A 144,179-nucleotide genomic window follows, 5' to 3' on the forward strand; every position below is an offset into this window, starting at 1 on the left:
ATAAATATTTGTTTGTATTTTATTTCAATACGATTTACTCACAACTTTCATATATTTAGTTATATAATAAAAGGTGCAATGAACTGTAATAAAGGCATAAAGCTGTGGTTAATGAATACAAAATTTTATTATACATGAAGAGCCAAAATTTGGCATTTGAATATTTATATCAAAGAATTATTTTATTTACATGCAATTATCTCGCTTTGAATATGGTTAGACAAAATTAATTTTCGATAGAATACAATTTTAAATATTAAAAATAATATTATTATGTGATATAATTATTATTGAAATATAAATGTTCGTGAATATTGTTTAAGGGAAGAACAAATAAAAATAATTTGGAGAGTCGAAATAATTTCATATTTATTTGTGAAATTATACTGTCGACTACTCTAAATATGGAATTAATTAAATTTACGTGAAAGAATATAATTATTTATTTTTTAATTATTTTAAACAATTAATTCTCCTGTTGTCAAAAGGGAGTTGAGCTTTTTCGCCTGGTCGCAAACTGCATAACAGTATGTTACTTCAACTATAGAAATATTGTTATTTAAAAAATATCGTAACCATCAGTTTCCCGTAACCTTTTGAACTTGTTTTGCATATCGTGGAAAAAATAAAGAAAACCTATTTTGGGGGCGTCCAACTTTTTGTAATATGGCAACGAATGACCATCGTTAGAGTGGTTTTAGGTTAGGTATCTGACATATCAACAAAGATCAGCGATGTTATTTGGAATAGATAATATAGTCCAATTTTCAGGTTTTTCCGTTTTAACTACTGTACAACTACATTTTTTAACTACGGTTTTTTCACCAGCTTTGTGAGCAAAAATGTATTCACTTAAAGGAAAACACCAAATGTTTCATTCTAGTTAAATAATTAGTGTTATATTTTTCGTCGGCCAATAATTATCATTAACTAACTAACTAACCATCACGCCACTTCCCCGCAGGTGTAGGCAGAGAGAATAAAACTCCACACTACTCTGTCTTTCCAAAGATTCTCCGCCTCTTTCACATTCATGCATCTCTTATGTATACCTGCCAATTATTTTGATTCCTGACTTGACCACTTTCGAGTGTTTTCAAATACTTTCATTTTGGCATGATCGAGGTTTTCAAACCCCGATTATGCCAAATTTACCTCGATCTTCTCTGCTTCTAATTCCTTCACTCGTGTCTTCAATATTTTTTCATCACTCATTTTGATTGTGTTACTGATTTTTCACTCTTTTATTTATGTAATAGTATCCTGGATTAGTACTTGAAGCGCAAGGCTGATCACCTTTCCTTTGAGTTTTTAATGATCAAGATAACATTACTTCTATACGAAACATTGGCCTTTGCACCATTGGGTGTCGATAAGGACAAATATTCTTCACCTCTTTCACATTCATGAAACTTCTCATACATACCCGCAAATAATTCCAACTCCTGACTTGACCACATACATACAAAGATTTAACAATTTAATTTTAAACGATTTAACTAACGTCTGTTCACAGTTATTTTACTTCTAGTTGTTTTTTTTAAAATTATTTATTTGACCGTATAAATAATTAAAAAAAAAAAAAAAAAACTAGAGGTGAAATGACTGTGAACAGACTGTACTTGTAATATAATTTTTTTTAAAGAAATTGTCTGATCGACGTGTTTTCATTCTAATGCTTAGTACGATTTAGTCTACTTATCTATAGAAACAATATTTTTTCTGCTTCTTACTCATACCCAATGTTGGTAACATACCCGTACTCGTTCAGGCGTGTGTAAATTGTACTCGGCAAATTTATCCAAAACTCTTAAGATTTTGTCATTATTAAATAAAAAATAATGTACATTTACGCAGGCGTATAAATATATGATGACAGTTTAAGAAGCTTTGAATGAACATTTTGGGAAAATATTCATTTTCATATTTCGCTTTTGGATTCTAATACAGTTGTCAATAGGTCAATATGGGTTGTTTTGATATGCCGAGTGTAATTTAAATAGTACTCACTGTAGCAACTGAACTAATATCAGAATTATGTAAATTTTTATTTATTTTGTTTATGTAAATACGTCTACGCGTTGACAGATTTCTTCTTCTTTAAACCCTTATCCGTACCTGATGGTGCATAGGGCATTGCATTACATAAACGCAGTATTATTTTGATCGTTAGCACATGAAGGAAAGGTGATCAGCCCTCCGCTTCCGCTCCGTAATATGGAATAAATATTAGAATGTTCAATCACAAATATTTATTTTCACTCCTCCCCCCTGGGAATCGAACTCAGGACCTCCAGCACGATACCGAACGCGCTTACCATTACTCTACGGAGGCAGACAAATTGCAGTGCACACAGAAAGTAATAATAATACGCATGTGAATGGTCGTGAGAACGCATGATATTGAAATACGTTTATCTGTGTATAGCGAACCACATTCATAATGTTTTTTTTCTAAAATGTTTGTCATTTTCTTATTTGGGTAGTTGATGTTATTTATTATTAATCCACAAACTGAATATTACATAGCGTTATAACGTAAAAAATATTTTAGAACATTTTTTTGATGATCTCTTTTCATTAAGTAATTTAACTATAAATTTATTATTCTTCTTCTAACCATTAAAATTACTAATATTAATTTTCACCTCCTCCTGGGAATCGAACCCGGGACTTCCAGCAAGGTAGCTAAACATGCTAATCATGAGACCACGGAGGCGGATACAACTTATATTCTTACGATTGCTTTATTAAACTTATAAATTGAGCTTTTGATAAGTCATCGATAACATTATTAATTATAATTTTCAATTCTATAAATTTGATTTGCGAAAACGCGTGTGCGATACGAGCGAAAAGTGTCGGGTTTCCCCGATTTCGGGTTCTTTTCGAATCGCCGCGGCTAAGATCGCGCTTTCCAAACGTTGGTGCGTAAACAAACCCGGCACCTGAGGCGGGCGGGGCCGAGACCGGGTCACGGGGCCGCCTCCCTCCGCGCCCCCGCGCCCCCGCCACCCCGCCGCCGCGCCGCCCGCCAGCGCGGCAGGGCGGCAGAGCGGCGGGCGGGCGCGCGCGCGACGGTCGCCACTTGCGATGGCCGTGGGCGGGACCGCCGTACTGGCCAGCATCGCGCCGCAGCCCATCTTATAAACCGAGAACGCGACTTTTCAAACAGTTCGAATATCGAACGTTTAAAAAAATAACCCTTTCGAATTTGCAGTACTTACACACTCGTTCCGTGTTGTTTTGAAAGCTCTGTTAAAATATTCCATAATCCAGTGTAAAAGTGAATATTTATAAATAAAATTAATTTCATTAAAAAAATATATAATTCATTTATTGAGTGTTTCATATTACAACCATCATAATGAATTTAAACCATAACCCTTAAGTATGAGACTTCATGATGATTTCGAGGTAGGTGTAACCGATATTGACAGTTTGAACGCTTTTTTTATTACCGTAACGAATGCCGATTGAGTTCGCTATTTATTCGCACCATATAAAAACTTGCCCAAAAATACGTAATTTTATAAATTTCGATCAAGAAAATAGGTCGGGATTGAGAATTCTTACACTTGCCAAATTATCTAGGTCAGTTCTGAAGTAAACTACTACAAGTAAATGCAGTTCGCATTATTGACTTCGTAAATTTGTTTCATCAATATATTTGGTTAAAACAAATATACGTAGTTGAAAACATACATCATTTTGAAATTTTGTATCAAATAAAATAAATTTGTAAAAATGAACGTGTAAGACAGGAAAACATTTTGATGTATTAAAATTCATATGCATGTGTTTTAAATGACGTTTATATTTTTTTGTATTCAGTAATCGCTATTAATTGTATTTATGTACTATTTATTTGATTTAGTTATATTAAATTGCAATAAAAACACGAATATGGGCCACGATAAGGTCTGAAGTTAGTTGCACTTTTGATACGCATGCGCTTGAAGATTCTAGTGGCCATACTGTATGCGCGGGCATTACTGGGGCTCGCCTACGGACCGAAATTTTCTTTCTCAATCCTTAAGATTCAATATTTTTACGTGTTTTATCTATTAAAATGAATGTAAGGGTCCTTAAAAGCGTATCTTTACTATGTTAAAAAGATTTTTATTTCATTTTACGTGTGTATTTCGGGAAAATATGCGGTATTTACTGTAAATTCATCAGGGTGGACTCATTTACGGTAAGGATATATATTTTTAGTAACATTTAATGCAATACGTGAAGATTTCAGAAGATATAGTTCAATTCAAGTGCTATTTATTACAGTATTCAAACGGTTAGAAATAAATCAAAATACTGCTTTTATTTAGATAAACGAATATATTTAAATTGGAACGGTTTTCATGTTAAAGTAATACATTCGATTCAGGAACTATATTTGTGACTTTTGGAAAATAAATTTTTATCATCTTCAAATTGAATAAAATAGAAAATTATACAAAATTTTCGCATACTATGTCAGCAATTTCCAACTTTGAAATTTGATGACACAAAATAAATGTTTTATATAAATTTGTCGATATTACTTAATTTTTATCATTAAATTGTTTTCTTATCCCAGTACAGTGCACAGCACTCAAGATTAAAAAACATTACCTGGCCAGGAATTGAACCAAAGATCTCGCGCGTATCAATGTTAACTATTGTATTACACAGAACCATAAAAATTTGTCTTTCTATAAAAAATAGCATACGCAATTTTTTCAGTGCTACACGAATTGCCAATGCACCAGGCGTAAATTATACTTGCTGTCTTTGTTAGAAATACTGTATATCTATTTTATTTTATGATCATATAAACGATTCTAATCGTTTTTTTCTTTAGTAAAGCGAGAAAAATCCCAAATAACGTTGTTTTCAACCACAGATGTAGTTAAACTTTTTGAATAAAAATGTCGATAAAAAATATATCTTCGTATTGCACCCAGTAGCAAACAGTGATATTGATAATGGTATTTGTAACACTTTCTTATATGAAGGTTTTTTATGCTAAGAAAAGCAATATCGGTAGAAAGTGAATTAATTAAAGTCCAGGTGTAATTATCTTTTTGAAAAACCTAAACTGTAAATTATTTTTGTATCTCCTGTATGTTGTGTTTATAATCTAATAATATTAAAAAAAAATATTATTAAAAAAAATAAAAATAAAAATAAAAATTATATTAACATGTTAGTATTCGGCTCAACACAGGCAATGCCTAAAGAGCCGTAATACGTATAATAAATGTATATATGAAATGAATATGTATATTGAATGTAACCCTGTATTATGAAAATAAATATATAAAATAAATAAATACAAAAAATTATAAAACACGATTTATATTGATATATCAAAAAAACTACTACAATTTCACAAATAATAAAGATATAAGCATTTTTCCGTGCATGACGTTCCGGGGTCAATTCCCGGAAATATGTACATAAATTTATGTAAGTTCTTATCCTATGCCAGTTTATCTACGTAGTAATTAATTTTTAATAATTAATTTTTTAATTTGCTTTAATTTTTTGTCAGTAAAATTTTTCACATTGTAAGTAAGTAAATATTATCGACCTAAAAAATAGTATTTTTGTAACTTGATACGCGAAACCTTAACTTTATGAATGAAGATAATAAAACAAACGGTAATTTAATATTTGTTTCCGGAATAGTAGGATATTTTGTTTAGTATGGTAATATATTACTGCCTCGTGCCAAACTAATCTTTTGAAATTTGTATGACAGGTTTCATGTAAGGTTGCCTTGTATGAAGTTTATAAGATTAGGATCGCGTGGAAAAGCTCTATGAATATTCCATAAAATAAGAAAACACGTATCAAATACTTATACGAATCTTATACGTAATACAAAATATTAAATTATTTATAGATATTCAAAATTTGTCTTGTTAGCTTATTATGTTCATTAAATTAATCATTGGCAGATTACATGACAAAAGTCGATCGTTAAAACATACTCGTTTACTAAAGTGACTTTATTTGATTTTATTCGTTTTAATGTACAACATACTGTAATTAAAACAAATTAAAGCGAATTTTCTAAAATATATTTGGTTACATAAGTAAAATTTAGCATAAAACCAATAAAATAATTATTGGTAAAATATTTACCGATAATTATTTCTTTACCAATAAGAGATAATAACAAAAAAACAGTTAGCGGGTTGAATATGTTGGATTCGACTGGTGATTATTATTAGATATATTGACTGACTTTCTATAGCAACGCTGTATCCTTACATTTATAAATTAAATAAATATCACAATCAAAATGACTAAAAAGTACAAATTTAATCACTTTTATTCTTCGTATAAATATTTATGACAGTAAAAGATTCAATTAACTTCTCAAAGAAAACAATCCCTCAAAACTAGAAAAATATATCCCAAAATAAAAAAATATAAAAGACGTAAACACTCTAAAAAAATAAACTTAACGAACACTATAAATATATGCATACAAATAAAAACTAAACGAAATAACTATCTCGCACTGCATAAAATATATGTTCCCCGGTATTATGTATAACATATCACTAACAAAAAAAAAGAAAAAAAGAAAAAAAAGTCCCTCTCCAAGCACAAAAGCTCAGTTACTTTTTTGGAGATGCTCAGCGCGATTAAAATTATAACATTGTATGAAGTAGAAATGAAAAGAAATTGTTTGAAAAAATGTAACTTGTATATTAAATAAAAAAATCGATAAAACAATTGTCTTGAAATATTAGGCACATTTTCCTTCAATGAAATGGCTTGAAATTTAGAGATTTTTCTTCGTAATTGAATAATATAAATCGTATTGATACCTTCAAATTGTAGAAGAAAATAATAGCTATTTTATGGTTTTACGTGCTTTCATTATTATGTTACCGTAAACAGTGTTGGGTAAATTTTATGTGGAAATTGGTGCCTGCTAAAACATTTATTGGAATATTGTATTACAAAAGAATCCTATGTTTGCAAATCTCAAAAACAAAATTAAGGTAATTTTTAACATTATAAAAAACAATATAAAAATCAATCTCAGTTGCGTGAGATGCGTTGAGTTTATTTTTTGTAATAAAGATGCATGGTACAGAATGATAGTATTTTTCATGAAAAACTATATATTTTTTATTTGTAATAGATGAGCGTAGGCTAGAGTTCGTAAGGTTCAGTTGTACCTATTTTTTTATTTACTTTTTGATAAAAAAAACTCAAACAAACATTTAGCAAGAACATTTAATACCACCATATTACTGCCATATTAATTTTCAATGACAAATTAATACTAAATTAATATTTTCATGAATGCTTCGATAAAATCGCAAAATTGACAGATTATTAAAAGATTTTCTATCCATTATATTCTTCCAAAAACTAAGTTGTTGATGATTATATTATGAAGATGAAACTGTCAATCAATGACTGTTTGTCAGTAATGGGACAATATAATTTGACTGATGGCGACGGCATTAACTTTGTAATACTTCATAATTATTTATAATTCAACTAACTTCGTTACGCTGGGGTTTTAAATTACCACCCTTAGATTCGAAAGATCAGTGCTTTCATAGAAAATCATCAGGTTGCTTAAAAATATTTTGACTAGACTTTATGAACTTACCGAAACTAACCAACTATCACGCCGCTTCTCCGAAAGGGTTAGAAGAGAGAATAGCAAAAAATCTTTGACTCTTTCACATTTATGCATCTCCTGATATACTTTGATTATTCCGATTACTGATCTGACCACTTTCAAGTATTTGACACCTCAGCTTTCCTTTGCTCCTATTCAACCATAACTACTTTCGCCTCATATTTTTTTTACTGTTCCACACTTTCGAAGCATCTCAACACACCGTTCTTAATATTATCGAAATGCTTTTTAAAATTAGCCTTTGCATTATTTATTTATTTTACCATTCGAACTTCTATCATACATCGTTTTCCGCACATTCGTCTGACGGATTGCAATGAGACCTTATGTTACAAATTTTGTTAGGTGCGTGACGTGGTTTTCAAGGGAGAAAACCGGAAAGATAAGGAAGGTTTTTTAGGGATCAAACACAGTAGGTACTGGCGTTAGTTAGCTTATGAAATGTAAAATTATTTACAAATTATTCGTTTTATTACTTCTATGATAAGCGTGAAAAAATTGATGGCTTCACGAATAAAATTGTGGTGTTTGACAATCATGTGGTTAGCAAATTCTGAGATGCTTTTTTAATTAGACATCACTAGTGTTCATTAATTTTATATAATTTTTAGATGTTTGTCAGAAATCTTCTTCTTCTTCTTTTTGTAGATCCTAGGGATTTGTTAGTGCCTCCGCATGTCGCTCTTTGGATGTTGACTCCCAGCTGTCTTTCCATCATTCGGAGGTCTGCCTGGGGTCTGCGTCCTTCAGGGTTACCTTGAAGGGCGATACGTGGAAGTCTGTCTTCTGGCATTCTGTTTATAAGTTCAGTCCAGTATCGCCTTCGTTGTTGTCCCCACCTCACGATATCCTCCGTCTTACACATGCTCCGGATGTCGGTATTTCTTACTCGGTCTCGTAATGTGTTTCCGGTAATGCATCGGAGAGTCTTTATCTCGGAAGTTCGAAGTCATGATTTTGTTCTGGATGTATCTGCTCTTGCCTCGATCCCATAAATGATTGTTGGTCGAACACATGTTTTGTGTATTGTCTGAAATGTGTAACTCAAATATTCTTTATACCGAGTTAATTAAATCATAACGATAATATAATGTTATCAATCTGTACATCCAGTCAGTGTGTGATAGGGGTGATCCTCAAAATCTTAAACATCCTTAACTTATTCACTGATTGCTTTGAAATTTTGACACAATGTTGCTTCCAAATACGTGCGAGTTTTTATATTTTGGTTTTACAGTTGTGTTTATCTGTGACATGTAAAAACATATATTTTGAAAAACAATTTTGATTGCCGTTATGACCGGGTCAAAAACTAAACATCGCTCATGGTGGAGAGCGTACTGCTTGATAGCTGTTAAATTATCTTGTACACAAAGTATCGTGAAATTAAACATGATTCAAATAAGAAATGTGGGTTTTTCATTAAAACATTTTTTTTATGTTGAAGGATGTTTTTTTTTTGGAAAACAGTTTTCATACCTCATTGACAGTGCCATATGTTGAAAGTAACATCAACAAAAGCATAACATAAATTGCTCATGGTGGTCAGCGTGCTTCTTGACAGCTGGTAAAATATTCTTTATCCACAAGCATCGTGGAACTAAACATATTAGAAATGTGTGCTTTATCTCTTATTATTTTTCCATTTAACTAGACTGAGGCGCAGCAACGCATGGTCGGTACAGCTATTAATATAATAAAATTGTGACTTGTATTATATGTCACAGCTATGGGTCAAGATAAAAAAAAATACAAATGTTGTATATGTGTATATGTTTCAGTTGAAAATAACAACTGTCAAACGAATGTTTTTGCCTAGAATTTTCACTCATGAATTACATGAAAATATAGTAACTTTAAACATAAAGAGTAAATCCACTCACGAGTAGGCATAGGCTATAAAACTTAAAAAGTTGAAGCCTGAGTAGGGTCATGATAAACAGTGCTGCATAAGCCGTAGCTAGATATCAGAGTCACTAGGACGTTACGTAATTAAAAAAAATAAAACAACTGTTAAACGAAGCAAATATAGCTTTTGTGAACAAAAGTTTAGAGAAACTTGAATTTTGGAACTAATAAATGTTTATTTTCTGACAAAACAGAAATCGCGAACTTTGATAAATTTAAACCTTATTCGTACTAAATGGTACATAGGACACTGCATAACATCGATGCAGTGTTATATTGAACATTACTTTCATGGGTTTGGTCAAGAGTTTACATTTTGACTTCTCAAGATCGATGGATAAGAATATGGCAGTCTGGATATTTACAGAGCTTAAGACTTGGCATGGGTTGGTTAGGTGATCAGTTTACACAAGTGCAATATTAATCATTCTACCCATGATTGACAACCACACTGTTAAAATTTTTGAAACTCATTGATTTAATATATTGATCAATCTCATGACACATACATAATGTATCATTTATAGATTAGTGAACACGTGTGACACACTCAAAATTTCCTAATTATGTACAAGGATTTATAAATAATTTATTTTACGTATCCTAAAAATGATTGTCTCAATAATAAATGGATAAAGTTGATCCCTAAAAACAATAGATACAATATATCCCATATCAATCAATATTTGTCACATAGTTCATTTATTTCTCATCGTCTTGCCATATTTTATACTACTACTACTACCATCATACCGTTTCCTCGCAGAGGTAGGTAGAGAGGATGGAACGCCACCCTCTTCTGTCCTAACATACACTCCTCGCTTCCTTCACATCTAGTCATACGTGCTCTCCGATTATGCAGACTTTTGACACCACCAGATTTTAGGTTCTTATTGATCTGATCGTGCCAAGTCTTTTTCGATCGTCCTCGTTCTGTTTTCCCGCTCACATTCTACATAAATATTTTCTTCGTCATTATTTCGTTATCCATTCGCTCCACATGTCCATACCACCTTAAAGAAGAATAAAAAAACATAATTTCCTAAATAATACACCACTTAATATGAAATATCTTTATATCCTATTGCGTCATTAATTTTTATCAACTTCATACCTTCTTTCGCACATTCAGTTTACAATTTAAATCTTTCTAAACGTCAAATATTACATGGATTTAAAAATAAATAAATTAAGATTTAACGTACAGCTAGTTATGTTCATCCAAACACCAACAAAATGGTTTATCATGCCTCTGTAGTTTTCTCTTTCTTATGGAATAATTGGATGGGGGGGGGGGGGGGAGCCTTCAATACTTCAACAGGAAAACTTATTAGTAAAATCATATATTTTTAAAACTTTTTCATCCAACCAATTATTTCAGGAAGCTAAACTTTTGGAGCTACGAGAAATCTATTGCCAAGAGTATCTTAAATATGCTTTCAACGCTCCAAAATTTATTTCAGAAAAATATTAGCCAATGATTGAATATTGTACTAGAAATCCCTTTTTGCAAACCCAGACTCGCGCAAAAACACTCATTTTTCATATCTCCAAAATGATTTAATTCATTCCATAAAGACTATATGATGGACACGAATTGTTCAAATTGATTTCGATTTACGATTTTCTTGAAATTATTGAATAAAAACAGATCTAAGTAGCTTCTTTTTCTAATCTATAACTCATAAAGTATGAACTTATTGTTAACTTAATTAACTTCATTTTTATTATTTTTTTCTGTTGGAGTAAAATATTATTATAGAATTAAATAAGAACTGTGTAGTTTTTTCTACATGTATTTTATTTGACCAACAACCGCGTTTCGTCGCAATCGACATCATCAATTACAAATACCCTTATTAATTCCTCTCCTTTCCTTCTCCTTCCTGCTAAATCTATTATTTTATATAATACCCTTTTTTTGTTTAATCTCTGAATGTTTTTTAATAGTTTTATAACATAAATGTGGAAATGTTTAATTGGCTTTTTTTTTAACGTAACTATTTTTTGTTAATGTAATGTAATGTTTATTATTGTTAATGTAACTATTGTTTATTATATCATTTTTTATATGTAAGCTGTACAATTCCCGAATAAATAAAATAAATAAATAAATAAAATAAATTAGACTGGTCATCATCAGATGATTTTATACTATAAAATGCTGTTCCACCAAGAAAAATCAGTACAAATTTAAGTCTTATAAATATTTGCATTTTACGTTAGCACTTCTTTTCATCTTTTTATATTTTTGATAACTGTTGTATTCTTTCCAATACTCTTTATTATAACCTAAAACAAAATGTATACCCACACACAGGCCATGCCTTTGTGGGATCTTTTTGTATTAATATAATTTAATATTTTTGTACTTAGTACAAGTACAAGCACTAGTCGATATTCATATCATGGTGTGTCCCAATATTCACAAAATTTATCTTGGACTTGATCTTTGATCTTTCCTTTTTCCTCTTTCGCGTCCCTCTTCCAGGTATTTATATTAAATTACATATGTGAAATTTTGTAAATAGAATTGTTGTTACAAATAATGTTACAAATACCGGTTTTTTGTTACTCATTAATGTAAATGTATCTATGTAACTGTTCTGTAAAAGTTCCAAATAAAATATAATAAAATATCGTGAAATGTAAAAAAAAAACGTATATTGGGGCTTAAGAGCGTAAAAAAACGTGAAGTTACCTGCGCGTACGGGCCGTGATTACATTGTACGTTGCCGTTTACATCGCCCCATATCCGTCAAGCGTTTCTCTCCGAATGAATGAAACGCCCTCTCCCGGCAGCGTATCCTTCGCGGGCTCTCCCCTAGCGTGGGGCGGCGCGGGAGGGCGGCAGGGCGGCGCGGGGAGGGCGGGCCACGTGTACGCCAGGGTGGGGTCTCGCTACACTGCAGAGGCGAGGAATCGATCACAGAACCGCGCACAACCTAAAAACCGGTGCATCTGTGTCTTGGACTCACTCCCATCAACCACTATTAACCACATCCACAAAAGTCAATTTAGATTTATATGTAACGTTATTTTGTTTATAGATTTGGCATTTTATTTGTAGAACTCCATAATTTATATTTTAAACAATTCAATCAACCACTCTTAACCACATGTAAATCCTAGTAAAATAGTCTTAAGATTTATCACAACCTAAAAACCGGTGCATCTGTGTCTTGGACTCACTCCCATCAACCACTATTAACCACATCCACAATAGTCTTCAGATTTATAACTAACATAATTTTGTTTATTCATTTGGCATTTTATTTGTAGCACTCCATAAATAATATTTTAAACATTTAAATCAACCACTAAAACACATGTTAATGCGTGTAAAATAGTCATAAGATTTATCACAACCTAAAAACCGGTGCATCTGTGTCTTGGACTCACCCATCAACCACTATTAACCACATCCTCGTAAAATAGTCCTGAGATTTTTTTATTGTTTTTTTTGGCAAACTTTTTCCATTTGATTTCTAAATATATTATATCATACTGTATTTTAAACTGGGAGTACATAATGAAGTTCCAGTACCAACCAAATGTATAAAAGTAAAGCATAGAGTTAGAAAAAGAAGGATGAAGGTAGACTCAATGCAGACTAAATACGATCCCTCAGACGAATGTGTGGCAAAACTATGTATGAAAGATGTTCGAATAGTGCAATAAGGTAAGAATGCAAAGCTGAAATAAACATTATGGATAAAGATAAGAAAGGTGTCTTAAAGGAAATCAGCGAAGAAAGAGCAGTAAAGGCAAATATGGTTGGTAATATGTAGAGGCAGAGGAAGACCGGGAAACTTGTCATGGTCAAATTTTGCAAACACTTGAAAGTGGTTAGACGAGAAGTCTTAATAATCGGTGGGTATGAGTGAGGAGATGCATGAATGTGCAAGAGGCGAAGATTGTTCGCAATGACAGATAAGTGTGACGTTCTTTTCCCTCTGCCTGCCCCTTCGAGGGAGCGGCGTGATGGTTAGTTACTTAACTTATATTTTGACCAGTTATTTATTTACGGTATTTTGAATGTATGCAAATCTTTTTTCATAAATTCTGGATTTAGCTCCACAAAGGAGTATTTTAAATTGATACCTCAGTATCGATGATTTTTTTTCGTTCAAATTTTTTATTCGTCTATGTGTAGAAATAAATATAAATAAGTCCATTAAGTGAAGACAAATTTTAATTTATGAATAAAGATTTGATCACACTCAAATTAATAGGGAACATTTATTTTTATCTTGCACGTATTTACAATTTAAATTTACCATAGTCAATTCCCCCTAAGATTTATCACATCAACCATTGATGGATTTAAATGAAAAATTTGTTACTTTATATCTTTATTCTTACTGCTATTTAAAATTACAAATCATTCCGTTTTGTGTACAAAATTATACATGCAGAAGCTTAAGCGGTCATTGCAGGGAGTATCACCAGTGGGATGTAATAAGAATTTAAATTATTTTGACATATGATAATTGTAATACCCTTTTTAGAAATTTTATAAACTAACTAACTAACCATCACGCCGCTTCCCCGCAGGGGTAGGGAGAGAGAATAGAGCGCCACACCACTCTGTCCTTGCAAACATTTTTCGCCTCTTCCACATTCATGCATCTATCTCCTCATACATACCCGTCGATTGTTACGACTCCTAACCTGACCACTTTCAAGTATTTGGCATACCTGATCGTGCCATGTTTTTCTCGGTCTTCCTCTGCTTCCTTTCCCGCTAACATTCGCCTCATAAATTTGTTTTACCGTTCTTTCCTCACTCATTCGTTCTACATGTCCAAACCATCTCAACACACCTTTCTTAATTTTATCGATAATGCTTGTCTCAGCTTTGCATTCCTTCCTTATTTCACTATTCGTACATCTATCATACATCGTTTTGTCGCACATTCTTTTGAGAGATCGCATTTCGACTGCATTTAGTCTACTTTCATCCTTCTTTTGCCAACTCCATGTTTCACTTCAATACATTAGATTTGGAACCAGGACTCCGTTGTGCACAGCCAGTTTTGCTTAGAAATTTTATTGACATCAAATTGTCTGTAAGGCAATGAAATGGTTTAATAAAATGTTAATATAATTGTTAATTACATAAAAGCAACGTGATAAATCATTTTATCCATATCTTTTTCAATTATTTTGACGCCCCTGGGATTTGATTCCAGGAATTCATACATAATATCCAAAATCTAAACCGGTGTTCCGCAAACATTTTTTATTCAAGATACATCTACCAAATAAAGACATTTCAGAGTTCATTTCATTATGGTAACATATTTAACTTATTATGTTTAATGCGAAATGTGAGCCTACTTAACTGAGCACAGGCTATCAAAATTTGAAGCAATTGTGTTATTTTCACAAAACTAGACTTTTTTCCCCGGCACACCAACTAATCACCACGCTACACCAGTGTGCCGCGGCACACACTTTGCGGAACAATAATCTAAACATTAAACTACTACACTAAGGAAACTAACTTGAATTGAAACTTCTTTAAAAAAAAATATTTGGTCGTATTATTGTTTTTACCTTTATAAATTGCACATTGTCTGCCACCGTAGTGTAATGGTCAGCATGCTCGCCTACCGTTCTGGAGGTCCCGGGTTCGATTTCCAGGGGGCTTAATTAAATATAAGTGATTTTTTCACTCTAATATTTATTCAATATTACACTGGACTGGTACCTGAAGTGGAGGGCTGATCACCTTTCCTTCATGTGTAATCGATCGAGAAAACACTGCGTTTATATGAAGCAGTGCCCTATGCACCATTGGGGTGCGGTAAGGGTTTTATTATTATTAAATTAGTATTTTTATTATAGTTGTAACTGAAATGGAAAAAGTCGTAACTACATGAAAATAATTGAAATAAATATATTATTACGACATAAAATGAAATCTATGAATTTTTATTCGGATTTAAAAAGATATTCAATGATGACCCATTTGTGAAGCAGTTAACTTCTTCACACTAATTTAGAACTTGAAAAACAAACATGAATTTGTATTCGATTCTGCAGTCATAAAATTTTCTCATTCCCAATCATTGTATTTCGAGTATTTGATTGAAGCTTTCATAAAAATAAAAATTACATTTCATTAAGAGTACTGGTGTTTAAATTCATCAAGGTTGACTGTAATTTATATAAGTAACTAAATACATGGTGTTTTATTTTACAGGAGGCGAGAGGAAAGAGGCCTTTTAAAATATGGGACAGTTCGAGAAACGTGCGCAAAGGCCTGGTTGTTACCAGTTTCGAAGAGCTTATTCATAGAGGTATTGTTTTCACCAACCTACATTTTTCAAAACCACGTCTAAGAATATCCATGCAAGCTTTCGAAAAATAATTCATTTAAATATTAATTTCAAACCATTTTTTTTACAAAATTTTGAGCTTGTCCAAGTACTTATTTATATCATTCACAAATCTGGATTATATCCAATTCAGAATTGTTTTTTACATTATTTTTGACATTTCAACAAAGATAAAGATTTTTTTTACATCTACATACAAATGAAACTCAAACATAAACTTAACAAAAACACAAACTCAAAATATTGCAATTAAATTTTTTTTTCAATACAAACTTTATTCGTACTAAAACACTGCATAGTACCAATGAAGTGTTGAACGATATTGATCGTTAATCACATGGTGGTAAGGCGATTAGTCCAGAGCTTCAGTTACCAGTCGTGGCCAATAAACCATTGAGTGAAAAATCACTCATATTCATTTTTATTCCACCTGGAAAATGAACTTGGGACTTCCAGATTGCTAGACAGATGCTCTAACCATTACAATCAACAAAAATATATACAAATTACAATTGTAATGTGTATTTGAGGAAAATCATTAACTTGTAATAATTGTATTGTAACTGTACCACCACTCTATTTTGGTTTTAATATTTGTTTCTTTTTTATTCGAAATATTTATTTATTAAAAAAAAGCTTATTTGACCTCCAGCTAATTTTGATCTCCTTCTAAAGCCAATCGTTATTTTTTAAATTTTTATTTAAATATTTAGTTCTTTCTTGAAAATAATCCTATTGTTTTGATTATTAAAAAAATACTTAGAATTTTAAGGATAAGATAATTTTTTTTATAAATCTGCATTCAAAGATAATTGGTGCCCGATCTAAATTTTTCGTTCTCATTATGCAAAGTAAATATATGGAAAATTGTTTGTTAGTGTTATCTTCAACCTTCGTTGGTCAAAGGCCAAATAATAAAAAAGGGTTTTAATATTCTAGTAGAAGAATTTGTTTTTTTCCCATCAAAATATAGACAGCGAAAAACCAATCATGTGTAATTAATTAACTTTTCCAATTAATTTCAAAAATGACTTTTCAATCATCTACGTTCAAACGAACGTATATGCACTAGGCCTGTTTTTTCCTTTTGAATTAACGCGAAACCTTCAAAATGATTTAAATTACATTTCAATTTATCTGACAACACAGTTAACGTATGTTAATTCACAATTGATATGAATATGAATTACATTTAAATAATGAAGCTGACACACATCCCTAAATTTAGAGCATTGACAAGTTTTGTGAAGGCAAAACACTGGGGTAATTTGAAATTTTTTCATCTTTAGCCGGATAGAATTAAAAATTAAATATTGAAATAAGATGAAAATTCAATTTTTACTTGATAAATATCACTATTTCTTAAAATCAGTCGTGACCCGTGTTTTCATGCATTCTAATCATTTTCTAAGCCGTATGTAAAGCTAAGTCTAAATGTTACAATAAAGGATAAAGAGACGGTAGGAGCTGTTTCTAATTTTTTTATTTACACACAGTAAAAATACGGTGTTTGAAAATACAGCAGCAGCACAATAAATTATAGTAAATAGTAGTATTTACCAAGTAAAACTAAAATAAAGCTCTCTAGAGCAATGGATGCAAAATTATAAAAGCGTATAATCAACACGCTTTAACGCATAAAAATAATTTAATAGTGTCCATTATGGATTTTCGATTCATAAATTAACCATAAAAAAGAATACATGATCCGGTAAATATTTTAAAAGAGTGAACTATTAGTTTTAAAAAAAAAACCGTACAACAAGAAAGGTATTTTTTATTAAATATCCAGTTTTATGGAATCGATAAAATACGAGAATAAAGAAGTATTCGTAAATAAAGTTATTGTAATTGTAAATGCTGTCATCAATAGAATAATGCTATTTAAAAAAAAGCAGAAGAGGAGTTTAAAAAATACATAAGTAAATATATAATGAATATTTGTATATCAATTTGATAAAATTGTTTTGTAAATTTGCAGGTAAGGAGAAATTGTCGGTCGGTGCCGGCGAGCCCGTGCGGTTGGTTCTCGAGAGCGACGGGACTCAGGTGGAGGACGGCGAGTACTGGAGGACCCTTCCCCCCAACACTGTGCTGCTGCTGCTCCGGCAGGGACAGCGCTGGCTGCCTACCGGTGCTGACGTCATTAGGGCTGGTGAGCACCCCGACTCAAACTCTACTTCGCGAGTAAAGCGCGCGTTATATACATATTACGATAAGTAAAGCGAATGATGTTCTCGTCCGTTTCAGCCATCTCCGCGATCCCGAAGATCGTATGCGAGACGATCCACGCCCTAGAGTTGCACGATGAGACTCCGTCGTGGAAGATCATGGACAACAAGGGGCGCGTCACGGTGGTGCTGCACTGGGACCAGCGCGCGGGGCAGGGGCAGGGCGGGGCGGGCGCGCGCCTGTCGCCGTCGCGCAAGCCCGCCCCCGAGCGGCGCCCCTCGCTCGTCATCCAGACGTCGCTAGACAAGGAGCCGCACCGCCGCTACCCGGCCGGGCCGCAGATCACCGTCATCAACCACGACGAGCCGCCGTACCCGGGCCGGCCCGGCGCCGTGCACGCGCACACGCCCGAGTGCGCGCGCCACGTGCACCGGCCCGCGGCGCGGCCAGGCTCGCCGCCGGGCGCCGACGGCAACGGGCTGCCGGAGTGCGACTTCCACTGCTGCGCGCTGCACGAGGAGGGCCGCAAGATCGCCGTGCACAAGAGCGTGGCCACGTCGCCCATCCAGGAGGGCCACGCGCACGCGCAGACGTCCCCGCAGCCCTCCTCGCTGGCGGACGGCCGGCGCGCGCAGCAGAAGGGCCACGTGCGCTTCCTGGACGCCGAGGGCGCTCGCCGCAACGGGGACAGCTCGGAGAGCGAGACGGAGAACACCGTCCTCGAGGACGAGCTCGTCACGTCCGACAAGTTCCTGCTTCTCATAGACCAGCTCAGCGTGGACCAAAAGAGACATCTCACCATCAAGGATATCGGCATCATTCTCGAGAGACTGAGTTCTAAAATTTTGGACGTGGAAAGACTAGACAGAGAATCGGAAAGTGACGATTGTTATAATTGGACGATAAAAGCCACTATCCGAGGGGACGCGTTGCGAGAGCTGGGTGTCATCTACAACGGGAACTATTACGCCATCTCGGAGCACCCGGGGTACAAGGAAGAGAACGAGGAAGGCGGGGAAGAGGCGGAGGAAGAGGAGGAAGAAGATCGCCTCTGAGACGAGAACCGCGTCAGCAAGGAATAACTCGAGAGCCTCACCCTGTATGACCACGGTGCCCGATCTTCCCGCGGCCGGTGACGTCACCGAAGCCGCAGTGGCCGAACGATCGGGCCCGACGGGTCCAGCGGTCCAGATAACCCCTGTCCGGCCTCCGCCCCGGCACCGCCTCAGCGGCAACGTATAGATGTTAAGTATTGATTACCTCCGTACTAGAATCACCTAGGATAAATGCAATCATTCGTTCTTCCCAGAAGTGAGGACCGCGGACTGCTCCAGCGTCCGGCTCAGGCGGCCGCCCCGACCCCCTGAGCTCCCTCGGCGGTCCGAGTGGGAGCTGTACAGGCACTGTGTACTCCGCAGTGTGTATACTAACTACTCACTAGTGTAGGTCGACTAGGAGTCTCCGGAAATACTGCTCACCTATGAAGATGTATAAATGTAGAAGAACCCACCCCGTGAGTCCAGTTAAGGCGTATGAAGATGTCTCATGCACAAACGAATCCGTTGCTATTAAATTATTTATTTAAAACGGTAGATAACTAAAAATCCAAATAATTAATAACTTATAAAACTATCGTGCGTGTGTGATGTTTTTATAAGCACATATCGATCCGAAGTGACTATAAATTAATGTAAACTGCGAGTTTAACCGAAAACATTTTGTGTAGATTGAATTTTCAATTATTAATTAGTCAAACGCTACACAATGTTGATGTTTTTTTTTTCAAATGTTTAGTGATTTTAAAAGAGAGAAATTGGAATGAGGGTGAAATATCTGCAGAGCGACGGTGTAAGGGCGTCGTTACGCTAGTCGCAGTAAAAACTCCAATATATTAACGTTATTTATAGTTGACAATCGATTCATATGTTCAATCGATGAAATAAATACTTTTATGTGTATCGATACACGGTTTTTTTATTATTCTAATTCGATTATATAAGGTAAATAAATAGTAACTAAAAGCAAATTAATGAAAATTTTGTATAGATATTTCTGTTATGACATGTAAATGAATAAATATGGAACTATTCGCTTAAGATTTGTTGATGAGGGTGAGATATTGTGTGGTCCTATGAAAGGACGTCTAGACAACACCATCTTGGAAAATCATTCTTCTACTTTCACTTCCTTTCATACGTTCGAGCGTTCTTCCTTCATGTTTACATATTTCCGCACTATTTCCCAAATAACAGAATGGCTGTTGGAATCAGATCATTTACTTTTTGGAAAAATTCTATTTTAATTTATCATAAATTTTAGGGTTTTTTTCTGATTCAAAACCAACTTTTCTTTGCTTAAATGCTAATTTATGATGAACGTGCTTTAAGTTATAAAAAAATACCACTAAAAACTATAAAAAATTTGCATTTTTATGTTTAAAAAATATAAACATACATTCATATTGATGTACCCAACCTAAATACATAGTTATCGAAAAAAACTGAGAAACATATTGAATAGGAATTCTTTATCAAAAGGTTGAACCTGAATTGACAAACATATATGATAAGAGATATACAACATATGAGGTTTTGTGTATGTATATAAAAAAAACTATAATTACAGCTCTATAAAAATAGATTCAATCAGGATTTTTCAAGTACGCATAAATTAGAATGATGTCATGATAGGTCCACACAAATGTGCAAATTTTAATAGTATGGAAGTTCTAGGATACACGCATGAATATTATAATGAAAAATAAACTTTTCATTGGAAAATTGTCACATGTAGGTCTATATTAGATACGAATATAAAACAATTTTACATGGCATTTGCGAGTCAATGTCATAGTGCGGCAATTGAGGGAAGGAAGACGAATTGGGTTGTCGAATGAGTTGAAGATTGGAATTGTGTGGCAAGAAATGTGATAAATTATTTTGGTCGCTTAGTTGGAGAAATTGTCAGTTATTATTTATTGACTCCATGAACACATAATACTTTTGGTTCACTTACAAGCACATTTGACATAGAGCAATACAGTAAAATTGTACTTTGTGCTTTATCAATTAACCATATGTAAAATAATTTTTATTATATTTAAATTGACAATGTTTCTTGCTCAAAATATTTAAACGTTAGATCATTCATCTACGAATTACATTGTATTACGGAAATCATATTTGTTAGTCGACATATTCTCCTATTAAGTGATCACTTTAGTTATAAAGACGTAGGAAATTTGAAATAAACGATATTTTTTTAAAAATACCTGTAAGATATTTTTCACTAGGCGGTGAAATAAGCAATACAGAGAATCCAAGCAGTATTGTTTAATATTCCATCAACAGCCAAATATTTGTGCCAAATCAAGACGGAGAGGTATTTCGAAAGGTTTTCAGGACTCGAAGGATCTGCTTTGGTATTTTGTGGAAGGATTTAGAGAAATATGTGAAAATGAAATTAGTTACATTTGCCGCACTATGACATAATGTACCGTAGGATTGGCGCCATCATAAGGCAGTGGATTAAGTAAGGTGATAGTGTTCATAATTGTTAAATACTTTATAATTTTATTCCTTGACTGGACTGATTAAATGTTCTAATAAAGTACGAATCTGGATTTTTAAAGTAAAACTCTGCCGATATACAAATAGTTATTCCAAAACGTAAAGAAATAACTTGCGAAAGTAGAACGAGATAAAACTGCCCTTTTTGTTCTTTTTTCACAAGTTTGAGATTCGATTGTGAGAAGATTTTGAAACTAAATAATTATTCCGAAAAAATGTTTCTTATTTGATGGGAAAATAATGTGAATAATTAAAAAGGATAGTTTGAACTTATCAGTTTTAAAATATGATCCTATTTACCAATATACGTATACACAAATGTAAATAAATAAAACTTTCACGATCTATCCAAACGTTTTCTAATACTGTGTTTATTGCGCCCTTTCTTCTGGCCATTCTGCAAAATGTTAGAGAGGTTCCGATATATTTGCAGAATTTGTTGGAAGACAAAAATCAGTTCGAATTTTTAATGTAAAATTTAATCATTCCAGAATTTCCTAAATTTTCTAAACAATGTACGTATACTATTATTTGATCGCGCATCGGTATTTTTTATATCATGTTTTACAAAAAATGTTTTGTGCTTTAAAGGTTCTTCTAATTCATTGGTGCACTGTTAGCAATTTATTAAATTAATATTTATTGTGCCAAATATATCAGTTAATGTGTATTATGAAAATCTTCCGATTAGGTAAATATACTCTCTGATAAGTTGTTTTCTTGTTCCTACTTGTTTGTAAAGGTATATAAATTATCTAATATATTTGTTATTATTTCGAGGATTTTATTTAAGTTCTCAGAAAATGTTGATAATATTATATGAAAAAAAATCGACATGTATCCTGTTTTTTTTTAAAAAATGATTCTTTGTATCGTGTTTATCAATACTTTATAAGTGAGACAAGGGAATTTGTATATACCTACATTTAATGTACAAAATGTAGAAAATATTTTCTGTAAAATGTACTACAAATGGGATGTGTTAAGAGATAATATAATGGCTGCCATAGATTTTCTCAAATAATTTCTGAAAATTGGTTTGTGATTGTGGGTTTGCGACTTTTGACATTTAAACTTTTGACTTTTGCAAGAGTAATTTTACATTAAATTCAATTTAAAATAATATGTTCCATAATTTATTTCACTTAAAATTATTTTAGAATAACAATTTTAAAATGAACCAGTACTTAAACTTTCCAGTAAATTCAATATTTATTTAAAATAATGTGGAACTTTGTGAAAGTCATTTTAATTCTCAGAAACGCTGAGATTATTTTCAAATAAATTAAGCAACAAAAGAGAAAACTTTAGCGACAGTGTGTTAAAAAAATTAATGATCTTATTGGTGTCATCATAATTGCGAAATAAATGAAATTAAATTAGTTTTCGTATCGAAATTTTATAAAACAAAATGGAGCCTAATACCTATTATTACATTCAGATAGCACGTACGTATACGATAACCAAATGAATTATGTATGTTCGTAATGTCAAATGTAATATATTATATTGTATAAAATAAATTAACATGTATGGAAGATATTAAAGTATTATTACTTTCATACGTATCTCATTATGATAACTATTGATTTTGTTTCTTTTACGCATGTACCATTTTCTCAATATGTTTTTCCAACAAAAGAGTATATAATTTTAAAATTAAATGAAGTTTTCTACAAAATGCAGTAATGAAAACAACAATTTGGTATTTTTATATCAAATATGTCAGTCACGAATTAATGTTATGTTAATATGATAATTAAAATATCAACAAAAGTGTAATATTTATGGAAAAATATCAATTGGCGTTCCCTCATGTAAAAGTATTGATAAAAACGTAATATGTTTTTTTCAAAAGTATAAATATAAATGATCTTTCAATTCGTATTTTATATGGAACAGCAATTTTAATCTCTTTAGATTATGTCGAGAATCGCTTGAGAACAAAGTTGCTGTTTACATTGTCAGTTTTTAAAGCAAATGTGTTACTTAATATAAGAAAGAAGCAATATTTATTTTTCAATTTGTATGTATATTGAAAACTAATAAAATATTAATTAATTGCAATTACAGTCTGTCGATAACAAATAAAATATACTGCATAAGGCGGACTGCACAATGTCTAAAGTTGAGATTATCTTGAAAATCATAAGAAAACTTATTCAGCTATATATTTTCTTTTCCATTTCACTTCTGTTGTATAAACAAACGGAAAAAAGTAGATTTTGTGCATATTCGTCCCATGCAGACTAACACATCACAACGTAGGCGTGGTTTCAGGTATTGCGTTGAGTGGGTGTACCCAAGATGCAATAATATTGTTTTATTTACTTCTGTAAAATATATACAATATTTCATTCGATTCATTATCACGCCTTGGTCTTGTTTTACGATAATGCGCAAGATTTTTTCAATAGAAAACTTATATTATTTTAATGATATATACATACCTATGGCAAAGGCTTCTTGGGGGTTGTGTTGATCTGTGGTTTTCACTAAAATGAATAGAAAAAAATGTCATCTCTTATAACACTGCCAAATTAGGTAAATAAAGAATGATAATATCGAAAATTATGTCGTATTTTTATTTACATAGTGTTAGCCTAATTCCTCATATTTCTTTTAATTTCAACAATATAATATATATAATAATATAAACAATATATATATACATATATATATATATATATATATATATATATATATATATATATATATATATATATATATATATATATATATATATATATATATATATATATATATATATATATATATATATATATATATATATATATATATATATATATATATATATATATATATATATATATATATATATATATATATATATATATATATATATATATATATATATATATATATATATATATATATATATATATATATATATATATATATATATATATATATATATATATATATATATATATATATATATATATATATATATATATATATATATATTTATATACATATATATATATATATATATATATATATATATATATATATATATATATATATATATATATATATATATATATATATTTATAATGTTAATAATAATGTGATTTTCATGAACTGTTATCTCTGAGTACTGAACAAATAAATTTACTTACTGAATTTAATGTGAGACACATGATATAATCAAATGTTCCGGAAAAAAAACTCTTTATTATTTGGAATAGTCTGAAAAATCTACGTCAAGGTCAGCGGTCATAATCTTTACTACGTTCTGAAAATGATGTTGCTTTTACCGATTATGAAAATGAAATCTTTGTCAATCAAATAAATATATATTTTTACACATAAAAATGGTAAAAATATATTATTATTTTAAAACCCGGATTTTCGTTTAAAAAAAGTAAGGAAATTTATTCGACATTTGACTATTTGGCGAACAGATGAAATAATAAACTTACAAATCATCTTTAAATAGTATTTATGCAACCGTAATACGAAATGCACGTGTTGGGAGACCTCACACCCCCTAGCGGAGTGGAATGAACTCATCCTTAGCACCTCCCAGATGCAGCTGAACCACATCACGTATCTCTTCTTTCCTTACACTCACGGACTCTTTCAACATTAGAGAGAGAAAAGAGAGTTTCACAGGCAAAAAATATTCAACTAGGTTTTAAGATTTTAAGGAAATTGTTTTATTATTTGGCAAATCACGCAATGTTTTCTTCATTATAGGATGATAATTATTACAAAGAGAGATTTTTTACAGTAAATTTATCGATTATGAGATGCGATATTTATAAAAAAGTGTATTCCGTATTTACGTCGCTGATATGTGCGTATATTCATGATCCGAGCTTTTTAAACTGACACTTCATTTTACACGACGATGCTTAAATCGCGTAACAGTTAGATGGAATTCCATTATTTATTGAAGTAATTTCCCTAGTGGAAAATGTTTTGTGAGGGGGTCTCAAGGTTTCAGGAGGGTAGAGTGTTGGTACTTTTCAGGATGGTTTTCAGGCGAGTGAAATGTTGCTACCTTTGGTAGGGTGCGTTGGCTAGACGAAAGGGGTTATTTTGTTGAAATATCGAGAGGTTTTTATCCACAAATAAATCGTTTTATAAAACAACTCATATTGAAAAAATACACGTTTAAAAGAATAATATTTTTTTAAAGTTAATTTCGTAGGATATATATTTATATATAAAAATATATATATATATATATATATATATATATATATATATATATATATATATATATATATATATATATATATATATATATATATATATATATATATATATATATATATATATATATATATATATATATATATATATATATATATATATATATATATATATACATATATATATATATATATATATATATATATATATATATAATATATATATATATATATATTAAGTTTTAATCACAAGATCCAAATGATGTTGATTATATTCCACCTGAACGCATCCAGATGGTACATGGAATATATAAACAATGTTTACTTGATCAATATACTAGATGAATGTGAGCTTATTAGTGCTGCAGTAAAGGTTTTTGGATATAGAAGTGTAATGAATTTGATAAGATACAGGTGACGTAAGTGAAGGAGATCAGGTGAAGAACATTGCTACGAAATGGAAAAAGAAATGGAATAATAGTAAGTAGGAAAAAAGAATACCAGGAATGGCTAGGGCACTCGATGTTGTATAACCAAACTGGTGTAAGTCGGACAGCGCAAATGTCTAAACAAGTTCTTTAAGGGAATATTTGCTATTATAATATAACACAGAACTCATTCCACCGGAGACCACCAGAGATGAGATATCACATGTATGTTCACGCCCGATTTTATTTAAATAATATAGGTTTATCGTTTTTTTTAAAGAATAGATAAATATATTTTTTTAAACTCCATACATTTCAATAACTCTTTTCTTTTCAAAACCATATAATTATTTCGAAGAAAAACTATTTTTCTTTCAATAGAAAAACAGTGTTTTAAGAAAAAATAAATTACGTAAAATGTTACCTGGATCTAGAGATAATTGCGACTTAATTAATACTGGACCTTTAGAAGTACTGATAATTTAGTAGTAGTCTAGGGAAGAAATACACGTTTTAGATAAAATAAAACATGTTTTAATGAGAACAAAAAAATAATATAACGTAATAAAAAATATCATTAAAATTGGTTGTGGTCTCATGGTTCGAATCCACATTCGATTTTTTTTAAACGTGAAATTAATATTTCTGTAAATGTGAATAAAAAATTAAGCATTCGCTTTAAATATTTGTATAAAGTTATTACGTCACAATCCATATGTTTTTTTTACAAAACCACCTAAATCCTCCGAAAGTCTATTGAGTAAGTTAAGGCTGCCATTTTTAAATATGATAAAAAGTATCCCGAAAGGCATTAGGGTTGGATAATGAATGTTCTGATGCAGCGAGATAAAGTCATTGCTTGGCCAAGCGGAAACTAAGGAGAAGGGAAGAAAACTGCTTGGTCAAGAGCTTTCCTTGTCATAAGGCTTAATCAGATAATTAAAACCCACTCACCAAGAAGAATTTAAAGTGATTGTGTTATTATAGCAAAATAAATTTTTGTGAGGATCAAACACTAACATTCTGTAATAATTAAAATAATAAGTGTCTAATTTATAAAATTTATTTATTTAAACTTTACGTACATAAAATAAATAAGAACATTAGCGGGCTTATTGCTACAAAGTAATATCTTCCGACCAACCAAAAACAGACTTATGATATTGGTCAAAACGTTTGATACCTTATATAGCTGTTTGCAATCAGAGGGTAGCTTGAACATTAAAAAACATAAATTACAAATTGATGATAATAAGGAAGGCAAAGAAAAAATGGAGTTTAGGGAAGGAAGTAGAGGGAAAAACTAAGGGATGAGATTTGATGGACAGTTAGAATTCTAATGATAGAAAGTAATGTCTCAGACGTTTCTTAAAAGTTATTAGAGAGGGTGAATATTAATAAATTTACACAGGGCAATTTTAATTTTCCATGCACTTAACAATTTCCATATATTATTAAACTTAATGTCTATAAAGTAATGAGAAGCGGGTCATTGAATAAAAATTCTTTTAAGATTGTTAATAGAATTTTGAAAAATACTGTTCTAGTAATAGAAAATATGTACAATATTATGTTAAATTATCAGTCCCATTTAAAATTAAGGCCTCACTTAAAATTATTGTTTTTTCCCGCACCTCTCGTTTTGAAAACCGTGAATACCTCAAAACTATATTTGTGTTTCTTGAGTTTTGGCTGGAAGTGGCGATACATTGACGATTTCTGAATTAATTGGTAAAAAAATAATTTCAGTAGATGTCTGAAACGAATGTGTCACCGTGTAGTTCTTGATTTCTTCTGTCCCATCCATTATTTCTAAAAGAGATATTTTTTGGATTTTGACAATCTATTTTCGCTCAGGATATCTTTAAATAAATTTCTCATGTATTTTTTTCATCCTTTCGACTGAAGACTTTTAATAAAGATCTTATTTGGAAAAATGGCAGGTGTTTTTTTTTAATTTCTGATAATGAAACAATACATTATTTCAAGGAGTTACATAACATTTTCTAGTTTTTTATCAATATTTTTTTATTATTAAATGTTTAAACTTTCCAAAAAAAAACTTTCAACGAATTTTTAACTACTTTTAAAACTGATATTCGATACACAAAGGTTTCCATCTAGTATTTCTAGCCCATAACTTCATTTAAATGTACGTTTCCGCCGTTACTACGCAAAAATCAGTTTGTTCTATTTTTTTCGAGGTACCTGTATTGGGTACGGGAAAATTTGCAAAAGCCCATTTTTTGCTCGTACGTGGAACGGCCAAAAGGTTAAATTTCAAAAGTTAATTTCAACCAAAATTATGTAACCCAAATATTTCACGATTATCATTTTTTTTAAACGTAGAAATTTTCTATCCCAAACTTTAATTGTGTACAGTGTGGGATACAATTGGTTTTAATATTGTTTACACTAACTTGGATAACAAATGTAACTGAAAATATCAAGCTTAAACTGTCTCTATCGGTAAGCCGCAGATATTAAGGCGAAACATTCATCCCTGATTTGTTTTTCCTTAAGATTTTCAATTTTATACTTGATATATTTGATACAAGTATTTGGTCTGGCTGACGTACTTTTATCGTTGCCGAAGATCCAGCATGCACTGCGCCAACTTTGTCAAATTTATCTGAGTTCTGAATATATTATTTAATGGTTTATGCTTTCAACAATATTTTTTTAGTGACTCTACTTATTGAAAAGCACAATAAAAAGTAAAAATTAAATGATTTTTTTATTCATTTTGATAGGGTTTTTGAAATATGTTGTAGTACTAATGAAAAGTGTGTTTTTTTTAAATCTTTCATTTGCGTATCTTTCATTTTCAACTTAAGAATTTAAAGAGCCTTAAAGTTGCGTGCAATCTAAAAATGTCACACACGTTTACGATAATGTTATGCTTACAAATAATTATTAAAATAAAAATTTACTCTCTGCAATTGACACATTTTCACATTCAAACATTGTTTATTGCTTGGAAATTGAATAAAAATTATCACCAGAGATTTTAACTTTTTAATTTATTATCATACAAGGTCATTCATTTCGCGATTTCAAGATGAAAACGCTGGCATTCGACGCTTGTCGAACTCTCATCGAAGCTGTCATCTGTTATAATATTAGTTAAACGTTTGCCATTTACGATAATGCATCGTTTAACAAACGAACAACTTAAATTATCAAAACTAACTATAAAAGTGGTGATTTAAATGTAGCCACTTTTCGCACATTATACTCGCTGATTATGGTAAATGGAATACTATTAAGTACTTTAAACATCATGCATTTACATCATAATTGGTAGGTGTATTAATAAAAAAATGTTAGACCTAAAAACATAAAGAATGGAATGAATTTATGTAAAGATAAAAACGTATAAATACGTTAAAAATATTATAAGTTTTAGTGGTCTACTGCGATAGAAACTGAGTCGTATTCTGATTAAAATACAGACTAAGTCTAGTCTTGAAATACTGCACTAAATCGCAATGCAGCTTACCTCAAGTAATAAGTGCGCCTTCACATTCGGTCAAAGCTTTCATGTTCTCTTAGACTTGGGTCCACAAATATCCCTCACTGAACTCTTACTACTTATTACCATTTTATTGGCAAAAGTGTCAACAGAGTGGTCGCGACGTTTTCAAAGTGCCCATTTTAAGGTAGTAAGTAAACAGATATCTACCAATGTAAAATTTGCTGGTATGAGTTTTCAAGAAAGAAACGTTGCAGTAGTTTAATGTAAAACACTTGACGGAGCACTGAATTCGAAAATAAGTATAAAAAAGGAATATAAGCGCTAAGAAGCGTTGATGAAAGACTAACTGAAAATAAGCAGAATTCATCTCACCAACAGATGTCTCTAGTGAAGTTCTGGTGATTCAAGAATACTGTTTCGAAATTGGTTCATAAATATAGAACTTCCAAGAATTTGAGTAGTGTGGTTGCCAATAATGGGTAGAATTGGTGAATGTTACACGTATGTAAAGTGATCACTTAAACCAGCCTATGACGGTCGTCAGCCCCGCAAATGCCCAGACTTCCATATTCTTCTTCATCTTTGATGAGATGTCAAAAAATAATATGAAAATTAGCAGCGCGAATTAGATTCCCGCAAATCGCAAAAATATAAATATTTAAAATAATATATATCCTAGACCTGTGTGTAATTTATTTGGATAATGTGTTGTATTTTTGATACCTTTCATGTGTATCTTTTTATTCCATTTGTGGAAATAAAAAAAAATACGTTGAGCCATCGTGGGTTACTCTCTAAAAAATTGAACGAGTCGTTTTACTTTTAGAATCATCAATCAATTTTGATAAGTATTTCAGAAATTTTACTTACAATGCTAAAAAAATATGTGAATGTATAAAAAATTAAATAATTTATGAAAAAAATGATACGGAATTCACTGATTGTCATATTTTATAACTGAAAACGAAAATCAATATTTTTAATAGTGAAAAATAAAATGCAATGATATTAAGCTTATAATAAAATTGAAAATAGTCTCGACTCTAAATCATTTGCTTAAAAAAGTATGTGCATTGAAGTAATATTTTATGATAAATGTGTTTCTTAATTTTTCAACAAATATTGACATACGAGTATTTGTGATTTTTAGTAAATTTTGTTGTTTTCAATAAAAACAAAATTTTAAGAGATAAACGTATGTATGACGTCATAAATTATAAATTTAAAATTAATATTTTAACGGATTTTTTAACAAAATGAAAAAAAAAATTAGTATGCCGTAATATGAAATGCGATAGTAAACTTACTTTAGAGATTTATCATTCGTTTATAAAATAATAAGTGTCTTGAAAAGATATTTTATAATACTTTCGTTTCATAATTTATCAACAAAAAATATTGATAAAATTATCATAAATTTGTGATTTAAAATAAAGAAAAATGATAATTATAAAATTTATAAAGTCGTGATTTCATTAATAAAAAATAAAATCTAATGCGTTTCCTTCACTTAAAAATCAGTTTGAAAAAATCTAATGGAGGCATTTAATGTATTGTAAAACTACAAACTGAAAATCACACGTTCAATTGATATGTAATTCACACGTGCACACGTGAAAAAATATTAAATACTAGGATGACCGCATAGTAGAGAGATGATTGCCCCCGTGACCCTACCAGGAGCGCAGCGAAGGCGAGGAGATCTGGGCTAGTAGGACAGCCAGGGCTGCGCTCGTTGCACTGTGCACCTCCCGCCCGCCAGCGCCAGGCCGCCCCCCGCCGTACGGCCGCCCGCCGCAGCCAGCGCCACCAAACGCACGTGAAAACCAACCATCTCCCGGAGCGACACGCTTAGATGGATATTTCATTAGGCATTTACTTTATATATTTTGGATACTATAAATTGAATATAAGAAAACGATACAGTTAAAAACATATTTCAGATATTGTAAATTGAATATAAGAATAAGATGCAGTTAAAAATATATTTTAGATACTATAAATTGAATATTAGAAAACGATGTATTTACAAAATATATTTTAGATACTATAAATTGAATATTAGAAAACGATGTATTTACAAAATATATTTTAGATACTATAAATTGAATATTAGAAAACGATGTATTTACAAAATATATTTTAGATACTATAAATTGAATATTAGAAAACGATGTATTTACAAAATATATTTTAGATACTATAAATTGAATATTAGAAAACGATGTATTTACAAAATATATTTTAGATACTATAAATTGAATATTAGAAAACGATGTATTTACAAAATATATTTTAGATACTATAAATTGAATATTAGAAAACGATGTATTTACAAAATATATTTTAGATACTATAAATTGAATATTAGAAAACGATGTATTTACAAAACACATTTTAGATACTTTAAATTTAATATGTATTAAATAACGTTGTATGGTAGATGTTCTAATGGTGAGATAAGGAAAAAATGCAAGGCTGAGATAAGCATATCGATAAAATTAAGAATAAGATAAGAAGGTGTGTTAAGATGGTTTGGACATGTGGAACGTATGACTGAGGAAAGAACGGTAAAACAAATTTATGAAGCAAATGTAGTTGGAAAAAGAAGCAGAGGAAGACCGAAGAAAACTTGTCAGAATGAGGTTTGTCAAATACTTGAAAGCGGCCGGGTCAGGAGTCGAAATAGTCGGCGGTATAATATATTATGATGTATGAGGAGATGCATGAATGTGGAAGAGGCGAATTATGTTTGCTAAGACATAGTGGTATGGCGTTCTATTCTCTCTGCCTCTCGCAGCGTGATGGTAAGTTAGTTAAAATATTAAAAAAATTTAAGCAATGCAATAAAGTAAAATTTGTTATTCGTTTACCTTTTTATTATAACATATCTGACCACTGAGCACTTTCGCATAACATGCATTGGTATCTTTAAAATACTATTTCAATTAGAACAACGAATGTATACCATTCTGCCACATAGAAAGTGAATGTCATTATTTTCAGGTTATTGTATTTCATAATAATAAAATAATTCAAATCAATACCACAGTTCTATCTCAAGTCTTGTTTGTTGACCTCTTTGAGTGCCTCTCCTAAATATCTATTATATGTTCTTACTGTGCTTTAGCGGCTGTACGACAGAATTTCAATATTTATGATAGGGTAAGGATAATGTCTCAAATTTAGGATTTTGTCAAGTCAAAACTATTAAGCTTGCAAATGTATGCTAATGGTTTTTATCGAGATTTTAGTGCATATATTTATCTAATATTTATATTTTAGTAAAATTAAAAAAATGTATTACAATGACAAATGAATGCAGTTATACAAAGAAAAGGTATAAGTTTATTTTCTTTTTATTAAAAGTATTGCCTCAAATTTTGGATTTTGTCAGGTTAAAACTATTAAGTGTGCAATATGCATGTTAACGATTTTTATCTAGATTTTAGTGTTTATATTTTTTAAATATTTATATTTAGGCGACGTTTAAAAAATTATATAAAAAAAATGATGAATGAATGCGGTTATCTAAAGGAAAAGTTGGATTCGTCCAAAACTTGATAAGAAAACTTATACATCAATTATGTAAAGAATTATTGTTGTAAGAAAATTAAAATGTACAGTTGGCTTCCATAATGAACAAAATAGCGGAACTGTGTTTGAGGAGGGATATATTTGTGTGTGATTGATCAAAATATCAAATTGTTTTTTTCGTACGTTCTACGGTATGGTTTCCTATCGAGAGTGATGAGTATTTTCAGTGAAAAATTGGTTCCCCCTTCTCGGGATCTCCCTTACCACCCAACTACCCCCTCGCACAGCTGATTGGGTTTTTAGATGCACCGGAAAATAATTATTAACGCTTCCTTTTATCCTCTTAAGGCTCATTAATCTGTGGCACTAGTGGAATATTCTATTAAAATTAAATAGATACATAATTAAGCTATAATTTTTGTATTGAAATTATTTTATTTTACAAAATACATATTTAAATATAAAAAAATAGTTGGTAAATATACAAAAATTTAAAATATAACCTTTCTACCTCTCTAATAAAGTATATACAACTTTTTTTCTTATAAACAAAGTAAATTAAAACAAGGTAAATAAAAAAAAATATATATATATTCCTCGGTATGGAGTTTAGGTTGGGGTGAGTCTTATATGTTTTTTAAATTTAGTTTTAAAGGTTTGATATTTTTTATAGATTTTAAGTTTTCCGGAAGTTAATAAAAGTTTTTTTTACCCACGTACGTATAATGATTTAATGCTGCTGTTGTTATACATCTGCGCAATATTAAATTATTAGGAAATCTATAGTTACGTGAATTTAATTTGAAGTATTATGTATATTTTTAATTAGATTCTGATAAAATAATACAAAATTTGATATTTAAAATTAGTTTAATTTTGGTGGAAAGATATAATTTGAATGTCTTGAGGGGCGATCCGTAATCATTGATATTTGTTACATTGTTATCGAAAAACGCATTAAAAAATATGTATGTACCTAAATATTTATATGTTTTTTATTCATTAAAACTAAATTAAAAGAGTATATATTGCAGAAGTGAAGGAGAAGCATCATTTTTATAAGGCTTTTTACCGACCATATACATAAGAAATTATTATTTTGGCATCAACAACTTCTTATAAGTTTTGGTGAGTAATCGTATTATATGTTTACATCTTGTACTCTCACATGTACGTCAATAAGGCAATTATTTTGGCATCAACAACTGTTTTTCAAGTTTTGGTAAGTAAATCGGATTATATGTTTGCATCTTGTACTCCCACATGTACGTCAATCAGGCTGTAAATTTATGGAGTATAATCCAATTGGTGTAATTGTCTAATCGAGAGCACTAGAAATAATAATGGTGCAACCCATTTCCCGAACGAAGGCCGTTGAACTAAGTTCCGTGTGGAGAAGGCATGACATTCCGCTTGTCACTGGGAATAGGGGATGCCGGGAGCCGGGGGTGCGCTGAAATCCTTTGCTAAATTACGATCTGAGACTCGCTGTTTGCTCTCACGGACCGCCGGGCGCTGAGCTCCAAGCTGTCCAATACTCGTGCAATATATTCAGGTCACGTTTTTACTGAAACTCTAAACTTTCATTTCAAAGGTTAGGTAATCACTGGATTCATTTACCAGAAGAGACAGCTACGCCAAACTGGAAATAAGAATATCGCCTTTACATAAATAAATAAAATCTAACCTTAATTATACAATACCATGAAATAAAAGTATGTTCATATTATATGATACTAAGCCCGGTTCAAAATTTATTAAAGTATTGTATTAATTTGTATCATTTTCATATTTTAACACCATGATATACCATATATATGTGTATATATATATATATATATATATATATATATATATATATATATATATATATATATATATATATATATATAAATATATATATATATATATATATATATATATATATATATATATATATATATATATATGTATATATATATATATATATATATATATATATATATATATATATATATATATATATATATATATATATATATATATATATATATATATATATATATATATATATATATATATATATATATATATATATATATATATATATATACATATAATAAAACAAGTAATTTTCCAGTCGAATCTGTTTTCATTGTAAGATTTCAAAAATAAAAAGATCTTAACTGTACTGAACTTAATTAGTAAACCTAACTTTAAAAAATAATAAAAGAAAACAGTTTATATATATATATATAAATGTATATATATATATATATATATATATATATATATATATATATATATATATATATATATATATATATATATATACATATAATAAAACAAGTAATTTTCCAGTCGAATCTGTTTTCATTGTAAGATTTCAAAAATAAAAAGATCTTAACTGTACTGAACTTAATTAGTAAACCTAACTTTAAAAAATAATAAAAGAAAACAGTTTATTTTGTTGATGGTACACAATGACGACAGCCTTCAATAGACGCTTTTCTAGAGAGCTTGTAACATCACTATATTTTAAACCTGAAGTTAAAAATTCAAAAATATTTCATAAGTCAACGATGACGGATTCATTGTTGACTTCTTCTAACCCTTATCCGCACCCAATAGTGCTTAGGGCACTACATCATATTGGCGCATTGTTATCTTGCTCGTTACTTACACGAAGGCAAGGTGATCCCTCCTGCGCTTCAGGTTCCTGGCTCCAGGGTTGCATTAAATAAATATTGCAGCATAAAATCACTTATATTTATTTTCACCCCCTCCTCATGGGAATCGAGTCCGGGACCTCCAGCGCGGTAGTTAAACACGCTAACCATTACACCATGGCGGTGAGTGGACATTTTTGAATCAGTATAACCATTATGTACAAAACTTTCAAACTTGAAATAAAAAAAAAACGATTTTTAGATTTACGACTTTATTTACATATTTTAATTGTTTGTCTTATTAACTTTGCGTCGAAACTTACGTAGATAGGTACGTTTGTGCTTAATAAAAATATGATTCATTTGAAAAATACAATGCGAAGCCAGTTTTTTTTAAAATCATGTTTATCAGTACCTTTTAGCTAATAGTGTTCTGCAGGAGGGTTACTGTAGATCTGCTTGTTGGCAGTGCAGGACTTGCCAAATAAAATTCGTAAACGTATGTTTTTTTCCCATATTTATGTCATATTGTTAATTATTATTTAGATTTATGAATTTCTATTGTTTCAAATGCTGTGGATCAGAATTTTTCGTATTATTATTTTTATGATTCAAGGTTATTGTTTTATATATGTGTCGCCTACTTTCGAAATCCGCAAGATCCAATTTTATAAGATTTTAAAATATATACACTATCAGAACGCCAATTGTTTTATTGTTTAAATTATTTATATAAGTACTTGAAGACCCTGCTTAAAAATACTTAAAAACAGAGTTGTATTTCAAATTCCGCTATATTCACGGAACTTTCCTTCTGACCCATATCGGCCAATCAGAGAGCAGGGATAGGTGAAAATATAGATGACGTCATTATCGGTTTGTCTCGTATTTTTTTTTATTACTGAAAAATATATTAAAAAAACGGGAAAATTCTCTATTTCATATTATTTTGTAAATATAGACAAATCTTTGAAACATAAATGTTACCCGGAGAATTTTGCATTTTTTGTAAAATCGACTTAATGGATCTGGCAGACTTTGAAAGTAGGCGACACATATGTTTTTGTTATGTATTAAATCATTGTTCCGCAAAGTGAGTGCCGCGGCTCACTGGCGTACCGTGGTGATTAGTTGGTGCGCCGCGGAAAAGTCTAGTTTTGTGAAAATAACACAATTGCTCCAAATGTTGATTACCTGTGCTCAGTTAAGTAGGCTCACATTTCGCATTAAACATGATATGTTAAAAATGTTACCATAATATGGTAACTATGCACCTGGAATAAAAAAGTTTGCGGAACACTGTATTAAATGGTTAGCGAACTCTGAAAAAATATTATTTCTTAAACTTAATTCACGTTACCTGATTCTTGTTATGGGTTTTCTGGAAGAATACCAATGTATGAACTTTCACAGTCGCAGTTTAATTTATACATGAAACTGTTTTGCTGTATCACAACAGATTATGTCTTCTGTAGAGTCACCATAGATTTTAAGAAAAAGTGGTATTAACACGTTAGATTTATAAAAGCCCAGGACTGATCACATTGCCTTCGTGGAATTCATGTTCCAGATAACACTGCGCAGATATGTTGCAGTACCCTATGCGCAATTATTTGCGGGTAAGTAGAAGAAAAAATACAGGCAAAGATGCAAAAAAAAAAAAACAAAATTGAATTAATAAAATATAAAAGATAGGTTCGGCTCTGGAGAACCAAGTGGGTCAGCAAATTCCAAGTATTTGATCAAATTTATTTGGCAATAGCAAGGCTTACAGTGAAGCAGTTCCAAACGAAAATTTCCGATTGCAAATGCACCAACTGAAAGTATAATTTGCAATTGCAATCTCGAAAACATTTTTAAAGCTTCAGATTTAAAAAAAAATTGGCATGAGCAGTTGAACAGAAAATAGAAGCACAAGTTACATAAAAAAGATATATGGTATACATGAAACATTTTGCCATAAAAAATTGTTTCGTTGTTCGTATATAAATTGAATTGCTCCAGCTCTTCAATTATAACCCAGCCTTTGACCGATCGTAAACCCTATAATAATAATAATAACTCTTTATTCCAGCTTGACTAAGTGGTGGGTGCAATACGGCTGTCCAAACTCAAAACACAGTAAGGGACATTTTTTTGCATTTTTGGACTAAGTAGACTCTACTCAGTTCAAAAATGCAAAAAAACGTACTACAAAAAAATGTCCCTTACTGTGTTTTAAGTTTGGACAGCCGAATGCTTAGTCAGCCATATATGTTTTACAACATTTTTTTTATACACTGAAATTAAAAATAATAAATAAATAAGAACAAAAATAATGAAAAGAAACAGTGAAAGAAAAAAAAAGAGAAAATTTGGAGAGATATGCCGCCACATGTCCAAAAATAAATACCCAGACTTCCATATTCTTCTTCATCCATGTTGAGATGTCAATTTTTTTTATAGCATTAAAAAAAAAATTATAGCATTATCAATGTTGAAAAACAGGTTATTTTAACATATCACAAGTATGCTTAAAAGTTCTATAAATTGTCCCATTTTTTTTGACCAGTAACAATTTTTTTTTTAAAATCCAAGATTTGTAGGGTGACCAAAAGTGGCATGAAAAGTGTTTTTTGGAATAAATCTAAAAATTGAATAAAACTGAAAATAAGAAATAGTAAAAACGATATAAATATACGTCAGTAAAAAAATAACATTTATGTGATGAATGGTTTAATTGTAAATCAATATTGCCTGAACCTGCATAAAGTGACAATATCCAGAACCTTTGCCATACAATAAATATATTTTGCAGTGTTTTTATTTTCATTGTTATATTTATTTTTGATCATATAATATACAACATTTAGCATTATCGCCTTTAAAAAAATACAATATTTTTTTAAATAACTTTTCTAATAACATGAATAAAGATACACAATGAAAATTAATAAACTTTAGCACCAACAATGAAACTTATGTTTTTTATTTATATTTTTTTAAACTTTAGCACCTCTTGTAAAAAATGTAAAATACTAACAAATTACAAAACTAGAATTTTTATTTTATTTTAAATCTAAAACATATATAATCATATCAATGAAATAACAAAAATAAAATCCAGTTTTTGAAAATAAATTTAATTTTACAATATACAATGATCAAATAATGTAAGTTAAATATATGTAAATATCATATAAAAATTAAATATGTTTGCTTTTATGTGAATACACTAGAATAGCTACATGGAAGTATTTCATTATTTCATAACCCTTTCCCGGCAAAGTATCGTAAATAAAAGTTTAGTAAAAATCTTATTGTTTCCTTAAAATACATCTTACACTTTGAAGCAATCTTTGGATTACTGCACTGAATTGTTAAATTAATAATTCGCTCACTCCTTTCAAGAACGTCATAAATCAAAAAACTTGATTTTCAGGAGAATGTTTTTAAAGTTTAAAAATATAACACAATGTATCAAAAATAAATATCAGGCCACTTATTGAACTTTTTACTGTGCAACAGATCTTTTCAGGTAAAACCTGAAGGTTTTTTCTCCATTAGAAAAATATTTAGTTTATTAAAAAAAAATATTAAACAATACCTTTTCTTCAAAATGCAAAAACAACACTTTCTGCCCTGTAGCTAGTAAATATTAAGTTTAAAATATGCCTCTTTTGCTGGGATATAGTACATTTTCTAGGCATTCTGAAAATATGCATAACTGAAAATTGACGATTTTTGATTTATGACGTTCTTGAAAGGAGTGAGCGAATTGTGATTTAATGCAAACCAATTTTTAAAAAATACTGTAAATTTATTAAGGTACGTAACAAGAAGTATTGCACGTATAATTTGTAGTTTCACAGAATCTCTTGCAGGTAATGAAAATAAAAGAAAATACAAATTTTAAATGAAAAATGAAAGTTATTTGACAGGTAACAAAGATCACAGGGCGTTAAGAGGATGTTATTTAAAAGCAGGTTACTCAAATAACAGAATTCATTGCTAGTGTCATTTTTGGCAATTTTTTCTTGATATCGCGAGAGAACAAGGAAGTCTGGACGTTTAAAGGGCTTTTGACCTATTAGTAGCCAGTCAAAAAGATAAAATGGTGAGTGTTACAGTGCATAAAGTGATCGCTGCAAACTAGCCAGTCATAAATCCTGTAAATGTCTGGATTTCCATCTTAATAGACTCCTTAATCACGTTCTATAAAAAAAGTAACTAATTTATTGTTTTCGTAAAAAAAGTGTTGTGCGATACTTTACCTACCATTTGGGTGTAAATTGAGGAAGAATAACACTTTTTTTTCCAAATTACCAGGTTTATTCCTATTTTTGCCACGGGGATTTTACCTATGGTCCATCACTATTAATGCCTAAATATTGTTTCAATTGTTGTAAATTAAACAAACAAAATTTTTTATGCATTAAAATTCATAAATACGCAAAATATGAGAAAATGCACACTTCATATGTGATAGGTGTCAATTGAATATGAATGAAAAGGTTTAAAATTATTTCTCTACTTAATTGTGTAGTTACCTACTTCTTTACATTTTATATGGAAATTTGATTGAATGAAAGATAATTTTAAACAGATTTTTTTTTTAAAGACATTAGAGAGACCAAACAGTGACTTATTTTAAGAATGCTGTACAAATAAAATATCAAATTGGAATGTGTGAGCCAAATATGCATTGTAAATAACTGGGAGAGACCGCACCAAAATCTCAACACTTACAATTTCATAAATGTGAGATGGTAAGAGATGTACAATACTGTAAAATGATTTAAATATTCATTAGAATTTAGTAAAAACTAATGATACAAACCATTATTTAGTCAGAAAAAAGAGACATTAAAAGAAAACTAAAATAATGTCTTAGTTTTGTAATTAAATTTTTAAATTTTTAACAAATATTCATAAATATGAAAAAGGAATAAAAAAATTCTGACAAAATTACAGCAATGGCGGTGATTGAACATTTTTTACAAATGCAGTTTTTATAAAACTTACTTAAAAAAGAAAAATTATATCTGATAATTTCTTCCGTATGTTCATTGTTTTTTTGAGAGAACTTAATATGTGATATTGGCAAAAAAGTTTATTATCCACAAAAACAACATTAGTGACAAAAACAGCATCATGTTGAAGTATTACTCGACAACATTACTAGAGTTTTCAAGAACACATTCATGTTTTTGAACAATAAAAGGTTTTTCTATTATAATCTATAAAAATAAATATTTTCTGCAAATAGTTTTGATCACATTGTGTATTTTATAATTTTATAAAAAAAAAACACATCGCTTTCAGTTGCGTACTTTTTTAAGAAAAAAAAACCTTCAATTGAAAACGTGAATAACATACTCAGCAAATAATTTTAAAAGCACCTTTTATAAGGGCTCATTTAGATAAAGAATGGGGAAGAATATACTGATAAAAAAACACACAATACCTTAAATGAATCAATCAAATGAATTGAAAATAAATCTTTGCATTTGCCGGGAATTGAACTCACTGCTCTAATTACGCAGATGGCGCACACAACTCTTCACCTCGGTGCCTGTTTTGTATTTACATATGATATGTAAATACACCGATATACAGTAGACCCAGCAGTCAATTCTTGACCGGCTCATATAAATCCTGAACATATCCACTAAAACAAAAACAAAATAACAAAATTCTACTGTTTTTTGTTGAGGTGAATACAAACAAGTCGCAGAATTTTTCATTAAAATTAGGTAACATTGATTTGCATTTTGGACTTAACAAATTGTTTTTTTTTCAAAATTTTTTAAACATCCTAGAAAATTGAGAGTCTACTGCATATGTGGAATATTTAAATAGAAATATTACAAAATAATAAATGGAATGTATTAATTAAATTGTATTTCCATGATGCTATGACTCAAATGCATCGATGCCCAAATGCATTTTTATTTACTTAAGTATATAATTTCTTATGCGGATAGATAATACCAGAAAACTAAATATGTAAAAACCTATTAAATGTTTATAAACTTATAAAATATGGTAAATATGTAAGATTTTTTCATGGATGCAAGGTGATTCACAGTAGCATCGATTTCTTACCTATTCATAAAAAATACTTATGGAAAATGTTATGAAGTCACTATAAATCACATCTATTCTTGTAATGGTTTCTGAAAGTCAGACAAGTTTCATAAGCAAGATCGTTCTTTAAGGCACATAGAATGTAACAATATTAATTTTGTGGCACTGGTTTATTATCAATTTAAAATGTTTGTAATATCACAGACATTATTATAACATCAGGTAAAATCTTTAAAAAATATGTACTCTTTGAGATATTAATCTTTATATTGCCACATGAGCCATAATTAAAATGGTCTTTAGCGTTGCTGGTCCCGCGCCATTGAACAAGTTACACCTGTATCCAGAGGCGTGCATTCTATATCGGCAAAAAAGCAGTACCTACACTGGATTAGTCGTGTTCCATATAGAAACACGACCAGTGCCTACTATGGTTCATTCGTACCCACCCTTACTGACTACCCTGATTAAAAACTCTGCACTCCACTGCCTGTATCTGATATTTATCCAGAATTCTGCCGAATTCCGATCTAAACGCAAGACCCACCTTTTCAGATCTCTTATCGATAATTATCAGATTAAATCCAAATTTTTACATTCACTTTTACGCGTAGACATTGATTGTATTGCGTGACTATCTACATATATGTAAATATCAAATTGTGAGAATGAAAACTGTAAACCATTTACAATTTAAATTGTAAACTATATAAGTTGGCCATATTTATTATTATCAATATTGTTCATTAAAAAAAATATGATTGAACCATTTGTTAATTATTGCACATGAATAATATTAATTTCAACAAAAAATAAAAGTTATACACTATACATTAAAAACTCGATAATTGGAAATTCAAGATACTATTTTTTTTAAATAATTATGATTAGTGAATAAGATTTTTTTTAAACCATTTTCATTTAAAACAAAAATTGTTTTTGTGTTTTGTAAGTAATTTATATGTTGTTAACAAAATAACCAAAGCAATGCAAGCATTTGATAAGTTTTTTTGACAGATTTTGCTTATCTTTATAGGTAACGTAAATTTACATATTATATGTGAAAACAGTCCTTTTTTTAAAAACAAATTAATCGTGCTGTGGTCGATCAGCTCGGGTAGTGGGGTAGTTCAATAATTAACTAACCTGCTGTACTAAACAATAAACTAAACTGCCTGTACTGACATTTTGTTATAGTGTCATATATCGCTCACTCCTTTCACCAACGTCATATATCAAAAATTGTCAATTTTCAGTTGTGAATGTTTTCGGAATGCCCAGAAAATGTACTATATCCAAGCAAAAGCGGCATATTTTTAACTTAATATTTACCCGCTACAGGGCAGAAAGTGTTGTTTTTGCATTTTGAAGAAAAGGTATTGTATAATTTTTTTTTTAAATAAACTAAATATTTTTCAAATGTAGAAAAAACATTCAGGTATAACCTAAAAAGGTCTGTTCTGTTCCACCGTAAAAAGTTCAATAAGTGGCTTGATATGTATTTTTAATACATTTTATTATATTTGTAAGCTTTGAAAGCGATCTCCTGAAAAATCAAGTTTTTTGATATTTGACGTTGTTGAAAGGAGTGAGCGATGTAATAAAATATAGATTTATTGTTGTAATCATAATTTCATTTCTATAAATTGAAAGTTATGGGGACTAAAATATTGTAATATTCTTTGTTTTGCGGATTTTTTTTAATCACTGATCAAATTAACGAGTTTATACTGCATACATAACCTTATACATATAATGATGATTATCTTCTTAACAATCAGTCAGCCAAGACCGGTACAGCTTTTTTAAATTTACTTTTATTGAATATCGAAAGCTTTGAAAACCATCGGATTTTTTTAGACGAATGACTCTTAGACGACTTGCTAATCAAATCGATGTTGGTGATGTCACCTACACTAGCAAACTCGGAGAAAGTGATGGAATTGACCGAAGGCTCTCTCTGACTATCCAAGGAATTGTTTAAATCCCCCAGGCTAGTGGAATGGCCAAAGGATTGAAAGGACGATGCAGGGAGGGTTAGGGTCTTTCCGATGGGTTGCAGGTCTACTTCCTCGCAAGCCGTTATACTTATCAGAGGGGGTTTTATAGGCGGTGAAGGCGTCAACATATGATTTTCCGCAGGCTCAATCATCTGTGGTGCACTTGCTATGGCCAGCCGCTGCGGTATTTGATTTCTGTTTTCTCTTGCTCGAGGTTGTGTATGAGGGCTGAGTTCTCGAATAGCAACTCTAAAACATCAAAATGAAACGTAATAAGATAAGAATTTTTTTAAAGATATAAAGAAAATATATATTTAAAAAGTTCTGGTTTCTCTTCTTTTTATAACCTTTGACGGCATCCGATGGAGCGTGGGGCACTGCTTCACATATAAATAATGTTATCTTGATTGTAAAATACACGAAGCAATGGTAATAAGCCCTGAGCTACAGGTACTCGGGGTCCAGGGTTACATTATCTAAATATAAACTAACTATCATGCCACTTAACTGCAGGGGTAAGCAGAGAAAATAGAACGCCAATCTGTGCTGTGTTTTTTGCAAACAATCTTTGTTTCTTTCACATTCATGCATCTCCTCGTGCCAAGTTTTTCTATGCTCCTATTTCCAACTACATTTGCCTCATAAATTTGTTTAACTGTTCTTTCCTCACTCATTATTTTCACCTGTCCAAACCATATAAACACACCTTTATTTATTTGATTGATAATGCTTATCTCAGCCTTAGCCTAGCTTTCGCTGATAGGCTTTTATTTGCTATAACTGATTTCGATGCACCATTCGCTCTGTTCCCAGCATTTATCTTTATCAATCTTGCCATCCCTAAACAATAAACTTCCCAAATATACGAAATTAACCTGAACCAAAATTTCTCCACTTACTACTATTTTGCACACAGATCTACATTTATCTCTTTCAAAAACCACGACTTTTTTTGTCGACATACATCAGAGAATCATTTGCCTTGCACACAGACAGACAAGATATTATAAGCGGAGTTTGAAATCACTTTAATATTAACACTTTAACTCCCCTAGGAATCAAACCTGAGACCTGCAGCATGGTAGCGAAATACACTGACCTTTACACTACAGACATGGTTCTTAAAGATGATAAAATTTTAACATGATTAAAAACAATGTTTCCTTTTTCCACAAAGCCTCAAAGATGTCATACAATGAGTAGACAGTGTAACCAATAAATGGTATTATAACTGAAGAAAAAGCTGCCATTATTTGAGGAATTTATGGTTACATAGTGCTGTCTCGCTTCGAAATAAGTATGAGTTGCGATACAATACAATATATCAGACAGGTATTAAAAATATATGTATATATTCTAAATCAGTCACAAATATAGTGCCCGGCAAAGATTTTCAGCGGGCCTTCCAAAATTTACAATTTCTGCGTATAAATAATTTATATAAATTTTATACAATTTTGTTATTTGGTGGTGAATTCATGGCAACATATTTCAAATTATCAACTAGGTAATAGGTAGTGGATTCAAAGTGTTGGGTAATCGGAATAAAAATATATTTTTCATCAGGGGCCCAGATTAAAAAAAAATATTGATTTGGCCCTTTTCTCGCAATAGTTGGTGACCAATGGTCTGAACACTTAAATTAAAACCGCTTCTCAAATTACTTTATATCAATTTTCATGATGTAAATAAATATTTAAATTTGCATTATTACTTTACGGTAGGTCTAGGCAGGTCAATTTGTCGTAGAGAAGGGTTAGAATAGCACATCACTACCACAATCACAAGCCGACTCAATTATTTCTAGCTAAAGACTCCTAATATAAACAAAAATGTTTTGGTAACAAAATAACCATAAAAAATAATAACCTTTGATTGTTGTTGGTGGTGATAGGTGCCACCTTGAGTGAGTCCCTGAGTTTCTCCCAGAAATTCCACCCAGAAGACCCTGTTCTTTGGAAATTCAGAAGAAAGTAGAAAGAGAGTTGAGGCGGAAGGTTACAGTTCTTGTACAGGCAGGGGATAACTTTCCTACTATGTTGTTCTGAAAAAGGGGAAAAATAACGTTACAAATACAAAGCAGCATAAATATAAATACAAATTTTCTTCTAAACTTTATTCAAAAGATAGGACTTGTAATAATGGCCAGTTCAGGTGAATAAATCTTCATTTATTTACGTAATGTTAAAAACACATCATGTTGATCACCTGCCAGGCATTCTTAATTTAAGTAGTACACTTGCAAACCACGTTATATTATAAAAATAAGTTTTTTTACCAATAGGAGGTTAAATCTTAATTTAGCTAATAGAAGATTAAATCTTCTACCGATTTGAGCTTTTTTGAGAGATTTTAGAAAATGAACTGTCGAACGGCAAAGGGAGTTTTGCAAAAGTATTTTAGCTTATGCCTTCTCGAGAGTGGATTTACTCTTTATGTTTAAAGTTGCTATAATTCATGAGTGAAAATTCTAGACAAAAATACTCGCTATCTCGCTAGAGGCATGAGTTTATACATTTTATTGATTCTAAGTTAGTAGTGAAGTTACTTAGGTATTGATTTTTCTTTTCCATTTTATTCCTAATTTAATGAGTTTTGGCAGATTTCTAAATATGGACTTAAATATTTTAAACTTTCTACCGATTGGCGACATTGGCTAGAAAACTTAATTTTTTAACATAACGTGGCTTGCAAGTGGACTACTCACTTGATTGTTAATCATATGAAGGCAAAGTTATTGGATCCTGGTACTCCAGATTCTTGGATATAGGGGTGGAATATATATATGTGAATTTGAATTTTAATCTGGGCATGAAGAATTATACAACACAACATATTTTCAATGCTTTTCTATGATGTTGAAAGCTGGACTCTCACCCAAGCTATTACGAAGAAGATTAAAGCGTTCAAAATGTGGTGAGAGAGTTTTTTAGATATCATAAAAAAGAAAGTTAGAGTACTTTGGCCATTTTATGAAAGAAATGAAAAGTAATATGTGATATACAGATTACAAGGCAAAGTGGAAGTAAAATGTGGAATAGGAAGACATATTCTGGATATGTAATACGTGTATGCATATGAAACGACCGGTTGCGATAGATGGCACTAGCTTTTGTATGTGGACGTACTTGAAGTTGGCAATGCATTGCTTAATGCTCTTACATATTATATTAGCTGTCAAATGCATTATAAGTCACCCCGCGTATTCACCAGATCAGATTACCACTAGTTTCCTTCAATGCAACATGGACTGTCTGAACAACACTTCGATTCATACAAAGAAGTTAAAAATTCGATGGTCCAATGGATTTCTTCAAAAGACCAGGATTTCTTCCAGAACAGAATTTTTGCTTTGCCAGAAAGATGGACGAAAGTAGTTGTTTTTTAAAATTGTTTTTAAAGAGAAATATTTGTGTTTTTATTATTTACACAAATATTTCAATTTCATACTATTTCTGTGAGCCTAAGCGGCTCATTATTAGAAATAGGTATCACATTGTGGTAGAGTGGGTTCGAACCGACAAACTCTGGCTTAAGAGTCCGCGACACTAACCACGGGACCACAACCCGACACTAATGTTAATGATGGCAATTATTTAGATTAATGTTTCTTAAATATTCTTTGCCTTTGATACCGAAAAAAATGGTTAAATTTATCAAAAAAATGGCAGTTTCATATGTATACATATTCTAATAATTAGACTAAGATAGATGTTTCAAAATGTTCCATACCTATTCCAAGAGCTTGAGCAAAATCTATAAAGAAAGTGTTGTAGCGGGATTCAAGAAATGCAGGTGAGAGAATGACTATGAGGCGATAACATCGCTCCGAAATGAGGCGCAGCATAGCTGAGTGTTCCACAGTTCCCACTATTAGATCTCTGTCCTTTGTGCATAGCTGAAAACACAGTAAAAAAATAGTAGCAACAAAGTAAAAAATAATCTTCTTTTTCTTCAAACCCTTATCCGAAACCCGATGGTGTATAGGGCATCATATAAACACAGTGTTATATTGATCGTCAACACATGACGAAAAGGTTATCAGGCCTCCGCTTAAAGTATCAGTCCAGGGTAAAATAGAATAAATATTTGTTTTAAAAATCACTTCAATTTATTCATCCCTTCCCTGGGAATTGAACCCGGGACCTCCAGTACGGTAGCCGAGCTGCTGACTATTACACAACGGAGGCGGACAAAAAAAAGGAATCATACACTTAAAATTCATAGAATCACAAATCTATATCTTTCAAATTGGAATCACAATATAATCATTTAACAACTTAAAACCTAAATAATAGTGATCTATTTCAAATAATAATTAAATATAAAGACAGATTTTTGGTGCCAAACCATAATATGCATTTTAATATCAGAAATGTCAACTTTGTAATTTTAAAGGACATATTAAAATTACAGCCGTTGTTTGAAAAGAGAATAGAAATACTACTCTTAGCCTATGAGTAACCATTCTACAAGCATTGAATGTGTAAATTATGGAATTTTATACAGAGAAAATAAATTAAACAAATCGTTTTGATTTAGTAATGAACTTATATTAATTAGTCTTGAGGAATAAGCTGTGTTTCGAAACCAGTCGATATTATAATTAAGTTAAAGTGATTTCATTTAATACGTTAAACGCCATGGGGGGCACCGGTGACCTCGCTTGTGTTGGACCGCAGCACCATGGGGGCATCAGTGACCTCAATCAAGAGCTATATTTAAAATGCTTTAACTATAGAACCCATGGTTAAATAAAAAAAATTAATAAACTAAATGCACTATATTATTAAAATACGTAAATTACAGAAAAGCCTTTTTTATAATTTCAAAATTGACAAATATAATTATTGGCGTTTAACGTGTTAAAAGTTATTTTTTTAGCTATGAATTGTCTTCATTTTATCATTTATCAAATTTAACCATCTATAAAACAATGTTAAAACAAAATACCAAATACAAAAGCACTAAACCAAGTGACAACTGACTGCATTTTAAACTTTTTTTTTTAATTACAAGTTTAGCGCTTTAATTACAAATTAAAAGCATAATATCAAGTTCATAAACTAATAACTGCTATTTATATATAATACTCTTTTTCATATTTAGTACCTTAAACCCAAAGTCATTTTCCATCCGATCGATAAGATTCTTGGCAAAGTCGTAATCTTCATCCGCATATAAAACAAAGGCATTGTAGAATTGTGGATTTGGTGATCCCTGCTGTAGAAGTTGAGCATCATCGACAGTTAGAACATCAAAGTCAGGTGTTGTCGGCACCACTGACATGCCAACGCTGGATACACTGTGCGACTGTGAATCGTTGAGGTAGTCCAAGGCATCCGATTCTAAAACAATTATCAAGCCATAAAAATAATATTAAATACATATTCAGAGGCAGTTTCTAGAAAAAAAAAGTAATTTTTTAAAAATGTAATGAAAAATATTCCTGTTGCTTCATAAATTTTAATAACAAAACAAAAAGTTTAATAACATAAATTTTAAAATAATAAATTATGATATTTGACTGCCAACCACTACAACCAAAATATCAAGACAGGCATTGTGTAGTAGCAACTGCAAAATGAATTAAATAAATATTTACTTTTAAAAGTCTCTGTGTTTATGATGTATACATATCTACCTTCCATATTCTTATTATACTAATATATGCAGATAAGTCTTCTAAATAGAGGCTTTGGGCATTATTGCTTTAAAACAGAAACAATACAAAACTGATATCGCATAGTTTCAGTAAATCTCGAAAAATGTATTTTAGACATCATCTAATTGAAGGGTAAAAATTAAATTCCACAAAATTATTTTCTTTTCCTTTTAATATTAAATCTAGATTTGAAGAAAATGTTGATAATTAAAATGTAATAGATCAATCAAATAAACTATTACTGTTGATTAGAATTTCTATAAATAAGTTAATAAGAATAATAAAATAGATAAATATAATCAAAGATAAATTTAAATTGATCACATCCTCCTGCAGAGAATATATGATGAAATAAAACCTTTTATTTCATCATGTAATATATATATATATATATATATATATATATATATATATATATATATATATTTTTTTTTTTTTTTTTTCTTGACTAAGTTGACTTCCGAAGTCAGATAAGGCTGCGTCCTTGCGCCGTTTCTCTTAATCATGCTCATGGTTTTCATTCTTCGAAAGTCACTATCATCGATGCTGTTATAATTGATGACTCCATCGAGGGTCTCCAACTAATCATCGACAGGGTAAATAGGTATTCTACGTACATGGGGCTTACAATAAATGTTGCAAAAACCTATGTGTTGTGCAACAACTCATGCCTTGATGCCCAACAATCCTTTACGTTAATTAACCAGCTCATTGAAAGAGTCGAGAGTTTCAAGTACTGTATTTCAAGTACTCAAGGAGTGTACGTAACTGAAAATAGCAGCCTTTAAAAGGAATTGGGAGTGCGTTTAGGATTCGCAGGGTCGGTGTTGGCCATATGCTCCACCTAGGGAGCGAACATGGAAAGAAGAAGAAGGGATTTTATGCTGTAATTTCAGCCCTGGATAAAATACAAAAACTAACTACCTAACTATTACACCGCTTCACTGCAGGGGTAGGCAAAGAGAATAGAATGCCACACCACTTTGTCTTTGAAAATATTCCTCACCACATTCATGGATCTCTTGCCAATTATTCTGACTCCTGACCGCTTGTAAGTATTTGACCTACTCGAGCATGTCAAGATTTCCTCAATCTTCCTATGTTTCCTTTTCCAACTACATTCACCTCATAAATATGTTTGACCATTTGTTCCTCACTCCTTACTTCTTCTACATGTCCAAACCATCTCAACACATCTTTCTTCATTTTATACATTATGCTTATGCCTTGTACTCTTTCCTTATTTCATCATTCGAACATCTATCATACATTGTTTTGACGCACATTGGTCTTACAGATTGCTTACAGTCAACTTTTATAATTTTTTTTGCAAATTCCATGCTTCATTTTCATACATTAGGGTTGGTGCTAGGACTCCTTTGTGAGTTGCCAGTTTAGCCTTTGCTGTTAGGCTTAAAATACAGAATGATATAATATATTGACAAATCAAAGGGAATAAGATTGCCATGTGTAGAATAGAAAATTTAAACTTGGGAACTCTAGACATCGGTCACTTAAAAATGCATAATTTTTGGGTTAATCTGTGTATTATTTTCTCCCAATATATTGGGCACCATTACAAGAATTATAGAAATTGTACCACACAGTGATCGTGAAAATCTACATGCATGAAGTTAATTTAGAATGTAGTAAAATATTCCTTAGAGGTAGGTATTTTTTTAGTATTGCAACATTGTAAGAAAATTTTGTTCTATTTTTGAATTTTCAAGTGTTTTTTTTTCAGGGTTCATTTATATTTTCCCTCTATTTTTTTATCTGCCAAACAACACAGCCACTACGATACTTGCGATAGATGAATTAAAGGAAAAGTTATCAAAAATGTAGTATTTTCAGGGTAACAATGAAAGAAGCCATTGAGATAATTCTGTTTTGACAACATAAACAAAGATGACAGTTTTAAATTAGATTCCACATGGTTTTTACTAAACAATAATCTAAATTAAGATAAAACAAATGACCACTAATAATTGTTAGGTACAAGATAGAAAAATATAAATGATTACATTTAGCAGGCAGAAAATGAATTATTGAATTCTTTAATTGCTCTTTGCCATTTGTCATTCGTTTGTTTCTGCAGATATGACATTTATTTAAAGGGAAATTTTTCTAAGTGCACAAGGGAGTCCTGGTTCCAACTCTAATATATGGAAGTGAAACATGGAGTTGGCAAAATAAGGATGAAAGTAGACTGAATGCGGTCGAAATGCGATCTCTCAGAAGAATGTGCGACAAAACGATGTATGATAGATGTGCGAATAGTGAAATGAGGAAGGAATGCAAAGCTGAGATAAGCATTATCGATAAAATTAAGAAAGGTGTGTTGAGATGGTTTGGACATGTAGAACGAATTAGTGAGGAAAGAACGGTAAAACAAATTTATGAGGCGAATGTTAGTGGGAAAAGAAGCAGAGGAAGACCGAGAAAAACATGGCACGATCAGGTACTTGAAAGTGGTCAGGTTAGGAGTCGTAACAATGGGCGCGTATGTATGAGGAGATGCATGAACGTGGAAGAGGCGAAGAATGTTTGCAAGGACAGAGTAGTGTGGCGCTCTATTCTCTCTGCCTACCCCTGCGGAGAAGCGGCGTGATGGTTAGTTAGTTAGTTAGTTAGAAATTTTTCTATATCTATGAATAGTTAAAAGATCACATTTCATGTCAGACATAATCGTTTTAGTTTTTGATTATAAAAGTCAAGTACATATGCGAAATACTATAATCATGAACGTTGCTTGATAATTTTTCCTATAAATTAGCACCAATGATATTAACTTTTACTTAACGTAGGAAAAGACATCTTAATCAATGTATATAGACTGTTTATCTTCATAATAATAAACACATTTAGCCAAAGAATTTTTTTTTAAGGCATGACAATTTCAACAAATCAAAGGGTGCATTTGCATGTAGCTATATTTGTACATTAATTTTTTTATTGAGTATTAGATTAAATTACCAAATAAGCTTTTAGTGTCCTCCAGCACGTCAAAACGGTCTAGGTTTTCTAAATATTCCTGGAGTGTCCGTAAGTTTGCAATTTGAACACCGTTTCGACCCCATTGGGAAAGTAAATCAGAAGTTGGGTTTGAAGAGATGGTAAAAGCGGGAATCATCTCTCCTGATATACCAAAAAGGTGTGCCAAACCTCTCCAGTCCCTAAAATCAAAGAGCGTTGAACAATTAAAATAAGAAAAAAGAAAACATGACAGTTAACCTACACTAAGGAATGCGACATAGGCCTACCTGGGGATGCCTTCATTGTTTGGGATAACTTTATACGGATTAAGGAGCTTCGATAAAACATCACGAGTTTCATTTTTTAACGAGAGAACAGGAATAATGCTGAGATCTAGGGAATTATCACTCATTTCTAACGCAAGCACTCACGTCAAAATATCATAACAAAATAATGTTGCTAGACGAGAAATAGACCTCGCGGCGTTGATAAAATTGCCATGTCGTAAAATAATGCTTCGGTAAATATTAGGAAGGTACCTATTTATGAAAGTAGGTACTTTTGGTAATACCTAAGTAGGAGCTTGCTTATTAAATATGCCTATCTTTCGACATGAGATATTTTTATTATTCGTACCAATATTTTTATATTGAAAAAATTTTGTAAATTATAAATGTTATGTAATTGATTAAAAACATTAATATTACTGTTTAGGTATGTACTTACAAATATTTTACTTCTGTTCGCATTCAGTTTGTGCATAGTGCTTTAAATCGTTAAGGTTTTAATTGATCGTCCATTATATAAAGGAAAGTGAAAATTCATTCAGTTGGCATTACTGTTATATGGGAAATAAAATGAAATGGGAATAGCCCTAATAGCAAAAGGGCGCTCATGGTTTCGTACTCAAATTTCTAGAAGCTTGGTTTACTTGGGCAAACAAGTCCCTTGGAGATAAAAATATTGTTTACTATCCGACAAGTTTGTTTTAAAAAAAAAACAGAAATTACGATGTAGTTAGTGCATGAAATGTAATCAACTGTATAATTTGTCAAACCACCACCCAGAAAAAATAAAAATAAAAGTGATTAATTGAAAAGAATATTTAATATTTAGAACAGAGGGTAAATGAAAAAATAATAATTACTGTAATGAGAGCGAAAGACGTTTTTAAAAGAATACTTTATTTTCTGCATCCTAAGTACGTGTTTTTTTGTAAGTTAAAGTTAGTTTTTTTTTTGTAATGTTGATTATTTTACAACAATGCAACCGATAAATTTATTGATAGTAAACTGTTTGTTTCCTTTTTTACAATAAATTATCTTTCATTTACCGCTTTGCAGTTTGCATAAAGAATAAAGAGGTCACCGCAGTTTGCCGTTGTTGGAGGCATCTCTTGATTTTTATTACTGATTATGGTTTTCCCACTCTTGCTGTTCTTTATAACATTCCTAGTTTCTTAGTTTTAATATATTTTTTAGTTCATATTTTGGTATTGTAATATTTTATAATGTTTATATTATATTTCAATACCCAATATATCATGACGACTAGATAATTTATAAACGTATCAATATAGGTACCGCAATATAAGTAAGTATGAATTATTTTACAATAAGACATAAAATTTCCCATCTTTCATTTACTTCAAAGGTCGCACGATCTTGCAACAATAATAATGGCAGATAGAGGTACCGGCTTGCGAGCCTTGAGAAAGTTGTAAACTTTACACACGACCGAATACTGGTACGTTTACCTTGAGAAATAACAGAAATCAGATCTGTCATTAAAAATATTTGCCTGCATTCGATGAATAGATGCATATAGTTTTTGTGCATTTTTTAATTAACTGAAATAATTAAATTTGCGGTTATATTGTAATATTTATTTTGAATCAATCTGGACTGTTATATAAGCCGCAGGACTTATACCTTACTTAGATGAATGACTTAGTTTATACGTCATCTATTTAATCCGGTGCCCTATGTATTATTGGGTGCGCACGAGAGTCAGAAGGTAATTTTATGGCATTAATTTCATAGAGCTCATAACTCAGTCTTACCTATCATATATAGATAAAAATCTTAGTATTTTATGAGGGTATTTTTGTACCTACTGTTCCACAATTATAATAATTAATTTAAATATTTATAATAAATCTTACAAAAGCACTGCTGTTACAATAAAATTAAAAATTAAAAACACTCATAAAAAGTATATAATTGTTGAGAACTAAAAACTTTAAAAAAACTCTTTATTAATTGGTAATAATTTTTTTTATACTAAATATAATTGCTATTACGTATGATTGCCAGAAAATAATTTCTGTATTTAAACAAATATTATGAATTGGGATGTCAATTTCTATGCGGTATTTGTGTATTTTTTTCAATAAATATGATCTTTGAATTATTTTCGTAAAAAATCTATTGTGTAACGCAGTATTTCTGACAAAACGTTTATTTGAAAGTTCAGGTCATCAATACTTCCCTTACAAATAATTTTCATTTATTCTGCATTGCATTTTAAAATGAAGAATATTACTAAACGTTTATTTTTATATCAAGGTATACTTATAATAACTCTAAATTGCATATGTATAAAAAATTGTTTTGAATTAAATTCACCTTTATTCGCCTATCTCGGAGGAAGCTAGCTAAAATATATTTTGCTTAATTACGCAAATATTTTAATTGATTCCCACGGTTTTAAGATGGATAATTCATATTTTAATGCTTTGATTTTTTTCGTTTGATAACAACATACGCATTACGAATAATTAAAATAGAGTAGATACACGTAAAATATTATATTGTTTACGTGTAATACCGTGAGTATGAAGGTTAACAGTAACATTAAAATTATTGTAGAAAAAAAGATCGGCGCCAGATTATGTATGATCAATTTCAAATAAAGTTGAGCCATAGTTTTAGAAAGATTTAACTAAATATTGATGGCGCTGGTGTATTATATTAGTTGAACATTACCTGAACGCTTATGGTATGTTATAGATTTCATCTCGAGTGAAACTTACTCATTGCAATTTAAAAATACATAGTTATTATAAAGATGTGTAGTGTACATATATCTTTATGGAATTTATTATGAATCGCTCTTGATTCCTTGTTTATTGGATATTTGATATTTTAAAATAGATCACTCCGTAATAGTATTTATGTATACTTGTAGTATTTATCATAGTATAAGTATTTCCGTAATTTTCAAGTGGGTAGTAGTAGCCAATGGAATTTTAATAACTTTATGCAGTCAGTATAAAGAATATCTTGTTATATTTGGCCGTTGATATTGATTTTCGTATGTTACAGAACTTTTCAATAATCAAATTCAAAACATGTTCTCTAATTTGATCGTACGGTGAATATATAGGTAATTAAGCGTTAAAAGGGAGATTTATGTTGATTTAACTTCATATATAGAAAAAAAATATATTAGCGGACTTATTGCTAAGAAGTTGGGATTACATATTATATCAACACATTATTATGGATGTTTCAATACCCTTTGGTATATTCCTGCTAATTGATACCCACTTTCTCTCCTTATTCCTCTGTGCATATCATGTCAGGTCCTCTTGACGTCGACTATCATTTAAGACTATTTATCCTTGTCTTGGGCAGCTCTAAACAGCGCCTCGATGGTTCTGATCCCCGCCCAATCTCGTATACTCCGGATTCAGAAGATCCGTCTTCTTCCCACACCTCGTCGACCTTCTATTTTGCCGTTTATGATAAGGTGCTTGTATTTTTCTGCTCCAAGCAAATGCCTCAGATATGACACCTTTCGGACTTTGGTATCAGTCAGCTCTCTTACAACTCTTGCTCTTTGGAGCACATTCACGTTGCTGACCATATCGGTCCATGGAATGCGCATCATGCTACGATGTAGCCATATTTCGAATACCTCCTTTTCTAGTCGGCCATTGTAAATTATCAACTAAACTGTTTGATTTTAACAACTGCTTCCACTTTTTTCAGTGGACACAATATAAACTCAATTTTGGATCACAATTTGTGATTTTATCCGTGATACTTCTCGTTACTGTCCGCGGGTAGTTTTATACGATATGTTTGAAAATTTCATGTCCTTCAAACAGTTGCAATCATTATGACGATTCGATTATGTATAATTAATTGAATGTAAGTCATTGCCATCTTTCCACTTTCTTTCTGACCATAGATGCGAAGGCTAACTTTTAAACTTTTAATAAAGATCAGAGATAGAGAGAGAAAGAGCTCCTTCAGACACTTTTCTAGTTTGTCAACGACCACCATTTCTATACATAAACATATTGCCAAACAAACTTTCCTCCTAAGATGCTATACCTTGGAACCTCCTTTGCAATATGTATTTAAATTGCTACCTTGGAAAAATACTACTAATTTTAGAAAAATCTTCTTCTTCTTCTTCTTCTTTATGAGCCCTCTGACCTCCACTGCTGGATATAGGCCTCTTCCCTTTTTTTCCATGTACTCCGGTTGGTTGCTGCTTGCAGCCAGTTTTTACCCCCTACAGCGACAATATCGTCAGACCATCTCTTTTGCGGTCTTCCGACACCTCTTTTGCTCTCCCAAGGTCTCTATCGTAGAATTCTTGGGGTCCATCTTGTGGGTCCTGTCTCGCTATGTCCTGTCCACTTGAAAAATAGTATGTATAAAAGAAATGAAAACTGCTTATTGAACATTGACATCATGTCAATAACTATTCGTGACAGAAAAGCGATAAAAAATTTAAAACATTTGCCATGACATGCGGCGATGCAATTTTGAATTTCGAATAACCAATTACAAAGCGCGTAGAGACGGCACCAGGTATTTCTCGATCGAATGATAATGAACGATTCATTTAACCCATTTAGTTCATTGCTCGTATTAATTTTCTCATTAGCTTTATCAAACGCAACAAGTACAATTGACGTAAGACGTAAAAAAGTTTACTTTAGCTACTACGGACTTTAATTTGATTGTATTTACTGTATATTCCTTTCGATTAGGTATCTATAAATTCTTTTACATAATTTATTTACTTGCATAAACACTGCTGATGTTTTAGTAATACCATACATGCCAATGTAAACAATGTATTCAGAGTTTTGTAATGTGTTTGAATGTATTCTGAAAGGATAAAAGAATAGCGACTGAGAAAACATTGCCTTGAAAAATGCTTTCATACGGAACTAGCAAAGGTAATCACATACCATCTGGCAAAGGTGCCATGTTTCACCGCATACAAAAGTGTATGAACACACTCAAAATATGATTATTTTGTAAACATAACTCCGAATTTAGTAGGCGTGCAGATCGAACTTTTCATTCTTCAGTTTAAAAAATTATCTTCTATTTATTTTTTAATCATCCTCTCCGATCTAATACAAGGTCAGGGAAGTCCTGCAATAATCGAGAAAAGCTCTCGGCTCCTTCGATCCCTGTTGAAGTTAGCCTCGTCTTCCTTTTATCAGACTCCTGAGAATTGACCAAATTAATATTATTGATTATATCGGACACAATTGCGTATAAAGTGATCGCTTAAGCCAGCCAAATGCCAGGTCGTAAGCTCTGGGATGCTCAGTCTTCAATCGTCTTTCATATCCTGAGAATTACCCAAAATATCAGGCACATGTCACCACGTAGCACGTGACCAAGATATACCACCTGGGATAATATATCTGTAATCAGTGATCCTCTACGAGAGTCAGTTCTTCGGAGAACTTTGGAATTTGTTTTCATTGGTGACCGTCAAATTAGAATAGTTTTTAAGTAATGCTATACTGGAGTCAGTTCTTCAAAGTACTTTGGAATTTGTTATCATTGGTGACCGTCAAATTAGAATCGTTCTTAAGTAATGCTATACTGGAGTCAGTTCTTCAAAGAACTTTGGGATTTGTTATCATTGGTGACAATCAAATTAAAATCGTTCTTAAGTAATGCTATACTGGAGTCACAAAGAACTTTGGAATTTGTTATCATTGGTGCCCATCGAATTATTATTCTTCTTGTAATGCTCTACTGGAGTCAGTTCCTTGAAATTTGTTATCATTGGTGCCCATAAATTAGAATAATTCTTTTAAATCCACAGTCATAATTAAAAGATCTATTTATTCCTTGGAAAGAAACCAAACTTATTATCGAACATCTGTATTATGTTAGAGAACTTGCATGATGTATTGAATATATCTGTCAATCATTTTTATTTCAAGCATCTTATCCACACACTTTGTCAATCAAAATATTTAAATGAAAAAAGCCGTATGCCTTGATTTTGAACCAATTCAAGTGTTTGGCACTGCTGAAACGTTCTTTATAATATTGGACCATAAAATATGTGTAAAAAAAGGTACAAAAATCGAATAGCTAATAGCGGCAATCGGTAGAAGATTTAAAATATTAACGTCTATGTTTATCATTATCTGCCAAAATTCGTGAAAATTAAGAATAAAATGGAATAGAAAAATAAAAAAATAAATTGCAAAACTCGCTATGCCGATTGACAGTTCACTTTAAAAAATCTCTAAGTTACTATAAACTTGCTTAGTTGCGTAGTGACTCATGCAAAATCGTGCAAATCGTGGATATCCGGCGTTAAAATCGCATTGAAGTTACCTGGATCTTGGTACATTAAATTTAATGCCTCTAGAAGATTATTTTTTTCAAGAAGAACAAAATGAAAATACTGTAGAAGAAACTGATAGTGAGAGACTTTAACGCACGAAGAAATGGACATAAGAGTGTAATAATATAATAAAATTGTTATTTATTAAGAGTAGAAGAAATTAAGTAATTTCTTAAGAGTAGAGAAGTTTAAATATGAAACTGTTTCAAAACTACTTATGTTGATTGAAAACAGTTGGCAGTTGAAATACAATACAACTGTTTTATGTATGTTTTATGTTTTATCTATGTTTAACGTACTTTTGCAAAACGGTCTATGTTTGATTTTAAAATGCAAGTTAAATGATTGTTGATAAACAGTGATTTCATTTCTTAATATAAATGAATTTGCTATGATCCAAGACTTATGTAATGCGCAAATGCCTTTATATCTTAACAATAAGGGTCAACGTTTTTATAAGTTTTCTCAACTAATTGATTTTTTTAACAATACGTGATTTGCAAGTACTTGAGTGCAATCGAGTAGCCACTCGATTGCACTCAAGATTTTGTTGATGGCTTACATATCGCTCACTCCTTTCAAGAACGTCATAAATGAAAAAACTTTATTTTTCAGGAGAACGTTTTTAAAGTTTAAAATATAATGCAATGTATTTAAAATAAATATTGATATTTATAGCCATTTATTAAACTTTTAACTGTGCAACAGATGTTTTGAGGTAAAACCTGAAGGTTTTTTCTCCATTTGAAAAATATTCAGTAAATTTAAAAAAATAATTAAACAATACCTTTTCTTCAAAATGCAAATACAACACTTTCTGCCCTGTAGCGAGTAAATATTAAGTTAAAAATATGCCGCTTTTGCTGGGATATAGTACATTTTCTGGGCATTCCGAAAACATGCAAGAACTGAGAATCGACGATTTTTAATGTATGACGATCTTGAAAGGAGTGAGCGATATCCCGTCTCTATAACTTTTACATCCCTATTGAGATATCTGTAAAATTATTTCGATAGAATTCGTATACTGTTGTAATGTGTGTATGTTTATATTATTAAGATTGGCGGTTATATTAAGTAGTTAAGTTAGACATGGTTAGGTCAGGTAACAGTAAGCACTGTGCTTCCACACTTCAATATAACTGGGTACTTCACGTTCAATGTATATATTTAGCGTGGATTATTTTTTTATTACTGGCTACGTCAAAAATTAACCTACTTATATAACCCGAGTAATGGCTGTCACGTTAGACCTTGTAATTTAGCGGCATTAAAAGTAAAAACAAGTCAGTTTTAATTGTACATGTGTACATTGTTTTTGATGAAGCGCCGTTATATTTAGCGTGTTCTTCGTAAATAAGATCCCGTGACACGGTTTCTATTCATACCATGGCATCGCCATTTTGACCCCTTAGTTATGAATTGCTGAAAATTGAGTATTTAAACTTATTTTTTTATTTGCAGCAGGTAGAAGTATTTAAAAATAATAATTGAAAACCACATCAATTGACACATTTAAAGAAAAACTCATTTATAATTATTTTTAGGAACTTTACGTCGTTACAACAATTTGCTAATTAATACATATCTACGGAAGCCAAACTGGCGGTTAACCGACAGTAATGTATGAAAGTGAAACATGGAACTGGCGAAGGAAGAATGAAAGCAGAGTGAACTCTGTGGATATGCGCTCTCTTAGACGAATGTTTGGAAAATCATTGTATAACAGAATTAAAAACGAAGATATAAGATAATAATGTAAATCTGAACTAGGGATAATTGAAAGGATTAAGGAGAGTTCTGCAAAGGTGGTATGGATGTGTGGAGCGAATGGAATTTCAAAGCAATAAGTGAATAACTGTAGGAGATTTAAGATTTTGTACAAACGCACTAAATTTTTTATTAAATTAATTATTTAATTAGTACCTACTTATGTGTCTATATAACTTGTATGTATAAAGGGTTAAATGTTCGGTCTTTAGATTATTCTCTTTTAAACCACACCAAAATGCTCCGAATCAGAAAAGAATTTGGCCACACCTTCTAGTTGACTGGGAAGCGACACGCGATGTGCCGTCAAAAATTAACAAAATTATTATTTTACGCCCGTTCAATTTTCTTCCGTCATTCTTTGAATATTTCGGCTTTTATCTTTTTATTTAGAAAGGAACGAGTTTTATTGCCCGGGACACGAAATTAGGAAATTATATTATCAAAGTAACGTGTATTTATGCTATCGCAAATCAAATGAGTACCTACCTTATCATTTTTAAAGACCAATAATAATTTTATATTACCCATGGAGAATATATGTGTTATTTTTGGCTGTAAAAAGATAATAAAATTGTCCTGAAACTCTAATAATAAAATGCATGTGTAAGGCATCTACGTCACAATTGATAAAGGTAGACATCATGGTTGACAGTATTTATTTGTAGATGATCGCCGGACGTCAATTCAATGCGTCAAAATGTTATTTATTTATCTTTATTCCAAACCTTGGGTGATGTGCGTAAGCCTCAAAGGTTTACAAACGAATACAACAAATTATATGTATAGTATATACTTATAATACTACACATATAATTCCGCCTCCGTTGTGTTATGGTCAGCATGCTCGGTTACCGTTCCCAGAGGTAGGGTATAATACTTGTAAGAGATTTTTTCACTATAATATTTATTCAATATTACCCTATAGACCTGGTACTACATTGGCACCTGAAGCAAAGGGCTAATCATCTTGCTCTCATGCAAGTAACGATCAAGATAACACCGCGTCAATACAATGCAGTGCTCTATACAACATTTGGTGCAGATAAGGGTTAAAAGAAGTATAATATATAATTTATACATATAAATACGTTTAGAAAATACATTTTTTTGGTAAATTATATTAATATTATCGTCTTTGTAGACTGTTGGGTCAGCTTTCGTCATCAGGTTGTAGGTCCTTCTATCATGGACAACGTCACCTAGGCCATGTCTTTGAAACATCTTTTCTTTTTGTAGTGACTATGAGTTTATTGGTTTTCCCTAGATGTCTTTCGAGGAAGATCCATGACGATTGCTTCGTACACAATATGATCAGGTTAACTATACCTTTTCAACTGCTCATACATTCTCAACTGTCTTTCCTCTACCACCTTACTATTGATGTATGTTACACTCAGGCTTCCACGTATGCATGAACAATTTATTTGGACTATTAAGCATACTCCAGCTGACCATAAAAATACGCATTTGTGAAGGACATTGGTAACATAAACTAAGCTAGGATACAAAATGCCTAACCCTCTATAGGAATTGTAAAAACAATTGTTACTTCATTAAATAAATTAAAAACTATTACAACTAAAATAATGAATCTGCCACTATAGACAAAAGTAGAGAACATTAGTGATAGTGAAAGTCGAAGGTTGAATTTCAATAAATCAAAATTGTATCATTAAAAATTTCTTTAAATCGGAAATCAGAAAAAGCTACTACTCTACTACTACTACTACCATCACGCCGTTTCCTCGCAGGGGTAGGCAGAGAGAATGGAACGCCACACTCTTCTATCCTGACATACACTCTTCGCCTCCTTCACATCCATACATCTAGTCATACATGCCCTCCGATTACGAAGACTTTTGACACAGCCAGATTTTAGGTTCTGATTGATCTGATCGTACCAAGTCTTTTTCGGTCATCCTCGTTCTGTTTTCTCTCTCACAGTCGCCACATACATTTTCTTAGGCATTCTCTCGTTATCCATTCGCTCCACATGTTCATACCACCGCAAAGAACTCTTCCTAATCTTCTCAATTATTCCTCGTTCAGCCTTACATTCCTTTCTTATATCTTCGTTTTTGATTCTGTCATACAATGATTATCCACACATTCGTCTGAAGGAGCGCATAAAAAAAGAAAAAGCTTACATATTAGATTCACGGAAATATCGAAAATCTTGTTTTTTTTTTAATATTATACGCACTGTGCAAATAATAGGTATTACTTGAGTAAATTTGAATTATATCATTATAATTTATTACATCATCAAAATAACGAATTTCCAAATGCGATATTTCAGATTCAGTGCAAAATAATGGGTTGAAATACCATTCATTTTACATAGGTCGAAACATCATCGCAAATCTTAATTTACTAATTGGATGTTTAAAAAAAATGCTCGATACGAACAGAAAAGGAATAAAAGGCACTTGTGATTCTTTCTGTATATTGCGGTATGATTCTAAAAAAATATCATACTTTCTACTTTTGTTGGTATTTAATACGACCTTTTCATTTATTTAACATGTTTCAGTAATACCGTTATGTAATAAATGTTTATCCTTTGTTGATCTCTTTGTCATGAAATCTAATATAAAAAATCGGCACAATTGAACATGTAACAGCTTTACATATGGTCGTATAGTTTCGTGAAACTTATTGTATGTTTGTTTTTACATTCACACGTACTTAACAAAAAAATAGTATGTAATTATTGAAATAGTGAAACGTATTGAACGACTATATATGTATAGTATGTCCTTATATTCAATTAATACACGTGTCATTAACGTTAGAAATTTTACGATGTAAGTAATACAATATTGATTATCATACGATTGCAATTAGTTAAATAAGATGTAATTTATATATGTATTATGTAATTTCAAATGTATCGTGGGTATACTGACAAAAAACGTTAACTCTGAAATCCCTGTTTGAATAATCCCTGTTATTTAAAGCTTTTAACCTGAATAAAATACCCGACATTGAACTTAAAGTTTAATTTAATTTAAAAAAATTAAATATTTATTTAATTTAAAAATTAAATATATATATATATATATATATATATATATATATATATATATATATATATATATATATATATATATATATATATATATATATATATATATATATATATATATATATATATATATATATATATATATATATATATATATATATATATATATATATATATATATATATACATATATATATATATATATATAAATATATATATATATATATATATATATATATATATATATATATATATATATATATATATATATATATATATATATATATTTATTTATATATATATATATATATATATATATATATATATATATATATATATATATATATATATATATATATATATATATATATATATAAATATATAAATATATATTTATATATATATACACTATAAGGCACTACATTGGATTGACGCAGTTTTGACCTTATCGTTAATTATATGAGGAAAATGCTAGGTTGTGTCAAAATTTCAAAGCAACCTGAGAATAAGTTTAAAAGATTGAAGGTAGTCCCGAGGTTAGTGTGGCGGACTCTTGAGTCAGAGTTTCTCGGTTCGAACCCACTCTACCACAGTTTGATATCAATTACTTTGAGCTTAGGCTCACAGAAATAGTATGAAATTGAAGTATTGAAGTATTTTAAACACATTTCAATTTACACAGATAATTTATAAAGATAGATTATTATTTTGTTGTTATTGCTTTAATTTTGTTTTGTTCTTTTTTTGTTTTTTTAAACTGGGAATACAATAAGTATGCAGTAATCCAATACATTGTAATCTTTGGAATAGATATATCCGCTTAATGATAACAGGAACACGTTCCATGTCAATTCAGCAAAAAAAAGTATTTGCATTGTTAGATTTGTGACTGTTTATCATCGCGTAGGGAATTTGATGGACAAGACAGATTACCCTTTATCGTACATATTGATTACATAAATTAAACCGAATTTCTATGCTTTTATGAATTTATCAGTTTTCTCGGTAATTTTTGTAATAAATATAGATACACACACATGATAGGAAACAGGTGAAACGAAATCGTTTGTATTAAACATATAGATAGCGATAATATTAATTCGCAAGGACTATTGCATAAACTAGCACTCTATTTTCTCCTTTTTTATATGAATAAATGAAAATAAAGAAAATATGTTATTAATTCGATATTTATATGTAAATTTCTTTAAACCCAGGTTACATTTTACGTAATTATTTTGATTTTTACTAAAACATTATTATTGTACTGAAAAAATAAGTTTTTCTTCGAAATAAATACAGTTTTTAAAAGAAAAGAGTAATTGAAAGGTAAGGAGTGAAAAATGATATTTTTTATTTTTTTTTAAATAAATTTATATTTTAAATTTATAAAAATAGTGGTTGGAGACACCTCTGGCTCCTCGCGCAGCCGGTGGCTTACTGAATTGTGTGTTTGCGAGTACCCATTAAAACTGATGAATATGCTAGTTCAAACCCAATTTAATGTTCATAATAAATGAAAAATGTTACTAAGTTCAAGGGTGCTTTGCCAATAAATTTAAAAAAAAAATAAGATTTTAGCAGGGCGTTTTTTTAACAACAAAGGTCCAGGAACTCGTTTCATGTCAAGCTTATATATTTGATATATGGATTAATATATCTATTTTACACTTAGTGTTTACCCTTAAGAAATTAAGTACCTATATTAATAAATAAATAAAAAATATGATGATAGATACAAGTCTTAATGTGCACCGAATCAAATCTATGCAGTATTAATTTGATTGATAATTATATTAAGGCAAGGTGATCAATTATGTGCCCAAGATTCTTGAATATAGGATTGTAATACGTTCTCTGGGATACATATAACGTATGTATAAGGACATAACTGCTATGTAGGAAAAGTAATAGAGGAGAAATATTTTGTAGGAAAATAAGTCAATCAGTAATGTCTAGGGTCCTCGACGTCACATACAAAAATTCGTATAAGCTTGGATACTTTTTATGTGTACAATTCGAAATGTATACATTTCTCTCGAAGAAAATGTCTGAAAAAAAAAATAGTTGCATGACATATTATGATAATTTTTTATTTATAATTTTTTGTTTAAGTATGCTATTTGTGTAAAAGATTTTTTTTTTGCATTTATATTATTGAAAAATCTGTTATATAGTTAGGTTGAAAATGAAAATATGGGTTTTGTAGTGACTCGTTTTGCACTGACCCACATCCGTGCTAAACCCGGCCTGTTTTTATTTATTTTTTCTATCTAGGTTACTAGAATAAAGTTGTAATCTGATTCCTCATAAATCCATCAATTTTTACTTATCAGGGAAAAGTAGTTAGTTCCCTGGATGTCCCAGTGGCACATTTCTTAAATTATCGATTGAAACATTATTGTTATCATGCATTGATCTGAAAGTACATGCAATAAATGCACTTATCCATGACATTGGTGCAATTTATCTATAAAACTAAACTTGAAAGTGCAATGTACACTATGCCAATTATCTATGATTATAATTAATCAAACATATTATAAAGGCAGGGGTTTCAAAAATCGAGGAGAAATTTATTGAAATATATTTTTTTGGAAATTTGGTTTAGCATTTTCAAATTTAGTACAGCATTTGAAAGCGGTCAGGTTAGGAGTCGAAATAATCGGCGGGTATGTATGAGGAGATGCATTCGGCTACCATTCTGAAGGTCCCGGGTTCGATTCCTAGGGGGAGAGGATTTAACAAATATTAGTGAGATTTTTTCACTCTAATATTTATTCAATATTACCCTGGACTGGTAACTGAAGTAGAGGGCTAATGATCAAGATAACATTGCGTTTATATGATGCAGTGCCCCATGCACCATTGGGGTGCGGATTAGGGTTTGAAGAACTGTACATACTTATTTTTTTAAATAGGCGTTAGTAAACAATTATTTTCAGTGTATTTGTACATCAAAAGCTCAATGAGCTCCATGATTTATAACTACTATTGCGATAGAAAATAAGTGCTGTGATCCTCACTCAAATTGCTGTCAAAATGAAATTGTATGACGTTATGTGATTATATTATGAATGAAATATAATGAATAATAACAAATAAAATATCTGAGTTCGATATAATCCAGCATCACTTCATTAATTTTAACAATTTTTCTCATAGTTAAGTACAATTCCTTAAAAATCCGGTGTTAAAAAAAACAGGCTGTATTTTACAGTAGGAATTCAAGGTAACCTTTTTCATTATTCTAAAATTTGCTGTTTATGTAGGGTGTCATTCGATATTTTTTCTGAAAAAATATAGTCAGAAGATAACAAATAAGTTAAGGTAATACGTATATCAATTACACCCTTCTACGCATTAACTTTGGTTCAACGGAGCTTCAGATTATATTTTTTGTTGTTAATATATTATAATTAGATAGTGATTATGGCTTTAATCGAGACTGGCGTTATCTATCTACATTTTATGATATTTACATATGGACTTATCTATAAGTTTGGAAATATTTGACTATGAGTACCGAGTAAAAAGCTAGTATGTGCCCATGTTTATTAAAATACGTATTTTTCCAGCGCTATTTAATGATCACTCCGTTAATGTTAAAAGCCTGGTAAAATTACGAACTGAAAGAAACTATTAAATTAAAATCATAAATTGTAATTTAGTCAGGAAATATTCAAGACTTAAAAAAAATCTAAAATATTCATGGGCGTTCAGATACTGATAGTGTTTTAATGGGTTGTTATACTTTGTATTCCTGCCGATATTTCTGATTACATGACATTGACATTGATTATCGAAACATATTTAATTTATATTTCTAACATAAAGATAAACTACATACGTAGGGAAAAGCAGCCATCATTGGATTATTGCCAGTGCACAGTGCTTTGATTGGACCGCGTAGGTATATCAAAAACAAATGTTGAATTATCCTAGAAATCTTTATCACATTACGTCACAATGTAAGCCATCGACCAATTCACTATACATGTTAATATCATAATGCACCTTGATTGAACCACATGTACAAAATGTTAATTTTGATCTTCAGTTCAAGTATTAAATCTCACTGTTATAGTCGTAGAGGCCCAATGGAGAGAACGACTAAATTTTAAACGAAATTTATTGCATGTTGACACGGCTAAAAAGGTAAACATTTTTTGCTGTTGTTTAAAATGTAAATATTTTTTGTTGTTGTTGAAATGAAACATCGTTTTATATTAGCATTCATACAAAATAATTTAAAAAATATATCAAAAATAAAATCATGAATAGATGGTCTAATAATGAGAAGTTTTCCCTACAAACACAATGTATCTTAGGTCAAAAAATGTTAAACTTGTAGGCTTTTTCAAAAGAGTTAACAATATTTAATTTTAAATATCTTTGGTCGTCCAATAGCAATTGTATGCATTTATCCATACTTTACTTTAAAAATTGTAATACTCATTATCTTCGATTGGAGGGCAAAGATCTATCGACGTTTTTTCTCAACAAAACATTGTGACATGACGCACGTCGAAAAACAAAGAGTTCGCAATAATTCGCGTGTTCTCTAAACAAATAAGGCAATGAGAGTATATTTACCCCAAGACGGTATTGATTCAAGCCCCTCCTATGGAAAGATATTGGCGCAATAAGCCTCGGAGTTTGGCTGTTAGAATACGAAGTCAGGGTGCGGCCTCCATTCCGTACATCTTGGCGTGACGAGCAACCATCACCATAAATACTAATGGGAACTCTTGAGCTTTAATCCGCTATGGGCAGTCCATCACTCCCTTGAAGAGAGAATATCAAATTAGACGCAAATTGGCCCATCTCTTCAATGAAGCAAAAACTGTGAAGAATATCTAAAGTACAATATTTTTTTAAATATTCATTTCTACATATATTCCATAAAATGATATCATGGACCACTACAGTTAAATTTAAGTAACGTTGAAATTCACCTTTGTTTGTTATATTTTACGTTTTGAGCCCCTGCTGTTGTATTTTTCATTTTCACGTAACACCTTTTCCTTGAAATCAGTAATTTCCTCTATGCTTTCTATCGTTTAGCAGAATTGTTTCAACTACAATATACCTGTACATATGAATTTAAGTAATAAGTAGAAGAAATACTTACGTACGTTTATATTGGTAGATTACTAGAGTTCCGAGGTAGAAAGTGTGAATGAGAACTATCCCGTTACAAGAATAGCGTAAACTACAATAAATTCATACTTCATGATGTAAACAGTAAATGAGTGGTACTTAAGTTTGTAGAGATAATTGTAGAGTACATCACACATGTGAAAGAGCATGCTGTACTGTTTCTTTTTACCATTATCCTAGCGCATTCCTAAGCAAAAGTATATGATTCTATTTGTCCGTCTTTTTTTAAACTCTTTTGAGATTTGTCTTATTTCCGCTTTTGAATTTTATGTTCTAAATCGTTAAGGGATAAAAGATTAAAAATTCAGTGGTGAAAAAAGGACTAAGAAGCACTTCAGCTATGCGTGTACTGCAGCGTGTCTCTTTTAAACACGATTATTTTTAATGAGTAGAACCAGGATAATATATTTCACTCTTATTTTCTGCAATTTTGTATAAAAAACTTATTTTTACTCTTTTTTTCTTTTCGTGTATCTTTTTCTGATTACGTCATCAAAACAAATATATGGATACTGAACGATATTCTACCAAGCATAGAATAGCTTTATTACGATTTCTTCATTTAGCGTTTTCGATTCGTAGAGGTTTATAGAAAAATAGGCTTTTGTATTGATAATTGAAGAGAGTAAAATCCTTTAAATCAAGAAAATCTCTAATGCCGAAAAAACAACGAAAAATTGTGTATTACTAACGAAACATCGTTTGTTAATCTGTGATATATTTTGCAATCAGCGCGTGATGAATGCATTAAATATGGAAATATACCGATTAATATATTCACCATAAATGATTTGAAAGTGTAATTTCAATTAACCGCTTTCTTGTTATCAGCATATGCCAACGATGAGTTTTAACAAATTATTTTATAATGTCCTCGAATGAATTCAATTTATTCACTCGCTGAATACAAAACATCTTTGTTACGATTGATATTCGAACGATGCATTTAAGTTTATGTAAACAGTGTAAGAAAAGAAAGTTGAGTTATTTACATAATCTATGTAGATGATAGGATTCAGTATTTAAATTGCTTTACCGAACAAAAGATATTTATCTCTAAAATATATGTTATATCCGAATAATTATCCATGAGGAAAATGCAAAACATCCAATTCAATTAATAACTATAATTTTTGTTATTTTTTTTACAATTTATCGTTTTATTTTATAATTTCGTATTTCATATATGTGTGAGTTAAATTCAAAAAATTAAATAATACTAAATAAAAAGTTTAAATTTTGAAACATTATTTATCTTTTATGGCAATTTTTAGTTCTTATAAAAATAAAATAAAATAAAATGTAGTAGTGATTTGATTTAAATAATAATCTGCAAGTGTCTTGCATAATTTTTCAATATTATCCATATCTCTGATGATTACGCGTATGCAATTATTAATTTTCTTTTTTTTTCCATTTGTAATTTTTTTGTGAGTAAACGAGAGTTTTAGTACCGATGTACACGTCCATTTTTATAAAGCAAACGCATTAAAATTACGACGACGAATTCATAAATATGAACCTGCCCGTTTGATTCCTCTTTGTATACTAAAATGTCATAGCGTTGCGAGTTTACTCAAATGAACGAATGTGTGCATTGAGGTTCAAAATCGTTGCAAACATTGATTTCTACAGTATTTAAAAATGACAAAGCATGATGTGCATTGTCAATTTATTTAAAGAGCATGCATTGGATACGAAAGTTTTCATATAAATAAAACGTGCGGTGATCGGTAATCTGAGGTGAAACTTAATAGTTCAACGAGTAAAATGCAAGTTCACGGTGAAAGTATTTATTAGTTGGATAAATGAATATCTATTATTATGCAACAGCGTACATTGTAAAATGTTTCAATGGTCTTATATCGAGATCGACAGGCTTTCTAGTGAGAACAGCCAAACATTAGGTACCTACATATACAAATTCTCGATTTCTACATGGTTAAAACGTAATATAATATTTCACAGCTGTTTTACGCTACACAAATTTCAACGATGAAAAAAAATTAAAGATCATATTTTGATCTTCATTTTAAACTTAAATTTATATAATTATACAATGAATGGAAATAATACGCTGAAACTTAGTGCACTTTAAAACGAAAAAGCCGTAATAATTTAATACAAATAAAAAGTTTTTCATACGTTGTAATGTTTGCTAGTAATAGAGGATAATCTTTTACGAGGTTTTTTGATACTATGCTAGATTGTAGAATTTCGTCGCTTTAATTGCTTACCTTTTAATTTATTTTGATTCATAGTATATTATACACTTCTGATAAGACCACGAATTGGATGTGAATCTGAAATTGAAGGCTCAAGATCCGCGGTCTACCGGGTTGTGGTGCAATACTTACAATTATTGCAGACGAAAGTATACTATGAAACATCGTCCATACCATGATTTAATTATATGGAAAAAAGTGAAATATTTTCATTATCTAACGTAGATAAAACGATTTGGTTGGTTGGTTGTTAGAAATTGCCACACGAGGAATAAAGCCACCGTATAAATAATTACTACGTATGTACGTATCTACATGATTAGTGTTTTTAATTGGTAAATGTTGAAGTGTTATAAAATGTTAACTTAAATTATATATGTAAATATGTATGTATTTATGATTTTCAGATTTCAAAAAAAATATTTGTGAGATAAGATGCCAAAAATTGAGATGATTATTCATAATAAATAAAAATGTATGCTGTTATCGTCATACACGATAATAAAATAAATTCGTTTAAACAAAGTGTCATCTTTAAAATTATAATTGCACTAAAGGCTTTGTACCGTAATTTTTATTTATATTTAATTCAACTCTACAGAGGTAAAAAAAAAACATTTTTACACACATACAGACATACGCAAACGGAAACTAACGTTTTTCAATTATCAAAATTTCACCCAAGAATACCTACTGTTTCCGCCTAAAGTTTTAAAAGCACGCGTTGAATGAACGATGAAAGTGAGATGTTTGCGTCAGAGGTACAAATTTCCATTTACTATGTCATTCATCACCGTTGCCCACTGCTCTGTGATCAATAGTACATGTTGATTAAACCGTATCACGTCATGATGAGAATACAATCAAGTAGAAGATTGATTAAACAAAGAAATTGGATAGAAATGTTTTATTTATAAGCGATCAAAGACATTCATGTGCAATATTTGCAAAAGCAAATTGATAATATCGCAGGGGAAAACAAGTGATCAACAATGAGGCAATCAGTAGATCTATTTCAGACAAAACGTAGTACATATCAGGGGTGTGCTGCAACGTTTTTACGAAAGGGCTGATAAGAAAAAATATTTATTTCATCTATGAGTTATACATAAATGTCACCAAAGTACACATTCAAAACTCAACGACCGTGTTAAAGCTGTCTTAATATTTACCCTTTTCAGATAATTTATTTCTCTTTCCAAAAAAATCATGGATGCTACAGAAAGATAATTTGAGTCGAAGGCATAGGTGAAGGCCTAGGTGACGTAGTCCATCACAGAAGGACCTACAACCTGAGAACGAGGAGAGTTGACCCCAATAGTTTTCAAAGACGATGAGTTGGGATGGAGCGATGGGAAGGAAGAAGATGTCTTTCCATTACAATTTTTGTAAAAATCTTAGAGTTCTCGACCAAGAACACCGTTTTTTTTAAAAATCTTATTTTACTTAACCAATGTTTATGTTCCCACATTACAAAAAAAATGTCAGTATAAATATGAAAATGGAGTTATTTTTTGACCACTCACTTACCTGCAGTATACCTTATTGTATATATATTTCTTATCGCGTCAATATTCACAATAGATATTCCTAGTACTCTATTCAAAGATCTATTTACTTATTCTTTGCTGAAGATGTTCGTCCCTCGTGACTTTCATTTTTTGCTAGTAACGATATTATATTAATAATTCCACAATGCTTTTAAATAAATAGAAAAATAAATAAAAATATATTGTCTAAAGTGTATACGGTGATTACCAATACTCGTCACAAAAAAAAATAGTTAGGATTAAACATAATATTTTGATGGAACTATGGGATATCATGACATGAATAATCGTTTATGTCACGTTTATTTTGTTGTTAATACATAAAAATCGTTACGGGCAGTGTTATTTGTAATTTTTCAAAACAAATTAAAGAGTATATAAAGTGAAAATTCCAATAAAATTAAAGACTTGCGTTAACATTTTTTTTCTTCCGTTGTCAGGGGTGATATTTCAATGGATAGCTTAAACGATCTAGAATTGATATATTTAAATTTATTTCGATTTGGTTTAAAAATACAAGTCCAAAAATGCAATGAACTCAATAATCTTTCTTCCGAAATAAGAGACGCTCTCTACGCCCTTTTAAAATAAGGGTTAAAATCTGGGTTGAAATATCAAGAACATTCAAAATAGTGTTTTACAAAACCGTTCGTTAATTTCTCAATCATTTTTGCTAGTAGCTTTTTCGAGTAGGTTTTTTTAAATATTTTTTTGTTAAATATAATCTTGCTTTTGAAGTAATATTATTATTTAGTTCATCTCCTAGACGTGTATCCAAATCGGGGAAATTCTTTTAAGTTGAAAAAAAGACATCATAATTACGTATTTCATGATCTTGACTTGTACGTAATGTCATGATTCAATTATCGAGAAACTCATGATACTGCAGCTTAATAACGATACTCTTTTATAGGTCGTTAAAAACACAATGCAATTTACTTCGTCGACAATAAAATAATTGATGGTCGCCAATAATCACCGCATCTCCTTGAATTCATTGCCTTTGTGGACCACAAATAAATTGATTCTATCACTCGTATAATTTAATACGAATCATCTGTATGTGATAAAAGAGCAGGGCTGTCTTGAGATTTGCCGGCCAGGTGTGCCCGCACGGGCCTCGCGACCCCATCTAGCACATTAAAAAAAAATAATATTTGGATATTTTAAATAAAAAATTTTAAAATAATATTTGGAAAATTTTCGGTGATTGGTGGTGGCTTAAAATAAAGGTAACTCGGAAATTTTAGAAAAATAATAGTGATTTTATAAGAGAAAATTTTAAATCATGCATTGTTTAAAATTAATTTTCGTCAACTCTACCGAAAAGCTGTTTTTCTCTCGTAGTGTAATAGTCTGCACGCTCGGCTACCGTACTGTAGGTCCCAGGTTCGATTCCCAGGGGGGGTCAAATAAATATAAGTGATTTTTTCACTCTTATATTTATTCAATATTACCTTGGACTGGTACCTCTGATCACCTTTCCTTCCTGTGTTAACGATCAAGATAACACTGCGTTTATATGATAAGGGTTTGAAAAAAAAGGGATTCTATCAGGCAAATGTCATATAAGTCACTGTTTCAGTTTGGTATGAAGGAGGTTTAATATTTATAAGTAACTTATTGATTATAATAATAAAATATTATATATAATTAAATTTTACTATGAATATTTCGACGTGCCTTACGTAAAGTGCTCTAACTACATTTTTGTCAATTTTGATATATTTGGTATATGTAATCAACTGACCGTTATCTACATAAATAAACAAAAAAATATATAAAGAAATAATTACGCCTAGTTTTTAAACATATAAGACGCTATCTATATCGAATTTTCGAAATGAATTTAACTCATAAAACGCTAAGTATTTACTTTTGACAAAGAATAAAGTTTTAAAACGATTGAATACATTATTTTATCGTGTTTTTAAATGTATAATACTAGTTTAGAATTTAGATAAAACCGTTAATTAATAAATTAAAATACGTTGAAAAAATCTTCTTAACTCTCTCCTGTAAAGTAACCGATTTGCAGATAGAGTACTTTACGTAGGGGCCGTCGATTTCATACCAAGACATGTCAAAGGTCTTACTTATTCTTTTGTTCCATAGCCCAATTTGATACCAAGTTTGATAAGTGCAACTAACCAGCCAATTTCCAGGTTATCTTAGAGTTCTGAACTACCGAAAATAATGGAGATCACAATCTTAATAGGTGTATTCTCCGGTCTTACAATTGCGGGTCAATTCCCGCCATTAGCGCTGACCCAATAAACCTACCTGGCCCACTGCCACACAATGACCCGCTGAAACTAGTGATTCACGAAACGGGAATTTGTCAAAGCAAGAAGGACTGCTCGGCTGTCCAAACTTAAAACACAGTGAGGGACATTTTTTTTGTAGTACGTTTTTTTGCAGTTTTGGACTTAATAGAATCTACTTAGTCCAAAAATGTAAAAAAACGTACCACAAAAAAATGTCCCTTACTGTGTTTTGAGTTTGGACAGCCGTGCTCACGACCATGCCTTTTAGAATCTGGGAATATATATATATATATATATATATATATATATATATATATATATATATATATATATATATGTATATATATATATATATATATATATATATATATATATATATATATATATATATATATATAAATATATATATATATATATATATATATAAATATATATAAATATATATATATATATATATATATATATATATATATATATATATATATATATATATATATATATATATATATATATATATATATATATATATATATATATATATATATATATATATATATATATATATATATATATATATATATATATATATATATATATATATATATATATATATAAATATATATATATATAATGTGAAAAATAACTCCTTTAATTGGAGATAATCCAGATTTGTGAACAAGTATTTGGACACACTCAAAATGTTGTAAACTCATACCATGTTTGTTCTTATACTATGTTTGAATGTTCATATTATATAACGTGAGAGTACAAAGACTGTTAATAGATGCTAATTCAGAATTAATAACGGTTACATGTATCCAACACATGAATCGCATTAAGTAGCAGACGATGATTCCCACAGAAATAGATAAGGTACAGTTTCTGATTCCGGAAACACTGGCGTCTTCTGTTTTTATCGCATTAATTAAAAACACCAGTAGTCTTACAGATTATGGCATTTATACCGCCAAGGACGTCGATTTATAAAACGTTTTCGTTCACGTTTTCTTGACAGTATCGAATGATCAATCTGTTGAAAATATACTTAATAAGTATTATTATTCTTAATATAATTATCGTTAAGGATTGCGTTATTAATCGGAAATAATCAAACACTTTCCTTATCATTCATCGTTCACTTTGTGTAATACCACTTTATTAACACCAATTCACAATATTTGGGCATTATTTATAATGTCTGAAATGGTGTAACCGAGGGATAAATAGCTATGAGCTTTTTCAATTTTTTGTCTTATTTTCTTTATTGGAAATTTAAAAAATAATATATACAATAATATAAGCGTTTCCATAAATGAATATCCAGGATAATATTAGGTCATATTGGATTTCATTGTGTTAGGCAAGGCTAGATTCTATATTTTGTCCACCTCCGTGGTGTAATGATTAGCGTGTTTGGCTACCTTGGAGACCCCGGGTTAGATTCCCAGGTGAAAAAAATACAAGTGATTTTGAACTCTAATATTTATTTAATATAACCCTGGACTAGTTCCTGAAGCGCAGGAGTCACCTTGTCTTTATGTAAGTAACGATCAAGGTAACACTGGATCTATATTTTGTAGTGCCCTATGCACCATTGGGTCCGTGTAAAGATTTGACGAAGATACAATAAACAAATATTTTGAACAGTTCTTACAGAGGCAATCCTATACCTATAAAGTTTTTGGTTGCAATATTTAGTATTTTAAGGGGAAAATTATAAAGATTTTCATCAGTGAGCTCATATCCGATTTGGTTAGTTACTTTGCCGTGAGTCATTGTGCATATAACACTTTTTGAATATTTTTTATAGGTCATATTGATTTAGAAATTTGGAGTTTGTAGTTTCAGCTAATGCAAAGGTTAGATACACCCTCTTATCAATGATATACTGATAAGGATCGGCAGTAATTGCATTCGTCGTGCTAATATAAAAAGAGATATCTCTGAAATCGTGGAAATGAGATAGGATTTGTGTTGCACAATTTTATTTTCTTTTGTTTAGTAAATTTATTTTTAATATATTCGTAAGTGTACAGGAAGCGAGGAATCAAGAGATAGGATATTCTGATGACAATTATGATTAAGTAAGACGGGTTATTATGAAAAAAATATTCACTACAAAATTATTGTTAGTAAACGATTTTTTAGCTTTTGAGGAATAAATGGTGTAAAACATTTTATAATATTTAATTTGCTGAATATTTCATTAGGGTTCAAATATTATTATGTTCTACCGAAGTGTAGTGATAGATGCACTTGGATACTGTGGTGGAGGTCCCAGGTTTGATTTCCAAGGAGTTCAGTGGTGATTTTTGCTTTCGTATTTGTTTTATATTATCCTGGACTGGTACTTGAAGCGTAAATTGATCATAATAATAATATTAATAAAACCCTTATCCGCACCCCAATGGTGCATAGGGCACTGCGTCATATAAACGCAGTGTTATCTTGATCGTTTACACATGAAGGAAAGGTGATCAGCCCTCCGCTTCAGGTATCAGTCCAGGGTAATATTAAATAAATATTACAGTGAAAAAATCACTTATATTTATTTTACCCCCCCCTGGGAATCGAACCATGGACCACCAGAACCAGGTAGCCGAGCGTGCTGACCATTACACTACGGAGGCGGACATCTTACATAAAATCAATTAACGATCAAGATAACACTGCATTTAAACGATGCAGTGTTCTATGCCCCATTGGATGGGTATAAGGGTTAGAAGAAGAAAGAAATGTTTTATTCCAACTATTACTCTTCCATTTTCTTTTCCTATATGGTAGTTATATCTTTCACCCTAAGCTTATGTGATTGTATCCCATAAAGTATTGTGTATTCCACGAACATATCCAAGAATGGGATAAAGGACTAATAAAATTACCCTCATTTTGTCCGCCTCCGTAGTGTAATGGTCAGTACTCTCAGCTACAATACTGGAGGTCCCGTGTTCGATTCCCAGAGGGGTCAAATAAAAATAAGTGATTTTCTCACTCTAATATTTATTCAATATTACCCTGGACTGGTATCTGAAGCAAAGGATTGATCACCTTTCCTTCATATGTTAACGATCAAGATAACACTGCGTTTATATGATGCTGTGCCCCATCGGGTGCGGATAAGGGTTTGAATGAAAATAAGAATAAATTATACAATAAAAAATCGTATTTAAATCCTATCTATCCGATGTCATGTCCTATGCACCATTGGGTTAGGATTGAAGTCAGATAATGTATATACGCTTTGCAAATAAAAACTGACATTTCCACTCAATCTATGCAATAACCTTATCCGTTGAACTTCGACAATTGTGTTCATGTTTTCTTATTTACTGTTGGTACCTTATCATTTCAATGTCTACATAAAATTAAAATATGTATGATTTATATTTTTTTAATAAAAATAAAACCTAGGAAAAGTGAGTGTAATGAGAAATAGATTTTTATTTTTTTTCTATATTTTTAAATCTGGGCATTTACTGGGCTTACGACCGTCATATGCTGTTTTAAGTGATCGCTTTACACACGTGTAAAATTCACCTATTCTACCCACGAATGAGAACCACACTACTCTAATTCTTGAAACCTCTAGATGTATTAATCAAACTCGAAACACTAGAGAGTGCTCGACTTCAATAGGGATATCTGTGTTGGGATGAGGGAAGCTTTTATTAAGCAAAAATTCTTTCAGGTTGTAAGCCCTGTACATGTCCAGACTTCCATATTCCTCTTCATCTATGTTGAGGTGTCAAATAAAATAATGTGAAAAATAACTATCTACTTATTAGAGACAACACAAATCTGGATTATCTCGAATCAGGAGATCAGATTTGTGAACAAGTATTTGGACACACTTAAAATGTTGAAAAGAAATAAATTATTTTAATAACTTATTGTGAATTAATAACATCTAAAAATATTTCGTAACATAATTGAATTGACTGTAAAAAATCTTTGAAATTTAAAAATTGATTTCAAACATCATGCTATGTATCTGAATTATTTGATTGGTGAAAACCCTTCAAACGATGTGAAGATTATGAGGAAGAAGAAGTAATTAAGTGCTTTGTATATAGTAAAAGACAGGTCATAATTATGTTTTTGAACTTTATTTTTCGTTAATACTTTGAAGTCTTTTGCCCTTTGGCTTTTTAATACAAAAATATTACGCGCTCAAGAGAAATTCAGGAATAGGTCTGCGCCATTTACTTGACATTTAAATTTGGTAAATATTATCGTTTACCCGTCTTTTCAAACGCGTATTTATGAGAAACATAATAAATGTAGTACATACTTCATTCATATAAAAGATTTATGAATTGAGATACTGTAGTGGTCAAAATTCCGCAACCTGTTACAAGACTATGGATTGGCAACGTATACTCTGTGCGCCCCTCAAAAGTTGAACTGATTATATTTTCTTCTTTTTCTTCTTCAAACCCTTATCCGCATCCTTATAGTGCAAAGGGTACTGCATAATATAAACGCAATGTTATGCCAAGTTTTCTATGGTCTTCCTCTGCTTCTATTACCAGACACATTTACGTCATATTTTTTTTTAACTAATCATTTCTTCACTCATTTGATTCTCATGTCCAAACCATCTCAACATACCTATCTTCATTTTATCGATAATGCTTACCTCAGCCTTCCATTCTTTCCTTATAACACCATTCGACCATCTATCGTTCAACGTTTTGCCACACATTTCTCTGAGAGAACGCATTCAAACTGCATTTAGTCTACTTTCATTTTTCTTTAGCCAACTCCATTCTTTTCTTCCATACATTAAGGTTGGAACTAGGTCTACATTGTGTACTGCCAGTTTGGATTTTGCTGATAAATAAAAATTTGCTTTAATTTTTACCTTTTCACCTATACAATTAAGATAAAATCCTAATTATTTTGGTGATTGCGTCATTCTTATAAGTTCATAGTCATAATATTTTGAAAGTGGTAGAGGATTCACGTTCTTGAATGTACAATTATTTTTGTACTACTTCAGAACTTCAAGAAATGAAATTTGATTACGTAATACAATTTTTTATTTCAATAAAATATATGTTCATCAATAAGGCGTCTTGTTTATTATTATTTAGTTTACTACTACTACTACCACCATCACGCCGTTTCCCCGCAGGGGTAGGCAGAAAGGATGGAACGAAAGATAAAAACTTGATTTTTCAGGAGAACGTTTTTAAAGTTAAAAAATATATTACAATGTATTAAAAATAAATATCAAGCCACTTATTGAACTTTTTACTGTGCAACAGATCTTTTTAGGTTTAACATTTTTAAAGGTTTTTTCTCCATTTGAAAAATATTTTGTATATTTAAAATAATAATTAAACAATACTTTTTCTTCAAAATGCAAAAACAACACTTTCTGCCCTGTAGCGGGTAAATATTAAGTTAAAAAATGCCTCTTTCGCTGGGATATAGTACATTTTCTGGGCATCCTAAAAACATGCACAACTAAAAATTGACGATTTTTGATTTATGACGTTCTTGAAAGGAGTGAGTGATATTTAGTATATATGTAATAAAATACCTAGGTACCTACCTATACATTTTATTAAGTACTTACAAATAGTACCTACATAAAACAGTTCTACCACCAGATGTCGCATGCGTCGCACAGAATATAACAAATGAGATCCGATAGAAAAAATATAATATTCTGAACTGTTAGAATCAGATAGATAGATAGAAAAAATATTATAAAGATAAATTAAGAATAAACTTTTATTATAACTTTTAATTACAAAGCAACACATTGTTTATTTTATTATTATACACCCACTTTACATATTATTTACCCACGTTATATATATAAGTTGAAATTATCGTTTATATTACAAATAAGCATTCCTTTTTATGTAATTATGTATTCTCTAATATTATTAGAACTTTCATAAGGATAAACTATTAAGTATTTTTATAATGCGTTCAAGATAAATAAACAAAACATGGCTTTATTTATGTTGACTTCCGAACGAAGCATGTTTTATATATTTTTATCCCTATGCATACCAATGGTGATCATAAATATTTTACTCTATCTTTGTAAACAACATGAAAGGGAAAAAAGAAGAAAATAAAAGCTGAAAGCATTAGAAAGTACAATCAACTTCTTTGATGATGGCTTTCAGACTTAACACTGGTTTTGTTTTTGGGAATGCATTATCGTTTTGTAAATTAACTTTGTTCAATTTTTGAGTCTTAGCTGACCAAAACATTTTGATAACAGGGTTATCTCTGATTGTCGAAGATTTTATTCCAATCGACCGCTTTTTTTACAAAGTGAATTACATAATTTATTAAACACAGGTAGGTACTTAAGAACCATTTTTTATCCGTTCGGTCCAATATAATAAATTAAGTTCAAATTAATAATTTTGAGTAATACACATGTATACCGTAAGAATACTGTAAAAATCTCAAAATAAATACATTTGATTCAAACCCTTATCCGCACTCCAATGGTGCATAGGGCACTGCATCATATAAGCAGTGTTATATTGATCGTTAACACATGAATGAAAGGTGATCAGCGAATAAATATTAAAGTGTAAAAATCACTTATACATATTTATTTAACCCCACCCCCCTGGAATCGAACCCGATACCTCCAGTACAGTAGCCGAGTGTGCTGACCGTTACACTACGGAGGTGGACAAACATGAAATTAATATTAACTTATTTTAATGGATAAATATTATGTAAGGTTTGTGAATTTCTTTAAAAAAATCTCCTTCAATTCTGTCTTGACAATCTGATATAATATAAGGGGCGTCTAAACGTCATTTTTTCAAAGTTATTATTTAATATAAATATTCAACTTATGAATGAATATTAAATCCCTAAATTATATTTAATAGGATAATGGTTACCCTAATCCTTCCAAATTCATCGAAACTGAATTTTTTTTCTTCGAATTCTTCCTGTCGACAAAATATTTTTTTCAGAATTAAAACCTACATTCAAAATTGATAATGTATTTAGTTTTGTCAATTATGTATTAAGTTTGCTGATAAAATGAGTAAGTAACATTTAATCGAGACTATTTATGCAGTCAATAATTTTAACGAGATAAATGACATATGCATAACAAGATCAATTGGATAATTCCAAGTTTATTTCCAACATCCTCAAAGTAGGCAACTAATATACGAAAACGTTTTACTCAAAGTTGATGTATTTTACGTATGGTAATGGCCAACATTGACAAAAATAATATAGGTCTCGAAAAAAAAGGGTTTGTATAACTTGGTGGCAAAAAAGTTAGGGAAACACTGCAATCTATATAAAAATACTTATTATTATTTTATACATTTTTGAGAAATTTCAAAATTAAATTGAATATTCAGGTCTGTTACTGAAAACTCCCCATTTGCATTTATTATTTATTTCTGTAGTTATATTACATTTAATACAAACTATTTTTTACATATAATTTTCATTATATGTATATATATATATATATATATATATATATATATATATATATATATATATATATATATATATATATGTATATATGTAAATATATATATATATATATATATATATATATATATATATATATATATATATATATATATATATATATATATATATATATATATATATATATTTATATATATATATATATATATGTATATATATACATATATATATATATATATATATATATATATTTATATATATATATATATATATATATATATATATATATATATATATAAATATATATATATATATATATATATATATATATATATATATATATATATATATATATATATATATATATATATATATATATATATATATATATATATATATATATATATATATATATATATATATATATATATATATTTACATATATACATATATATATATATATATATATATATATATATATATATATATATATATATATATATATATATATATATATATATATATGTATATACATATATATATATATATTTACATATATACATATATATATATATATATATATATATATATATATATATATATATATATATATATATATATGTATATATTCAAAAGTATATACAATCGTATATATATATATTTTTTTTTGTTTTTCCAAATTTTTTTTTCATACATTAAAAAAAACATTTATTTTTAAATTCATTAAAACTCTGTTCATTCTTCATACATTCGGGCAACTTATCATACATTTTCAAACGCTTACACATTATACAATTTTAATACTTTTTTTTTTTTTAAATGGCAATATTCATATTTTTTTAAAAAACTATTTTGTCCTTAAAATATTTTTATGCTGAATTTATTTATTGATAAGATAAATTTATTAATTTTAATAAAAATTAACTGGAGAATCTATATTCACTTAGGTTAGAACGTAAATTGAATGACCCTACCTCTACAAAAACCACAATTTCATTCCACTTTTGAATGAATAAATTATGCCAATTGTTTAATTTGACGATGCCTTCATAGGTCTACGTTTTGTGACCTCCGCCTTCGTGCCAGCCGTCAGTTATACATACGTATTGTTATTTCGTTCCGTGAGACTTATCACATGTGAGTAGAGCTGACTAATTATTTTAAATTACATAGTTATCTCCCGTGTAGAACTGCTTGTGAACAATAACACCGTAACATAATGGAACCATGCTCAGTACAACTAAGCAACGTCACGGGTAAAGTGTAAGTTCTTACGGTAACAATTGTTAGCGTTTATAATGTCGACTGACACGGTATAACTACACGGGGGTAACTATTATACTTACGAGTCAATTCGGAAAATGGGGCATTAAATATTAAAAGAGATGTGACTAATGAATAACTGTTTCTTTTCGGTTACTCGATTGGGATGGTGTTCATTACTTTTTATCGGTTTATACGTCTTTTCAGATTAAGTTTTGATGCTAAGTTATCAAATAATAATAATAATAAACCCTTATCCACACCCCAATGTTGCATAGGGCACTGCTTCATATAAACACAGTGTTATCTTGATCGTTTACACATGAAGGAAAGGTGATCAGCCCTCCGCTTCAGGTACCAGTCCAGGGTAATATTGAATAAATATTTCAGTGAAAAAATCACTTACATTTATTTGACCCCTCCTGGGAATCGAACCCGGGACCTCCAGAACGGTAGCCGAGCGTGGTGACCATTACACTACAGAGGCGGACAAAATTATCAATTACTAGTAAGAATTGCGCACTACGCAACCAAATTTGTGCACCGATTGGCATTATTGATTTGAATTTAATAAAACTGAATTAAAAATCAATTTATTTACTATTTTTTTTTAAATCCATTGATTATATCTAATTTCGATCAGGATGATTGCTAAGATTTTTTTCTTAGGTTTTCGGCTTTCAATTTTTTTCAGGTTTACAGTATTTCTCCGTACTGGAGGTCCCGGGGTCGATTCCCAGGAGGAAGGGGTGAAAATTAATTTTAGTGATTTTATACTGTAATATTTATTTAATATTGCCCTGAACTGTTCCCTGAAGTGCAAGAGTGATCAGCTCACCTTCATGTAAGTAACGATCAAGATAACGCTGACGTCACTACCGTCAAAACGATGCAGTGCCCTATGCATCATTGGGTGCGGATAAGGCACAGAAGAATTAAAAATAACATAAAAACACCGTACTGCACGATACTTGAGAAAAATTATCTAGGCACTTGGTAACAAAAGCATATCTGCAAAGTAAATAAGTTTAATATGTACAAAAATTAAGTCAGTCGGCTAAAATTATAGAAAAAACGAACGTAGAATATTTTCACGAGTCAGCAATTTTGCCAGTGAAAAGGGATAAAGCTGTCGACCCACGTTGTTTTTGGTTAAAAGTTTGCTGTGCGTTTTTTACACGGAACCGGGTCGTTTTACGGTGCGATAACTTTACGAGGCATGAAGAATCGAAGGCAAGAGCTAAAGAAGCGGTCGCTCAGTCGTGTTTCTAACGTCTCGCTGACTGGTGCCTTGCGAGCAGACATACAGGAATGATACAAGTGTCGAAGTGACAAGTTGTGACAGTTGAGAGAACTAGTAATTTTTTTATCACTTAAAAGCCCTGGGTTAAGTTAAGTGACTCAAGTGAAAACGGTGATCTTTTGAATGGAAATAGTGTTTAGGATAACAAGAAGATGATCGAGTATACAATTGTTGACAATTTCGATAAGGTGAATACTTAAAAAATGGTGAGTAAAAAACGAAATGTAATTTTTTCGATGCAAATATTTTTCAAGGCTTGTTCTCATTTATTCAAAGATGTGTACAAATTAGTAGATTTTTTTATAGGTGTCTCAGCTTGATATGAAGCGTGTATCATTCTTCCCTTTTTAATGAAATAATGGTCAGATTTGTGAATGCTACACAAGTGCATAAAGTGATCGCTTAAACCTGCCAAATATTTTTCAAGTCTTGATGCCATTTACATGAAGATACTATTTAGTAGTATTTTTTTAAAGGTACCTCAACTTTATATGAAACATGCATTCTTCCCTTTTTTAATGAAATAATGGGCAGAATGGTGAACGTTACACAAATGTATAAAGTGATTGCTACAGCCAGCCAAATGCCAGGTCTTAATCCCCGAGATGCTTAAATTTTCTTTCATAAAATAAATAATGATACATGTTTCTCATTAGGTTGAGACACCTTTAAAACATTTCATTCGCAAGGTGAATAATCCAGTACCTATCCAATATAATAATATCAATATTTTTAGATTTTTTTTAGTTTTTTAGTTTCTTTCAATGATAATGACTGTTCAATGAGTACTTAGAAGGTAAATACCATACCGTTGTAATTTTATTACTTACATAAATAAAAATATTAATTCATTTAGTCTTCTTCTAACCATTATCCTAAACAAATGGTGTATAGGGCACTGCATTGTATCGTAGCAGTGTTATCTTAAACGTGAATTATACGGAGGCAAGGTGATAAGTCTTCCGCTTCAGATATATCAGTGCAGGTTGACATTAACATAATTATTATAAATAAAAATAACTTATATTTATTCTTACCTTCCTGGAATCGAATTTCAGACTTCTAGCACTACGGTCAATTGCGATAACCACTACACTACGGATGTGTACACTTATTAATATTTATTTTTGATATCCGGTGGGAACAAAGATTTTATGAGTTAATATTTTTCATCAACATTTATTTTATAAAACCTAAAATGTGATAAAAGAAAATCAATCTAGTTGTTTAAAAAAATTGAAGTCTATTTTGATTCTCTCTAGTAATCACTATTCAATAAATCCATATCATATTTAATGACGCGCAACATAGGTAATTAAATGAAAAAAGGAGATATAATAAAAAAAAGTTGGAAATTATGACAGAAATATGTATATTTAATAAAATTGTTTGTAAAAAATAATAAAAAGCAATAAAAAATTGAGCCATGTTTTTAATTCCATCATTAGGTAACTTTTTATTTACTTTTTTTAACGATGTTACATACGATAGAAGATGGAAGACTAATCATTCCAGGGCTAACGACCTGTCTTAAGTGATCACTTTATGCACTTGTGTAACCTTCACCATTCTGCTCATTATTATTAACATCCATATTACATTGATTTTTAAATGAGTAGTCCACATTCAAACCATGTTATGTTAAAAAATTAAGTTTTTAGCCAATGGCGCCAATTGTTAAATAAAACTCGTAAAGTTAGGAATAAAATGGAATAGAAAATTCAATACTCTTGCAAAACTCGTTATGCTGATCGACATTTCGCTTTCAAATATCTCTGAAAAAAGCTCAAATCGGTAGAAAATATAATCTTCTAGAATAAAATAACAACTATGTAATTTTTTTCCACATGAATTTTATTTTACCAGCAACCGGATTTCATCGTGACCGACATCATCAGACTGGTTGCTGGTGATCCCGGTTGCTGGTCATATAAAATTCGTGTGGAAAAAATACATGGTTGTTATTTTCTTCTAAAAAATGCAGTTCCACCCAGAAATGTCAGTACAAAACTTAGTAATCCTTTACCGATTGCTGCGAAAAAACTTAATTTTTCAACATAATATGGTTTGCAAGTGGATAGTGTATTTATGCACTATTGTTAGATGTCACTCATATGTTAGCTTTGATTTTCATGGATTTGGAATTTTGGCTGACGGTGGAGCCCTTAGTTACACGATAATTTAAATTGATTCATCATCCGTAGGGACAATAATCTAGTTTCTGATAGAATTAAAAATTTAAAAAAAATTACGTTTAAGTTGACCATGGAGTATAAATCTAATGTCCAAAAATGATGGCGTTTTTATTCACTTGACTTTGTTAAATTCATGTTAAATATTTCATGTTTGTGTAATAACTTTTAAGGTCATATTAGAAAAAAAACAACGTTTGAGCCCGTTTACAGAATTGTACAGATGGAAACGTCTTATCGCAGACTTGCCAATGTCAAAATCACACTTGATTTGCTATGCCCTTGATGACAAAATAATATGTTATTTAATATTAGTTATACATTATTTTACGACAAAACATTTTTTTAAATAAACAATGGCAAATTTTTGTAATAATTATTGAAACCCTTGTTCGCACCCTTAGGTGCATAGAGCACTACATTATATAAACGCAGTGTTATCTTGATCGTTACGTACATGAAGGCAAGGTGATCATTCCTGCGCTTCAGTGACCAGTCCAGGGTAATATGAAATAAATATTTTAGTGCAAATCACAAATATTTATTTAAACCCCCCCTGGGAATCGAACCCGGAACCTACAGCACGGTAGCTAAACACGCTAACCATTACACTACGGAGGCGGACTTTTTTTACATAAACGTTATTGATATGACACTATGTTATTTATAACAGTACAATTTTTTTATCTAGTGGTTTTAATGAATATGGAATAAAATGTCAAAAATATAAAGGACGAGAAAAATAAACTTTAAAGTTTTCATTGAACTAAATGTAATACAATAACAATTTTATGGTTTTTTCCATATAAATTTTATTTGGCTTGTGACAGTTAGCGGAATTTTATTTGACCAATGTCGGTTACGACAAAACCCGGTCAAATAAAATTTATGGGGAAAAAAACTATATTTGTAGTTGTTATTTTATTGTATAAAATGCGATTCCACCAAGAAATGTAAGTACAAAACATAAATTTCCTAAATGTCTCTCATAAATGCTTAATTGTATTAACGTTATTTACATAATATTCAGGAAATTTGTATTATTGTAATACAATAATACAAATAAATAATACAAATATTACAAAAAATAATAATAATAATAATAATAGTATAATAATAAATAATATTAAATAATATAAACAAATAATAATAAAAAAATAAACAAATCATAATTAATAAATAAAACAAATAATTTATATGATTATTGTATGTTTACATTGAATGCATATGATTTATTTTTTCTAACGTCTTCACACATCTTAAATTTAAATGGAACGAATTTGTATTTGATGCCGAAATTCGCTTTCGTCAGGCTTATTGTTTCAAAACCTGACGATTTATTCTGTTAGACAAAATAAGACAATTTATTCATGACGAATAAAATAATTCGCATCTTACATGCATGCATTTTTAACTACAGGTATCGCCTGTGACGTTTATACTGAAAATGTAAGCATATATGAAATTTTAGTACAGTATAACTCCTCACATCCATCCTCAGACGGTCCGCTACTCTGATTGATCCGACCGTGCTTAACAGACTATATATTTTTTTACTAATGGGCTACCTTCAATTTTTATATGTACCTACAGATTTTTTACTTCAAATTGAACGTTTTACAAACTAAATTGGACGCCTAAGATATCAAATTAAACGTTTTACAAAACAAATTGGAAGGTTTATTTTATTTTATAAGAAAAGCTAGATTTAAAAAAACTAATGTGTTTATATTAGTACTGCATATACCGTCAGTGTGAATATCTGCCCACATATTTTATTCTTAAGTCTAGCAAGTGCGTTATTTGGCAAGTTGGCAAGTCCGCGCGGCGCGCTGTCATAGTCTGTGCGCGCGATGTGTTCTCACACAAAATCACACACAAAAACTTGTGTGAAAACTTGTGTTCTCACACAAGTTTTCACACAAAATTTTCAATACAACTTTAAATCATAAGTACTAGATGGAAGAATTTTAAAAAAATCAAACTTTTTTATAAAATACAATATGTCGTCCAATTTGTATTGGAAAACGTCTAATTATATATGTGAAGTGTCCAATTTGATTTGGAAGGCGTTCAATTTATTTTGTTAAACGTCTAATTTGAAGTGAAAAACCTGTGTGCATTTTTCATTTTCAACAATAATAAACAGCTTTTGTGCGATTGATTGCAATATGTTTAATGTAGAGAACTATACCTAAGTCATATTTGAGTTCAGACATTGTTTATTTTTATCGTGATTCCGTTTTGTATTATATTTTATTTTCTAATAACTCGACCTTTATTTTAGTTCCGACCATACCTCAATATCAACGGTGACGGATTAGAAAAATTCCACTGTTATATGGTTGTCAATTGTGAATAATGGTGAATGTTAAATAGTGTATTAAGTGTTTGCCTTTACCAGCCGATGACAGGTCTAATTTCCTGTAAATTACCAATTCCCATCTTAATAAAAATCATGTTGATTCATTTTAGGTAGGTAGGATTTACATTACTGACTTAGTTGTTAATGAGTTGGCACTGACTTGGCTTGTGTTTAAAGTCAGCTACTGATCTAATCTAGCCATAAGGTTTCCAAAATGCACCTCAATATTTCAACCTATTTTTGCATTACACCATAAATAAACTGACGTGTACATAGAAAATACGTTCTATATAACTCTAGTACTGACTTGGCTGGTGTTTGAAGTCAGCTACTGACTCAATGTCAATCTGGCCTTAAGGTTTCCAAAATGCACCTCAATATTTCAACCTATTTTTGCTTTCCACCATCGATATACTTACGTGTACATAGAAAATACTTTGGATGTGACTATAATATGTTGATAAATGAAATAAATTAGTGCTGTTTCAGTAATTTATACTAGTACGTAGCATAGTAACCTAGATAGTGGAATTCACAGCAGGTACTGTTTGTTTAATGTCAGATAAACTTTAACCATCAGATAAAGTGGTAGGATTTCCGCTAGACGAACTGGAGTTCAAGGCTAAACTATGCTCGGCATAAATTAAACCTGAATAAATTCATGGAAATTTTGTATAAAGATTTTGTGAATTGTTTAGGTTTTTACCGCCTCATTTTCGTTGATGATGGAAAAAACGGAATTTTCGTTTTTAAATGTACTAAAATACTGATGTATTTTGGATATTCAACTCCATAGTTAAAGTGTGGTAACCACATTTGTCTACCTAACACAAATTTTTCCACAGCAGAAAAATATATAAATATTGAAAAATTAAATCATTTTGAACGTTATTTTAGCAAGAGTAATGTTTTTATAAAAGTGAATATACGATTTCAGGAGAAATCAACATGATAATAATGTTCGACAAATGCTAACGGTGTCTGTAAAAATGACGTAAGCAAATGCTTAAAAAAAATTATTAATGAATCAAATATCGTGCATTTTTGTAGTTAAGTATTTGTGGTTCAGCGTGCCAATTCGATATGTAATAATTACAGTGATGATGCAAACACTTTCATTTCTCATTATAATTAATGATTTTTAAACTCAACGATGCAATAATACATTATTTATCTTTACGTGGATTACCGGAATGCCGTGAAGTTATTTACTATGCATTGCTGATTTTTTTCATCAATATTTATTATTACTTAAAAACCTAGTACCTACCTACTTAGAATGGCATTATGAAAAAACTTTGTTAAGTTAACTTACACTTTTCGACTTTACTAGGGCGAAATATACGTAAAATATAAAAAAAAACGTAACAAAAAAAAATAAAAAAGGAAAAAAGGGATGTTTTGGTTAACGTTTGTAGTGGTATTCTTTTTTAAATTCTTTTTTAGAGCTTAGTATAACTCTGACTATAACTTCAGACTCTGGGTTACTTATCCTACGGATGATATATCAATATATAGATGCCACAATTTTCTATGTACGTGGAACAATTTTTATTGTTTTGCATACATAAAAAACGTAGGTTCTGTATTTTCTTTCTTTTCCTTTAACCAATCTGAGGCATACAAATGCGTGGCTCGGTATAGCAAGTCATTAATAATAAAACAAATCTTAGTAAGTATCATCATAACTAGAAATATTAAATTATGAAGATAATCAACAAAACATTTTAATTAATGAAATGTTGAATTTTTCAATAATGTTACACAAACATACATTCGCATTTAATTACTTGGTCATTATCAATTGTAGTTAAAAAATAATTATTCACTGTTGGTTTCATTGATTAAAAATATTTTATAATACAGTGAAATCTAATTTAACATTTTCTCGCCGATTGCGTGTAATTATTTCGGTCTCGATATATTTTCGTACATTTATTACCCGAATTTACGTTTCCCCCCCCAAAGTTACGTCAAAAATATCCTGTCATTCAATTTTCGACCCAATCTGTAACGCTTCTTTTTTTGACATTATTCGCGTTCATCGTTTCCGTGCAGTTATTATGTTTTTTTTCGTCTTTTAGTCTTTAAAATTTTTACATATTTAAAAACAAAATGTTTTTTTCCAATACCCCCAATTTATACGTTCCCTCTATATAGATTATTGTATGTAAAAAATATCATCTCTAGATTTTCACAAAAAAAAAACTTTTAAATGTTTTGAATATTGAAAGCATTAACTTTGTGGATCATATTGATATATTATTTCGAGAAATAAAAATACTTTTTGTGTATATATTTAGTAATAAATTAAACTCTGAAGAGGGCAACAGGTTGTTGCCGAAACTAGTTGGTTAGTAAAAATGTGAGTGGATCAGAACACAAAGTATTTTTATTTCTCGAAATAATAAAATTAAAATGTTTTCTTTTTCAATACCCCCCCGCTTACATTTTCCATCCATTTAGGTTTTTATACGCAAAAAACTGATCTAAATGATTTCCACAATTTTCGAAAAATACAATTGTTAAATTTTTCAATAAGTAGGTACCCAGCATTTACATCCCCTCCATTCCAGTATTTTTCAGACCCTTAATTAGTGCAATTACTTTATTACAAAAACAAATTTAATTTAATTGCTTCCTCAATTCGTAACAAACGATGAAAGTTTATATATAAATTTATATAAATATTACATGTGATTAATATGAGTAGGTACTTTTTTCTTCTTCCTCTTTTCTTTTTTACACCCTGCTTATTAATGCAAGGTCGTGCTACGGGTAAGGGATTCTTGCACTTTTACTACAGTGCTTTCCAGAATGCAATATGTAGGAGAGTAGAGAATGAGTAGATACTTATTAAATATAAATAACGAGCAATAGAAAATATCATGAACCATCAGATTTCAGTGAAGGGGAAATTTAAAATCGTCGAGGTGTAATTCCTGCCATGCGGCGGACGCAGCGTCGAAGTCACACATTTTGAATTACTACCCATGGAAAGAAGCGGCGTGGTGGTTAGTTAGATTTTGATATATATTATTTTCTAAGGCAAATTAGTATGGCGTCTAATCACTCTGCCTACCCCTGCGGGATGTGGCGTGACGGTAAGCCTACGCCATAATAAATGGTTATGATCATATTTACTTTTCTATTTCGTAAATACAACGTGGGCATACACATTATTTTATTGATGTAAAGCTCGATTAATTTATTTTTAATCAATTTTGTAATAATACGTATTGTTTACCTTTCAAATAAACAGAGATTCGCATTATTTATTTTATATTGACGTATAACGTGTATGCATTACTGTTTCGCTGTTTATTTTACGATGAAAATGTTTTATGAAAAGACAATTGAATGATTCGCCGGAAAATACATTGAATAATGAAATGTTTGAGATACGTCGCGTTCACGGGGACCATTCGATTGGTAAGTACGAATTTATTTTTCATATCGTATACAAAAAATTATTGCATTTTTTATCTGAATAAAAACATCAAGATAGTTTTTTAGACGCAAAAGCAAGGCACAAAAGGTGAAGGATATTAATGCAGGAAAGTAGTGAAGGAGTAAATAAATGGAGGAGAAAGAGTTGGTAAAAATGAGAAGAGCAATAATTGCAAGGATATCATTTTAAGCTTATATAAATTAAGTCCAAATCAAACCTGAGAACAATATAAATTTTTAAATACAATAGCAATATGCTGGATAATAAAATTGATTATTCAATGGATTCTCTTTGAATGCATGCAAAGGCCAATAAGTCATCTGCCTTGGTTCTTCATATAATACGTGGAAAATTTTATGTCATGTCGATGGTTCACATGAAAACAAGTATGCTTGTGTAGTAAGTGCTTTTTAAATTATACTGTGTACTGTAGAACACATAATTGGTTATACTTTAACGTGAATAAAAATAAAATAATCAAATGCATTTACTTATTTGTTTGTTGCAAATCATTAATCTCCTAAAGTTATTCACAGATTGCTGAGAAATTTCGCACACCAAATAATTTTTTTTGTGCGAATTGACACACAAAACTTGACAATTGCAATTATATAGATAACCGATAAAACAATTTACATATCCGTAAAATAATAATTTTTGTATGAAAGTAATGTCAAATTTACTTTTAAATGAAACTACTAATTTTGTTGGATATTCCAGCGATCATTGAAGTTGGGTTATGAAAACAATTCTTCGCTTTACCTTAATGCATTTATCATGCGAACGCAAAGTGTCATATTTTTTTGTACTGTTGGACGATGGTCCTCTTTTGTAAGTTTTGTGTTCATCATAGCGAATTGCAAAAATTAATTTCGTATACGTTCTGGTTCAATCACTGAAAAGTTTACAGGAAAACAAAAAAAAAACGTATTTTTTTTTATATACCATTATATTTCAATGGTATTATTTTTTTTTCAAATATAAATTTTAGATTTATTTGTACGCGTTATGTTCCAATGCCTGCATTGCTCCTGTTCTCTTATACGGTTATGAAGCATGGCACCTTACAAGAGCCCAGAGCAGCCGTGTACTAGGTTTTGAGAATAGGTGTCTGCGGAGAATTTTAGACGTGCGGTGGTTTTATTTTGTGAGGAATGAAGAAGTAAGGCGTAGGACGCAGCAAATCTTTGTCACAACTGTCGTCAAGAAAAGACGATTCAGTTGGCTTGGCCATGTACTCCGCATGCCTCCTGAGAGCCTTAATCAAGCTTGCCTCTTTTACAAGGCATCAGGTTCTCGTCGCCCAGGACGACCACTGCTGACAATTCGTTGGCAGTTCTCGTCAAAACTTTGGGACGCGGATCTGACTTGGGTGGATGCAAGGGAGCTGGCAGCCGTCAGAAAAGCCTAGAGACAGTTTGTGGACTCCATATGCTCCACCTAGGGAGCGGATATGGTTTAATATAATAATATATGTTAAAACTGTTGTTGTTGATGGTACAGAAAGATAACATGATTTGAAGGCATGGTCTTGGTGACGTTGTCCATGATAGAAGGACCTACAATCTGAGGACGAGGAGAGCTTACCCCAAGTACAAAGACGATAAGTCAGAAAGAAGAATATATTTTTAGTTTGTCATTTTAAGCTCGAGTTTATTCATCTTAAATAAGATGATATTATGACTCTTGGTAGGCTGTACATTTAATGGTACTAAATTTAAACATTCAATACACGTAGGAACACTGCTGACCTTATTTTCTATTTTCCTTTATAAAAGTTATAATAATTATGTAGATTGCCCAGAGCTTTTATCACTTATCGATTTAAGAGTTCCGGAAGCACAGACCAGAAATAAAACTTCATTCAAAATCCCTAAAAGGCATACCAAGTCCTACAAAAATTCATTTTTTAATTAAATCCACCGAATTTGCCATTGAAATGCTAAATCAAATAGACATCAATAGTGTTTTTTTTTAAACGTTTACGATCAATATTTTTTAAGTGTCTATTTGACCATTTGATTAAGAAATGTAACTTATAATATAATATAGTTATACTTATATACATTATGGTTTTTTTATTACTTTTAAGTGAAAACCTGTAATTGGAATTTATTTTGTTTTGAATATTGAAAGTATTAACTTTGTGGATCATATTGATATATTATTTCGAAAAATAAAAATACTTTGTGTTCTGATCCACTCACTTTCAGTTTTCCAATAAATAAATAATTATCTAATAAAAAGATTAGCCACTGACAGGTTCAAATCTATCTTTTATTCATAAGACATCAAAATACACATGTCAGTTAAATCTTATTCAATGGCAAATTTTGTATAAATAATTATTTTAAATCCACGAGTGCAATATAACCATAAAAGGACAAATTGATGTGAAGCCAGTTGTTTGTGATTAAACTGACTTTGTTCATTCCAAAATAAGATGATAATCGTGATAATTAATTCCGAGTACTACGGTTTACGTATCCACACGAGTGTTGTATATCAATTTATTGTTTCACTGACACAAAATAATGTATTGTCCTGTTTTTTGTACACAATGTCTTTTTTAAAAACAGCTCTGGCCGTATGCATTAGGCAACCCCTACAATATATGTCTTTAAATACTGCAATTCTTACAATTCTCGCAATCCTTTCGGATTGTATTGTATGTATTTTGATGGATTTTATCTGCTACTAACTACCTGCTATCCCGACTAACTACAGTTAAGGCGTGGTTTATTTAAAAACACGCTTATTACTATTTTTGGACACTCATCAAAGATGAAGAAGAATATGGAAGTCTGGGCATTTACGGGGCCGACGACCGTCATAAGCTGGTTTAAGTGATCACTTTACACAGGAGTAACATTCACCTATTCTATCATTATTAAAAACCACACTACTCAAATTCTTGGTCGTCAGCCCCGTAAATGCCCAGACTTCCATATTCTTCTTTATCTTTGATGAGAGAAATCCTATAATTGGAGACAATTCAGATTTGTGAACAAGTATTTGGACACACTCAAAATGTTGTATTCTAATTACTCATTTCAAGGAGTAGTTTTACCATATATTTGAAACGTCGCTCTCAAGTTATTATCATCTATACTTAAAAATCAGGCGTGGACACATGTGCAGCCCTGACCGCGGCTGAACGGATTCTGATTTGAACGCTTGAGAGACAAGCTCAAGATATCAGCCTTAAGCCAATAAATTACTTTGATTTTATTGGAACGATAAACGAGTCCAATAGCTGCAATATTATGGCTTTGATCAAAACCGAATTTTGTTATTTAATTTTACCGATACATGAAATGGAGCACGACGGATTTATTTTTATGTAAAATAATCTAAAATAATCAGGTTCTTAGCTGTTTTGGCAATAGAATCACGTATTTGTTTTGCTCAATTGTTTATATTGCCACAAAGATCAATAAAAAAGATATTGTTAATAAGTACGTGATATTTTGTTTTTTAACATGTACGATGAGAACCTTATATCTCGCCATGAACTTATATTGTATTTTGTCAAAAGATTCTATTGAGTAAACGATTTTAATGAATAAAAACGCTTACATTTTTGAAGCAGAAAACAAAAAGAGAGCTGATTAAAAAAAACATAAAAAAAACAACAGAAGAAAAATGAAAGTTATATTATTTATTTTTGCGGCATTAACTTTGTGGAATAGCATGTTTATTGTAAAAAAAATAAACACTTGTATGAAACCTTCACAATACTTTACTTCAGTCTTAATTTTCACTTGTAGATGAAAACATCTTTAGTTTTCGAGTCTAGTCGTGTGTAATGAAATAAAACTCATAAAATAGTATTACACAAGTGTTTAATTTTAAAAAATGTTAACGTTAAATCGTACAATAAAAATGGCATTTTTATTGCATTTTTCGTCATTTTTTAGACTTTTTTATTGATTCTTCTTCATCTATGTAAAGATATCAAAATGTGAGAAGATTCACCTGAGATTGAAGGACCCTCCATGAATCGCTCAAAATTGTACATTTTTTTTATAGATCAAATGATTATTTATATTGAGTAGATTAACCAAAATCTAGCTAGTAATGACAATGCTTTGATGGCGAGGAGTCAATATGCCAATATAAAAGTTTGGGGTATCACATATCGCTCACTCCTTTCAACAACGTCAAATATATCAAAAAACTCAATTTTCAGGAGATCGTTTTTAAAATTTAAAAATATAATAAAATGTATTAAAAATAAACACATCAAACCACTTTTTGAACTTTTTACTGTGCAAGAGATCTTTTTAGGTAAAACCTGAATGTTATTCTCCATTTGAAAAATATTTAGTTTATTTAAAAAAAATAATTCAACAATACCTTTTCTTCAAAATGCAAAAACATCACTTTCTGCCCTGTAGCGGGTAAATATTAACTTAAAAATATGCCACTTTTTCTGAGATATAGTAAATATTTGGGCATTCCGAAAACATGTACAACTGCAAATTGACGAATTTTGACAAATGACGTTGTTGAAAGGAGTGAGCGATATAACGTATTAGAGGTAAACAAACTATTAAGAACCGCGGGCTTAGTATATGTTATACAGATGCATAGTTAATTGGTACAAACTGATTGTGACTTTTATGGAAAGGTATTTCCCTAGCCTCGATGTTTTTACACCATGGAATGTTGTCAGCCTTGTTCACTTTATAATAAAATTTATTTGGAATCGTCAATGATTATATTATTGATTAAATAAATTTATTGCAACAAAAAAAACACAATAAATCGCGTTACAGTTATTGGACTGGCAATATATTAATATAAATATTTCTAAATATATATATATATATATATATATATATATATATATATATATATATATATATATGTATATATATATATATATATATATATATATATATATATATATATATATATATATATATATATATATATATATATATATATATATATATATACACACACACACACACACATATAATAATAATTAAACCACATCCGCTCCCTGAGTGGCGCATATGGAGTCCACAAACTGTCTACAGGCTTTTCTGTTGGCCGCCAGCTCCTTTGCATCCTCCCAAGTCAGATCCGCGTCTTGAAGTTCTGGCGAGAACTACCGACGAATTGTCAGCAGTGGTCGTCCTGGGTGGTGCGAACCTGATGTCTTGTAAAAGAGGCAAGCTTGATTTAAGGCTCTCGGGGGGCATGCGGAGTACATGGTCAAGCCAACTAAATCGCATTTTCTTGACGACAGTTGTGACCAAGATTTGCTGCGTCCTACGCCTTATCTCTTCACTCCTCACAAAGTCAAACCACCGCATGCCTAAAATTCTCTCGAGACACCTATTCTCAAAGCTCAGTACAATGCTGCTCTTGGAACTTGAGAGGTGCCATGTTTCACAGCCGTATAAGAGAACAGAAGCAATGCAGGCATTGTATAGGCGGCATTTGCTATTCACCGAGTATAAATCCGATCTCCAGACAGCCTTCATACTGTTAAATGCCAACCCTGCGAGTCGTAAACGCACCCCCAATTCCTTTTAAAGGCTGCCATTTTCAGTCATGTACACCCCAAGTATAAACGAAATAATCAAAAATTTTCATTTAAAAAATCTAAAAATAAGTTTATTTCATCACTAATCGTACCAAGTAACGGCATGTGTAAGGTATAAACGAGTATGTGTACCAAATATTTGAAATGATTGTTGTGAGTTGACTCACAATACAAACTCCAGATACTGTTTGAGGGCCTGTTCATAATCAGCTATTAGTCATATCGTCAACACATTTTAGCAAAGTTTTTTTTTTACATATTATTACAACACATATGGACTGCAATTATAATTAGCTCTTATTACAGAGATAAGATAATTTTTGTTATGCGCTCTAACCAATCAATTTATGATTGACAATCAATAAATGTATTATCTCTTGTTTTACTTGTGATGGTTTTCTTATACAGAGAAACCTCTGTGTATCGTTTTCAAAGGGACCTAATTTAGGTGATTAAGGTAATTGGAAAAACAAAAAAAGGTAATTGGACCTAATTAAGGTAATTTCCAATTTTTCTTTTCCAATTTTTCAATATCAATTTATTCAACAACAAAAAAATATATAAACATAACAAACAATATTCAAGGCGTATATATTAAAAGTAAGCAAGAAGACTTAAAGGTGTAGAAGAATACCGCTTCGGAAAACTCCTTCGGACACATGGAACAGATCAATATCCAATGTGATATTGTTCAACATAGCGGTTGCTCTTCCTACAGGCATAACCATCGGCAGGTTGGTCCTGTGTATAGGGATGTGAAATAATCAATGTCGACGCTGTCTTAGGTAACTATCGGGAACGTACAGACCAATGTTCCGGATAATTTCAGGATTATCGACCATACCGCGCAACAATCGATAAAAATGCCAAGGATAATAGCCGTACTCTCTCATGTAGAGATACCTCAAAAACTTTTGGACTTTCTCTACCATAAGAGAGTACTTAAGCTCGTGTGGCCCCCAAATCATCGAGCCACTCTCGAGTCTACTTCGCACCAAGGAGTTATAAAGAGTTCTCAGCACGCGGGTATTTTCGAGAACCCTGGCAGTACGCAGAACAAATCCTAGCATTTTCAATGCATTACCACTGACTGCCTCTATGTGATCGTGAAATGTCAGGGTGCTCACAAATCTAACGCCCAGATCCCTAACATTCGATGCTCGCATCAGATTTTGGTCGTTCATTTTGTAGTGACAAAATAAAGTTTTTTGGGCCCTAGTGAAAGACGTGACCGAACACTTAGAAACATTAAACATTAGTTTGTTTCGTCTTCCCCCATTCACATATATTTGATATATCTGCTTGGAGAAGTCGAAAATCGTCAAAAGTTGTCACCTTTAAGAAAAACTTTAGGTAATTGGAAAAGGAGCAGAGGAAGACCGAGGTAAACTTGGCACGATCAGGTATACCAAATACTTGAAAGCTGTCAGGTTAGGATTCGAAACAATCGGCGGGTATGTATGAGGAAATGCATGAACGTGGAAGAGGCGAGGAATGTTTGCAAAGACAGAGTGGAAGCGGCGTGTTGGTCAGTTAGTAAGTTAAAGGGACCTATTGAAATATACTATTAATGCGGGAAAACAATGAATGTGGGATTAAGAAGTTAATACACAAAGAGATACGATCGAGTAAATATACCGTCCTCTCAACCAAAATAATCATTGGTAGGTTTAAAGTCTCAGAAGAATACAAGATTTAGATGTCATTAAATATATTTGTAAAAAAAGTACAAAGCTGAAAAGAATAATAAAAAAAAATTGATTGCATTGTAAATAATCTGTAATCGATATTAGTTTTTTACTGTTTTATTTCCATAAGTCTGTTGACTCAGATTTTCTACATTCTTTTATGACCATTAAATCCTGAATTTAATGGAGCTTACATCATCTGTCAAAATTAAAAGTTACCGCACGTACGTATCGTTAAAAATATTTGATCATAGCTATTGTTTTAATAATAATTTGAATTATTACTTTCATGATTTTTTACGATTTCTGGTATAAAATCGATTAAAAAAAATTCATATCAATACATGGAACGTTGCCAGCCATCACTTATCAATAAATACAGCTCAACAAATTTTGAACTCATCGAATGAAAAAAACAAGGTTAACTAGCGTTTAGTTTGTCAAATGTTTTGTTTAATGGTCAGCACGCTCGGCTACCGTTCTGGAGGTCCCGGGATTGATTCCCAAGGGGGGTTAAATAATAAAACAAATTATCACTCTTATATTTATTCAATATTACCCTGGCCTGGTACCTGAAGCGAAGGGCTGATTACCTTTACTTCATGTGTTAACTATCAAGATAACTTAGCGTTTATTTAATGCGGTGCTCTATGCACCATTGGGGTACGGAAAAGGGTTTGAAGAAGAAGAAACAGTAATATCAAGATTATTCGTATAACCCAACTTACGAATTCACCTAATATGCTGTTATTAAATGTTGAAGAAAAAATAACATTGAAAATAATATTAAATTATAAATTTACATATACGAGATATGTTTTTACAATCGAGTCCCTGAAGAACACATCATTTCTAATATGGATACTTATATCATTCTTTCCTTTAACAACGTCATATATCAAAAAACTTGATTTTTCAGGAGATCGTTTAAGTTTATGAAAATGATGAAATGTATTAAAATTAAATATTAAGCCTTTTTTGGAACTTTTTACTGTGCAACAAATCTCTTTAGGTAAAACCTGAAGGTTTTTTCTCCATTAAAAAAATATTTAGTAAATTTAAAAAAAAATATTAAAGAATACCTTTTCTTCAAAATGCAAAAACATCACTTTCTGCCCTGTAGCGAGTAAATATTAAGTTAAAATATGACGCTTTTGCTAGAATATAGTACATTTTCGGGGCATTCCGTAAACATGCACAACTGAAAATTGACGATTTTTGATAAATGACGTTGTTGGAAAGGAGTGAGCGATATGACACACACGTGTACTCATCCACAAAGGTTAAGTACCTACTTTATTGTAGGTAGATACCTAGTTTATAAGTACGTTGACATCTGCCGATTACTTTAATTAACGAATAATGGCGTTGATCGGAACTTGCTACCTTATCTCTGACTTCATAACAAAAGCCGTTCGTAGGAACATCAAGTGGTAATCCATCAAAAATCATTGTATGTTTATGGTTTATTATTGATCTTTCCCTTACAGTCATAATTATAAACGATATTATCAGTTTGTTTCCATGGAGGATATCCAAATTTGACATTTTATGTTTGTTTTTACGTAATTATGATGGTATTATCGTACAATATTGATAAAAAAAATTGTAGTTAAAACGGTGATAAAATTTCGTCGTGCAAAAAAGTGAGAGTTAATATGACACATAATTACTAAGGTGTAAATGTCCTTACTTCCTTTCTTTAAATTGTTCATCGGACACTGGATTATTCACCCTCCGGATGATATGTCAGTATTATGGGTGTCTCAACCAAATGATTGTTAAAATGATGATTAAAATGATACAATTAAGATGGTAAGACATTAATTAAAAATATTCAAATCATTTAACAAATTGAACAAGATCAATGATATTTCGTTACTTAAAAAAAAAGTACAAAGAAGTTTGTCTGTAGGACTTAGTACATGATGAGTTTTGCCTTTAAACTGACTTAGACTGTTTAATATTTCATATACTTATGTATAATGTGCATAATAACGTACATATTTCTTCATTAATAAATACTTATTTGAAATTAAGTTTCGTTAAATGTTTTTTCAATATTTTGTTAAAAATTGGAAATGGGCTTAAGTTTTTTTTGTTTTTTTAATTTTGCATAATATTCAAAGTATATTCGCAATTTTTTTGTTGCCATAAACTGTTAACGTACAAATGATTCATTAAAAAATTTAATCCCCAAAAATATACTAATTAGATTTTGATGAAACGTATTTCATTTACGTAAGTACAACTATCAAATACCGTTATTTTTAGTTCTATATTTTTAAACGATCTATATCTTTTTATGAATACTCGTATATGATACGTAAGTAAAGAGTTAAAGATAATATTTTCATATGTTAAATAAATTAATGTGTTTTTATACAACTTGATGATACATTTTTGGTACGTAATTATACTTATTTTATCTGTTTAGAATCATATTTCAAATTAATGTAATTCGTAATAGGTCACCAGATTTTACACTTACAAAAATCTAACTAGAATGGCAGTAAAAAAATCCACTATGGGTTGTTCCTATAAAAGTTATTCTTTTAAAAAAGAATATATTATAGTTAATACTGTGACGTATTTGGGATAATTTATTAGTTTCCTTAGATAGAAAATACTATAAATGGTAGGTACTAGAACTTGATTAAGATATTTCTAAAATGTTAATTATGGCGGTAGTGAACTACATGCATCACATTACTGCATTGCGTCTGTCATATTTTTAAAAGTAAACGCATTTTATTCACAGGAAGCCGATAATAGTGATGATAATGTAAATTATTACCTGTTCTTTACAATATTCTTTTCCTCCTTGCAGGAAGTGGAATCTGTGAAGCTGTTTGGAAAGAAAAATATATATTTTTCGAGATGCTCGATGCGGAAATTGATTTTGATTGGATTTGCGTTTTTGTACACGTCTCTTTTACCCGCCTCTTCTCAAGAGCAGGCTAATTGTCCTATCGGATTTACCGAGAGTCGAGATGGATTAAATTGTTATAAGGTCAAAACATTCGAGTCGAGTGATCAAAAGTACGAAGGGTGTTCTGGAAATGAGGTGGCCATCAATTTTTACGAAGATTTTAAGTTCCTAGCCACTGAAAATGGCAAAAACAGATTTTGGACTGATTATGTGAGAGCCTACGACGGAGGTCCATTCATAAATTGGAGAATCGGCGATGAACACATAGGAGATCTCATGGATAGAGGGTTGCTGGATAAGACCCAGGAAGATAATGCGGGTATTTGTGCGGCTGTAGATTTGGGCAGCGGTAAGGTTATACCCTTGGATTGCGAGAAAGAGATCAATAGATTATGCGTTATTAAACAATATTCCTTCGCTACGATAGCTCCGTGGAAATGCCCGGACGAATACTTACCTTTCCTCGCTCCCGTTCCGGCCTGTTTGCGGGTGTCTGGGTCGAGTTATGCCCGAAGAGTTGCCGTGAGAGCCACGAGGACGCAATCTTCTACGATCTGCGAACGATTATCAGGCCACCTTCCCCACTATGGGTACGTGTACATCAATCACAATGAGTTCAGTCAGTCTACTAACCAAGAAATTCCACTGGGAATAGTGGTAATAGATAACGTACCAAAATGGCTGGATTACGTGGATGGCCAAAATATTGTAAGCATTTTAACTTTTTTCAAATATAGAAATATATATGAGTATGTATTTTTTTTATTTATTGTTTCGGCATTCACTTTATGGTAAGATATGATGAAATCGTTAAAGAAAAACACTTTTTTACCACTTTTTTATTTAGAACTGAAGATGAAAGCATAGCTTCCGAAACTAGTCGTCATAATAAAATAAGCTCAAGTGATAAAAAACAAATGTTTTTCCTTTACAATTTTATGTTTATATTTGTTTTGCCATTTTAAAAATATTTTTCTTGTTTCCAATATCTATTCTATAAAACCGTGTAGAAGGATAACCAGTGGTATAGTTGATTTGACACTACCGACTCCGGTTCATGACACTACTGATTACATTTGTGTTTATCGTCTGATGTTAGACAAAGAATTTTTTTTGTGTACTACCATGAAAACATTTCTTTTATTGTTTTTTTCTTTTATTTTTATAAATTAAAAAATAGACAAAAAGTCCCGATAAACTTCTAATGAAGCAGTTTCTCACCATGGCAATTTATCTCAATGTTTCTGGTAATTTAGCATGTACACTTTAATTTTATATTTTTTGTTCATAAAATGTATAACGGATTCTTTACGAATGCTTTATGTTAGTCAATATAAAAATAGGCTTTTTTAGCATTTTTTAAGGTCAATAGTAGTAGTACGCAAGATAATACATATTGCTTACCACTTATCACATTGATCCGATGCTGTACCTACCCAATGTAAAATAAAAAAAAATTTGTAAATAATAAAAAGAATACATCTATTTAATGAAAAAATGTAGGTAATAACTGGCATAGGTAGTGCTTTAAATGTTTTTTTTTATACTTTAAAGTTTTGAAATCCTTTGTAAATATGGCAACCGCTTTTAAAAAAACTAAGGATTCATTTGGTTTACATAAAATAAATTACATTGTTTTAATTGTTTAGTTGTCAATCAGTATTCATTAAGCTGCTTGAAGTGACTATACAGGGGTCTTTACGCTCATCATGGTTACCTATTTTTGATTCAGAATTAAAACCGTAATGTATTTTTAGATTCCATCGAAGGAGTGGAATTTTATTGGAAATGAACCAAATATATCAAATGGATATGTAACTTTGTGGAATAATAAGTGGATTGTAAAAGAAGATAACAAAGAAGTGTACAATACAGTTATTTGTGAATACTTTGTTGACCTTCCTATTATAAATATAACTTACAAGTACACCGAGTAAGTAAATAAGGATAAATATTGTAAAGTTGCATTATAAGTATTTATTATTAATTTTTTTTTCTAACCGATTTAAAAAATATTTGTAGCAACTACAATATGCTGATTTTCAACGTGAGCAGTCCAGTTGACATTGTTTCCGATATTCAATGTTTTTCTGATGCTATGACATTCTATCCACGAAGGATTTTCCCTGAGAAAATGAACGATATAGAATTTGGTGTTCCAACTACCGGAGATGGCTTTTACTGGTGCATATTATCTAACACTAAAGAGTACATAACAAGCGAATCTGAAAGACTTTTATTTGTGAATGACAAGGAGGAATTACAACATGTAAACGCCTTTTTGTTACAATTCAATACAAGTATGTTTAGTAAAGATACGTTGACGGAAAATGTAATATTGAATATTCTCGGACCTCAATTCCAACCATCGTATCATTATGCCGATAAAAACTTAACATTGGAACATGAAACGAAAAGAAGACACTCAAAAAAGAAATTATCGCAAGAATCCACCAAAAATTTGACTCGTTCTACAGAAAAGGAGCCTGATTTTGTAAACCAATCAATAAAAGCATTACCATATCAATCGATAACAATCAAAGCAATATTTGATGACTTAAAAGTGCTCATTCATGCCAAATATGAAATAATGGACATATTTGTATCTCTACCTGAATATGATATCATCTATAAGAGGGAGCTGTTGACGTGTATGGCTGTTGATGGACTTCCAGAGTTGGAGATAGGTAAGGTATTTATATTTAATTCCAAAATCTTATCACCTTTCTCTCTTTTATTCCCCATACCAAATGACCTATATACTTAACAATTCGAGTGTGTCCAAATACTTTTTCACAAATCTGGATTTCTCATGTGTATTATTATAATCCAGGATTCGGACTTCACAAACAATTGAAAGAGTTTCTGTTCAATAAAAAAGATTATTTCATCTCACGATAGATGTCTCTAGTTGAAGTTCTAGGGATTCAAGCACAATATTTCGAAATTGGATCATATAAACATATATAGAACTTCCAAGAATTTGAGTAGTATGGTTGTCAACCATGGGTAGAATTGGTGAATGTTACACGTGTGTAATGAAATCACTTAAACCAGCCTATGACGGTCGTAAGCCCCGTAAATGCCCAGACTTGCATATTCTTATTCATCTATGTTGAGATGTCAAAAAAATATACCTATTGGTCTCTGCGCAATATCAGTGAAGCTACTTCTTCATTCAAAATTGTATAAAATGTTGTGAAGAATCTTAATTTTTAATTTGACAAATTCAATGAGAAAATAATTATGTAAGTGACAATTCTACTAAGATTAATATATTGTCTGCTACAAAACACAACACGGGTTCTTTTGGTTTATGATCAAGATATATTACAAATTTATTTTGTATGGGATAATACAACTAATATAAATAAAAAATAATTCATACATCTTAAATTGTGATTCATTAAAAATAACTTTCTGTTTTAAAAGGACTCAACTCAATTTATTTATTAGATTTCCTGGACGGGCATCTGAAGCGTGGGTTACCTTACATTTTTCAAATTGAATTAATAAACCCTTATAATCTTATGCAGTGCCCGTTGCACCATTTGGTGTTAGTAAAAAGGAGAACAATGAGAATGAAAACATACTACATTAATACAAAGTTCATTTTATCTTCTTGGTGTAGGTCTTGTGGCCGGTTTTTAAGAGGGATTAACCTCCTGCGATGTTGATTCCCAGCTGTAGATCCATCTCTTTGGGAGTCGTCTACCAAAAGGTTGGCCGTGCAGTGCGATATGAGGGAGAATGGATGTTTCCAATCTCCTCACATGCGCATACCATTATACGCAACGTTCGTTTATTTGTCATAATTGTGATCTTCCAAAAAGTAAATCTCAAACAAAAAACAAAATAAGAATAATAATTATAATAATTTAAAAAAATGCATTCCAGGGGGTTCTATTCAAGAAAATTGTACAACTTTTACGTGCGGTGGAGGTTTTACTGTTGGAGCACATTGGCTGTCATCTTCTGATGACGATTGCCAGTCAACAACGACTACAACAACAACGACTGAGAATCCGAGTACTAATACAATACCTCCAGAAACAACTCCAACTAGTAATTCAACCACTACTACTGAATCTACAACTCTATCTGCAACAACACCAGTAAGTCCGTGTTTTGCACCTATTTAATTCAATTTACAACATTTTGAGTGCATCCAAATACATGTTAACAAATCATGATTATCTTTAATTATATGAGTTATTTTCCGTATTTTTTTTTACATCTTATCATGAAGTATAATTTGGTGAAATGTCAAAAAATAATATGAAAAATAACTCCTATAATTTGAGACAACCCAGATTTGTGAACAAGTATTTGGACTCACTCAAAATGTTGTAAATAAATTAACTGGTCAAATTATAAGCTAAACCCATAAAATTTAAATGATATTTTCTGGCATTTCTCACGAATGTGATAATAATCAATAATAACAATTATAATAAAACATTTGCACTTCAAACCAACAAAACCAAAAAAATTGCATCAACATATAGAATGACATTAAACTCTTAATTCATGGATACGTTATTTAAAATCGGTTTCGATTTTTAAGATCCAGTTCAAATTATTAATTTTTATGATTACTTATATCGATAAATAAACATAGTAAATATGGTACATATATGTAACAAAATAAATATAAATGGCTTTGATACCTTAAGGATGACTTAAATTATATGATAATTGGTGTGTTTTTCAGAGTCAAGAAGATCAGGTGAATAATGTTGTCAACGCAATAGACGACATCCTCAACGGACCTATCAACTCTTCAACGCTTGCAACAGCTGTCAACATGATAAACGATGTTCTATATTTCGAAGATGGTGTAACGATTCCCGCTAAAATTCTGCATAGTCTCGACACCATGGTTGACAAGATGCATATACCACAAGACCAGAGTCACGTGGCAATCGTTGAGCCAAATTTGGCGATTATGGTCAGTGACAGGAAAGGAGACTCTCCAATAACTGGCATAAAAGTAGGCTCCACCTCCGAAGGATTTACTAATAATTCCTTGCAAACATTGACTCAAGGTACTAAACATACCATTTCTCTATACATACTGTACTTGTTATATCACGTAGAAGTAACAAGCACTGTTCCTTATATACACTAAAATAAAAAAAAAAACTTTTTTTTAATGTACCTACTGTAATCTGTATTTGAAATTTATCCCGAATGACCCAACCCTAATTTCATGCAAATAGAAATCAAATTAGATGTAATATAAATAAACTGGAGACAATGAAGATTTTTTTAAACAATAATTTTAAAGAAACATAAAAATTTCTATTGAAAAAAATACATCGAAAAAATCGTTTTTAATAAAAAAATTTATCTTTTCATATTACAAGTATTTACAAAAGTGACTTATTAATTGATTAAAAAACGAACATAATAGCTAAAAAATGATTTAACTATTATCGTAATGAATTTTTAAAATTACTCTTGGGGAAAAATTGTTATTAGTGGGTACGTTTGTGCACACAAATATCGATGTATTAACAAACAATATTATTGTTTTAATGAAATTAAATCCAATCTAGCAATTAAGTTTTTACCATTAAACGTCATGAGAATCTTCCTATCTGAAGAAAATTTATAAATCCAATTTTTAAATATGTTTTTTTTTCTTTCAGATTCGGTAATAAACGATCGTGAAGATAACGATATTTATGTAAATATTCCTCCGACAATTGGAGTGAATACACAATCCAGGTTGTCATTTGTGGTCTTCAGAAATGATCGAGCATTCAACCCATCTCAATCGGACCATTCATCGGAAAGAATTAACACTCGTGTTCTCAGTATAAATATGGCTAATACCTCAGTTTTTGAAAGTGGCGAATTTGTAGATATTCACTTCAGACCGTATGAAAAAAACAACGCAAATGAGACGAAAGTTTGCGCTTTTTGGGATTTTAACGCTGGGCCTAACGGACTTTGGTCTACCAAAGGATGTGAACTTATTGAATTTTCAGGTGAAAAAAAACTCGATGTTTGCAGATGCTATCACCTAACTCACTTTGCTCAACTAATATCGGGCAAATCCAGCGATATCAGCGAAGGAAATAATAATGCCCTCACTATTATTTCATTCGTTGGCTGCAGTTTATCCCTTATAGCTTTGATATTTATTTACCTGACCGGAGTACTTTTCAAAAGCTGGCGCATGGAATTCATTAACAAAATTTGGTTACATTTATCTGCCGCAGTGGGAATGATGATAGTCACATTCTTGTGTATCGCTTTAGTCGACCTCAGATTGTATAGTTCTGTTTATTGCATTTTATCAGGAGTTTCTTTACATTATTCAGTTCTGGCTTCATTCTGCTGGATGCTCGTGGCGGCTATAATATCCTATCAGAGGCTTGTAACTGTATTTTCTAAAAACATTTCACATAGACTTCTTAAAGCGGGAATATTTGGTTGGTTGATGCCCTCTCTTCCGATAGCGCTGCTGTTTCTAGTGAATCCAGATAGTTACACGGAACATTTCCAAAATACCAATTTGCCAGTCGAGTTTTGTTATCCGAGTGGATTAAGTTTTTGGCTAGCGGTGTTTCTTCCTGTTGTTTTAGTTATTTGTAGTAATACATTGCTTTTCGGTCTCATTATTTATTCCGTCTTTATAAGTTCTAAAATAAAAAGACACGGAGATGATAAGCAGGTGTTCAGAAGTATAACTGTAGGATTTTTATTATTTTATCTTTTCGGACTAACATGGCTTTTCGGTTTGATGTCAGATTATTTGCCAATGGCCTATTTGTTCTGTATAACGGCAACACTACAGGGAGTAGTTTTGTGCATTTTCTTTGTTGTTGGTAATAAGAAAGCGAGAGACTTGTGGATGGTAAAATTACATCTCAAAGAAGCGAAAAAACTGCCTGTTACTACTTCCATATCAAGGTCCTTTCCGAGCAGAAGTAGCCACTCGAGTAGACCAGTGAATTGCAGGGATAGTGACAAAGAATCTACAACCAAACCGAGATCTCTTATTGGAAATAAAGATAGTGATTCGAGATTTTCTTGAATCGATGGATTTGCTCTCAGAATTAATATGATACAAATTATGAGTATTTTCTATTCACACTGTGATCAAGATGAAATATGAACAGTGAATAAAAAATATATTCAAAACCAAAATATTTAGTAAGAAAGTTGTTAATCTTAACGCATCTAGCATCTTGATTTAAGTACAGGGAGCTATTCAACATATTTCCGAATGTTTATTCTTTCCACATTAAACTTATAGAATAAGTATGCTTGTAATGAAATAAGGTTCTTTGATTTATTATCATTAACTTATTTATTATAATTACTATATTAATTCGTTACTATAGACGACCCTTCAACACAGAGATTTAAAGGTTGAAAAAAAAAGATTAATTTAAATTTCAAGTACTGCATTAGCTTAATCATTCAAATAAGAAGAATAAAAAAGTGGTACCCAATTTCTATTAAACAGTACAAATATTGCATAAAAATATTATTTCATTCATGATACATTTACTACACACACTTTTAAATAAATTTACTGTGAAGTATTAACTATGTGATAAGTATTTTTGAATGGGGAAAATTAAGCTTCACACAATAATGATTACTTAAAGTGAATAAAATATATGTATTATTTATAAGAAAAATACTATTCCAAAGAAATTATAAATTATTAAAAATAAGTATTTAATAGTCATTGTTTATGTTTTACAAATAAAGAAAAGTAAAAAGTAATTTTAGGAATTGAAAAAATCGTAAGTAATTTTCAATATACATACACATGTTTTATATAATTAATTTTAAGTTTCTAAGCTTATTATAAAGGTTATGAACAATACTTAAAAAAAAAACGTTTCCATTATATTATATGTTTTTTTATTGTTATTTCTTTATTTTAATTTTTTGAATATTCATTTTACTTTTAATATTCTTTATTTATTTCTTTTGTGATCGTGATTTTAATGTTTTACGGTTTGTTTTCCTTACGTGTACGATGAATGAAATAAAATGAAAACTTCTGATAAAATGCCAGGTAACTATTGTTAAGGTTTTCATTTATATGTTCAACTTGAGTTTTTTTTATAGTTTTACTTTGGTAAAATAAAATGTATTTATTGTTACTTAATTCCAAAATAAATAAGTTGAAAGTTTATGTATTGCATGTACCATCAGCAAAGGAATGTAAATAATGAAAAAAAATAATAATTAAAAAAATATATTTATTGAGATGTAATAAAATATTTTTGGAATATATAATAATGGACCCAAAATTTATATTTGCTTACTGTATTTTAAAAATATTTTATTGAATGAATTTTTATTAAAAAAACCGTAATTTAAATATAAGTATATAATATTTAAGCTTTCAAAAAATGCTTTTGGCCTATGTATCATAATAATTATTGATGTTTGTCGATAAATTTAACTATTTATTAGAATATGATATGCACTTCATATAAAAATATGTAGAAGTTATTTTCAAACACAGTATATATAACCTCTTAGATATTGCCATTTTAAGTGATATTTTAAATATCATTTCCTAAGTGTTTTATTGAATATTTTCTGATGCTTACATTTATTAAATAATAATTGTGGTAAAATGAATAACTAGTCACTTGTATTTAAAAATATAAAATTAAAGCATATATTTAAATACCATATAATAATATTTGTTTTATTTGAATAATCTTTCTTTGAATAATTTATAAAGCGCCATTTTCGTAAAATCCTATCTCAAGGGCGCCTCACTGAGTTAAAATTGGGAAAAATGAGATCGGGATAATGGAAATGATTTAGCAAACAAATGCATTATTCTTTTTTTCTTCATCTTAAGATTATCCCGCTTACCGTTCCTAACTGCGAGTAGAAGGCATTCCATGCCATCGGACAACAACAGCAAAGGCACGCTCCCCAAATTTAGTGCACTGGTCGCGAGCTGGTAAAATCACTTCACATAGTTATACATATTTATACATGAGTAGACAGATTTATACATGAGTAGACGGAGTTTATACTCAATCCTTTAAAGAAAGCGTAATCAGTGAAGATCGTGTAGTGATGTGATTTTTAATTTGTAATTTGTGACTGAGTCAGAAATTCCAAAAATCAGTCTCTCTGCAACGTTTAGCTCTGATTGCTAAAAACTTTAAATATAAAAAAGTCTTAAACCACAATGTTAATTAACAATATGATATGGAATCGTCATTTTTAATCCCCTCACCTACGAACTCTGGGCTCCAGGTCACTCGAAACTCGAGCGTGTGGTATTCGCGCGTCGGATTTTTTCGTAAATTAAGACCTTTACGTTACGTTATATTTATATATATATATATAGATATATGTATACATATATATATATATATATATATATATATATATATATATATATATATATATATATATATATATATATATATATATATATATATATATATATATATATATATATATATATATATATATATATATATATATATATATATATATATATATATATATATATATAAATATATAAATATATATATATATATATATATATACATACAAACATTTGAATATGAATATTTTTTTTTTTTTTAAATATGGAATGGCGTTGCACATGTAAAACAATGCATTTGCCAATGTCAAGTTAATTGAATTCTTAATTATAAAATATGATATGATAAAAATTATAAAGATAAACTATAAATTTATTTTATTTAATTTTAGAAAAACAACTAACAGTCTGTACAAATTTGGGTTCCTGCTCGCCAGGATGAGATGGATATCTGTAGGGAGGGGAATAAGCGGGGCCAGAGATTTAAAGAAATTTGGCATTTGGTCATTTATTGGGCAAACAAAGAATATATGGTTAAGGTCTTCCTCTTCGCAACGACACTCGCAAATGGGGGAGTCAAAGACACCAATCCTCGCAAGGTGCTCTCTCGTACAGCAATGACCCATCCTCATTCGACAAATGGTGGATGTATCTTTCTTGTTCATCAATACTTTCCTAAACCAAGGACGGGACGGGACAGTAGGCTGAATGAGAGAGTAATGTTTTCCCTTTGAAATTTTGGAGGAGTTCCATTTGAGGGACCAGCTGGAAGACTTATCAATATTTGGAATTGTCAAAAGGTCATCAGATGGGTAGTTGGAGAAATTCGTACTTCCATTTAAAACGGCTTCCTTAGCTAGAGAGTCGGCTTTTTCATTTCCCGGAATGCCATGGTGGCTTGGAATCCAGGCGAGAGAAACCTGAACGTTTTTTTCTTTGAGTAAATATAATTTCTCACGGATTTGGAATATTAAATGGGATTGGGCTTGTTTGAAGGGATTGCTGCTAATTTTTTGAAGAGAGCTTAGAGAGTCGGATAAAATGAGGCACTTTTCAAACTTTTTGGTCATAATGTAGGAAAGAGTTTCTCTTAAAGCCAAGCATTCCGCAGTAAAAACTGACGAAGGTTGAGGAAGTTGGAATTGGGCACAGTAACCATCATCGTGGCTGTAAAAAGAAGCTCCTGAATAGCCAGATATTTCCAATTTGGATCCGTCTGTGAAGAATAAAGACCAGTCTTTCCATTTTGATTCAATTATGGAGTTGAAAAGGGAAATCGGACTAGGGGATTTAGTCCCTACTCCAATGTGGGTTATAATATTTGGGGAAAAAATATGATGAGAGTAAGGGAAGTTATAAAGGGAGGGGGTGGGAGATCGGAATATTTCTGGGATAAATTTTGACAGTTTTTCAAAACTTTTTGCGAGTGCTGGATAAGGCCTATTATGTAACAAACGGTTAGATGTTACAGAGTTTAGTAATTTCTTAGATGCCAAAAGAGATGGGTGATTTTCAAAAGCTAAACATTTTATCATGTATCTGTCAGATAGATATTGTCTTCTAATGTCTAGAGGAGGATCCATAGCTTCTAATTGGAGGGCATTTGTGGGGGAAGACTTCATCGCACCCAGGATGATTCTTAAGCATTTGTATTGAATAACAGACAGTTTATTCAATAAGTATATTGGGAGGGGGTCAATTATGATACTGCCATAGTCTAATTGGCTTCTAACAAAAGCGTTGTAAAATAGTTTTAGAGTAAGAGGATGAGAGCCCCACCAAACTCCTGCTAGAGCTCGGAGAGGGTTAATTTTTCTTTCACATTTTGTGATTACAGAATTTATGTGAGGGGCCCATGACAATTTCCTGTCAAAAATAATTCCTAAAAATTTAGCCTGATTACTTATAGGAATGGAGATATTGTCAAATTTTATAGAGTTAAATGGGATTTTATGTTTTTTCGAGAACAATACTATTTGGCTTTTTGAAGTAGATAGTTGAAGGCAATTAGAAGTGAACCAAGTATTGAGAGAAGTCAAGGCTGATTCAAGTTTATTAATAGCAGTTTTCATATCTTTATGTGATATATATATTACAATATCATCCGCATACTGCAAGATTTTGCATTTTCTCGAGACTGTTGATTCCAGATCGAAAGTATAGATATTATATAGTAAAGGACTAAGTACAGATCCTTGAGGGAGGCCCTTCCAGATTTTTCTTTCTATTTTTTTATACATCCCATTTACAATAATAGTTCTTTCTTTTAATATATTTAGAATCACCTGAACAATCTTAAAAGGAAACTTTAACGAGCATAGTTTAACTTTGAGGACATTAAGGTCCACATTATCATAAGCTCCACAAATATCGATAAAAGCTGCAGCGGTGCATTCATTTTGAGAAAACGCTACTCGAATATCTGTTGAGAAAATAGAGAGATTATCGGTGGTTGATTTGTTTTTACGGAAACCAAATTGTGAAGCAGACAGTAAGGAATTGCTCTCCACAAACCAGTCTACTCTATTTTTTATCATATGTTCAAAAAGCTTTAGCATACACGAAGATAACGCTATGGGGCGGTATGAATCTCCCTTCATTGGGTCTTTATCAGGTTTTAGAATAGGGATTATCCGCTGAATTTTCCAATCAGCTGGAATTATTCCAGTTTCAAATATTTTATTTAGTATATTAATATATTTAAGTAAAATTTGTTGTGGAAATTTTTGAATCAAAGAGTATGGGATCATGTCTAAGCCGGGGGATGAGATTTTAACATATTCTAGGGGAAGTAATAACTCCTCAATCTGGAAAGGTGAGTCAAACCAAGATTCTTGATTGAGAATGACTGAAGAGTGGGATGGGAGTTCTTGGATTGTTGGAACATGAGAAGGTGCCAATTTGTCAACGAAATCGTAGATCCAAGCTGAATCATCGGAAATTTTTCTGAGTGACGAAGAAGATGGGGACCTAAATTTTCGTATGGCTGTCCAAACATCTGTCAATGGGGTTTGAGGTGAGAGAGCGCAACAGAAAGATTTCCATCCTATTCGTTTTTTCTGTTTTAATATTTTTTTTGTCTCAGCTTGAACTCTTTTAAACTCCAAAAAATTTAATTCACTCATATCATTTTTATATTTGGACATACAATTTTTCCTATTTTTAACAGCTAGACTGCACTCGGAATCCCACCAAGGGCATGGCGACGGATTCCTCCGAGTCTTTGGATTTATTTTAGGGGTGGTAGAATTAACTGCGGACATAATTGTGTCTATAAATTTAGAATACTCCAGTGGGATATCGAAGTCGCTCGCAGGATGAGATTTGGAATTATTTTTTTCCAAAATACTAACAAAGTTAGTCCAGTCAGTTTTTTTAAAATTATAAATGGTGTTTTGAGTTCTAGGGGTGATGCGAGACTTAAGAGGTATGTGAATAGTGATTGGGAAATGGTCACTCGAATGAGGATCGTCTAAGATACTCCAGGTTACCCTGGATGCTAAATCGTTAGAGCATAATGAGATATCAACAGCGCTCTGTCTATGAGATGGAGAACTTAATCTGGTAGGAGAACCGTCGTTAAGAATACATATATCGTTATCATCAACGAAACTTAAGATGTTTCTACCTGAGCGGTCTGTATAAGCACTCCCCCAGCTGAGAGAATGTGCGTTGAAATCACCTAGTATGAAAAATGATTTGGGTAACAATTTAACTATATTATTCCAGCCAGACAGATCAAAAGGGATGTTAGGGGGAATATATACTGAAATATAGGATACATTGTTTATAGATGCTGCAACAATTTGGAAAGATGAGGAGTTAGGGACTAGGATGTGGGAATAGTGAAGATGGTTTTTAATAAGAAGGGCTGCTCCTCCTCTACCATCGGGTCGGTCATCACGCAGGCAAATATAACCTGGGATAACAAAGTTGTATCCTGGCTTGAACCAGGTTTCTGATAAAGCAGCTATGTCAATTTTGTATTCCTTTAGAAGGGAACATAAATCTATTTTATTCGAAATAGCACTACGGCAATTCCACTGTAAGATAGATAATTTTGACTCCATCTCGTTAAGATGAGAGTCTTGTGTAATAGGGGTGATTATGTTATTAGAGGAGATTGGAATTTTGTGAGGCATTGTGATTTTGGAGAGTTGAATTGGAAGTGGTTTTGGCAGCGTTGTACGGTTTTTGGGGGGAGTTTTCGAAAATTGAGGTAATAAGTATGATTAATTGAGAAAGTACGTGTGATAAATTATCCGGTGTTGTAACACTGGCCTCTTTATTGCCAGACTGAAGAGCACAACCATCGGGAGAATTTGTATACGGTAAAAAGGAAATGGACTTTAATTTATCAAGAGTTGATTTGCTAATGTTAGGAAGAAACAATGACCTCGGAGCGGATTCTTTATAAACCGTCTTGTTATACGACAAAGGTTGTGAATGAGAAGATTGTTGAATATTACGGGATTGTGAGGAAGTGGTAGACTTTGTAATATCTGCGTATGATTTTCCCTTGCTAAATGTGGACTTGGCAGCCTCGTTATATGAAATATTTTGTTCAGTCATGCTCCTCTTAATTAAATTTTGCCTCAAATATTCAGGACATATTCTATTGGTAGCTAAATGATTACCTGAACAATTTACGCATGTAGCATTCTGAATTTCAACTTCGCAAGTCTCACCCATATGCTCCAATCCACACTTGAAACATCTAGGTTTGGACCTGCAAATTGTCTTGGCGTGTCCATAACGACAGCATGCAAAACAAAGAATTGTAGGATAGATGTATAGCTCAACGTCTATTACCGAATAGAATGAAAATATCTTTTTAGGGAGAATCTGCCCTTGAAAAGTAAGAATAACAGTTTGGGTGGGTACCCACGAGAATTTTTGGTCTACAGGCGACGTGACTTTTCTAGAAAGTCTTCGAGATTTCATAATCATACCACATTCATTTGGAACCTCGATATTTTTTACAATCTCTTCATGGGTCCACTCTAAAGGGATACCCCTGACCAGGCCCATGCGAGAGACCATATGGTACGGGATAAATACTTTATAGTCATATGTTTCCAAAGCATTATCATCAATAAAACTATTTGCCGCTGAGTATGTCAAAAATTGTACAGAAATCCGGTTTCGGCCGATAGATTTTATTCCTGCACGAGGAACAATACCAGGAATATTTAGGGATTGCAAAAGTTTGCCAAAATCGATGATATTCAAAGAGAAAGAAGAATTGGGGACAACGTTTTTTTGGACAAAAACGCAGAAAGGTCCACTGTCTCTTTCTGTGTATTTGTTTTTGATATATTCTGACTGTAAGGAAGAAGGATCATTAGATGTTGAAGGGGATAAGGTTTTCGGAGTTGCATTATGAATATCTTTGGCAGAATCAGTTTTAGAAATTTTTCTGATTTTGTTGGGGAGGATTGGAGACGTGGGTAATGAAGAGTTGGAAGAAGATGTAGATGGGATGTCGGGAGGCTCCTTACGACGTGTTTTAATTCTTTCCATAATTATTCAGAAATAATCCAATGAGTGTATAGAAAGAAAAATATATGTATATAAACGAAAAATATTATATGCAACTAAAAAATATTATTGTTGCAATTTACTATTACAACTAGGAAAATAATAAAGTACGAAATTTAAGAATTAAAATAATAAAATAACGATAGATTTGGCTTATCTGATAAGTAATCCTTAATCAGCAACCATTTAAACTATAAACAACTTATGAAATATCGAAAAAAACTCAAAATATGACAAAATTATTGGAGCTATGTAATATATGAACTGACAAACACAACTGTCAAAACTCAAGTCTCAAATATGAATATTCATAAGATTATAAAAATTTGTTAAATTTGTGACCGTAAAATTATCTCTATAACTAAATGTATGAACTATAACTATAAAACATGGTATTAAAACTATGTATATCCCGACTAGAGCAAGTCCTAGCTGTACATATGTGTATGTTTTTTTACTCTTTTAATCTTATAAAAATATATAACCATATCTTATCTTTCATACCGGATAACGCGAAAGGAAACGACTGTTGTAGAAACAGCGATACTTTTGGTCATTGAAGGTAAAATGGTTTTGAAAATGTGATCGTTTGTTGTAACTCGGAGTTTTTTGTTCAGGTAAGTTAACATTCATGTTAAGTATGATTTATCTATTAAAATATGTTTTGAAATATAACTTGACATGATTTATTTTACTTACATTATTCGAAAAAATGTGAAATGGAGTCAAGAAAATGAGTGTTTTATTAGAATGCCATTAAAAATAATGCTTGTAAAAGTTAGCGCTACCAATATTTGCAGGCTTTTTGTAGAACTTTATTTGCAATACGTTAATGTATTTTGAAATTTTTTCTATTTATTTATGAAATTCATTTGATTTTTATCAAATTGTGATAATAAGGTGTATTTACAAAAACTTATTTTGGTATAATATTTCTGGGATATGTTATTTTATTTAGTACCTATTTAATTACATTTAACCAAATGTTTAATTTGTAGAACTCCATTTTAATTTACATATTAAATGTTAAAATCAAACACAGATTTTAAGTCTACTAAGTTGTATTTTATTGTTGAAAAACACAAAATTATTACTGCACATATTACAACTATTACTTAGGTACCTAGAATTGTATAGCTGTATATGGACCATCAGTCCATTTAATCTTCACATTCGTTTGAAAATGCCATAACTAGTGGAAACAATGGTAGTAAAATTTATTTTTATGTGTTTTTAAACAATAAAAAAAAGGCTCAAAAAATCAGTGTTTGATTTTAACATTTAATATATAAATTAAAATGGAGTTCTGCAAATTAAACACCAAATCTATAAATAAATAAAAACTCAATAAATATATACATGAAGAAAAAAAAAATTGTACGCACTAGAAAATTAAAAATTTGCATTAAATAGTACGTTTGCGAAGTAAAAATATTTGTGTATAATTTTAATTTAACATTTAATATCTTACAGAGACAAAGCAATTTAAGGAAATGTAAAAAAAAACTATTTGGGCATTTACAGAGATTGCAACATTCACCATTCCCTCCATGTTGAACATCCATAAGTATGACTTCATTTTTCTTAATTGAAAATAAACAATATCCTTAGTAACCTTTAGTGTGCAAGTTCGACATCTAGCGACTCTCATGCGAAGTAACGTAACAATCTTCTTCATATCTTTTCGAATCATTAACACATTCTTCGGGACGCCAAAACTTTAATCTTTTGTTTTAACCTGTTCAGTTATTTTTACAATATTTTTAATATTTATTTTTTTGTAAGAACGCCCATATTAGATTTGTATCTCGAGGGATGTTTTCTTTTTATTAACATTAATTGAAAAAAATCACAGAAATATAATACTAGATCTTATTAATCCATCAGAAGAAGAAACCAGTATTTGTATTCTTACAATTATTTGAATATGCTCAAAACTTCTGCACAATAAAGGTTATCTGTTATTTAGATACCATTATTTTTTCCAAATATGTAAAAAAAAACAGTTTTTGCAGGAATAATTCTCAAAATATTTGTATTCCGCATTAGATAAAAAATATAAGCTACAATGTAATATTTTAAAATATTTTAATTATACACATGTATTTTATTTTAGATTCTCATTACAAAAATGGATTTGATATATTTTTATATAAAAATAACGTTATTCGTAATTGTTACGAATAATCTTCAAGATTTTGTTCATGGGTCATATATTTGTGAGAATATAGAACATACAACAAATTATCATAGACATAATAGTAAACACGCTACTGTATGTTTAATGGTACCACCTGAGAAGTACAGTAAAAGGAAAATCGGATGCAGTGGAAATTTAGCGAGTATTGAGTCAATAAGGAGGCATGGTCACCCAAATTTCGATTCATGGGTTGACTTGCTGAGAATGTATGAGGGTGGCCCTTACAGAAATTGGTGCTCTTCATGTGACAAGTTCGGACAGATAGAATTCATCCCAAAAATAAACGATACAAACGAATCCTACATGTGTGCCATATGGAATTCCACGTCTTCCACAAAACTGCCAGCCAAATGTAGCGATAAATATCCAAGATATTGCGAGTTTCTGGAGGTTCCTAGTGATGATGACTATGCCAAAGATACTCCTTATTCGGAAATAAATTTCGTAAAGAGAGAGTAAGATTTATTTTTATTTTTAAATATTTCAATTTTTTTACTTAAGTTACCTCAAAGGTATAAATTTATAAATGTATTTATTTTCGCCTATCTGCATCAAATTTTTCATGCGAAACCACAAACTCTGCGATGATTGATTATATGAAGGAAAGGATGGTGAGGTCCTGTGTTCCAGAGCCTGGTATTTAGACTTTAGAGGAGATTATATTTTATTCGATACTGAAGGCGTACGGCGAAGGAACATAGGGCAAATAACATAATTAGTTTAATGGAAAAAGAACGAAGAAAGAATGGTGAATGAGAAGAGGAGAATTACAGCAGTCAGGGTTCCACATGCATTAAAAATATATGCACGATCCCCAGTTATATGGAAAAAACTTAATTTTTTAAAATTAAGTATTTGAATGGATTCAAATTAGGTCTGTTAAACAATGTATGTGATGATTGGTTTGCTTGTTTCATAGCCAGTTTCCACCCGACTCTATCCTTCAGTCGTCTCTTTAACTCGGCGTACCCGTATTATATTATACATAAATGAACATATATCAAGATAACCAACTGAGATTTCTTGAACAAACTAAATTTTTTAATGGAAAAGATGTTTTTATTTTTATTTTTTAAGTTGCAATTAGACCACTTCGATAGTCAATCAGTGTAAGTCCACGGAGGATTGAAAGTTGACGGACTTGTTATGCTACTTGCGGTCAAGTGTTTCTTATTTTTTTTTATAAATTTAATTTTTTTAAAAAATATTTCATATGAATGTTCTTTGAATATAAATAAGTTTCATTCGACAAATTTATTAAATTTTGATTACCCTTAATTGATTTTTTTAAAGTGCAATACTATTTTTGACTAACACATAATTTATTTTTCAAATAAAAAAATTGAACACTTGCAGTCATTTTTTTAGTTTTATAAATGTAAATACGACTGTATCGAGAACTATAGATGTTCTCGAAACATGTCGTCTTTTTATGAATAATTTAATCAATTGATTCGCCAGTAACTTTGTGGTAAATACGTGTCACAGTAGATTTTAAGAAATAGTGGTATTTACTAAGTAAAACATTGATTAATATAAATTATCATGTTATTTCACAAGTGTTGAAGCAATCGTTCACCATATCATATCGTTTCATGTTTTGTTATTTATAAAATCAGGTTATTGCCAAATCGGTGAGTGAAATATTTTTATTATATGAATAAAAAAAACATTTAAAGCGTTTTTTAATTATCTTTCTATATTTCTATATGTATATATATATATATATATAAATACATATATATATATATATATATATATATATATATATATATATATATATATATATATATATATATATAAATATATATATTTATATATATATATATATATATGTGTATATATATACATATATATATATATATATATATATATATATATATATATATATATATATATATATATATATATATATATATATATATATAAATATATATATATATATATATATGTATATATATATATATATATATATATATATATATATATATATATATATATATATATATATATATATATAAATATATATATATATATATATATATATATATATATATATATATATATATATATATATATATTTATATATATATATATATATATATATATATATATATATATATATATATATATATATATATATATATATATATATATATAATATATATATATATATATATATATATATATATATATATATATATATATATATATATATATATATATATATGTATGGAAGTAAAGCATGGAGTTGGCAAAAGGCTGAAAGTATACTGAATGCAATCTCTCAGAAGAATGTCCGGCAAAACAATGTATGTTCGAATAGTGAAATTAGAAAGGAATGTAAAGCTGAGATAAGCTTTATCGATAAAATTAAGAAAGGTGTGTTGAGATGGTCTGGCATGAGGAACGAATGAGTGACAGAAGAACGGTAAAAGAAATTTATGTGGCGAATGTAGTTGAAAAAAGAAGCAGAAGAAGACTAAGGTATGTCAAATTCTTGAATGCAGTCGGGTCAGGAGTTGAAATAATCGGCGGGTATGTATGAATGTCTGCAAAGACAGGGTGGTATGGCGTTCTATTCTCTCTGTCTACTATTGTGGGGAAGCGGCGTGATCGATAGTTGTTGTTAGTTAGTAAGTTATATTCATATATGTAAGGAATGTAAGGCTGAACGAGGAATAATTGAATAGATTAGGAAGAGCTCTTTGCGGTGGTATGGACATGTGGAGCGAATGGATAGCGAGAGAATGACTAAGAAAATATATGTGGCGAATGTGAGAGGGAAAACAGAACGTGGACGACCGAAAAAGACTTGGCACGATCAGATCAATCAGAACCTAAAATCTGGCGGTGTCAAAAGTCTGCGTAATCGGAGGGCATGTATGACTAGATGTATGGATGTGAAGGAGGCGAGGAGAGTATGTCAGGACAGAAGAGTGTGGCGTTCCATCCTCTCTGCCTACCCCTGCGGGGCAACGGCGTGATGGTAGTAGTAGTAGTAGTAGTAGTAGTATATATATATATATATATATATATATATATATATATATATATATATATATATATATATATATATATATATATATATATATATATATATATATATATATATATATATATATATATATATAAATATATGTATATTTATAAATATATATATATATATATATATATATATATATATATATATATATATATATATATATATATATATATATATATATATATATATATATATATATATATATATATATATATATATATATATATATATATTTATATATTTATATATATACACATAATAATTTAAATTATTTGTTAATATTTTTGTAAAATTTAATATTAATTTACAAAATACATTACTTATATTGAGTAAACTCTGCCACTTATGAATACTTTTTTCATATTATGCTTTTAGTGAAAACAGCCTGATTTTTAAACTCAGCCAAGATGTTCCTCTTGACGACATTTGGTGTTTGAACGATTCTCCATTATTTAATAGAGATAAAATGCCATCATTTTTCATTCCGGATAGGGACAACGAATTAAAATTCTATCCCAAAGAAGATGAATATTACTGGTGTGTGAATAAGCGAAACCATTCTTTCGAATTACCGGAGAAAGTTTTGTTTATAAAGGATGAAAATCAATATATAAATGGGTTTGCCGTAATGGTATCGTTAAATTTAGTGCTATGTCAAGTTTTGAAAAATCGTCATTCTTCATTTGTAATATGGTTATGCGATTATGAAAATGATGCTGAAGCATCATTTTCATATGAAGCACATGAATATGATGATGATATTTTTGAAGCACTCTCAGAATCCGTCGACTTACAACTAAAAAGAGGGTATTATAAAAAAGCACTTATTCATGTCACTAGAGGAATTGATGTTTTTATGGAATACTTCCGACCGTACGTCATTTTTAAAAGAAAAATTCTTGACTGTGAATCTATTGATTCGATGGAAGGGATCAAATTAGGTAAGTTATCGTTTAATTCAATCATATGTACAAAAATAAGTCTATTAAATAAAACTGTATCGCTATCTATGAGTGATTTTTTTTGTTGATGCTGTTTGTGTTTATTTTTTAGGAATCCCGATAAATAATTTAGTTTTTTTCTTTTACTTTAAATTCTTAACGTATGTTTTTCATAACGTATGATATGTATAAAATAAGATTAAAAAACTACCTTTTTTGTTGAAAACCCTATTATTTTCTTTTAATATTTATAGTATGAAGAAGAAAGGCACCTTGGGAAATTAAATTAAATTCAATTCAATTTCAATTCGATTAAATTAAATTAAATTAAATTAAATTTATTTATTTTCATTAAAAGTTGGGTTGACGTTCGAATGCAAAACTGGCGTCGTGGGTTCCATTCCCGCCAACTGCAAAATAAATTCAAGAAAGATTTATTTTCAATTGGTCTGGGTGTTTGATATGTATTTTTCATATTCACCTTCCCTGTCCTTACTATCCTACCTGCAAACAAGCCTCTAAAAGTAGTGGCTTTGCGGGTTATTCCTTTGAATAAAAAAACATTTTTACATGAAATTTCATTAGTACGTATTTTATTATGTGCATGTGTTTTAAAATTTATTTTCATATAAATGAAATTCCCTACCGAATTAAAGAAATTCTGGTACTTGAAATCTTTCACATGTGTATAAAATATTTCAACATTAAACGTATAAATTAAAAATGAATATTTTTTTGAAGGTTGAAATACTTGAACAATATTATTCAATTTATGTAGCTCTTTTAACAAGAGATTTAAATAATTTTTTTTAATCGACATTGAAACTTATTTGTTGTTGTTATGGTAGTGTAGGAATCTACATTTTAGACCATCAGTAGATGCCTAATGCAATTTAAGATCAAGCTAACACTGCGTCAATACGATGGAGTGCCCCATGCCCCATTGGAGTAAGCGGAAATTTATATGATTAGATAATTTTTTAACTTGAATTAACGTCACCAGAAATCAGCAAAATAATTTTTCAACTAGAATGTTTTTTTGTGTTGAGATATTAACATAAGTCAGCTTACTTGGTAATTTAGTTTTTTTAATTATTACAGGCGGAGAAAGAACAGATGAGATAAATTGCAAAAGATATAGATGTGAAGGTGATTTCATCTATGGAAGTTTTTGGAATATAACGCATCTCCTGGATTGTCAACGTTATGTAGGTAGGTTTAAATATGTAAATATATATGTATATATATATATATATATATATATATATATATATATATATATATATATATATATATATATATATATATATATATATATATATATATATATATATATATATATATATATATATATATATATATATATATATATATATATATATATATATATATATATATATATATATATATATATATATATATATATATATATATACATATGCCCAGAAAATGTACTATATTCCAGCAAAAGCGGCATATTTTTTACTTAATGTTTACCCGCTACAAAGTGTTGTTTTTACATTTTGCAGAAAAGGTATTGTTTAATTATTTTTTTAAATATATTAAATATTTTCAAATGGAGAAAAAACATTCAGGTTTTACCTGAAAAGATCTGTTGCACAGTAAAAAGTTCAATAAGTGGCTTGATATAAATTTTTAATACGTTTCATTATATTTTTAAACTTTTGAAACGATCTCCTGAAAAATTAAGTTTTTTGATGTTTGACGTTGTTAAAAGGTGTGAGCGATATCAACACTGGCACAATCAAGGTCCAAATAAAGATTTCTATCACCTATTTTTTTAAATTTGGTACAAAGTTATTATTTACCGATTTTGCGTTTAATTTTTAGAATTCCATTTTAATTTATGTATTAATTTATGAATTTAACACACATTTTTTTGAGTCTGCTAAGTTGTATTTTATTAAAAAACACATAAAAATTAATATTGTTACAATTGTTTCGCCTATTTTCAAACGAATGCCATAACTAGGCTAAACAAATTCTCTAAAGTATCGCGGACTCTTAAGTCAGAGTTTCTCGGTTCAAACCCACCTATTTCTAATAAGGAGCCGCTTAAGCTCACAGAAATAGTATGAAATTGAAATATTTGCGTAAATAATAAAAACACAAATATTTCTCTTTTCAATTTTTCAATTTTTATTATTATTTTTAATTATTTATTTATGTCACACTGTTATACGTAGTACCATTTATTTTATTAAAAGTAACATATATCACATTAGACATTTGTATTTCAAGGTCCGGAAGAACAAATTCGTGAAACTGTTGACAAAGTAGATAGTTTTTTAAATGACACGGTAAATTCTACAAGTCTTCAAGTGGTTGCTTCCATGGTTAACAGGATATTATCTCTAAGGACTGATGCGGTAATTCCACCGCAGATGATAAAAAACTTTGAATCTTTAATGATGAGGGTTGTTTTACCAGTGAATGAGAGCTACATAGAAATACTTGAATCAAATATAGGTATAGTGATCGTTGAAAGCACAAATGAAAAGCCAGTAACAGGTATTAAGTTATCATCCACACGAAATATTGAAGTTTTGGCCCCTGGTAAGCAGTACTTATAAAAAACTCAATAAATATTATACATCTTTATACAAATATAAGTAATATTAAAAAATTGTTTTTTTCTTTCCAGATTTCATTTCTGAGGATTCACAAAACAATAGTATTATTGTAAACATATCTTCATTACAAAACTCGGTTGAAAGATCGAGGATTTCATTTGTAATATTCCAGGACGACAGATTATTTAACTCCGAAAATAAGATAAGCCATTTGGTCAACACGCAAGTGATAAGTGTACAAGTTGGTAACAAAACTTATTTAGAAAACGATGGATACATCGATATTCAATTTCGACCTTTGGGAGAGAGTAAAGAAGACGAAAAAAAGGTTTGTGCCTTCTGGGACTTTGATTTAGGCCCCATTGGAAAATGGTCCACCGAAGGATGCGAGTTAATAAGTGTTTCAGGACCCGACGGATTGGATACGTGCAGATGTAATCATCTAACACATTTTGCACAACTTATTATAAATAACAATAGAAATATTAGCAAGGATAACTATTACATACTTACAATTATTTCGTTAGTCGGTAGTACATTATCATTATTTGGACTTTTTTTCATTGGATTGACTGGAATATTATTCAAAAGTTGGAGACAAGATTTGATTCACAAAATGTGGTTACATTTATCCGCTGCAATGGCGTTAATGATAATTACATTTTTAGTTATATCCACGATCAATTATAATTCAAAAGACGTAATTTTTTGCGTTATATCTGGTGTAATTTTACACTACTCAGTTTTGTCTACGTTTAGTTGGATGTTTGTTGTAGCTTTAATCTATTACCAAATGACTGTCAACGTTTTTGAGTCTTTTACCTCAGCAGACAGACTTCGAATTTTATTAGCTAATATTTTCGGTTGGATATTTCCCATTTTGCCTATAGCAGTTTTGTTTCTTGTAAATACTAATAGCTATTCAGAACGATTTGAGAACAATCAATTCAATTACGAATTTTGTTACCCTAGTGGAATTGGTTGGTGGTTAACTGTTTTTCTTCCAATCTCTTTTATTGTATTATGTAATACAGTATTATTTATGTACATAGTTTTTACCGTTTATTTCAGTTCAAAGATCAAGAGGCACTTTAAAAGAAACAAAAAATCAAGTCAAAGCATTAAAACTGTATTCATATTATTTTATCAGTTTGGATTAATTTGGATATTTGGGATACTATCTTACAATATAATTATGGCTTATTTGTTTTGCATTTTGGGCTCATTACAAGGAGTCATATTATTTTACTTTTTTGTGGCAGGGAATGCCAAGTCGAGAAAACTTTGGCACAAGAAGTTGAAGGTTTACACATGTACTCGAGTAACTAAGTACGAATCCGCGACTTTCTATCAAATTAACAGACAAGATTGTACGCACAAGTTCAGAAAGGGTAAATGTAAAAAGTGTGACATAGTTTTTGAGGAATCTACAGACAGGTATACACCGACTACCTCTTTTATCATGACATCGTTGTAGTTTGGATTAATTTATTCTCTAAGTTATGGCAGATTCTTCAAATCCAAGAAACTTCTTGGCTTTTCAGATTAACATGATAAATGTTTCAATCTAATTGTATGTATGGTCCATTAAGGAATTTGTTAATTTGAATACACCAAAAAGGTCAAGTTTTTATTATAATTGACATCTCAACATAGGAGAAGAAGTCTATTGAGGTGGAAATAAAGAAATCTTGCCATTTATGTATATGAATACATATATGCTTAAATTAAAAACATCAACTGCATTTTCTAGTAAAACTTCTACTGGGATATCTCTGGCTGAAATTTTGACTAGTTTTGAAAACTACAGATGTTTTCATCGACAAGTGATTACAAAAACAAACTGGTTGTATGGTCATGAAGGAATTTGTTTGGTTGTTTAAGGTTAAGTTTAAGTAAGTTTTTGTATCCATTTTGTATCACCTGTCTATGAAAACATCTGTAGTTTTCGAAACTATTCGTGTAAAATGAAATAAAACTCAATAATTGGTCTAACGCAAGTGTTTATTTTTTTAATAATCAACATGTCATTTGATTTAAAAAAAAACACAAAGTGTATTATAATAGTATTATCCATTTTATTTAGTCGGCACTCAATTTATGGATCAAACAAGAGTTGTCCATGTAACCATAGCGACGATTGACTTGTTGATAAACATTTTTGACGGGAGCGATGAGGGCGAAGTATATTAACTACGACCTTGATTGTGCGTGGAAGTGCTTATAATTCTGTTGACATCGTATTTAATTCTACTTCAAAATGTTTTGGGGGTTAAGTCCAGCGTTAGACTTGCAAGAAGAGTTCATTTCTATAAACGACCAAAAACGTGATGTCATTACTGTTATGGTGATTGGTGCATGTGATGCCCGGCATATTTTAAAAACATTATCGCAGGCTTATAGACACGGAGAAGTAGCGATACATATCCATGTGATTGATGGGTGTCCAGAGCTTATTGCTCGGCAGTTGTTATTATTGTCGATCGCACTAATGGATTCCGTATACCTCGGACTCGAAGAAAAGACAAGGCTCTTCATGGAGGTTTACGGAAACAGTCTTCTGCGGTCTAGTCACTCTCGAGATCTGACATGCCTCTCGAAGAATTTGACAAAAATGGTAACAGATCTCGAGTTCATGAAGAGTAAGATACCCTTCGTCAACATTAGCAATGTTAAATACAGAGAAAGGGATTACATTGAAATTTTGTTTAATTTCTATAGGACAGGCAACACCAATTTATTCGATATTTGCGACCTATGGGATAGAAGACTACGCAACGCTTTAGGTGTGAGATACGATTCTCGTTTCGGAGTGTTCGATTGGGATTACAATATGCGTCTTCGTGATCTCGGCGGAGCTGTCGTGAGCTCTCAAGAGTTCAAACATTTCCGGTCTACCGGAGTCGCCTTTACCTGGCTGGAAAGTGAGGTCTGTCGGCCGAACTGTTCCCTGGCAGCGGGCGTCTTCAAGGCTGGCGACCAATTCTGCCATCGAGGCTACTTGGGGGACATCGTAACGGGACCTTACATCGCTTACGGTCTCGATTGCGTCGATAAGAGTATGATGAAAACGAGCAACGGGACATTTCTAAGGAGATCTACTGATATAACGGAAATAAATTTGATGAGATTATTTTACGAGTTGCAGTTTCGCGAGCCATTCGATCCCGCCATCGTTCAATCAGACAAAGAACACAATTTGGGTATGGTCACTCTCGCGGAGATGGATGCGAAGCTCTCCGATCCAACAGAAAGTATCTCATCGTGTAAACTTCGGAATGATCCGACATTTTTAAATCTAGACTTTGCTAAAGTATACTTTCATTCATTTTCGGCACTTGAACATTTTCCAGAGAAGTCAGAAAATCAAGGTCAGTTTCAAGTAATATTCATCAGTTATAATCTGATTAAAAAGATAAAACCATCTCTGCGGAAAATTTTAGAAAAAGGCGGGTTAGTAATTGTCGAAGGATGTAAATTTATTTTGGATATGAAGAAAGACGACATGGTAGCGTTCGAAAACGATATGAAAGAATTTTCAAATGAATGGTCTTGTGATTTTGTTAACAAATATGAAGCCTTAAAGGATTCAAGCGTTAAATTTATCCTGAAATAATAACCAGTGTTCCTTTTACGATACTTGAAACCTAGATAATATTTAGACTTCGTATAGTACGGGTGTACGTTGTATTCACATATTTTATGTGAATACAACAGAATAATATGTTGGATTGGGAATTAGAAAGGTATAAATAAACAGCTTTTTAAAATTTGGATGTCACCTATTTTTCATCAAATAATATTTTACATTTATTTCATTCCACATATCGAATTATTTACAGGGGCAAATGAAACTGAAACGGTTTAACGATTTTCGTTTAATTTCGCTTTTTTTTCCTTTTTTTCTTCTTTTTTTATAATTTAATAACATATTACTTTCGATAATGCGTAACACTACCGTGAGCAAATGTTCACATATATCATATCATATATTAATAAATCATACATTTCTAACATTTCTAAGGAGATCTACTGATATAACGGAAATAAATTTGATGAGATTATTTTACGAGTTGCAGTTTCGCGAGCCATTCGATCCCGCCATCGTTCAATCAGACAAAGAACACAATTTGGGTATGGTCACTCTCGCGGAGATGGATGCGAAGCTCTCCGATCCAACAGAAAGTATCTCATCGTGTAAACTTCGGAATGATCCGACATTTTTAAATCTAGACTTTGCTAAAGTATACTTTCATTCATTTTCGGCACTTGAACATTTTCCAGAGAAGTCAGAAAATCAAGGTCAGTTTCAAGTAATATTCATCAGTTATAATCTGATTAAAAAGATAAAACCATCTCTGCGGAAAATTTTAGAAAAAGGCGGGTTAGTAATTGTCGAAGGATGTAAATTTATTTTGGATATGAAGAAAGACGACATGGTAGCGTTCGAAAACGATATGAAAGAATTTTCAAATGAATGGTCTTGTGATTTTGTTAACAAATATGAAGCCTTAAAGGATTCAAGCGTTAAATTTATCCTGAAATAATAACCAGTGTTCCTTTTACGATACTTGAAACCTAGATAATATTTAGACTTCGTAAAGTACGGGTGTACGTTGTATTCACATATTTTATGTGAATACAACAGAATAATATGTTGGATTGGGAATTAGAAAGGTATAAATAAACAGCTTTTTAAAATTTGGATGTCATCTATTTTTCATCAAATAATATTTTACATTTATTTCATTCCACATATCGAATTATTTACAGGGGCAAATGAAACTGAAACGGTTTAACGATTTTCGTTTAATTTCGCTTTTTTTTCCTTTTTTTCTTCTTTTTTTATAATTTAATAACATATTACTTTCGATAATGCGTAACACTACCGTGAGCAAATGTTCACATATATCATATCATATATTAATAATTCTATTGAAATATCAATTTCGTATAATCACCGTTGCACTCATCAATATATATTTTGATCGATCTGAAAACAATATCATATATTTTATACATTTTCAATGAAATTTAATAGGTGTGTAAAATTTTAATTTAGTAGAGAATAAATAATTCGTAAAACTGAATATCAATTGTTTTATTTATGGTAAACTTGGAGTGGATTTATTAGCTGATGAAGAAATATTGTATTTTATATAATATTTCTAATAATATTTACAGATGAATGCAAAAGTGATATTTTTTCTAGTCCATCAACACTTTATTCTCCCGAAAACAAAATAACATGATAATACTGTTTAAAATGTATTGAGCTGTATCTGAATATGGTTGTTTGTTTTATTTAAATTATTTGAATAAAATAAATACATAAAGAAACAGTTTTCTCATTAAAGATTTTAAATACCAAAAATATATTCTTGAAACAGCTCAATAATGACTAAAGTTAACTTAAGTATTTATAAAAAATACTAAAGTATATTTAAAATATATTTTAACACAATAAATATCAATAAATTTCTATTAATAATTATTTTAACATATTATTTTGAGCCTAAAATTTTAATAGATAATTTAGAATTGTTAAGCAAGTACTCATTTACATCAGTAAAATAATTATAGATATATTGTATTGTTGGTATTAAAACGTGACCTTTTTAAAACAAAATTTTTGTAAACTATTGTCGGGCAGAACCTTCGAGTGTGAAAAGGAAATAGCTAATTATATTTTTAATTTATTAAATTTTTGTAAATCTCTCCCGGGGGTGGCGGGATCGAACCCCATCATGTTATACTCCTCTTCAAATAATATTCATCTACAATTCTATATATTTATTGTGCTCAAAAATGTGGATGACGATGGTTTGCCTTTTTGACAATGAAATGAAATGAAATTATAGGCTATCTATTTCAGATTTTTTTATTTATTAAATTACAATAGTTTTACAGTCAAACTTGGATATAATAGAAAAAAATATTTTGGATAAAAATTAAACCTCTTTTGAAGAGAACTGGGTTAAATCCCAAATTGTTCCGATTGTAAAAGAAAGACCTGTAAGAAAAAATTGTCCCGCTTCCTTGAGCTTTCTTATATTCATGTTCAACTGCATTATAACTCATGTTTTCTAAGGTATTGAATCTCGTAAAGAAAAACCATATCACTGATAATTAAGAATATAATGAAGTAAAGAAACGAGCTGTTGAGATTCCGTTTCAAATTTATCTTATGGAAAATATTAAAGAAGTTGAAAATACATGACAATATTTAATTTAAATAGTGGCTTATGAGGGCCACGTGCATAAATTGTTTACAGTCAATATAACAAATAATTTGGTATATTATTTTAAAAATTCACAAGCATTAAGTTTGAATTACAAGAAAAGGAATTCAGTGATAAAAGTACGAAGTATTCCCAATATACGAGTACATACGAGTATTATGATAAACTAATAGAAAAATTGAATTTCGTTATTTATTAAATGTTGGTGTATTGAATGAATTTTTAATGAAAGCAGTATTTTTAGACTCACTAATTTTTAAATCCATTTACACTATAAAGATAAATGTATGATACACATTTAACTGAACCAGCTATCTGTCTGTGCATTGACGATTATATTAGTATAATATATATATATATATATATATATATATATATATATATATATATATATATATATATATATATATATATATATATATATATATATATATATATATATATATATATATATATATATATATATATATAAATATATATATATGTATATATATATATTTATATATATATATATATATATATATATATATATATATATATATATATATATATATATATATATATATATATATATATATATATATATATATATATATATATATATATATATATATATATATATATATATATATATATATATATATATGTGTGTGTGTATAACTTATTAAAATCATTTAGAATTCTTCATCTTTTACAAATACATTATGTACAAACAGCAATTGTGCTAATCATGATTGAAAATAACTTATAAAATAAGGTGCTCGAATACAATTATGTACAGTAAATTTATTTATATTCCATTAAGGTTGTCTTTGACGCTTTTTGGTTTGGCTCACAAAATTTTGTGCCAATCAAATCAATATAAAATATAAAATCAGAAAACACAACAATGTAAATATATGTTTTTTTTTATATTAATAAAAGTATGTACGTTATAGTTCAACGAAATTGATCTTGAATTGCTTTATTTTTATTGGTAATAAGTGACTATTCAGACAATTAAATCACTTTTCCGTTAGCCGGAAGCAAATTGTTCGATATGTAGCTTCCGCAATCAAATAAAATAAACACACACATTCACACACAAGTCATTCCCCGAAGAAACATGATAATGAAACAAAAATATAGTGGAACCTTTACCTATAATCATCAGCTACAATATTTATTAGATGTTATGTAATATTCTAATATTCACCAAAGTGTAATATTCTTTTACTGGTATGATGTTACAAAAATTCGGATGTTCGTCGGTATTTGTGAAAATATTTTTTACTTTTACCATAAAAAAGATCTAAAAATCTTTGCTGCTGGATGATATAAAACTATTGAAGATATGGAAATTCTTTAATCGTTTTTAAATGGCTAGGGAGAATCCATCATGTGTAAAAAAGGAAAATAGTTATATGATGACTGGCAGCAAAAGAGCGCAGTAACTATAGAGAGTGTTAAGTTTACATGAAATAGAAACTAATTAGATTTTTTGAGGCTGGGAATGGATTTTATTTTATGATGGTCATTTTGGGATAGCTGGTTCATCGATTTTTTCACAGATCTAAGGAACGAATTTATGATGAATATAAAGGTTCCACTGTAGTTTTTCCTCCGCGAAAAACGTAAAAAATGATTCAAATCAATCTAAAACATATTTTCAGTTAAATATTAACGTTTGCTGAAGCGTTAAATTAATTACTATGTACTTAAGTGAAAACCATGAATTGTTTGTGTCATAGAGCAATAGACTTTTATGGGTATTTGAGAATTGTATCTAATTTTTCAAACTCGATAGCTAAACTATTATTATCTATTCATATTATGAATTTACAGTGACTAATGTATCCGTAAGAAGAGTCCTGCCATTCGTATTGTGATGACTAGTAACAAAAGAGATTATTATCACCTGTCTGTCCGTGCAATGTGTGAATATATTAGGCTATGCACAATAATTTAAAGAGATTTGATAGCTACACCCCGATTTAATTATATTCAATCAGTAACCGTGTTATTTTCGTAATCCATTTAATTCAAATCTCTGATTCAATAGTTATGTTTTATTTACACGTGTCTATCTATTAAGTTATATTATATTAAAAGATGCATACGTTCTTAAGTTCGGTATCTATGTAACTTCACTAATATTTATCTCAATTTATCAGTTTTCGTATTACATAAATTTACCATAAACTTTAATGTACTTATGTATCCCCTTCAACTACGGAGAATTTTAGAATTTTGGGTTATCTATTGCGCAGACCTCCTGCGCACTTCTTATTTCCTGATTCGATTGAATGCGTTAGCTTTGCTCGCCTTTCTCACTTTAACACAGAAAAAATCAAAATTCATAGTTCACAAACTAGTCTGATTTATTTACCTTTAAATAATTTGAATTTGTCTTTAGTTCCTGCCTGCCTTCACAAATTTGAGATCCAATATTAAAATTCACCAGTATATCGATATACCCTATATAAACAATATTATATACAGAAAATACTATTTTCCCAATCATTCAAGGTTTAAACGGGTCGTATAGGTTAAGAAATCAATCTGAGATTTCCTCATATTACATAAATCAATTACAGTGTTACCATTAATATTAAGGACAAAAGGATTTCAGTTCTAGTTTTCAAACCTTTACGGGTAACATTTTTATGTTACAACTACGAAATAAACTTAACAGCTTACTTATGTAGTTAACGTGATATATTTCGCTAGAGTACTTTTCTGGAATAACTGCACATTGTCTAGATTTTTTTATGGGTTAAGAGTTCATCATTAAAAGAAATAAAAAAAATCACTTCTTTCTTTGTTAAAGAAAAGTGGCAACTTCGATAGTGAAAAGCTGTTTAAAAATATCAAGTACTTATATATAATTATATGAATAAATAAAATAAAAAATGAAGAAAAAAAAACAGCTGAAACGTTGTAGTTTTCACAGTTTTGATCGATTGGTTTCGCAAGTTTTTACTTTTCGAGGAGCCATTTTCCCACTGTTGATGTTCCCATTTTTCCAATGTTATCTATAATATATGTTTACATAGGGGAAAGTGATATACTGACTAACGGTTGAAAATATTCCCGTGTAGAACATTTAAATTAACATGTAAAAACGATTTTTCTTCTGGCGATGTCGAGCTTGAACTTTTGTCTTTTGATTTTTTAAAAAAATAAAATCCGTAAGAAAAACGGGCCAAAAAGTTGATAGCATTCACGAGATGGAGAAAAACCCGTGAGGTACCCTGCGGACCCATTGAGAACTTAAGGGACCCGTTGGGGACCCTGACTGTCGGGCTGTGTATACACTATCGCGATAGTGTACCCTGTTCACTAATTACCCTACCTTCTTCCCTATGCATACTGTTATAATTGCGATATATGGTAAACATGACTATACTTCTGATTTCGTCATTATTTTGTGTCGTCACTTGTATTATAATTTACATCATCAGACCATAGTTTAGGGTCCACTTATATTATTTACAAATGATAAAAAATGCTTTACGTATTGTCTAGCGATTGCTACCTACTCGTTTTAATTTATTTATTGATTAATTTAGTACAAGGTCCAAGTGATAAGACAATAAAATGTGTTTTGAAATTCAATTTCATGATTAAGGTTTTTTTATTGTTATAATCTAAGGAATTACGATTTCAAACATACATTGAAATAAAAAAAATGTTAACTTATAGAATATTTACAGGATGGTGTACGAGTTATCAACTGAATGTATTTTTCGCATTTTTTTCTATAATATATTTTTTTTAAATAATGATTTTTAAACAGTCCTAAAGTATCACTATCGCGACAGTCTAACACTGTTTTAATTATTATAAACACTAATTTGTTCTTCATTCACAATATCGTTATAAATTTGAATATAATAATTGTTTCGTGTCTACCTAATCATAAGTTACATACATATTTAGGTTAAATTGATGTCACAGGCAACATATGTAGTCTATGCACTGAATTGTTGTGAACTGATCACACACTGTAACACTTAAACATTTTCCAACGATGCACCGATACACATACACGATATATACATTTCTTGATTTACTTAACTATCATGGACAGCATTCGCGTGTGGGTTAGTAAGTAACCTTTTCTGGCGTCGTAACAGTATTTAAATTTACATTGCAAACAGTCCTGGAGCTTATATGTATATGTATTACTATAACCATTTGTTTTTAAAGGTACATTATTGGTATATTTTATTCCTTACATACGTCGCCAAATATTTGATAAAGTTTATTGATGGGCAGGGGTTGTTCATTTCAGATCCTTCTTATTTTTAATAAAGAGGTGATTAAAAAAAATCGTATTAATATTATTTGACGTTGAAAGATTAAAATTTATTAATGGGAAGCTATGAAAAACATTTTCCATTATTTTGGTTTCATCTATGTTCTATTAATTTTTATTTATTCACTCAAGACATCCCAGTGTATTTGTTGATATAGAAAACGATATTTTTAGTAAAATTTAAATTTTAAATGAAAATTAAATAACGAAGTTAACTTTATGTACTTTACTAATAGCTCAGTATTAAACAAACTGCATTACAATTCAAAAATAATTGTTTTATTTGAAATATAAGGAATAACGTAGGTATGTAAACTTTAAATTGTAAACGAAAACACTTGTTTTTTTGCTTTTTGAGTATTTAATTTATTTTTAAAGACTTATTTTGAAAGCTACAGATGCTTATATCTACGGGTTTGAAAATAAGTTTATATTCAAATCCGTAGATGGAAGCATTTGTAGCTTCCGAAACTAGTTGTTAAAAATAAATATAATACTCAAGTGGTAAAAAACAAGTGTTTTCATTTACAATTTAATCATTTTTTATCACAAAGTAAATAACAAAACTTAAAAAATAATATGTTTACTTTTAAAACATATAAGGAATTTACGTATGTTTACTTTTGTCTACTTCGTTGCATTTAATAGAAAAAAAGAGTAAAATGAATGAAATAATATGAAACGACCATAATTATATGAAGTGACATTCATAAATTCCCTATTGAATACAAATACTTTAAGCCTACAAGTCATCTTGGCACAAGGCTATCAATGGTACACAATCGGGAAGTTTCAAAATAACATTAAATCGATAGGTGCCACTAAACGGATGATCCTTCACTGTTTTGAGTATTAGATTTGTATTGTTTGAGTACTCGCATATACGTGTGCAAGATGGATGTCTCTGCGGGGCTCGGAGAGCGTGCGGCGGCCGTTAGCTCGCAGCGTTGAACCGAGTGCGGGCGGCCGTTAGCTCGCAGCGTGGAACCGAGTGCGGGCGGCCGTTAGCTCGCAGCGTAGAACCGAGTGCGGGCGGCCGTTAGATCGCAGCGTGGAACCGAGTGTAGGCGGCCGTTAGATTGCAGCGTCACGGCGGGTCGTCAGCTTGCAGTGTCTCGGTGGAGCCGAGTGCGGGCGGCCGTTAGATCGCACCGTGGAACCGAGTGTAGGCGGCCGTTAGATTGCAGCGTCACGGCGGGTCGTCAGCTTGCAATGTCTCGGTGGAGCCGAGTGCGGGCGGGCGTCAGCTCGCTGCGTCTCGGTGGAGCTAACGGAGTGGGGTGCGGCGGCGGCGGGCTAGCGGCTCGCGCGGCCGTCAGAGGCGCGTGGCGCGGCAGCGGCACCGCGCCCGCGCGGTCAGTGTTTGTACTCGGGGAAGCGCGCCGGATGCGGCCCGGTGGGCTCCGGCCCGGACAAGGAGGACGACGGGGCCGTGTCGTCCGAGTCGGAGGGCGGTCTCCGCGGGCCGGCCACCACGGTCACCTCGTCGCGCCCCGAGCTGCTGGACGGCGGCGAGGGGAAGTGCTCGCGCGCGCCCGCCCCCGCCGGCAGGGCGTCTTCACTCGCCCACCGGGCTAACTGTTGTTGAGCTTGAATAAATTCATCACTAGAAAATGACAAGAAGAACAAACGATACTCGGCGGGGAACTGCCGGTGCATAATGTTCCCGATTTCTCAATTCGAATCTTATATTATCGTTTTCTTTCAATCGCAAAACATTTTTCATGAATTCTTTTACTTTAGTACATTAACTTGTTTCATGTTTTATAGCATACATTTAAATTTATTCACGTTTTTTATGTAATGTTTTTTTTTTATGATATGTTAATTAGTATTTTCTTACAACTTTATAATTTTTAATTTATTGTACAATCTATAAATATTTTGTCCGCCTCCGTGGTGTAATGGTCAGCGTCTTTAGCTACCGTACTGGAGGTCCCGGGTTCGATTCCCATGAGGGTCATATAAATATTAGTGATTTTTTCACTCTAATATTTATTCAATATTACTCTTGACTGCAGGCAGGGCAGGGCTGATCACCTTTTTTTCATGTGTTAACTATCAAGACAACACTGTATTTATATGATGCAGTGCCCTATGCACGATACGGATAAGTGTTTGAAGAACATAATTTATTAATTAGTTTTTCCTTTTAACTATATAAATTTAACTTTATTATACAATATATGCAGGAAAACTACGCCCTTAATTTTATAAAATAGATACAGAATAAGGTGATTTATTCGGATTTAATGACATACCTTTTTCAAGGTAAGTAAATAAGTAAAGAAAAAGTATAAAAAATATGTTGCAACCCAACCCTAAATTGACAAATCGATCAATTTATTAAAAAACAATTATATTCCCATTTTATTTATAAGTACTTTGAAATATTATGGTGAGAAAATTTCGTTCGCTGTATTGTAAATATTGTATAAAAGTATTATTTTACATTTATGTGTTTGTTATATTGGATACGTAAAAACTAGAAATGAGCTAATAAGCCATTCAATAATTCAACGCGTTTAATTGAAATTTTATTGAGAACATTATGCACTATATGTACAATCTAGCTTTCTACATAAAACATTTCTTATACAGCATGCAGTGAAAATGAAACAAAAACAAAAAAAATGTAAAAGATAAAAAAAAGGAAATTATAAAAATGTATTGTCTAAAAAATAAAAACTAAACTATTTCACAATCGCTAAATTGAACAAAATTATAATTTTCTGAAAAATGTTTTTATTTTTATCCATTTTCATTCGTCTTATTCTTCGAATTTAACACTGTGGACAAGTCCTTTAATATCGATAACTGGCATATTTTGGTTAAATCCGAAATCAGCCATAGAAAGTCGTTGTGAAAGAATCTTTTTTCTCATATTTTAATTCAAATTTCGCCATTACGCCATTTTCTTTTGGTTTTACAGTTTTGAACTGCCTTTACTTAATTTCATTATCATATTTAGTGTTTGTTTTTCTAGCATTGTTTTGCTTTTTGTTTATTTTTATATATAGGCATTCGAGATACAATTTGCCTTGGGTTATATCATATTCAGAATAATTTTTATTATTTGTAACTGATTTTTTTGTGAGGATCGAAGAACTCGTCAAGAAAATCGGACTGTCACGTGGCTTGAAAAAAATGCTCTAGCCTTTCGTTCCACTTTTAAAGCATTAAGATCTTTCTTTTATGCATTTTTAAACGGCCTTCATCGTGAATGCTACTTACTGCCTCTTGCAGTACTAGTCCTCATGACTTATCACATTTTTTATATGACTGATGTCTTTATCTGGGTTTCCGCATAACGCTTTTTTATTTCACAATGTATAAAGTGATGATGTATCAAAATAATGAATTATGTTTTGAATGGTCGTATTTCACAAGACTTTATATTTAAATATCTGGGAATAAACGTATTGTCGTTTCACCATATTTCATCAAGTGTTATCTAGCAAGCGTTTAATATAACCAGTAGATCTTAGTCTCTGTATCTTGTGTCATTTGACGATATTATTACCCTTCCTTAGTTTTTCTATAAAAAAATGAGATACCTCATAATCTTCTCTCCCATTTTTCTTGATGAAATGTTTTTTTTTTAATTATAGGCCACATTACTGCAGTTTGAACCCTGTTAACTAATTTCAGTTCATCAAAACTCATTTATTATAAATAATGATTTTACTTAAAGTAAAAAAAAAGCTCACGAAACTTGGCTTTTTACTAAAGTATATAAAACTAAGAAATCATAAAGAAAATAAGATTAAATAATAATAATTAAATAAAGGAATCTGTATTTAAGTATTTGAATAAATGTTCGATGAGTCAGTAACACAATAACTCGTCTACACTTGTATTGATATCAATTAATTATATCTTTTATACAAAATGCACATCATAGAAAAGTAACATTAACAAACTTAATAATTTACAGTTTTTACTTCATATGAATATTTTTTTTTCCTTTGTAATAATGAAAATACGTTTGTATGTCCGTTTTTGTGTTAATGACTTAGATATTATGTAAACATTTTTAAAATATCAGTTTACATTAGCAAAAAATACACCAAAATATTTTGTTTTTTGGTCAAATCAACGTATATACATTAGAATTTTTCTGTTTTGAGGGGTTTGGCTTGTATGTTCTTGATTCAGGATGTCATTATTGGTAGATTTTTATGGCATCATTTCGACGTGCCCTACGTCGTGCTCTAACTACATTGTCAATTTTGAGATATTTGGTGTATGTTATCAACTGACCGTTATCTACTAATGTAAACAAACAAAAAAATATATCAAATAAATTACGCCTAGTTTTCAGACGTATAATGAATTGAACTCCTAAAACGCTAACTACTTAATTTTGACAAAGCATAAAGTTTTAAAACGATTAATACATTATTTTATCGTGTTTTTCAATGTATAACACTAGTTTAGAATTTCAGATAAAACCGTTAATTAATAAAATAAAATACGTGAACAAATCTTCTAAGCTCTCTCCTGTAAAGTTACAGATTTGCAGATAGAGTACTTTACGTAGGGGCCGTCGATATTGACCGTTTTTCGTTTTTATATATTTTTTCTATGGAATCGATCTGACTGCGCTAGATTTCCACCTTATTTTTAATGAATAAAAACTCTCTATAAAGATAAATTGGGTTTTTAATACAATAAGACATAATCGAGAAATAAATATTTGGTTACTCTGATAATTGTTGTATCAATAAAAATTCAACAGATAATTTTTGCAGTTAATATAACGTAATTGTGGTATTTTTTGCTGATATAAAATTTGGATTACTATGGGCCTTCTGCATGTGGGTAAAGTGTTGCTAGACATAATAAGGTTGTGGTAAGAAATCCTGCATACATACATATAGAGTTATCAGAATTGCTAGATCATTATAAAAATCTCACTCCATCCATCTACGCTCTCAAGGAGAGAGGACAATGAGGATAATACGAGAAGGTCTTCCAACATATTCAGTGGGTAGAACTTTATATTGATATCTTTTATGAATCATGTCGATTCATGGTTGAATTGTTAAATATCCAATGATAATTTTCAGATTGTTTAGATTTCAGACAGAAAAATGGAATCGATCATTAAAAACACTGCATTCCAAAATGATTTCACTTTAAAATATGAATTTTCATGCAAGGTTTGCAATAATGGTATGTAAGGAAGCACAGAGCTTTTGTATCAGATCTGGAAATGTAGTGGGGGATTTCAATTTCGTTTGTTATCCTAATTATGCACTTTTCAATGCATTTTAGTTCCATTGTTATGACAAATACAAATATTGAATTTTCCACCAAATATTGAAAATACCTGTTTTTTTGTTACTCATTTATGTAACAGGTCTGTTAAATTTCCAAATAAATAAATAAATAAATAATACAAACCTAGTTCACTATTATAAATTACATAGTTAAGAGTGTTGAGATGGTTTGGACATGTAGAACGAATGAGTGATCAAAGAACGGTAAAACAAATTTATGAGGTGAACGTAAGTGGTAAAAGGAGTAGAGGAAGATCGAGAAAAACATGGCACGATCAGGTATGCCAAATATTTGAAAGTGGTCAGGTTAGGAGTCGTAACAATCGGCGGCAATGTATGAGGAGATGCATGAACGTGGAAGAGGCGAAGAATGTTTGCAAAGACAGAGTGGTGTGGCGTTCTGTTCTCTCTGCCTACCCCTGCGGGGAAGCGGCGTGATAGTTAGTTGGTTAGTTTGAAATAATACAGAGATTTTGGTTTCAACAATATTTCCCCACACGCAGATGGCCGCGGCCGAGACGCCGAGTAGTTGGGGTGGGGGGGCGGATTACCTCTCGCTGTCCTGCGGGTCGCGCATGCGGTGCGGGTCGGCCGCGCGCTCGCGGTCCGCCGTCTCGTAGAGCGCCTCCTCGTCGGGCGGCGGCGGCGGGCCGGCGCGCGCGCGGCCGGGCGACGGCGCGCGCAGCGCGTGGTGCGGCGGGTAGGGCGCGTGGCTCGCGTGCGCGTGCGCCGCGTGCGTCGCGTGCCCCGCGTGCGGCGCGTGCGGCGGTGGTGGCGCGCGCTGCGACGGGTGCCGGTACCGCCCGTACACGAAGCGCGCGTCCTCCTCGGAACGGCCTCGACACCGACTTCTAAAATATCGGAAATTATGTCATACAAAAAATGTTTAAAAAAAAACAAACTTTAAGGCCTTACTCGCAATCACATAATTCTTGAGCGTTCGTCTTTTCACGCCCGATTTTTTCAAAGAATACAATAATAATACATTATATTTTGAATATTTAAAGCACCTACTTTGTGGATCATAGTAATATATAAGTGAGTGGATCAAAAATGAAGTTATTTTATTTCTCCAAATAATATGTATTTGATTTTTTGTTTGTTTTTATATAAAACGTACATTGAAAAAAAAATGTTTTAAACTCTTTACTCTTTTCTTTTCAAAAATTTCTATTTATTTCTAAAGAAAATTTATTTTTTCAATACAAAAACGACGTTTTAA

The 144,179-nt window shown here is 30.7% G+C and overlaps 6 protein-coding genes across 7 annotated transcripts in view; 4 read left to right on the forward strand and 2 right to left on the reverse strand.

Moving 5' to 3' along the window:
• Drep2 (DNA fragmentation factor-related protein 2) overlaps positions 1–20,078 on the forward strand; it is a 23,528-nt gene extending 3,450 nt beyond the window's left edge. The window contains exons 2-4 of the mRNA XM_088272667.1: positions 15,780–15,876; positions 17,897–18,070; positions 18,166–20,078. Coding sequence (XP_088128793.1) covers positions 15,780–15,876; positions 17,897–18,070; positions 18,166–19,142 — 1,248 coding nt within the window. The 3' untranslated portion in view covers positions 19,143–20,078. The remainder of the gene's footprint in view (positions 1–15,779; positions 15,877–17,896; positions 18,071–18,165) is intronic.
• A 22,077-nt stretch (positions 20,079–42,155) lies between these two features.
• Myd88 (myeloid differentiation primary response protein MyD88) lies at positions 42,156–53,099 on the reverse strand. The gene is made up of 6 exons (XM_088272687.1): positions 52,929–53,099; positions 52,642–52,841; positions 49,113–49,348; positions 47,733–47,898; positions 45,870–46,044; positions 42,156–44,249 (listed from the first exon to the last, which is right to left on the reverse strand). Exons 1-6 carry the CDS (start codon positions 53,051–53,053, stop codon positions 43,778–43,780), a joined length of 1,374 nt encoding a protein of 457 aa, XP_088128813.1. The 5' UTR covers positions 53,054–53,099; the 3' UTR covers positions 42,156–43,777.
• A 30,680-nt stretch (positions 53,100–83,779) lies between these two features.
• Positions 83,780–112,559, forward strand: LOC148301813 (uncharacterized). 2 transcript variants are annotated; one of them, XM_088272695.1, is made up of 8 exons: positions 83,780–83,857; positions 84,678–85,492; positions 103,373–104,182; positions 105,232–105,407; positions 105,497–106,161; positions 107,372–107,589; positions 108,189–108,522; positions 109,129–112,559. In XM_088272695.1, the coding sequence occupies exons 2-8, from the start codon at positions 85,490–85,492 to the stop codon at positions 110,520–110,522; spliced, it is 3,600 nt and encodes a 1,199-aa protein (XP_088128821.1). In that variant the 5' UTR covers positions 83,780–83,857; positions 84,678–85,489; the 3' UTR covers positions 110,523–112,559. The 2 variants fall into 2 exon arrangements, with proteins under 2 accessions (XP_088128821.1, XP_088128822.1); XM_088272696.1 differs by lacking the exons at positions 83,780–83,857; positions 84,678–85,492 and adding an exon at positions 101,966–102,357.
• A 6,306-nt stretch (positions 112,560–118,865) lies between these two features.
• On the forward strand, positions 118,866–129,115 carry LOC148301814 (adhesion G protein-coupled receptor G6-like). Its single transcript, XM_088272692.1, has 7 exons — positions 118,866–118,966; positions 119,823–119,916; positions 120,466–121,004; positions 123,971–124,536; positions 125,638–125,748; positions 126,799–127,113; positions 127,202–129,115. The coding sequence occupies exons 3-7, from the start codon at positions 120,481–120,483 to the stop codon at positions 128,605–128,607; spliced, it is 2,922 nt and encodes a 973-aa protein (XP_088128818.1). The 5' UTR covers positions 118,866–118,966; positions 119,823–119,916; positions 120,466–120,480; the 3' UTR covers positions 128,608–129,115.
• Positions 129,116–129,270: 155 nt separating this feature from the next.
• Dnaaf3 (Dynein axonemal assembly factor 3) lies at positions 129,271–132,885 on the forward strand. Its single transcript, XM_088272693.1, has one exon. It carries the CDS (start codon positions 129,391–129,393, stop codon positions 130,744–130,746), a length of 1,356 nt encoding a protein of 451 aa, XP_088128819.1. The 5' UTR covers positions 129,271–129,390; the 3' UTR covers positions 130,747–132,885.
• A 4,237-nt stretch (positions 132,886–137,122) lies between these two features.
• The window catches only part of mmd (disintegrin and metalloproteinase domain-containing protein mind-meld), a 420,228-nt gene continuing 413,171 nt past the window's right edge, over positions 137,123–144,179 (reverse strand). The window contains exons 23-24 of the mRNA XM_088272686.1: positions 143,509–143,808; positions 137,123–139,278 (exon numbers count right to left, since the gene is read on the reverse strand). Of these exons, the coding sequence (XP_088128812.1) occupies positions 139,029–139,278; positions 143,509–143,808 (550 nt within the window). The 3' untranslated portion in view covers positions 137,123–139,028. The remainder of the gene's footprint in view (positions 139,279–143,508; positions 143,809–144,179) is intronic.

The sequence above is a fragment of the Brachycentrus maculatus genome, unplaced genomic scaffold (genome assembly GCF_059751285.1).
Source record: "Brachycentrus maculatus isolate JH-2025_06_01 unplaced genomic scaffold, ASM5975128v1 h1tg000514l, whole genome shotgun sequence".
NCBI lineage: Eukaryota > Metazoa > Arthropoda > Insecta > Trichoptera > Brachycentridae > Brachycentrus > Brachycentrus maculatus.

Coding starts and splice junctions, on each gene's coding strand:
- LOC148301813 (XM_088272695.1), top strand. Junction 105,408..105,496: donor ATAACTTACAAGTACACCGA/GTAAGTAAATAA, acceptor AAATATTTGTAG/CAACTACAATATGCTGATTT. Junction 107,590..108,188: donor CTCTATCTGCAACAACACCA/GTAAGTCCGTGT, acceptor TGTGTTTTTCAG/AGTCAAGAAGATCAGGTGAA.
- Dnaaf3 (XM_088272693.1), top strand. CDS start 129,391: ATGTTTTGGGGGTTAAGTCCAGCGTTAGACTTGCAAGAAGAGTTCATT.
- LOC148301814 (XM_088272692.1), top strand. CDS start 120,481: ATGGATTTGATATATTTTTATATAAAAATAACGTTATTCGTAATTGTT. Junction 121,005..123,970: donor ATAAATTTCGTAAAGAGAGA/GTAAGATTTATT, acceptor TTATGCTTTTAG/TGAAAACAGCCTGATTTTTA. Junction 124,537..125,637: donor GATGGAAGGGATCAAATTAG/GTAAGTTATCGT, acceptor TAATTATTACAG/GCGGAGAAAGAACAGATGAG.
- Myd88 (XM_088272687.1), bottom strand. CDS start 53,053: ATGAGTGATAATTCCCTAGATCTCAGCATTATTCCTGTTCTCTCGTTA. Junction 52,842..52,928: donor AACAATGAAGGCATCCCCAG/GTAGGCCTATGT, acceptor CTTTGATTTTAG/GGACTGGAGAGGTTTGGCAC. Junction 46,045..47,732: donor TGCTCAAGCTCTTGGAATAG/GTATGGAACATT, acceptor CCCCTTTTTCAG/AACAACATAGTAGGAAAGTT.